The 119,580-nt window shown below is 31.3% G+C and overlaps 4 protein-coding genes across 7 annotated transcripts; 2 read left to right on the top strand and 2 right to left on the bottom strand.

Annotated features, from left to right (window-relative positions):
- Positions 1 to 5,041: 5,041 nt before the first annotated feature.
- LOC139516348 (N-alpha-acetyltransferase 20-like) lies at positions 5,042 to 24,038 on the bottom strand. The gene is made up of 6 exons (XM_071306401.1): positions 23,900 to 24,038; positions 22,111 to 22,135; positions 21,078 to 21,168; positions 19,612 to 19,741; positions 19,117 to 19,253; positions 5,042 to 5,908 (listed from the first exon to the last, which is right to left on the bottom strand). Exons 1-6 carry the CDS (start codon positions 23,950 to 23,952, stop codon positions 5,823 to 5,825), a joined length of 522 nt encoding a protein of 173 aa, XP_071162502.1. The 5' UTR covers positions 23,953 to 24,038; the 3' UTR covers positions 5,042 to 5,822.
- Positions 24,039 to 24,212: 174 nt separating this feature from the next.
- Positions 24,213 to 66,440, top strand: LOC139516317 (centrosomal protein of 112 kDa-like). 4 transcript variants are annotated; one of them, XM_071306359.1, is made up of 32 exons: positions 24,213 to 24,351; positions 28,310 to 28,428; positions 32,243 to 32,260; positions 34,497 to 34,560; positions 35,460 to 35,577; positions 36,670 to 36,711; positions 37,311 to 37,450; positions 39,528 to 39,621; positions 41,100 to 41,181; positions 41,802 to 41,839; positions 43,499 to 43,571; positions 43,955 to 44,007; positions 44,881 to 44,970; positions 45,876 to 45,975; positions 46,620 to 46,738; positions 47,196 to 47,339; positions 47,804 to 47,958; positions 48,736 to 48,865; positions 49,204 to 49,296; positions 49,860 to 49,919; positions 50,946 to 51,025; positions 51,436 to 51,571; positions 52,970 to 53,077; positions 53,930 to 54,112; positions 55,264 to 55,407; positions 57,965 to 58,051; positions 60,686 to 60,748; positions 61,244 to 61,296; positions 61,576 to 61,672; positions 62,251 to 62,340; positions 62,854 to 62,919; positions 64,213 to 66,440. In XM_071306359.1, the coding sequence occupies exons 2-32, from the start codon at positions 28,326 to 28,328 to the stop codon at positions 64,348 to 64,350; spliced, it is 2,961 nt and encodes a 986-aa protein (XP_071162460.1). In that variant the 5' UTR covers positions 24,213 to 24,351; positions 28,310 to 28,325; the 3' UTR covers positions 64,351 to 66,440. The 4 variants fall into 4 exon arrangements, with proteins under 4 accessions (XP_071162460.1, XP_071162463.1, XP_071162461.1 ...); XM_071306360.1 differs by lacking the exon at positions 32,243 to 32,260 and having other exon boundaries at positions 24,217 to 24,351; XM_071306361.1 differs by lacking the exons at positions 41,100 to 41,181; positions 41,802 to 41,839 and having other exon boundaries at positions 24,230 to 24,351.
- A 3,618-nt stretch (positions 66,441 to 70,058) lies between these two features.
- Positions 70,059 to 102,624, bottom strand: LOC139516342 (vasodilator-stimulated phosphoprotein-like). Its single transcript, XM_071306396.1, has 14 exons — positions 102,576 to 102,624; positions 96,645 to 96,695; positions 92,824 to 92,843; positions 91,007 to 91,178; positions 89,192 to 89,357; positions 82,696 to 82,789; positions 81,873 to 81,916; positions 80,278 to 80,660; positions 79,392 to 79,565; positions 78,344 to 78,456; positions 78,019 to 78,051; positions 75,982 to 76,118; positions 71,974 to 75,119; positions 70,059 to 71,398 (listed from the first exon to the last, which is right to left on the bottom strand). The coding sequence occupies exons 3-13, from the start codon at positions 92,841 to 92,843 to the stop codon at positions 75,085 to 75,087; spliced, it is 1,371 nt and encodes a 456-aa protein (XP_071162497.1). The 5' UTR covers positions 96,645 to 96,695; positions 102,576 to 102,624; the 3' UTR covers positions 70,059 to 71,398; positions 71,974 to 75,084.
- A 3,723-nt stretch (positions 102,625 to 106,347) lies between these two features.
- Positions 106,348 to 109,880, top strand: LOC139516352 (signal recognition particle 9 kDa protein-like). The gene is made up of 3 exons (XM_071306405.1): positions 106,348 to 106,509; positions 108,212 to 108,280; positions 109,476 to 109,880. The coding sequence occupies exons 1-3, from the start codon at positions 106,438 to 106,440 to the stop codon at positions 109,569 to 109,571; spliced, it is 237 nt and encodes a 78-aa protein (XP_071162506.1). The 5' UTR covers positions 106,348 to 106,437; the 3' UTR covers positions 109,572 to 109,880.
- The last annotated feature ends 9,700 nt before the right edge of the window (positions 109,881 to 119,580 follow it).

The following is a 119,580-nucleotide window of genomic DNA, read 5'->3' as shown; positions in this document are numbered from 1 at the left end:
TTTCTTGAACACGTGATAAATCCTATTTTGCAACAGATTTACGATACTTGTCATATATGGTAAACAAACACTTATGGGATATTAATATCTTCCTGAGACTATCATTAGTGCATTTCAATTAATATTAATTGTGTCTTGGTTGATTCATGTATTTTGTACATGTGGTGTAAAAATAATCATTCCCAGTACGTGTGAAATTTTACATGGCGATATCATATGTATTAAAGTGACTTTTAATTGTAAAACGCACAGGCACATGATTAAATAAGGTTCGAAAAACACGAAAAGAAAAGGGCAAGAAGCTCAATAGATAAAGTAACTTTTGAAAGTAGTTGATGTCTTGAAATATATGCCAGACACGGTAGTGACGGTCAAAAAAGATAAATGCATGTTATTTAAGGTTAAACCGAGTAATTTATTCAAAATGTAGACAAGGTCACGAAATGTGTGTCATCTTGGGAAGCTTATGCCAAATATGATATGTCATATAAGGAAGCTAATATCAAGAATGAAATTGCATTTACAGTCATGAAACACATGCAACAAAATGTAAAAGCAAGTCTAATGTTAAGCATTAAAGCAAGGTTATGAAACTAATCAAGTCTTATGCTTAGCAAGGTCATGCTACTCACGCGGTCTTATACTTAATAAGGTCATGAAATGCATATTGTCTAGGCCCCAGCTAGGTCACGAGTCACATGCAGTCCAATGTTAAGCAAGGTCATGAAACGAATTTAGTCAAATGCTAATAAATTCCTGAAATCTATTCAGTTCCATGTTTATAAGGGTCCAGAAATACATGCAGTCTAATGCTTATACAGTTCATGAGACACATGCAGTATTCTGCTAAGCAAAGTCATGAAACACATGCAATCAAATGAAAAGAAAGTACAGGAACAGATGAAGTCTAATGCTAAAAAAATAAAAAAAAACACATGAAGTCTAATGATAAGCAAGGTCAAGAAACATATGTAGTCTAATAATAAGTTAAGTCATGAAACACATGTAGTCTAATGCCAAGTAAGGCCATGAAACACATACAGTGTAATGGCAATTAAGGTTATGAAACACATGTAGTCTAATGGTAAGTAAGGTCATGAAACACATGTGGTATAATGGTAATAAAGTCATGAAACACATGTGGTATAATGGTAATAAAGTCATGAAACACATGTAATGTTATGGAAAGTCATGACACACATTTAGTCTAATGATAAGTAAGGTCATGAAATATATGTGATCTAATGGTAAGTAAGGTCATGAAACACATTTAGTTTAATGCCATTAAACTATTATGGTAAGTAAGATCATGATCACATGTGGTCTAACGGTGAGTAAGGTCATGAAACACATGAAGTCTAATGGTAAGTAAAGGTAATGAAACATATGCGATCTAATGGTGAGTAAGGTCATGAAACTAACGCAGTGTAATGGTAAGTAGGATCATGATAACATGTAGTTCTAATGGTAAGTAAAGGTCATGAAACACATGAAGTCTAATGGTAAGTAAAAGTCATGAAACACATGAAGTATAATGGTAAGTAAGATCATGAAACACATGCAATATAATGGTAAGTAAAGTTTATAAAGCACATGTAGTCTTATGGTAAGTTAGGTGATGGACACATGTGGTCTTATAGTGAGCAAGGTCACGAAAAATATGTATTCAAATGCTAATAAAGTTTATGAAAAACATGTGGTCTATTGGTAAGAAAAGGTCACGAAACACATTAAGTTTAAAAGTAAGAAAGGTCATGAAACACATGCAGTCTAATGGTAAGTAAAGTTTATGAAACACATGAAGTTTAATGTTAGGTAAGGTCACGAAACACATGCAGTCTCATGGTAAGTAAAGTTCATGAAACACATGAAGTCTAATGGTAAGTAAGATCATGATCACATGTGGTCTAATGTTAAGTAAAGGTCATGAAACACATATAGTCTAATGGTAAGTAAGGTGATGAACACATGTGGTCTAATGGTGAGCAAGGTCACGAAACATATGTAATCAAATGCTAATAAGGTTCATGAAACACATTTTGTCTAATGGTAGCTAAAATTCATGAAACACATGTTGTCTAATGGAAAGCAAGGTCATGAAACACATGCAGTATAAAGCTAAGAAAGGTCAGGCAACAAATACAGTCTAATGGTAAGCAAAAGTCACGAAACACATGTAGTCTTATGTTGAGCAAGGTCATGAAATATTTGTAGTCTAAAGATAAGTATATGTAGTCTACTTGTAAGTAAGGCAATGAAACACATGTAGTCTTATGGAAAGCAAGATCATGAAACACATGTAGTCTAATGGAAAGCAAGATCATGAAACACATGTAGTCTTATGGTGAACAAGGTCACGAAACACTTGTTGTCTATAAATGGTAAGTAAATTTCATGAAACTCATTGGGTCTAATGGTGAGCAAGGTCAAGAAACACATGCAGTTGAAAGCTAAGAAAGGTCATGCAACAAATACAGTCTAATGGTAAGTAAAGTTCATGAAACACATGTAGTATAATGGTGAGCAAGGTCAAGAAACACATGAAGTCTAATGCTTAAAACGTTTATGAAACAGATGCAGTCTAGAAAAAGACCATAAAAGATCCCTACAAATGGAAATGGCCACTCACATGCCATTTAAAGTAGATGAAGCTTTAATAAAAAAATCTTCTAGCTAATGTTGATACCACTATTTTATCTTTCCATTTAAAAGTAAGTCATAATACAAAAGAGCAGCCATGAAAGTCTGGTCAAGCAATGAAATTAAGCTAAAGAAAACAGTCCATCAGAAGTAAAGTTGATCAGGTTCTGAACACATGAAATATTAAAAAAAAAGCCAGACCAAGGATTGGTATAGTTGTAATACAAATACTTTTCCATACAATATTTGGCCAATATAAATGCCTTGAAACAAATCCAATCCAATCTTTAAGATAAAATGACATATTCAATATAAAACCTATAAAACAACGATAAAGGAGTGCAGATATATTACCAAGGGAAGCATCAGAACAACTTGTCGAGAATACTGCGGGAGTCAAGATGTCGCGTTTTACTGTTATGTATCTAGGGTTGATGTCAGTGTGCGACATCGCCTTAGCAGCTCTGGTATAATGAAGTAAACGTCAAACTATGGTTGTATTGTTTTCTGTATACAATAATATAAAGTAGCCTCGACACAACTGTCTACAGAGTTGGTCAAATATTAAAAATTCTTGAAAAACGAAATGGGGCCATTTATAGCTTGATGTTCGGTATGAGCCAAGGCTCTGTGTTGAAGACAGTACTTTGACCTATAATCTATTGACATTCTTTTTGATTTTAACATTCTATTGGTATGGCTGCAGATTACAATATACATGTATTTCTATAATGCTGCACAAAAATGACACAGAAGTCAGTCTGGTCTAGTCATAGAGACAGTCTGATGCTCACATTATATACTAGGTATGCAGGGGTGTGTATAGCAGTAACAAATTAAAGGTCATAGGGACATATTCAAGGCCGTTTACTTGTAACAGCATAAAGCTTAAAATAAACCATAATTATTGATTTTATATCCTATCGTCCCAGACCTTTTGCTAGTTAGAGTCAAAATCTTAAAGATCAATCAATACCTTCATATTCTGCACATAAAATACATGTACTCATGCAGTTTGTTTAATATTCTGCAATTTGTGCAATCCAAAAGGCTTTAATATCTATCATGGTTCCATATTATCATCTTTGACCTTGATGTTCTGTAGAAAACATCTTCTCTTATGTATCAACATTGATTAAGAAAGATTAAGCTGATTCCCTATTGACAAAATTTTAATATTTAACCTTGGAAAACTCTGTATGTTTACTTCTTCTGCTTGAGGTATTGTTTTTCACATGATGTTACATCAATCATGTTGACAAGGTATTGCGACACAATGCACATTAAATATGGTGCAAAGAACTGTTTAGACTATTCAAAAGATTGATTTATTGATATATGGCATTATAACACCACTTTCAGCACTGTTGTGCTATTTGTGGCAACCAGTTTTTATTGTAAGAGGAAGCCATGTTCCTTAGTTGGGGAACCACTGACTTCTGGTAGAAAAACTGACAATACTAGTTAATTAAGATTGGACTTCTTCTGTCATGTTCAGGATTCAAACTCACAACCTCACTGTTGACAGGCTAAGTGATACAGTAATTTGACTATTTAGAACACTTGGCCACCAAGGCCACTTATTTAAATGAACTGGCATTACTAACCCTTCCAGAGCACCTAAGAAATTCAATGTTTTTTTTTTCTTGTTTGTTGCTCAATCTTTGTTGTCTGTTTTTCTATTTTTCATTTTTCTATGAGAAGTGATTTTTTATGATCCCATTGGTGTATGCTTGCCTTTTTTCAAGATGAAGATTATTGTATGTTTCATATCATGTGCTTTCAGATTTGAAAATTTTGAAAGATGACAACAGAATCAGAGGCGGATTTAGGGGGGAGCCTGGGCCCCCCTTATCTGGGAAAAAATTGGTTGATTATATAAGGAATCACTGAAGCATGACCGGAACGGGCCCCCTCTTAGGCAGTCAAAGGGCCCCCACTTTATGAAAATTTCTAGATCCTCCACTGCGAATGTAGACACTAATGGATGCAAGCATATTTAGTATGTTTAAATGGTTATGAGATAATTATCAGTCAAAATAAAATGTAAAGCCTTTTGTTTACTTGTGTTGTTGGGATGCTGTCTCATTTATATTTACTTCAGATCTCTTTTTATTAACATATGCTATAAATAGAAATAAAACTAATTTTTCATGCATATAGCTTCAAAAGTTCATAAACTGATGGAATCTTGGTTATTTTGTTAACCAATGACAATTGGGTATATGCTTTAAATTTTTTACCCAGAATGCTTTAAATATGAAATGGCAAATTTTTTATCATGTCAAATTTCTTATGACAGAGCAGGGACTTTCTATTCTGTTTTAGTATAGAAAGTCCCTGGACAGAGATAAATTAAGCTTAGTTATTTCAATGAACAATTAAATAAAGTAAAACAAAGTTTATTAAAAGTAATAATTTATTAAAAATTACAAACATTCTCCAGGTGAAAAATGATGGATACAAGCTTCTAGGTTGGTAGATTTGATATTGACCAACAATAGCAACGTAATTGTTTGCAATAATTACGAAGTTGTACAAAGAAACCTAATTGATTTTCATTATCTTAATCACTGCTCATTACTTCAATGGTTAGATAATCACAAAGTGTATAAATTCTATTCTAGAATTAAAAATGTTTTGAACTAAGACAGATCATTTTACCGTTGACAACCATTTTACATAGAAATCAAAATTTTAACTTGTAAAAAGCCCACGCCCTTAACTGTTAAGCAATTGTGAATGATCCATCTCAGTAAAATTGAACTTGCTTGTTTTTAATGGCCAAAACATTAAGAAACCCCTCACTGAGGGAAACCTTGATATAAGGGTCTGTTCCAGAAATAGACAAAGACGATAGAATATGCAGAGAAATAAAATTCCTATCATTTACCCAGTTGATGAATTAATGTTATTTGTACAATGGACATGACAATGCTACATAACAATGGTGGATAAATCAGAAATAGTTTAACTGCAGCTCTTGTTTCCAAATATGTAGTTTGAATATAAGGCTTTTATTGAATGGTCATACATTCTCTGCTACAAGTCTCTGTCAGCCATGCTGCTCCCTGACATAAGTAACGATAAAATCAGAGTTATGACCACTGCAGCAAAACAGAGGCTGAGAACTGTAAGTAACCATAGCAATTCGTCTCCATCATAGTTCACCTGGTTCATGGTCAATCCAACTCCTCTGGACGAACAGGGTGAGCCAACGGAATCACAGATTTCTTCTCTGTATCTCTAGATAACGCTTTTCTCATATCTACAAAAGATAGGTAAGTTTTAATCAATAGTTTTGTTATCCAAAAGAGGTCCGAGATTTTTACATACGTGACATTCAGAATTTTTATCCATCTGAATATAAAGCATCACACTTTTAACAGTAACTGATTAGTTCATATCTGAGGACCCTAAAATTTTAGCAAGTGAAGAATAAACAGACTCAGGGTTCTCGCTAATGTGAGACTAAGAGTCGTTGACTTGCAAAAAATCTGTATGGACTCATCTTTTTCAAAATTGGTGCAGTCCAAAAATTAAAGAACCTTAGTGAGCACGCTCACATACCCCACGTCCCCACATTGTCATTGGAGAAATTAAATAAGTGTAAGAAAAAAAAATTGTATAAGAAAAAATATTGAATAATAATTTCCTGTCAATATGCACATCAACATAGTATGTCCTTATTATCTACAAAATTTCATGCAATTCTGTTGTGTGGTTTCAGAGGAGTTGAGATGACAAACTGTTGCAAAAGTACATTGAAGCAAATAAGTTCAAAGAGATGCAACTCCTAGAAAAAAAATTGAATCGTAATTTCCTGTCGATATGCACATTTACATAGTATGTCCTTATTATCTTAAAAGGTTTCATGAAATTCTGTTTTGTAGTTTCAGAGGAGTTGCGATGACAAACTGTTGCAGTAGTACAATAAAGTAAATAAGTTCAAAGGGGGGTAACTCCTAGAAAAAAATTGAATCGTAATTTCCTGTCGATATGCACATCTACATAGTATGTCCTTATTATCTAAAAAGGTTTCATGAAATTCTGTTGTGTAGTTTCAGAGGAGTTGCGATGACAAACTGTTGCAGTAGTACATTAAGCAAATAAGTTCAAAGGGGTGTAACTCTTATAAAAAAAATTGAATCGCAATTTCCTGTCGATATGCACAACTACATAGTATGTCCTTTTCATCTGAAAAGGTTTCGTGAAATTCTGTTGTGTGGTTTGAGAGGAGTTGCAATGACAAGAAACAGGACTGACGGACGGACGGACGGACGGGTCAAAAACATTATACCCTCCGCAACTTCGTTGCGTGGGGTATAATAAAATTGAGAATGGATATGAGGAATATTTCAAAGAGACAACAACCCCACCAAAGAGCAGGTAACAGCTGCATCAAGACTGCATAATGTTTTATCAACTGAGCACAACTATCATCTCTTGATAACGCAAGTTTAGATTAAATCTAAGTTCCTTGTAATTGGCATTCCCTTGTTTTATTTTGTCATGGGGATTTTATCAATAAATTACATAGCAATAAATTGCATCTTCTCACTGTTGGACTCCCGTCGGCCAAAAATTAAAGAGTCTCAGGACTCATCTTCAAAAAACCTTAGTGAGAACCTTGAGACTACAACTCCCCCCTACTCTAATCTTTTTTGATAAGAGAGAAAGTACAATCTGATAGGAGTCTAGACATATATCATCCCTTTCAATATGCACTTATGTAATTTCATTATTAGCTATTATAAATATATCAAGGTCTGTATACATCACAAACAGAATAAGACATCTTTAAGCCTTAGGATAGGATGTTCAAACGTCTTTTAAAATATTACATAACATATAAAAGGACAAATGAATTGTTTTACAGGTCACTTCATCCTCATCTTCCTATGAAGTTTAGTGCATTCCACGAAACAAGAGAGGAAGTTTGCTCATTTACATGCATATCATTCAATTGAAAGTAAATATATAAGACCAAGCCTTATTAATTCTTTGTTCTTTTAACTTTCTTGCTCCAGAAATTTCTAATTTCAAATTTTATTAATTTTTTTTTTTTTATATTTAAACTTTATAAGTTATCTATAATTTTTCGATTACAAAAATTTGTGTTTGCTTGGTACATGTATAAATGTATTTTGTCAATAGCTCATAGAATAAAAAAAATTGCATCTATTATGGCCTAAATTTAATAACATATATTTAACGTCAATACAAGAAAAGGATGTCCACAAGAGATTTTTCCAGATAAAAAGGAATACAGCTTAATTAAAGTTGACACTTAAAAATATTTCTCTTACAGCAATATTTGAATTTCTTTAATTTTTAAGTAAAAAATAGGTCGCCGTCAAATAAACCTTTTAGATACAAATCCATTTCTTATCATAGTCCGTATACAAATTATTGTGAATCAATGGCTTAAATGTATAATTTCTGTGATAATTCCAATCAAAAATCTTAAACCTGACCATTGGAGTATAAAAATATGTGAAGGTCATATGACTTAGACAGACAGACAGATATATACTAATAAAAAATCAATATTTTTAACAGTGTCACCTGCCATTTATAAGAACTAAGAAAAAGGCATAATCCTGGCAACTGGAACATGAAATTAAGGTCATGCCCAGAATTAAGAAACCAATTTCACTGGAATAGAAGTTTAACTTATAACTTTATGAAAAAGTATGTTAGAAAGATTTTTATGTATCAGACTCCTTAAAACAACCCAAGTGTGAAAATGCTGTCAAAGTCTGGTGACAATTATTTAAAGACAAACTAAACAACCTCCATGTCAGATTTAGTTTAAAATCAACTCGACAACTCAAGTGTGAAAATGCTGTCAAGGTTTGTTGACAATTATTTAAAGACAAACTAAACAATCTCCATGTCAGATTTAGTTTAAAATCAACTCGACAACTCAAGTGTGAAAATGCTGTCAAGGTTTGTTGACAATTATTTTGAGACAAACTAAACAACCTCCATGTCAGATATTTTTAAAAACGAAGGTGTCAGTGACAAGAAGAAATTAAGATATTTTGCCGTTTTTTGCCATTGGAAAAGTAATATTTTTCCCTGGCATTCTACAACCTCGCCCCATGCAGAACAAAATGTTACATCTGTTATACTCAATTGTCTGTGTTTTTTATAATTACAGTAAACATATCATATTAGATCAGATGCTTTTCAAATTAAATAATGTACAAACAAAAGCTTGAAAATTAAACTAAAAAAAAAAATTACAAGAGGCATAACTCTGATCTTTTTCTGCTTCCATATTGTATAATCAAAATGATGATTTCATTTCTAATACATGTATTCCAAAAATGGTCATAAACCATTCAACCAAGGAAACTATATACATATCATCAGACAGCCATAAAATCTCTTAAATATATAGGTTTCTACTGGATTGAAAAATCACTAACATTTTGTAGTTCTAGTAATTATGGGGTAGATGTATGCCTGTCAAAATAATAAAAAATTATCATACAAAAAGAAATTGCTGTGGAAAGTGAAGGCTAGCCACCATAACTTTCAGATGATTTTAGGCTGCATTGATTAAAAACATTTCTGATATTGTATATTATCATCAGGATTGACAGCTTAGTGAGGGCCCTCATGGGGTTTTTGATTATGTGATTACTTGGCCGTTTTTTTAATGATTATTTGATTATTAAGCCAAATATTTCATGATTATTTGATTACCTAGGACTGTATTTTTAGTTTATGATTATTTGATTACTAAAGATAAGCAAATATTTAATGATTATGTGATTATATTGGCAAAAAAATGGTGATTATGTGATTACTAGGACCCCCCCCATGAGGGGCCTCCTTAGTATATATATAGTTACCACAAATTACTTAAAGTAGCATAAACTATGAGATATTTGCCTTATGATAGTTAGACTCATACTATATATTTCTTAAGCAGCAATAAGTAGTTGGCTTTTTTTTGTAATATAGACAGCAAACAAATGCCCACCTCTCTTATGTAATGTATATAAGCCTCTTAAGATCTGATGAGGTGTAATATTATAAAATTGCTATTCATATGTGCAGTTAAAACTGCTATCACTTCAATCCTGTTTTGTGAGGTCAACTCAGAGGTTAACCTGTTTTTTGTCTGACTGAAGTAATATCTATGTCATAGGCGGATCCAGGGGGGGGGGGGGGGGCCTGGGGGGCCTGGGCCCCCCTTTCGTGGGAAAAATTTGGTTGATTATATAGGGAATCATTGAAGCATGACTGGAGCCCCCCCCCCTTAGGTCAGTCAGCGCCCCCCCCCCCCCCCCCCCCCCCCTTAGGAAAAGTTCTGGATCCGCCACTGTATGTATTTTAAATCTGAACTCCGAGGTTAGGTCTCTTTTAAGCTCAGTTTTCTGTGGTCATTTTTTAGATCATTACCGGTATATACAGGTTTGGCTGAATATAATAAAATTAAGTTTAATAAAGGATTGGCTTGCTATTAAGAGGGTCTGATAAGAAGAGATAATATAATTTTGACAATTTGTTGCAAAGTAACCACTGTTCTATACAGTTTATTTTTCCTGCTTTCTAAACTTTAGATGAAAAGCATACTAAATAATTATTATTCAATATAAATGTGTTGTGCACACTGAAATAATAACATTAAATAATTGAAAATAAAACTTTATAAATCTAATGCATCCATAGCATCTTTCTGGATTTCCCTTAATCAAGCATGCTCCAAAACCAAATGTTATACGCTTTCTACTTCTGCTCACTAACTATAAACATCATATTACCCAACTGAAGTAATTGAGAAATGAAACGTGAAAAATTTGAACATAAAATCTCATATCATCCATTAAATCTGTTTTATGAAGACATCTCGTAATGAAATGTAATTTTTACATCATTAGATCATTATATCCAGCTACACATCTGACTTTTTCAAATAGATATAATTTTTGCAATAATTTTCTTAATAGATACAATTTTTGCTGTAATTTTCATCAGAAAATTGGATCTGTATCAATAGTGAATGTAAAATTTAATCACTGTAAAATAAAACTTGTCACAGAACACCACTTGTCTGTATAAATCTTGGCAAATATCATCATCACTGTTAAACTAATTAGAATTTGTCTATGAGAAATTGGCAATATTTCCGGAAAATACAGGAAAATATGTACTTCATCAATTATTTACAGCAGTTAAATAAATTTAATTATAGTCTATAATAACAATTTTATTAGTTTAGTAAACAATGCCACATGTAAGGAAGATTTAACGCTGCACTTCATCAAGAGTTAACGCTGCACTTCACTGTGCACAAAAGTCACCTGCAACTCATTGCATACATAGACCATAAACATGCCATAGGATAGATTGTCTTAATCATCAAAGAAGATTAAAGACTGAAACTGATTTTGCACCCTACTTTTTCTTCCACAAATATTTGCATCCTATTTTTTTTTTATGACTGACGATATCAACCCACAGAAGGAGATGATTTGATTACAAAGGTTTTGCTGAGAATACAAATTTCAGTTTCATCTAACGAGATATTTAGGACACTTTTTAAACACTTAAGTGTCTATTTCAATTAATTCGATTAGTTTATGTAAAAGATTTTAACTGATTCAGTCATTAAAAACGCTCCGATTGAAGCTTTAATATGAAAAATCTATCAAATATGCCAAAAAACGTCACTTTTCAGATAGTTTTCGTCAAAAATGAAAGTGGCCGCCGCATCCGTGTTCATCCTCAACCTTTATATATGTTATGTATTATCATCAAATACAACTTACATTTCAATATTATGAATGAACACGAATGCGGCCACTTTCATTTAAAACAGAAACTGTCTAAAATTTAACTAAAATGCTATAATTGTGAAGATTTCAGTAATTTAGCATGACTTTATGATGCTAGTACACGATATATGTGCATTGTATTGTCAAAAACAGCACATATTTATGTAGCAGAAGCATTCTACTTTCCAAAAAATAGCTAAAAGATTACATTTTCACAATTTTGCAAAACTGCTTAATTTTGGGGCCAAAAAGGGGTCTTACTGAATCGACTCCTTTTAAATCTTGCAGCCTACAATTTTACTTACAAAATTTTTGCTGATAACGATAACACTTTGTTAATCAACTTAATCAGATGTAATTCTCTTATTGTGAACCTACAGTTGCTAACAAAGCCATGAAAACCAGAGCTGAGAAAATTGATTTCTTATCAATACTTATAGTGTCATTTTAGACAATTCATTCAAGATTTCAAATAGTTTATTTCAAGTTGTTGAAGAAACTGACACAAACCATCAATATTGGATAAGAAAATGACTACACAAATTAGAATTTATGTTTTTGTTTTTCATTAACAAAGCATGATGTGTCAAAATAACGGAGAATAGAAATTGATTTAGGAAAATTATTATACTGGTTCTCATAGATAAGCAATTAAACTGACTACTTTAAAGAATATTATGAAACAATATCTGAATAAGGGTAAGAGCGGACAACTTTACCCTTCCACTTATCCCAACCTCATATCTTCTACCTCATTTTCCCCTTCTTCTTTCTACCTTTCTTCTGCCACATTCCCCTTTTTTTGCCAACCTTTCTATCACCCTTATTTCCACAGTGCCTCAGTTTTCCTTTCTACCTCCTTTATAGCCTATTTCATTTTCAGCCCCCCCCCCCCCACACACACACACATTATCTTCTGCCTCATTTACTTAGTTAACTCCCCTTTCTACCTCCCTTATTTTCTCTTTTTGTCTCCCCTTTTCCCCCCGTCTCCTTTCCAAATTCTCCTTTCTCTAATGCTGCAAGGCTATAAACCTTCACAGCACTTGAGTTCATCCATCATTTCATTGTGTTTTGTGAACTTGTTTTTCTTGTGTTTTTTTGGGCCATTGTACATATCTTGCCTGTTTTTCTTGAACTTATTTTTACAACTTCCTTTGATTTTTTCTTCCTCTTTTCTCTTCATTTCAGTTACAAAACCTACATTTTCTCCCAGTATCCTATTAAACTGTCTGTCCTCTAAGAGATGCAGAAGTTCCTAGGTGCATGACCATATTTGTACCGTACATTTCCAACCATTAAATTTGAATTTCAACATTAATTACTTGATTCTCGTTAACGAATTCTATTTCAATATTTTATCATCATCATCATTAGAAAGTATCAAGCAATGATGAAGCAATTTCTCAATGGTTTAATCATTTCCTGCTTTTAAACTGATCTAAGATTTCTATCACAAAAGAAAATTTAAAATGAGATAGGTTGTTGGAATTTAGAACGCCTGAAAAATATTGCACACACAGCATATTTCTGCAAGAATTGTACATTCGACTTGTACCTGACTACCTTTTTAGTTTTTTCACTTTTGAACTGTTCAGAAAATTTGAAAAAAAGATGGATAGTTACATTTCAAATATTCAGTCACTGGACCATACCCTATGTGGGGGCTCATGTTAGGGCCTTGAAATGGTCATCAAACTGACTGTACTGGTAGTAATGCAGCATTATTTAAAATATCATTACTTGATCACAAGCTCTAATCAAATGAAAGCAGAAAACTTTACAATGAAAATTGCTTAAAAATTGAAAGTCACTTGAAAATTAACCTAGTAGGCAGAAATAGCCTTCAAACTGATAGTAATGCAACTTTTTACAAAATATTTTTGATTTGATTTTCTGTGTTTTAAAGCCACTTTTAAACACTGTTTTTGAGCTACTTCTTGGCGCCCTGTTTTTATTGACGAAGGGGCCAAGAGTGACTGGAGAAAGCCACTGACCTTCCATAGGAAAACTGACAATCCTAGTCAATTAAGATTGGAGTAAATTCAAGTGCTCACAACCTCTTTGTTGAGTGTTTACTGGTTAGTGATTATAGAAGTAACTACTTAGTCTAATGGGCCAATGAGGCCTTTAAAATATCATTGATCTATCACAAATTATTCCTATCAAACTGACTTAAGTAGGTAACTAACAATTGTAGCTGTATCCTCCATAGTTGTCTCAGACACCAAATGACCATGATGAAAGTAATTACAAATGTATAGGTCACTGTTCAACCTTCAACATTGAGAATAAACAGCTGCGCCATGAGCGCATGATACATCCGTCACAATTTCAAAGAATAAAGTTCAATTACTTCTTAATGTCATATTATAAATTTATGAAAATCAAAAGGGAGCTTACATCAATAGATATAAACAATTCACCAAAGTTTCATGAGAATTGATCAAAGCATTTTTGAGAAAATCACAAACTCGGAAACGTAAAATCTAAAAATAAATAATAGTGAAAGGGAGCTCACGTTAATAAATTTAAACAATTCAATACATTTTTATGCAAATTGGTTAAAGCATTTTTTTAGTTAATGTCTGGCATGTTGACGACAGACCGTCCTTCCGGTATAACAGAGGGACAGACAGACCGTAAACAGTATACCATAATATGTCCCATAAACGGAGGTATAAAAAGCCTTATTGTACAGTCAGCTATAGAAAAAAACAAAATGAAATATGTGAAACAATTCAAACAGAAAAACTTTCTGCCTAATTTATAAACATGTTAAACATGTGTTGATGAGTGTATGTCTCATTGACCTTAACCCGGCCATATCTCCATTTCTACATCTTGGTATGATGCAAATTAGTTAATGTCAGTTTCTGTCTATTAATTAACAGGTGTGCAGACATCTGTAATCTGATGAGTTTCATCTGTCAAAATTTTTCTGTTTATTTTCAATAATGTAAATTGATGCACTGTTGTATATCAAATAAACAAACCCCGCTAATGAGCAGACAAACAAATTAAATTGCACTTATTCCTCATACATGATAAACAACTATTACTGTAACTATTTGAAGGATTAGGCATAGAACATAATGAACTTGTCACTTAACTAATTAGTTTAGGTGTCATTTTCTTGTCTTGTATGTTTCACTTGTAGATATCGTCAGCTGATTATTACATCTTGTGGGACCACATTCTAATTGCGTTGATATTAGATTTAATTAAGTTGGAGTCTATTGTTAGTACATTTTAGTCTGTAGCCGTTTGACCAATGACAACTGTAGTACATTGCACTGCAATATGAAAGTATCGTCTTAAAACATTTTAAAATACATACGCTGGTAAGTCTGTGAGGGGATTATAGAATAGGGGAAAGGTATGATATCAGGGGCAGATCCAACCATTTTTAAAAGGGGTTTTCCAACCCAGGATAAAGGGGGGGGGGGGGGGGGTTCAGCTATATGTCCACATTCGAATGCATTGATTGTCCCCCAAAAAGGGGGGTTCCAACCCCTAGAATCCCCCCTCCGGATCCGCCACTGGGTAGCTAATACTTTTTTTGCAAGGATCAACACTTTTCAACATTACTATGTCTCAAACTTCTAAGAGTTGATAATAAAATGCTGTGCTATCCCTCTCTTTACTTTGATTCTTCCTTGGAATTCAATTTGACCTCTATCCAATTGTATTTATTATGGCAAAATTCAAAAGTTGTGTCTCTATGATATGAAGCATGGATATCTTTTCTGGGAACCAGTAAGTCAACAAAACAAAACATCTATAAATATCAAATATCTCTCCAAAAGAGAAGTGGTTTAAACAGCTGTATTCACAAAGTGCAACCATAAGCACAGGTCTGGGACTTGCCACAAATGTCTTGTATTAATTTTTTTACACAAAGGTGCATATTTTGTTTGGAATTATCTCCCTTTAGAACTGCAATCTTGTTTATAATCTGATACAAACAATTTTTTGTTAGCAATATGTCTTCTTTCATTGCAGGTTAATTTCAAGTCAATCAAACAAAAACGAAATCTAACAGATAACCGATTTTTCCCCCCTAGACATCAACAACACTGATATATAACACCTTAGAATGCATAATTTGCTTTCTTTTAACAAATTAGAGATACCCCAATTGCCATTTTCACCTTTTTCAACTGATATGATAAATACGAAACGATAACAGAAATCTTCAGGTGAAAGTTTTCAACAAATCATATCAACACTTTGCGCATCTTTGTTATCTAGCAGTGTCAGGCAGCAGGTCAGTATGTCAGAATCATACCAAGATTAATTAACAAACTTAATCCCTGAGAAACACCACAGCTGTTTACATTAATCATTCGCAGAAAAACGTTTGGACTTTTGTCAGAAAATATTGGAACCCAACCAGATATTAATCAATGTCTTACAACAGAATAATAGCTTTATGAGTTTTTTTCTTTTCAATTTTTCGCCTTTATTATAATGATTGTATAGATGTCTGGCTTGTATCATAATCAGCCGCTGTTGGAAATTATTGGGGAAAATAATATGTCTCTTGGCAAATGTTCCAATAGAAGTTTCAAGGGGAATAACTATTATGCCAAGTCATAAACTGTGTAATTTACTGCACAACTCTTCAATAAAATTGTTATGATATTATGTAACTTTATGACGGTTGGTAATTATTACAAGAACACTGAAGAAGAACTAAAATCAGTTCTACTCAGGCAGTAAAGTGTTTTAATTTGAGAGGGTAAACAAGTGTAGCGTTATAAAGCCAGCTGTACTTGTATTTTACAGACGCTTGTACAGTAGCAATAAATGAACACTGAAAAATCATTAAAAACATTACTGGTAATAAATCTAAATGTATGATCTGATATTTTTATTCTATATTCCAATATATTTGGGGAGAATACAGAAAGTCAACAATCTATCTTCCTGAAATTCTGCATATGTTTAGTGTTTCAGATATCAATGCAATATTAACATTATTTTTTACTTCCATATTCAATACTGATGATTAATCTTATAATAGAGTGCATTTATTAAATGCAGTACAAACTGCCAAAATTTCTGAGTTCTGCAGATTTAGGAAAAGAAATTGCAAGCATTGTATTGCTACCCATATCCCAAAATATACAAATGTAACTCTAATGTATTTGAAAACTGGAATCAGTTATCTGAAAGATCTAGAAAGCAATCATACATAGAACCCATTACTGTCAAATAGCTGACCAAACATTAAATTATTTTGTTTATAATAGTTTCTGAAAAATTCACTGCATTGGTAAACCAAAAGTAGGTATCTGACAGATTTGATAAGCATTCATACATTACCACCATTTACAACTCATCAATATTTAGTTACTGACCAAATATGAAATCATTCTGTATAGCAGTAGTTATTGAGAAAAAAGTTAGACAAAATTATGTTTTGGACAAACAGAATATTGAGGGAGGAACAAGATCTGAAAAATAACCCACATAAGAGTTTAGGTATACATTTTATTGTAAATATTGAAATAGGGGTTTAAATCTCAAAACTTCCAGTAAAAGAAAGATGTTGATGCGTTTTCAACATGCACATACATGTACAGTTTTTTGTACTGTGAAAGTTATTAAATTCATGGGTATCAATTTTCGTGGTTCAGCAACATTGTACTAGAATTATGAGGATATTAATAAATGATAACTTTATCATAGCAAATCATTATCGGAAATCTGACTTTCATCAAAAATATTTTTTACGAGAATGAAAAGATCAAAAGTTGTAGTTTATGTTTTCAAAGATTAAATGTGTATAATCCTACCTGCAGTTGTAGTTCATAGTTCATTTGCCATGTGACTACTATTATAGTATTCTCAGATTTAGCAATATTCAATATATTCTCTAGATCATTTCAGAAGTCAAACCTACATGGGGACCTTTCCATGTACTGATTAAGACAACAGTTGTTTTATTTCATTGGCCACTTTAATTTGTGGATAAAGTCATCCCTCGAAAACCCCGAAAATTGGCTCCCCACGAATAAAAGTACTTTCACAGTACAAATGTACCAATTTCTAATTATGATAGCAATTAGTAAAGTAATTCATTTCTTTTTCAACTCTGAAGAGTAAAGGCAGCAAATCACTGAGTTTGCAGATAATAAATGATTAATGTTTATTCTTTGTTATGCACAATAATAATCTGGGATGGAATTGTAGTTTTTATTATAAAACCCCTTTTAGAAAAAAGGTCCTTCAACTTTTAGTTTGCACATTTTCCTCTATACATTCTAAGTAAATGTTTGAGACAGATCAGAGTGGAAATTTTTTTCACTAACTGAAACTCAAATTCCAATCTCATCCAAAAAAGACTAGAATAAACACTCTGAGTATCAAAACTTATTAATCCATACCCCATTCCTCCACAAAAGTCCATATAATCTCCTTTTAACACTTTTACCATTGAAGAGCCATTAGCTCATTTTAGTTTTTAAAAGTGATCTGATTCAAGAGAGATAACTCAATACCAAAATGCATATCTTCAACAGATATAAAATCAGGTACATTTTACATAATAAAATCTTTGTGTATGTTCTTCAGATAAAGAACTAACAAGATTTATACCTGAAATAAACATCAAAATTCTATTTCCTGATGATTTATCTAGATATCATGTATATTTTATCATGTTTATGAAAAAATTAAAATTTTGTTGTTTGCCTCATAAAACTAATTACATCTATATCAAAAAATAAAAAATGCAATAAAACAATGTATGAATTTAATAAGAAAAGTTACACATAACACCACATATAAAAATTAGATTACAATTTATTTTTCTTTATTTTCAGTAAATTTTTAGCAGCCATGACCTTGACCTTTGAACCTGAAAATCAGTAGAATTCTACCCCCTCTGTATATTTTCAATATATACAAGTTTTATTATCAAACAAAAAAGGACACTTAAGTTACCATCCTAAAACAAAATCGTTGTTTTTCTAATTTTACAAAAGTGACCATAACTGACGAAGTAATTAGAGTTCTTCCCCTTCCCTACATTTCTGCTACACAAATAATTTCGTTACTATCAAGCAAATTAAGGAAATTTTCATCCCAAAACCTTTTGTTTCTTACACCCAGAAAAAGGGGGAGAGCAATGACTATAATATGCTTCTGAAATTTTTTCAGGGAGCACAATAATTTGGTATAAAAAGAGTAAGAGTCGTGTTGAGATATCTAAAATTTTCTAGCACACTACCATGTATACATGAAAGGCCTCTCCTCAGACAGCAACATCACATAGTCCTTGGTTTCATATTATTTTAACCACACATATTTTAATCTTTGCCTACAAATTATGTACACTTATAAACAGGATTGATTGATTGACTGGTGTTAAACGCCACTTTCAACACTATTTTGCAATTTCGTGGTGTTAAGTTTTTATTGGTGGGGAAGTAGTAGTGCCTTCTGAAAACCACCAAACTGCAGAAGGAAAACTGACTATCATAGTCAATAAATATTGCTGTCTAGTGTACCTACCCTGTGCTGGATTCAAACTGACAACCTCAGTGTTGACTGGCTTGTGATAGAGTAGTTTGACTACTTATACCAGTCTACCACCAAGGTTCCTAATATATAAATTAGGAACACATGTAAATACATGAATATTGAGCAATACTAAAGAACAACTTCTTACCATAAGCATCTTCGTCCACTTCTCCAGAGTAATATTCCAGTACTGTTCTATACACCGTATATCCTAGCTTATTGTACATGTCTACAGCAACTTTGTTGGAAACTCTTACAAATAAATCCACAAAGAAACATCTTTTTCTGAAAATTTACATAAAGTTTACTGTAAGTTAGCTCCCTTTACTGCCAAATATTACATTATTATTCATAGGACACATTTTCATGGATTTTGTAGGTACAGGTGAACCACGAATATAAATGTTCAACAGATTAAAAAATATTATGCAGACTTTTGCAAAGCCATGAAATTAAATATAAATATCCACGTTCTAAAATTCCAGTTGTCCTCAATGAAAGAATAATTATTACCCACAAAAATAGATGAATCCACAGTATTTGAATCATAGCATTTTTACTTTCAAATGTCACTCATAGTTTTTCTCATCTAGATTTTAACTCTGGTGTCTCAACTAAGGAAAACACATGAAGTTCTACTTACTTTTCTGAAATTTCCTCTAAAATATTCATCAATTTTGCTGCCAGACCAAGACGTCTATATTCTGGTGCCACTGATAACGCAGTCACATGACCATGCCATAAATCATTTGACCCCTCAGCTTTACCCATTACTGAAATTAAACAAATAATATATTTTAACAAGATCTTCAATTTAACTGAAGCAATATTTATTACATATACAACTTAGACTTAAAGTCATGAATATTATAAATACATTTACCCCTTCTAACATAATGTCTAAATTAATAAATGCGCATAATTCTTTGTAACTGGGAAAGATCACAAAAACATCATGGATTAGGCCAGTTAAAAATGTTGCGCATTTACTCTGGCCAGTAGATAAATATGCTCAGTATATCCTATCTTTTGTCTTAGCAAAGATTATGTCAGTTGTAAATGTTATACATGTACTCGTATCAGTGAGTAAGGATTTAGTCATGCTAGTGAATGTCCTTATCATTCCAATTATTTGTACAGCTACTGAGATTCAGATACTTGTTAATATCATTCGTGTACCAAGTCCAAGGTCAGTGGGTCAGATACTTGAGTATACATGAATTAACTTGTGGACAAATTGCTATATCCAATTATTGTATGTATCTGAGATATTCAAATACAGTGAAACTTGGCTAAACTGAATCCTGCATAAACAGAAAACCTGTATAAAATTAAACTCAACATGTTCTTTAGCACCATCATATCAAATTGTATGCGTTGTGAATCTGATAAAAACCAAACATCGGCCCAAACCGAAACAAAATCTTAAGTCACTTGAAAGTTCAGTTTAAACAGGTCAGGTTTCTTTGTACTATTAGTTACATAGTGTGCTAGTGACCTAATACGGTATATATGGGGTCAGTAAATTCCATATGGGGTGAGAGCGAAGCTCGAATCCCCATATGGAATTTACTGACCCCATATATACCGTATTACGTCACTAGCACACTATGTAACGAATTTATCTTACCGACTATCTTCACGTGTGAAATTAAGAGTGATTCTCAAAACGAGCAAGTCTTCAATACTGTTAGCGCTAGGAAAATACTTCCATTAATCCTACAAAAACAGATGCCAACAATAACGACTTGTAAGGTTTAAATGTGTTTTATGAATTTGTTTCAATCTGAATCATCAATTTCTTCGTCTGTTGGAACTTTTAAGATTTTTTCTCAGAACCGTTTTGTTTTTTACAAAGGGACATAACACCATTACTAACCGTGTATTAAATAAGGCCCGCCCCCTTCTTACCAAATAAGGAATATAAAGGGACGTAACTCCACTACTAACCGTGTATGAGATAAACCCCGCCTCCCTACTAACCTAATATCAAATATACACGGTTTGCACACGGACGCTTTTAACCAATCATATTCCTGGAAATGTATAGGAGGTAAGATAATTAGAAATACTCTTACCAATGGGCAAATTATGAGAAAATGTACTTACTATATCCCATAATTTGTCCAGCCGGCGATTCAGCAACTTGGAAGTACTCTGGCCAGTGAGCAAGGTACTGCATGTAAAATGGTAAGCCATACTGAGAGTGTCAAGGAATAAAAACAAATCTAGATAAATAGTAACAACTCAGTGACAACATAAACTTCAGTTCCCATATCTGGACTTTACTTAATAACCTTACCATTCAATCATTCTGGTCAGTGATCAAAGAAGTATTTTTTTTACTGTTGCGTTGATTACAATTACAGGAAAAAGCTTTTGTTTTACAGTCATGACAGTAATGACCATTATTACATTAACTTGAAATATATGTGTATGTCTTGAATAAAAGAAAGGTAAAATTTTACTTATACGTACATTTGTGCCAATTACATGTAAGGACTATGATGGTTATATTCAACTAAATGCCTTTTCGAATAAAGATCTGGATACAATTAATTAGTTATATAAAAATATAAAGTTTTGTAGATGTGTTATTTTAGATTCTTTGTACAATTTTGAAGTGTACAAAATGTATATAAACTACAAAATCATCATAGTCACATGTAGGTCAGAACAATTTATTACATGTACCAAATAAGAACCTTTCTAAACCTCTATTGTATGTCTAGGCATTGAGTATTTAATACAGGTCCTTGGTGTACAAATATACTGTGAGTTAAGCATATAGACAATACTATACTGTTTCAAATTTGAAAAGAAAGTTATATTGCAATTGCAGTAAATGTCCCAGTTTATTTTGGTCTGAATGGTTCTCCTCAAGGTCTGTGTCCAAGGCAAGGCAATGTTCATGTCCATCAATAATTGTATTTTAATACAACATAATTGAATCATATGTAACTTCAATCTCTTCAAATTAGGAGAAAAGCTCCTATTTTCTCTTTATTTCTGAAGCTACATGCATACATAGATACATTGTATAGGAAGATGTGGTGTGAGAATGTTTAGTACAACATTTTTGGGGGTTTAAAAACACAGAAGAGGCATATCAATTTCATTCTGTTCTTGGTATGAAGGATACAGTTTCTGTCAGTGGATCTAAATTCCTGCAAAATAATATCAAAATTTAATCCTTTCAATCTAATTTGTAGCATCCATTATCGATTTTATTAGAACTGTTTGTTGAACATGTTGAATATCGAATGGAACAAAACATTTCAAGCATTTAGCAGGTGTAGTATCATTTAAAAATACTACCTACTTAATCAATCTGAACAAACAAAAAACAAAATATATTTATTATTCCTTAGAAATATAAACAGAGGAAACTTTACAAAATATCCCTCATTTTGGGGGTCTCTAAAAAATCCCTAAAAATCAGAACAGGTCAATATTTCTGGGCAAACCCTTCTATTTTTTAATTGTTTGCTGTAGAAATACTGAAAAAAGATATAATCAACATACTATTATAAAATAAGGATGCTGAAATTACTACATCACTACACCAAGTACACTGAATGAGGGTACATTTGTAGTAGTTCCCTTTACCGTCAGATGCAAACAGTCATTTTCACCTATCGTTAGCGTCAAATTGGTTAAAATTTTACTGTGATTTGTCAAAACATCCTATTAAATTGTGATTCATCTCAAATAATTATCTCTACCGTTATTTTTGGAATTTTTTTTACAAGATTTATCAAAATTAAGCGATTTCTTATCATCTAAAAGAAAGTGCACATTTAATTATCACCAAAACATACTGTTTACATCATTTGGCAATAAATTTATTATTTGTTTTCATGAGAAAGTATTCCAATTACCACACTCCTAAAATTAGAGGTGGAAACGTGAATGCATGGAATGGGCAAACATGTCTGCCAGGGTATCAGGTCCGTTCGCGCCCAATACACTTTCGCATCTCGCACGTTGCACCCAAGGTCCGTTCGCACTCTACACATTCGCGCCCAATTTTAATTCAAATTCCAGTTGAATAATTGGAAAATCATGATATTTGTTTTAAATTGCTTTGGTGTAAATACTGAATGTATTTATAGCTTGGTATGAGTAAAACATTGAAGATTTTAAATGAATAACACAAAAGATAATTGTTTTTAACTGCTTGGTCCCTTTGATCTGAAACAATGAAACAACAAAATATAGAAATATTATAACCAAAACATGATAAAAATTTTTCAACACACAGACAGAATCTCACTTTATTTTGAAACAAGTCAATGCAACAAAGTTATAGAAATACACTGACCAAAACATGATTAACTAACAGTTATTCAACACAAAATAAAGCGTTGACAGAATCCCACTTTATTTAGAAAGGATTATTATTTTTTTTTAACAATACATATCCAAAACATGATGAAGATTCATTCAACACCAAAAAAAATGCTGTTTCACTTTATCAGTTTGAGACTATGACAACAATTATACTTACAAGAATACACTTGCCAAAACTTGATCATGTTGATTACAAAGTTATTAAACACAAAACAAATTAAAATTGGGCGCGAACGGACTTTGGGTGCTGTAGGGTGCGAAAGTGAAAGGGGGCGAATATGAGTGGGTGCGAACGTGAATGGGCACGAACGGACCCAGATTTGTCTGCCAGGGCGAACAGACCAAGATTCCATTAGCTGTAACTTTTTTGTCATATATATAGGATAGAGAACGCCATTGACAGTTAAATGTCGTATGATCCTCTAAACAATCCCTTGAGATTTATATCATATATTTTATTTCACATTTAGATAAATTATCATATTTACATGATAAATAATAAAAAAAAAAGTCAAACACATTAAAAAGGATAAAGTGACACTGACAGAACTGGTTACCATTGTAAAGCCTATACTTACACATTATTAAATCTAAATAAGTCGTCACAAGTAAACGGACGAATAGTCGTCATCCCTAAGAAGGACAGGGAGCTCGGACAGGTGCCCGACCGGCCTAAAAATAAAACCGGAAGTTAATTCATGCAAGTTTTGATAAAAAGATAGATTTATTATTTCCATTGTGATTACCTGTATCTAGATTAAAGCTTATGTAATATAATCTATCATGCTGTAATTTAATTATTCATATTTTAATATTTTGTTTGTGAAAAGGAATTAGTATTTATTACATTTCAAAGGTAACTTTTGTTGTGTTTAGAATTCTTATTTCTTTATTCATAGCCTAAAATTGAAAATTCAAACATCCGGTCGTGTTACTGACCAAGCTCCTTTTTAAAAAATCGTTGCTATGATTTCGAAATAAGTAACTAGTCCTGCATTGAACACCAGGTTTGATAATTAACATACACTAGGTAAACCTTATGCATATTCATAAATCTTACTTCACATTGCACTAATAAGCTGATTAAAAAATCACAACAAAGTCAACATGCCTGATCACGTTTATCGAGTTTGATTTGATTAGTATTTGTGTTTATATTATTTACAGTTGTGCATATCTCACACTTAAACCATTTATTGTTGCATATATAGGTAAGATTACCATTGCTTGCATTCATCATTCATGTCATTTCAAACATAAAACATTTATCATGATCTTTTAAATGAAATGAACAGGAATTTGAAAGGTGTCAATTGAAGAAAAATATGATAGTAAAATGCATTTTTTTCAATTTCTATTTTTCTAAACATGCTAAATATTTTAGCATCTTTTGTCTAAACAAATGTAGATTTTTGTGTATAATCTTCTTCTTCAAGGTAAGGAACCGAATTCAAATCTTGAATGTATGAGGTCCCGCGAAAACTAACGCAATGTCGGACAACACAGAAAGTTTTCTCTTGGCTATTTACAGGATAAAACGTTCTCTATATATATACAATTAAAACTATGTACAGGATGTTACTGTCTAAATTTTAGCAGAGCATGCCTTCAGGGCAGCTCTGAATCCATCAACTGTGTCAGCTGATGTTGCGGATGTTGGCAGTTGGTTCCAGTCTCTAATGGTCCTTGGAAAAAATGATTGTCCGAAGGCGTCTGTTGTGGCCCTTTCTTGGAAGAAGCGGGTTTTACCTCTGGTCCGGCTATCGTTTGGCGTTAGATATTGGTGCCTATCTATGTCTATCAGATCATGTTGGATTTTGAATAGCATGCATAGCCTATTTTGTTTCCTGCGGTCTTCAAGGCTTTCCCATTTTAAAGATGTTACTATTTTTGTTACACAGCCAGGTGTGCGGTCTGTGTAGTTGTTGTTGACAAATCTAGCTGCTCTTTTCTGTACCTGCTCTATTGCTTTTATTTTAGCCTGTTTCGTAGGGTCCCATTACTGTGCTAGCATACTCAATTGAAGGTCTTACTATTGTTGAATATGCTGCTGCTTTGACCGGTTTAGTGCAATCTTTAAGGTTACGTCGTATGAAACCTAATGTTTTGTTTCCTTTTCCTTCTATGTTGTCGATGTGTCTGTCCCAGGTTAGATTATTGCTGATAGTAACTCCCAGGTATTTACTAGCTTCAACGGTGTCCAGTGTGTGTCCGTGTAATTTGTAATTAGTTGGTATTACAGGACGGTTCTTGGGTTGTATTCTAATTACAATGCAGTTTTTTGGGCCACAATTAAAAATATTTCAGTTTGCCCAAACCCGACCCAAGATGACTGGGTGTGGGTAGGTAGGTAGGCAAATTCTTTTTTTTTTCAGAATTTGCATGAAAATATTAAAAGATCTTAAAACAGTACATCTTTTTTTCCCGTTAAACCTTTGTAGAGTCAACCAAAAGCCATGAATTTAAAACCTCTATAAATAAATTAGTCTACTATATGATTTGTATCCTGAGATGTTTATAACCCTGACAATTGCTAAATGTGTGAAAGGGCTGGTGGATTTATGAAGTGATTTTCAACAGTTACATCAACAAGATGTTTGTGTAAAAAAAAATATCAGCTGACTATGTAATGATTTAATTTGTTTGCAGTTTTTAAATCCTATATCTTTTAAAATAGATTAAATGTCCTAAAATATTTTATATGAACTATTATCTACCATCCATAGTTTCTGTCTTTTTATGTTTTGACAACAAATTTATATTTTTACATTATCACACAGGTAAACTAATTTGGCCATAAATAGATCAAAACATGTTCTGTAGAATCTCCAAACCAAAAACGTATTTGTTATAATTTTATTTCTTTAAATAATCAAGTTTTTTTTTTTTTAAATAATCATTATTGATAAAATATAATTGCATAAAGTTAACGTTTTCTGGAGACTATTTATTTTTAGGTCATGGTTCTAGAGGCTTCCTCACAAATTTGTATAAAAATCCAACCATAACATGTGTTTGTAACTTTTGCACATGTGAAAAAAATATTTCTGACAAAAGCCAGATTTTTCTTGTCAAAGGGGATTTACATTGCACTAAATTATTCAGAAAGAGTTACATTCAGTTAAGATTATATTTCTGATTCTGTGAGCAATTATAGTTTAATCAAATTCTCCCAAACAGCAACGTATCTTGTCAAAAAAAGAGGGACGACAGATACCAAAGGGGCAGTCAAACTCATAAATCTAAAACAAACTGACAACGCCATGGCTAAAAATGAAAAAGACAAACAGAAAAACAATAGTACACATGACACAACATAGAAAACTAAAGAATAAACAACACGAACCCCACCAAAAACCAACTGTCAACTGAGACTTGTAAATTTGAACTATTTGAATAAAAGGGCATCTAATTCACATGATAACGGAAGATTATAATTTAAGACAACAATTTTTCAAGAAGTAATTCCTTTTTATTCAGTAAAAACAAAATCTTTTTGCAAGATTGTAAATTCGCAACTTCCGGATCCATTTCCTGTCAGAGTAACATTGAAAATATTCGATTGCACATGGTTTTGAACAAATCTACCTGAATATTCTTATCAGATATTCGATTACACGATGAAATTAACATTGAGCATATAGGTAAGGGTTTGTTAGTACATGTACAGACAACAACAGCGTAAAAAAACTGTGCCACTTCACATGTTTCACTTCTTTACGTTCGTTAAATCAGAAGATAAAAACAGAGAACATCGAAGATCGATTAACTGCGTCTCTTATGCGCTTTCTTTTAATCATATTCACAGTTACTTTCAAACGCAAAGACGACCAACATTAAGTTTTATACAATGACGGAGCGGACATGAAAAGAATCCGCAAAAAAAAAAAATTCTTCTAAAAAACGTCAAAAAAAGAATTTGAGTCGGCGGGTTTATTTTGGGTCGGTCGCGTTTGGGCAAACATACAATCTTTTTATTTTGGCCTTGCATTGAAGCTCATTTGCCACTTATCTTCCCAATCCTCTAATGATGTGAGATCTTTCTGTAGTAGGTCACTTTCTGCTTGGTTACTGATAGTTCGATAGATAATGATATACATAAATATAAGAAGATGTGGAATGAGGACCAATGAGTCAACATTCCATATAACTCCAAGTCACAATTTGTAAAAGTTATCCATAATGCATTATAGGTCAAAGTACGGTCTTCAACACAGAGCCTTTGCTCACACCAAATATACATCTTTACTCATATAATAGTTGATATGAGGCAGGCATGACCTGTGAACATGGTGAATGGGGATGAAGTCTGTACTTTTAAAAAAAAAATCGAGCATGTTGATAAAAGAAACTGAAATACCGTAACATTTCCGATACTGGTTCTGTTGTCAGGGGTTTAAGTTATGACGTCATATTCAATGTAAACAAAGAATGTTGTTATCAGGTAACATTTTTTTCATATCAAACAATTATTTAAAATTATTGGGTGTTGAATTCCTTCCTTTAGGCTATACAGTGCTCTCCCCAGATATTTCATTTAGCATCCTGGGTTACAGGGGAAATTGAACATGTTGAAATACAATTATGTATCTGAAAATTATAGCATCACATCCATAACACTACCTATAAGAGAACCATTTCAGATAGCATCACATTTAAGATTATAGCATCACATACCCATGATGCTAAAAGGCCCTGGGCAGAACACTGCTCTATTTGTTGATATGTTGATAAATATACATTTTATTCAAAGTCTCATGCAAACAAGACCGGAACAGGAAGTAGAACTGAAAAAAAAAGTTAACGATTTTGACTTCATTAGTAGAAATTTTTTATTTTTTTTTATTGATTTTTCTACCGTAATTCGGGACTTCGTCCCCATATTATTATATTACTATCTTAAGATACCATAATCAGGTGTATTTTAAACTATGCATGATTTCAAAATAATCCATGTGGGATTTAAAACATTATTTTCTTTTTAATAGGTTAGCTTGGTTAAAAATGGCATTTTCTGAAGATCCTGTGTATGTGTCTTTGGACCAGAAGTTTGACAAAGTTTTGGCAGATATGAAGCCATATGTATTGAAGCTACCACACAAAACAGGTAATATTAATGTAGATTTTAAAACGTTATTAAACAATGTTTTGGCAAAAATTTATTTCTTATTTGCATTGCTTTTATAATTATCATGATTATAAACTGTTTAAAGTATTTTTCTTTTGCTATGACTTGTTAGATAGACATGATTTGTAGAACTAATGTATTTACTGCATTTGCGTATGTAATATTTGTTTTAATGATTATGTGCAATAAGGGCATATACATGTACACTACATTTTGTTTGGATCTCATTATTTTTACGATGAAGATAATGGAGCCCAACTCCTGTGACGTTCAATCAAGTTTATCCTCTGGCTGTTAGTGTTAATGTATATGCCTTCAACATTACAAACTGTTGGAAAATAAAAAGTTTGTCTGTTCATATCTCAGGTCACAAATATTAAAAGCTAATTTTCACAGTCTTAAAAGTCATATGATATGTCAATTTACCTAGATTGTCATGATTATGTCCAATTCACTATCCCTTTTAGCTGGGTGATTCATTCAATTGAGAGTGGTGCACACATGTTTGTATATTCAAAATATGTTTACGAGTTTTGAACATCTGTCAACCTCTGTTGTCTCTTATTATTCACTTTAGATTTCTTAGGTTTAAATTCTATTATGTATACAATCACTGCAGTGTCCATGTATATATATGTACATGTCACATGGTGTGTAATTTCCACTTTTATATTGAGCAGACCAGTCAACTAGAGATGGTAAATCAATCCATATGTTTCAAAAATAAATGTCTTCCTCATAGTCCTTTTTAGCTGGTCTGGAAAAGATTGTGTACAAATAAAATCAAACTAGTATTATGGTATTATGTACTTAAATAAAATTATATTAGATCTATCTTATTGTAAAAAGTTTTGAAATTTGAAATATTTTTGGTATTACATTCCTGTTAATTTCAGTAATTTTTACTTGAAAGGAGTAGGTCCAGTAAGACCCCTTTTTGGCCCCAAAATATGGCGGTTTTACAAAATTGTTAAAATGTAAACTTTTAGTCATTTATTGGACAGTAGAATGGTTCTGCTACATAAATATGGGCTGTTTTTGACAATACAACAGGGCTCACACTACTTCAGAATTATAGGGAGAAGTGACTTCTCTTTTTGAAAATGATAGGGAGAAGTGGTGAGATTTGAAAGAGAAGTGCTCATTCGTGCGGTGCGCTACAATGTTTGGATTTTACTATAGTATAAACGGTCATATGTAAATAATGTTCTTTTTATATTATTCAATTCATATCTGAGTATACAATTAAAGTAACATTTCAAATTAAAAGTTATTTAAGTTTAACTAAGGTTTTGAGAAACTACAATCTAAATATTTATATATCATGTATATCAGTTACAATTTAATTCAAATCTATCTTGTGTATGAAATTCAGTGTTTTTCATAAAAAAAATATAAAAGTTATTAAGCTGGGCCATAATATAGTTAATAGTCTCAGAGTTAAGCAACTTTGAAACAATCCATAAAAAATATAGGGAATTATATACACCAATCAATGAGATGTAACCAAAAGTCTCTTAATGCGTGTGGAATACGTAATTTTTCCCTTAGGGATCAATATTCTTCTGTCAGCTGTTCCATCCGTGCGTCCGTAGTAATTATTGAAAAAGTACGGATTTCGGTCACAGCTGGTCCGGTTCAGATCCGTAGTTTAGAAATCGGTCAATGGGGGACGAATGCAAGAAAATTTACAAAAATAAACGATGTTTGACAAGTAATTTGGAAAGGAACATGGCGTTTTTAATGCAATAAATGGATTGAACATTTACTGGAGGCAACTTTTATCACGTTTAAATGAAGTAACAAACTTATTTTGCCGCCGAAATTTAAGTTGATGTACGTTTTCGAGTAACAACCACCGGAACTTGCGGAAATGAACGTTGTATTTTTATCAAATAACCTGCTACACACTGCAAAGACAATGCTTCAACCTCTTTTCTTAAGATAATCAATCGTTTAGGTCTAAATTTCTTTAATTATCAATAAAAAATTGATGTTTCATCAACTTGGTAAAAATTGAAAATGTCCGATGACGGAAGCGACTGAAAGCGAGTATCGTCAAGAACAGGGCGACTTGTTTTCGCTTTTGGGGGTCGGGGAAAGCGAAGTGACGATCGAGAAAGCGACTTCTTCGCCCAAGTCGCCTGGTAGCGTGAGCCCTGTAACAATGCACATATATTGGGTACTAGCACCATTAAGTCATGCTAAATTACTGAAATCTTAACAATTCCAGCATTTTACATAAATTTTAGACGGTTTCCGTGTAAAACGAAAGTGGCCGCATTCGTGTTCATCCAAAATATTGAAATGGAAGTTGTATTTGATGATAATACATAACATATATAAAGATTGAGGATGAACACGGATGCGGCCACTTTCGTTTTTGACAAAAACCATCTGAAAAGTGACATTTGTCAGCATATTTGGTAGATTTTTCATATTTGAGCTTGAATCGGACCGTTTTTAATAACAAAATAAGTTAAAATCTTTCACATAAATTGAATCATATGAAATAGACACTTAAGTGTTTAAAAAGTGATCAAAATCTTTCGTAAGATGAAACTGAAATTTGAGGCCAAAATCGGTCCTTACCGGACCTACTCCTTTAAAAGCGTTTTCAACAACCAATGTATTTGATTTGTTAAATTTTTAAACCTTTTTTTTGTGTTAGCAAAGATCTTATTTTTCAATATTTATAAAATGGTGGTTTTGCAGAGGACAGAAAAGGTATTGATATTTCGAAAGTAACATTTATTTTTAACATTTTTCTTTTTAAACTACATTTAATTTTTGTGTACACAGGCACAATCGTTAAACACATTTTTGAAAAAATTGCAATTGACAAAGCAGTTATTTGTACATTGTCTTTTCCTCACTAGTATTTTATCTATACCTTTTTAAATATTATTGAAGCCTTTAACGGTAATCCTGCTCATGATTTAATTTTCCTATATTTACTGCGTACTTTCTTAATAAAATTTGAAATATTGTATTAAAATTTAGTTTCTTATCCCAACAGCCTATGTTCTACTAGCCTAGGTTTTTTTTCTAACATATCTTCACTTAATGGAAACATGTTGTTTCAAACTAAGAAACTGGAAAATCCTTTAACTTAATAGCATTAAATAACACTCCAGTTAAATTTTCTACATAGACTAGTACTGGATGTCAATTTTCAATTAATAAAGAAAGTAACTTCTAATTCATGACATAATTTCACATACCGGTTCTGTTTTAGAATAAAAGATATACTATTTTAGAATACTACTATTTATATATATAGTTAACAAATTAACACTGAATAAAAATTCAAATATATACATGTACACACTTATAAGTAAATTATGCTATAACAATGCATAGGCATACTTATAGTCGTATACCCCCACTGAAATGGAGGGGTGTATCATTATGCTATATCTGCCTGTCTGTCTAATGAATTCCCCCTCCTTTTTCTCCGGAATTATAGGAAGGAGCTTCATGAAATTTGGTATCAAGCTTTATGTGAGCATGATTAAAATATTCATATCCATGGCCCATTATTTTCGTATTGACCATGTCAACAGAAGAAAGTTGTAGCAGGAATATCATTGGTGATAAATAGGCCACATCTTTGGTATATGCCTTTTTTTTATTTCGAAAATTAATTTTACCTATTTTTAATTTTTTTTCGTTTTATATTGATTAGCATGTTCATCTAAGAACAGTCAATGTATAGATATATTTGGTTATATTTGATTTTATTATTTTATAATTGAGAGTCAAAAGATGATTTAATTTCATATTTGGTTAGGAGACAAAAAGCGCTCAGGTAATGTATGCTCCGTATATATTGTTTAGTTGATTTGTTTTATTTTGGTTTTATTTTGAATTTCTACTCTTTGGTTAAAAATTTGGTTTTTGTATTTATTTATTTATTATTTCATAATCACTCACTCTTTATTAAAGGTGTTTGCAATTATAAATTAAAAAAACAACTAATAATATCTTTTTATAAAATTTGACACAGATTTTTAATGCTGTACTTGTCAAATTAAAAAAATCTATTTATTAGTTCTCAAATCATAGGTAGAAAGAGTCAAGCACAAAATCAAAATCTGATAACCCAGGGCAAAGATGGTGAAATATTCAACATATCTGAGACTTTAAACTAAGCAATCAACCATAGATTTACTATATATAAATGATAACTTTGTCATGTTGACATAGTCTTTATAAAGCCATGTTAAAACCATTGAACTATTTGATTTTTTCTGGAGATCAGTCTTTAATATATAAATGATTTATTTGTGTATTGATCTCTGATTATTTAATCAGATCAACACTAAGTATTTAAACATGTTAAATATCCGTACTAATCATCAGATATGTTCAAATCTAATTATTGAAGTATTTAATAGGTATTTCATTATTGTACCTCCTAAGACTTTAAATATTTTTAGTAGAAGGTATAATGGCATAATATTTTGGGTTTTCAACTGGTTATTGTGAATAAATAAGTTTTTGAAATTTTATGGCAACTTTGAATGAATTGTAGGAATTATAGTCTAGAATTTGTAAAGGAGTACACAGTATAAATTTCTAGAAAAAAAGGAGCTATGATGGTTTAAGGAAGCTGGCTTGTCATGTTTTAGATTTTTTGTCAGATTTTCAGAATCCTCTGGTTTTATCCATTTGAATGCCTTGAAAAATTTTGCCCGGTGACCCCCATTTTTCTTTTTGTAAATCTTTGATAAGCCATCTGTAAAAGTCTTATAAAAATTTTATTACTTTTTAACAGTTTTTGAGAACTTCATCTTGTCAATGATAAAGCTATGAAAAGTCAAGAGAGAATATTTTCCCGCCAAAATTTCAATGGCTAATATCTCGAAAACAAGCACGGTGACCTATATATTTTTTTTTATCTTTGGATTCCTTTATTAATCCCCTATCTATATAAACTAGTGTTTTGAAATGTTAATTACTTTGAAACTGAGAAGCGATTTCCCTTAAATATCAGTGAATCATTAAAAAAAATTATAAAGTAACAAAAACATTCATAACATGTGGATGAGTTACAAATTACACATTGTTCGTCTAAACATTTAAAGATTTTTTTTAGCAGTATCAAAACAAGTGTAGATTTTTGTGTTCTTTCTGTCTTTTTTATTCTTTAAGCATTACTGTTATTTAAGAAAAATCACAAGTAGTATAGTTTAAAGTGTGTTTTATCACAGGAGGTTGATGGGAGCGTGTTAAGTTTTTTCCACAAAATCACAACTCATCTTTCTTAATCAACTTATTTTATGATAATCCATAATTTGTCATTTTTCGTTGTGTTTGTAACAAGATGGTTTAGATGTCCCCTCAGTTTTCCACAACCTCAATCAAAATTATCTTATATTGCCATTTAAAACTGTTACCTAAATCAATTTGTCCTGATTCCTGAACCCATTTACAACACCAACCTTGTGTTTTCCTCATTCAGTTTTAGCATCAGGATACCAGGTTGCTGTAAATTTTTAATTTTCTATTATTTACCACAAACTAAACATTATTTGTCATGGTTTCATTGTCTTGATGCAAGATTTTTTAATACTTAAAATTACTTTTAACTGAAAATTCTTTGGATGACGCTGTTAAACTTCTCATATTTGTTCGTCAGTTCTTTTTTTGGATGTCCAATTTCTACATAGCAACTTTATTCTTGTAAGCCAGACTGTAACAATATTTTATTTATGTTTACACTTTTTTAATTGCTATTGGATTATTCTACATCTATTGTAAGTGCGGAAAATGTACATGTAATTAGACCATTAATGATTGTTTTAAAAAGATTAGTTTATTGAAGTATTGGCTACCAACTTTTTGTTGAAATTTTAGTCCGTCCACTTTTTCATAATAAAATTGTCAATTGATATTCAAACTCTATCCATTGTAAATTTTATTTTTGATAAGTAAAAGACAACCATAAAATTTGCAGAAAACGAAGAACTGATATGTTATTTTAAATCACAACCTGCATAAATAGATACAAGATATCTGTATCATTTATTTTGATTTTTTAGATCGACAGAAGTGTGCCATCTGGATAAAGAAGCTTTGTGAACCAGTGACAGGTATTACAGGAAGGTATGTCATTTAGTCAAAACTGTAACAATGAATAAAATTGAGAATGGATACAGGGAATGTGTCAAAGAGACAACAACCCAACCAGAGAGTAAAAAAACAGCTGAGGCCACCAATGGGTCTCCAACACAGCAAGAAAATCCTGCACCCAGAGGCAGACTTCAGTTGGCCCCTAAACAAAAATTTGCTAGTTCAGTGAAAATGGACATCATACTTAACTGCAAAACACATAAATGAACTAAAATTTAAAAATAAGCATACAAGACTAAAAATGGCCAGAGGCTCCTGACTTGGGACAGGGCAAAATGCAAAATAGTAAAATACTGGTTTAATATTAGTCAGACATTGCTGTGAAGTCTTTTTGGGTGGAACATCACAAAAAAGTCAATTTTACAAAACAGATTAAAATGAGAATGAAAATGGGGAATGTGTCAAAGAGACAACTACCCGACCATAAAGTAGAAAACAACCGAAGGCCACCAATGGGTCTTCAATGCAGGGAGATGGGAATTTAAATATTGCTCCGGTTGATAGATAGATTTAAATACGCATTTTGACAATAATTTGACACTTTTACTGGTATGGATGTATTTTTGGGGGAAGTTCTGCATTAATTTAACTTTTGGAACCAAAATTAAAAATTATGTCATCAGGTCATATCTTCTTCAAGTTATGAAATGAAAAAGGTAATATAGGCTCTTTGAATCTCTATTTTCTATTTGAAGAAATAGACATGGGTTGAGATTTGATTTTGGTATGTGCAGCTTAGTATGAAATATTGCTCATACATAATTTACCACATTTCTAGAATTGACAGAACTAAATATTTATTATGTTACTTGTCCTGAAGTTAAAAGAATGAGAACATGGAGTAATATATTTTTGTGTCTTTTATTTTGTAGAAAGAACAGAAATGCTTATGCACAGTTAATGTTACACATGTTGAAGCGGGGAGTACTGGAAGGACCGTTTACCAGTAAACCACAAGATGGGGAATTACCAACTTTACCTCCATATATGGTAGATATTTATTTCTCTAACTTTTGTGCTATTTTCACATTTCTTGATCGTTGTGAGAAAAATAGTTCTCCTCACTAGTGAAATATCTGTTCCTCGGCAAATGATTAGTCGAAATATGATTATGACGTCAAAATGTTTTGTTCTCTTCTGAATTTTCCTATTGTGACATCATGAAAAAAGGCAATCATGTCTGATGACGGCGCATATAAAGAACAAATGTTTCTGAAAATCTTTGAAAAAGAAGGATAAAAATTATCAGAGAAACAGATTCAAACACTATAACTTATGTATTACGATATTTCTTAACTGTCTTGAGTGGAGAAATATCGTAATACACTTGTTGCAGTGTAGGAATCTATATATAAGTACTTTGAATTGTCAGATAGCCATGATGGAACATTTCCTTTAAATTAACCTTTAAAAGTTTGAAATTATTTGACATAATATACACCCAGACCATTACTTGTAACAATTTTTCATTTCTTATTGAGTTATGTGCCCTCTTAAAAAATGAAAAGGTCATGAAATGATTTCATAGTTTACTTTCACATTTGAAAGATGCATGTTAAGCTGAAATATTTTCAAGAGGTATCTTAATATTAAGAAAATACATTTAAATGGTTTCTTTTTGTAAATTTATTGGGTTGTAAAAGCGTTGACCGAAATACATTTTATATGGAGTTAGAAAGCCTTTATTATGAAAATGTGTGCACGGTCAACACTTTAACAATCCTATAAAATTACTGAAAGGAGCATTCAATACTTACAATTAAATTTTTTTGGCTAGGATTATATATACATAAATTTACTCAATTTTTTCTGTATTTACCTGTGCACTTAATTGTGGAAGCTAGTGTCACTATGAATGTTACATTTCATTTTGAAATGAAGGTTAATATCAGAATGATGCAGGATTGCTTTTAGCCAATCAAAATAGGGCATTATAACGAAACATGCATGTAATGTAATTATTTAAAAAATAACAATCACACAATTATTAAGAAAGGTCATTTATACTACAGTTGCTCGGGGAACTTGCTCCAGACATTGTTATAATAGTATAATTTAAATGACATACTTGTATATTTTCAGTCTATCTATTTTGATGAACCTTCATCATCACCTGACACAGATGTAAGTGTTACTATTTAGAGCAGGGTTTCAGGCATCATTTATTTTAACGAAGAAGAGGAAATATTTAGAATAAATAGGATACTGTCCAAGAATATGGTCATAGAAATAAGATGTGGTATGAGTGCCAATGAGACAACTCTCCTTCCAAGTCACAATGTGTTAAAATAAAAACAATTACAGGTCAAAGTGCTGTTTCAATAGGGAGCCATGGTTGTCACTGAACAGCAAGCTACATGAAATAAGATTGAGAATCAAAAAAGGGAATGTTTCAAAGAGACAACAATCCAAGCACAGAGCAGAAAATAGCAGAAGTCCACCAATGGGTTTCCACACATTTAACTTTGAATGAAAACACAAATGTGTGGGTTATTTTCAATGACAACTCAATTTACAACAAAACAAGATATATGCGAACCAATTTGTTCTGCTATTTGTCTTTCTTAAGCCTTTTAAAGGCATTGAAATGAATATTTTGTATTTCTTGGGGAAATAGCTATTCTAAGATTAAGCTAATTTTCACCTGCATTATTTTGATTTATGCAATATACATTTTTAAAACAGAACTTTCTGATATAGTTATGATATTATCTTTTGTCTAGGACAAAGTACCAGACTGGGTGAATGGAGAATTAACAAGTTCTGTAGGGTCATCATTATTTAGATCTAACATTGGTAACCCAGCTGCATCGTCAACATGGAAGTCATTACCCTCGCCCATCTCCCCACAGAAATCCAGAAGGTATTCTAAAATCCCTAAACCAAGGAGGTATCATTCATATTCATGTAGATGTTTTATGGAAGCTGGCATGCACAACAAATGAGGACATTTTTTTTTATATATTTAGATTGTTTTGGTACATTTTAGATTATAATGAGCAGTTGGAAGAAAATTGATTTAGACACAAAGTTTTTAGCTCTATCCTAGATTATTTAAAAAAAAAATCAAACAAATAAAATTGGTGTACCTTTGACCCTTTATAACTTATCACATACACACTATTAAATAAATGTCCTTATTACAACTACAAATGCTTAGCACTACCATTCAAACACTGACATTTATGGATGCCTCACACACTTCGCTTTTTAATTATGGTTATATTTAGTTTCGTAATATAGGGTTATTGCATGAATATTGAGGAATATTGTCCCGAGTAGAATTTTATATTGCACGAGCTTGCGAGTGCAATATATGTTCTACGAGGGACAATATTCCCCAATATTCATGCAATAACCCTTTTATTGTATAGCAATATAATATTTAAAAGTAAACATTGGTTTAAACTAAGATTTTTTCGTTGATGACGTCATGAATTTTGAAGATTTATTGCACTAGTTCAATATTAGAATTTATTGCACGCTAACTTTTGGTTACTTTCTGTGGGAAATATTATATTGCTATACAATAAGTATAGATTATAACATGGCCTTTTCCATATTGGCCCTGGTATCATCCCGAGACTCCCATATCGGCCTCGAGGCTTTAGCCGAGGGCCGATATGGGTCGAGGGATGATACCAGGGCCAATATGGAAAAGACATGTTATAATCTATTTATCACATATCTAAGTTCTGCAGAATAGAGACACAAAGTTCAATTATTACAATTTAATGAAACATAACAGGTAAAATTTTAAATTTTGTATCACAAAAGTGTCGTTAAGTACGCATTGACGTGACGTCATTTGGAATCAGGGCGCAATATGAATATCGTCTTTTTTGCCCCGGGCAATTTTGAGGTTATTGCATATGCAAAACCCAACGTATTCGTAACAAATATGTGATAATATATAATATGTTACATGTCTAAATTGATTGCTATAGATATATGTTTTGATATATATGCCATTGAATGTATAAATTTAATATATATTTTAAAACTGTTTTTGTTTTAAATAAATGTCCTTATTACAACAATAAATGCTTAGCACTACCATTCAAACACTGACATATATAGATGCCTCACACACTTCGCTTTTTAATGGAAGTGATATATAGGTTACATGTATAAGATTATTGCTAAAGATATATGTTTATTAACTTACATGACTTATGCCATTGAATCTATTGATTTTACATATATTCTTAAAACTGAATTTGTGAACACAGGGTGATAGCTTTGAAATGTAACACATGCAAATAATATATTAAATGATTGCTTCACATTTATGATATGTATTTATTTTAATATGACATTTAATCATTTAATTTTACATTTCAGTTCTTAAAATTATTTTTGCAAACATAAGCTTTTTTAAAACATTTATTGCTGCAAATGATAAAAGATAAATTTTATGAAAAAAAAATCATCAAAGATCATGTCTAGCACTGAAAAATGATTAAGTCTTTCATATGGGTACATTTTGTTTGCCTACCATAAAAACACCTCTCTTTTTATCTGTAGAGAAACTTGTATGCAAATATCAAGATCTATGTAGTATGATTGTTTCAGTGACAACTATCCGTTAAATCAAAGGACTAAAATGTGAACCATTACAGACCAACACACAGCCTTTCATTGATGATAAAATTTCATACCATACTGATTTGATCTGAGACTTAAAAATATACTTTTTTAAATATTTTTTATACTTGTATGAGTAAGTTAGACAGATAAAAAAATTTTTAAGCCTTATTGATTCATCTTTTTATTAACTTCATCTTTTTTTCAAAAGAATTATATCCTATATATAGTGAATTTCAGTCATAATGTAATAAAACTAAATATCTAACATGAATTTTAACTTTTTATAGTCTTTATTTATTTTATTATGATGATATCTTTTTATTAATCAATTGATTGCTATGTAATTACAGACGAGCTTATACTAGCATAGGAATAGATTTAGACAGGGATCCAGGATACACATCCCCTAGCAGAGGTCTAGAAAAACCACAGCCAGGACCTTATGTAAGTTTGGAAGCATTGTCATTGTTTATTCTTTTATTCTATTTCAGGAAATTATATATATAAAGAAATAGTGCTCCGAGAATTCTCTGACTAGTTTTAGTTGGAGAATTCTCTTTTTAAGAACCTTAAGCATTCTCGGTATATTTTTTTTTGAGGATCTAAGCAAATCTTGTCTAATTTTATTTTTCCTTTGCATACAATGTTAAATGTGTTAGATGCCTTAAAGCTTACACACATACAAAAGTTAATGCATGAAATCTGGATCTTATGTTAGTTGTCAAGACCAACATATTAAATGAAGGTTTCCTGCATGTTAACCCTTTCCTCCATGGATACTTTTTTTTTAAATTCTTGATTTGCATAGGATTTTTTGCAATAACAAAAATTATAAGGTTTAAAGTATTAATGCATTGTGAAAACAAATTTTTCATCAAAGAAATTCCAGTCATAGATTCTCATGAATATCCTTTTTATATTAGATACAAATTTTATTAAGTCTGATAAAGTTTTTTCGTAGGTGAGACGTTTCAACTGAGGCTATACACAGGCGTCAAAAGGCGTCATTATGGAGTAGAGGGGGTGGCGTCAAAAGGCGTCATTATGGAGGAAAGGGTTAAATAATATAATCTCATTGTTTTGCTTTTCAGTAGATATGCATGTTATTTCTAAATGTATCGGTACTGTAAATGTTAAAATAAACGTACATTGTATGTGAAAAATCATCCAAAAACGCCACTTTCTTGTCTTATCTTCATTCATTTTTAAACTAGTCTCCTTTCATTTCATTCCTTCTCTTCCACATCTTTTACTTTCATACATTCTTCATCTCTTCTTTCATGCATTCTGCTATTTTGACATTTCATTTTACTAATATTTAGATGAAGTCAGTTATTTTTTTAATATTTGGTATAGGTGTTGACTTTTTTTATTCTGTTAATATTATGGTGTGGTTTTATTTAGTCTTTAATCTTGAATTACAATATAGTCCATACATGTGTTAACCATTTTTCTCACAAGTATTGTACCTAGTAATTAAATATTATATTATTTCAACAGTAAAGTATTTAGAGCTATTTTCTTAATACTTGTAGTTTAAAGGTTCTCTCAAGCAATGTAATTAAGATTATAATGTATTCAAGCTGAAGCCCCACCTATCTATTGAATGCAGATGTCAATCTAATTGCAATGCCTGAGCAAACATTTATACAAACATAGCAAGCAAGCCAACCAAACCTAAAAACTACAATCATTTAGAAAATAGCTCTAAAGTGGCTTCACATGAGCAATATCAATTTTCAATACCTAACAAGTTTTCAGAGCTAGATAAAATTATGATCTTTTTCGTCAGAAAACTGGTTAACAAATGAAACGGTTTTGCTGTATGCAGCACATAACATTTTATGATCAACATAAGTTTATTTAACAAAGGGACACAATTCCCTGTATATGCTGTATATAACACTAGGTGATGATTTCAGGATGATAGTTTTCTGGGTAGAGGTCACCAACAAGATAGAGTCCATTTTATGTCCGATGACGAAGGTAGTTATATAAAAAAGGGTGAGTGTCTCCTGTGAATTGCATGGTTTTGTTTGGCTGTACTCACTTGATTTGGGAGGAAACAGAAATAAGTTTGAGATTTGCTTTTAGTCTTAAACTGAAGGAAAGATTAAAATACTTTTTTTGCATGATAATTTGAGATGTTGTTTATCAACTAATTTTGGAATGGACATTTTTTTTCTGTTTACAGTGGTGGTTATAAATGATTTGATGATGTGTAATTTAAAGTTTTATTAGTGGTGAAGCAGCCATTTTTATTTTAACACCTTTTTCATATGTATAACTTGTCCAAAAGAATGACCCGTTATTACTATTTTTAGGAAATTTCAAACAACCATTTTGTATTATTCTAAATAAAAAATTCATGGTAAATTTGTTATGCTACTTGGATAACAAATTGATACAAAGCATATGTTCAAGAAATTCCAGTTATAAGCCAATTTATTTTTTGGATGCTTTTATAGTGCTAAAATTGTAGTTTTCTTTGAGCTTTAAATATATCATTGTTTTCAATATTTGTGTATCAGGAAAGGGATTATTTGTAATGATATTTTTAAAGAACCTGTCAAAGTTCATATTTAAATTGTAATGTTAAATGATCCTTGAATGTTTTAAACCAGATGAACAGAAGAAAAAGAAAGATAAGATAAGGAAGAAGGTAAGAGCACAGCAGTGAGAGTATTGGCGTTTTTATTACGCAAGTCGTATAATGTTGTAATAAAATTTAAATACAATATAGCTGGATCAATATCCTGGAAAAACTGTATCATTATAACTTATGTAAATTATTGATATATGATCATTTATTTTTGACGTTTTACTAATGTAGATATCATAACATTTGCATGAATATATATATATATATATATCATTTTCTGCTTTCCTATATTCATATCATCATCATTCTTATTTTTCCTTTCTCATTCATATATACTAGATGTATCAGGAAAATGTCCTTGCTATTTTTATAGTTGATGTTCAGTGTGGGAATTAAATTTATTTTATTATTTAAAAGAGATATGAAGCAAATATATTAAAATTAAAGATTTTGATTTTCAGGCTTAGTATGCGTCTTTTGAGTGTTTTCCGAAAAAGCAATATCACAAAAATTTATTTAGCAATCTACCTAATCCAGTATTCCATAACTTTTTCATTTAATTAAAATAAGAAGATGTACAAAATGTAGTACTCTCCAGTCTCCACCACAGACCAAATGATGTAGAAAGTAGCAACTATAAGTTACTGTACAGTCTTCAACAATGAGCAAAATCGTACCTCATAAAAGACGCTGCAATACAAATGTAAAAACAATTAAAACAGAAAAAAATTTATGGTCTGATTTATGTAAAAAAAGAATAAACAAACAAATAACATGATATACAGCAACATACAACACCCACTAAATTTTAAGAGCCATATTTCCACCAACAATGATATTTACAGTATATCCAATTATACAAATATAGCTAGAGCTAGCTTTTAGTGTAAAGTGTACCTGCAGTTAGATAGCATAGCAGTTCTGCCTTTCACCATTTTGAGAAACTTTTACAAGTACATTTTGTACCTACTCACATGATGTACTTTTGCACACCCTGTTTTATTTTCTTACCTGATTTTTTTTTTTTGGGGGGGGGGGTTTCAAAACAAATCGATGGTCTTCCAAGGTGCCAGGGGTATCATTTTCTAAACTTTGATTCTAGCTTTAATTGACATAAAGGACAGGTCTGAAAAGCCTTCATAAAAAATAATCATGACTCTTGACCAATATAAGTTTTGTTACTGAAAAATGAAATATGTGTGATATATGTAACTGCACAGCAAATGAGCATGGTCACAAGTTGTCAAAGTATCAACATGCCATTTCAATTGCAGTGCAATTAAACTGATAAACATAACATTAGTTTGGAAAGTTCTATTTTGATGCTCAATAAAAAGAAACAACTGAAATAATCTGCTCTATATTTTACCCAAAACTTGTCAGTTATCATTAAGCTGTGCATTTTTTGGTCAAAAATTCAGATTACATTCTGGAATAGAATGAGATGGTAATAATTTAGTTGTATGTACTCAGTAGATTTGTATCAAGAAATATGAAATGTACTTAACATTAAACAAGAAGATGTGGTATGCTTTGCCAATGAGACAACTTTTCATAAGAGACCAAATGTCACAGAAATTAACAAGTATAGGTCACTGTATGGCCTAAAACAATGAGCAAGCAAAGCCCATTGTTAGAATATTTCTGAGGTAAGAAATTATATTACATTTTGTTTGTTTCATGTTAGTCCATAATACAGTAAATATTAATTTATTACAGGGGTCTGATGAAGAATTAGCTCAGCCATCACCTCCTGGTTATGAAACTGGTGGTGTCACCAACCTGTTTGGGAGTAAGTTCATTCAAACAATTTCTAACGGTAGTTTGATTTTTTGCATTTAATTTCTGTATAAAGATTAATTTCTCTAACATACCTATTTATCTACAGACCTGTGTTTGAATCACATTCGTCTGAAATGTAAATACAATGTAGTTGTTGGATGCAGTCTTCACACTAAGCCTTTAAGTCACTGATCAGACACTCAATTTTGTGCAGATCCAATAAATCTATAATTGAAATTCTTACAGGGCCAATAGTAGTTTTTAATATAAAAAAGATGTGGTATGATTGACAATGAGACAAATCTCCATTCATTGATATATTCATATTGTGTTTTTATGTTTAAACATGGATTTGAAGAAATGTGTACAACATCTTTTTATTATATCTTTCAGCTACTGGAGGAACTACTTTCTTTGATGATCATACAAAAGACTATGGAAAGGAGGTAAAACTTTTCTCTTATGGTTGGGGCCTGTTATTCAACTCCCACGTGAATAGATATTTTTCGTATCACACCGTACGGAGTGTGATATGAAAAAGTGATATCAAAATTACGTTAATTTGATTGGCTTATCTCGTAAATTTCCAATATTTTCATTGGCCTTTGATCAGGTCATTATTCACTGGAAAAGGTCATGCCGGGACTACTTTTTTTCTTGACAACTGATTGTTTACTTCCGGTTTTGCACAGATGACGCCCGTAGCAACAACTCTCGCCACGAAAATAATCATAAAAACATTTGTTTTTTACCATACGTTTTACAGCTTGTGATAATTCAATATCGTTTGAATTAAACTGAGTCATCTTATTTTTAAATATATGAAATCAGCCTTGAGCGAATAAAATAAAACCATATTAGTTCAAAAAGTATACAGATCAGTACGCGTTGCAAAGAAAAACGGCCGTAGCAACACAACTCGCAACAAATATGCCACGCACATACAACTTTTTGCCATAAGAGAAATAGGTTTAACAACTTGTGAGAATTAGATATCGCTTGATATCAACTCTCGTCATTTAATTTCAATAATAATAAACTCGCCATAGGCTCGTTTATTATTATTGAAATTAAATAACTCGAGTTAATATCAATCGATATCTAATTCTCACTCGTTATGAAACCTATAAATCTTTGAAATATTGTTTTATTTATTATTCCAAAATATTCCAAAAGTTTAAATGTTAAAATTGAAGTTTTTTCTTTATTAAGGCATTGTTAAACATAGCACATGTGTTTGTTAAGGATACTTTTAATATTATAAATTATATTCATTTGTAATATCTTTCAAATGGATTGAGTATACTTTATTTCTGTAGAATATACAAATGAAGACCAAGATGCTGGAAGCCAGATTCCATGAAGAAAAATTAAAATTACAACAAAGACATGACGTTGCAGTTCAAAAGGTTAGTCTCATATGCTCACTGCTTATTGGCCATTTCAGAATCTAATGCATCATGGGTAATATTTTCAAAAGCGTACACCAAAGCGTTTTGATTGGTTTAAAACGCTATAAACAATGAAAATTAAACCAATGACGTAACGTTATTTTTACTTAGGGGTACGAACAATGAAATTACCCATGATGCCTTAGATTCTGAAACGGCCAATTATTTATGAGTTTTAACAAATTAAGAGGCTGTCCAAGTAAATATCAGGCAAATCCTATGATATTGGTGGCACAACATAATTTTTTTCCCACTGAATTTTTAGTTCCAATTCAATGTTTATATCATACAAAGGATATATATGTCAAAGATATTTTTGAATGAACAGTGGATGGCTCAGAAAATGATTTTAAAGTTCTTTAACAATGCAACAAAATTTTGTACAAAATGAAGAGTTATCTCCCCTTTTCGATGAATTTTCAGTATTTTCTATGTTTTTTTTTTTCTCTATTTGTTGCAGTAAATAAAAAAACAAAATTCAACTTTAAGAAAAAATGAATTTGTGATATGAAATAGATGAAAAAAATTTGAAAACAAAATATGTCATGTGCCACCCACTGCCTGGTTTTTCCATGGACACCCTCTTAAATGTATCAAAATGGTAGCTTTTGACTGTTATATTTTCTCTGACTGCACATGCGTGTAAAATTTAAAAAAAATATTTCTTGTGCAGATAGTTTGTAGAAATCAGCATATAATATATTGATGTGAAGGGAGAAACTATTGAATCAATTAAACCTGTAATTAAATGGTTGTGCATAGAAGAGATAAAAATATCAGCACTTACAGTAAACATACTATTAAAATTGAACACTTTAAAGTTTTATTGAATTATTTTGTCTTTAATTTATCTTGTGTTGTAGATTCTAGACAGGAAAAATACAGAAATAGAAGAATTAAAGGCAAATTATAGAGCAAAAGCTAAAGAGTTGGAAGATACCATTACAAAATTGGAAAGGAAAAGTAAGAAATAAAACGTTTTCATGAAAAGCATTAGACAACTTGTCAAAAATTAAAGATGAACAAAGTTCAACGCTATATATCTTTTTAAAAAGGATATTAAAATATAGATGAAAACAAAGACAATCATTGAAAAGGTTCATTTCATAAGACAGGCAGTAACTTACATATTTCAAAGTCCTTGAGTACTCAACCTTCTACCATTTCTTCTAGATCATTGGTATAACATAGAATTACAGAGAAGAACATACACTGAAAATGTATTTCTTAATTCAATGATATTGGTATTGCAGACCATAATACATAGGTACAAGTAAAACACATGCAACTTTCATTCAGCAATACAATTTAGTTTTTACTGTAGACCTACATTCAGATATGTCTATCAATTGTTGAAAGTAAACCAATTATACTGTAATGAAGAATGTTGTTTGTGACTGAGTGCAAGGTGACCCAAGGTCAAAGTATTATTTCTTCTGTAATAAAATCTTGCCTTTTACTCTAACCACAGCATCTTCAATTTTGTTCCTTATAGACAAAAATAGGAAAAATATTTCATATCATATACATGTACCAATATTTGGTGAAAAATTGAAAAGTATGAAACTTGTTTAAAAAGTAAATATGCATTATCATTTCTTCAACAGTCCAATCAGTTGTCAGAGATTCTCAGAATGTCAGAGAAACAAAAGATAAACAGATTGCTGAATTACGGAAAATGGTGGAAGATACCACAGAAAAACGCAAAAGTGATTTTGAGAGAAAGGTATTAGTTATTCATTATATTTTAAACCTCTTGTTTGTTTGTAATATTTTCTATTCATTTACACGGAGAAATTCTATGTTTGGGAATCTTCCCTAAATGCTTTTGAAGTCTTTTTTAATCTACGTAATTAAGCAGCTTTAATGTATAATACTTAAAATAGGGGTCAAGGGGGTGGGGGGGGGGGGTGGAAGTTATTGACCTTAACTTAAATTGACAGTCTCTAAAGATCTGAAAATAATTAACAAAAAATGATAAGAAAAAAAATTATATCCATTTTGACATGTTTTGACAGTAGCGGTATTACCAAAAACAAAATAAGAACATATCATTGTATTTGAAATTAAAATTTTGCTCTACGGTTGTTCTAAATGAAATTATAAAGTTATATTTCTGAATGACTAGGATGTTTTACATTTTGCAGGAAATTTTGATGTTTCAAATTTCATTTTACTTTCAGTTAACAGATCTGCAAACTGAATTTGAACAAGAAAAGTTTGATATGCAGAAACAACATACAAAGAATATCCAAGAGATCTTAGATGACACCAATGCAAGGTTACAAAAAATGGAGAAAGAATACAGTCAACAAACTCATTCAACAGTAAGAATAGAATATTTAACATGTTACAACCAAAATTAATTGAAAATCTATTTTGTTCTGGACACTGGTCAGTTTGAAAGATGTGTATCCAGTTCCTTCTATAAGTGATTAATTTTGAAATCAGTATCGTTCAGATAGAACTATTTGCCTCAAGTTACTTAGATTTTCTTGATTTCAAGTTTCTTCTGAGCAAGTTTGATTAGAACACCTAATGTTATTGCACCTTGAAATAAAGCAAATTTAGTAAAATGGCAAATTTAGTAAAATGGCAAATTTTACACAGAATCATAATTGATTATTTCAAACTTACTTCAGGACTTATATAGAACATCCTTGCAAAATAAAGTATATATAGTGGAGGAATACTTTGCTATACTACCTTGCTGATAAACTGTGATGTAACAATTGCTTGCCAATGTTTATGCTGTATGTTTAACTTTTGTCTTAATTTCTTAAATTTTCAGACATCAATAATTAAAGAACTAGAAAGTAGGCTCCACCAACTACTATCTGATTCAGAACAAACTGCTAAAGCCAAGGCAAATCTAGAGAGAGAAAAGATTGATGTGGAGAGTAAACTAGACAGACTGTCAAGTGATTACAGTGAACTGAGAGATAGGTAATGTAGTTCATAGATATTTATAAATAATCGTTGGTTATCTCAATGAGATTGATTTTCTGACATGAGGCAGTACGTAGAAAGTGAGAAAAGTGATGACTAATGATTTTGACAACTGGCATGTGCATCCTTAGTTTCTAGCAATAATTTTTCATATCACTCGACTCCACTGAGAAAGAAAATTATCAGTCAGCAAGATCAAAAGAAAATTTCGTAAAATTGCGATAATCCAGCCTACTACAAAAAAGTTTAGAAGCACAACATTCGACTGAAAATATAGTTTTGATTGTTCTTTCAATGCTTTTTTTTCTTGTATTAATTTTCAACCATTTGTGTAATCAAAAGTTCTATAGTTATGTTTTTGTATGTATGCTAATTTCAGACAGCTACACTGTTTGCAAACTTTAAAGAAAGGGTTTTAAATTCAATTGACATTATGGTGGCACACTTGATTACATATAAACAGAGGAAAACATTTCCGTTGCCAAAAAAATAATAAAAAAATAGAGGGACATTTTTTTTAAGAATAGAATGTTATGGAATTATAAGTTATTTTATTGACATTTCCGAGGAAAATAGCAATTAACATAATTAACTTTTTTTACACAGACATTTTCTCATCCTCAACTCATCTCATGAGTGTCTGCTTCAGTAAAACGAGGTTAGGATAACGACAGTTAAACCAAATTGTTTCACATTTAAGAAACATACATGTACATAAATAAGTGTATTATACTGAAAAAGAAAAAGAATAAATTTAAATCGGTTTTTTTTCAGTCATAAGAATTTGGATAGAGAACACCAAAGGATGATCGAAGCTCACAACCAGGAAATGAGAACAATCAAGAATAAAACTGATGCTAGTCTGGAATTTATGAAGCAAGAACATAATCTATCTTCTGCTAAGGTTGGTATAAATAATGCTGTGGATTCATTATCATTTATCTTCTGGCATATTGTTACCATGGAAACTAGCATGTACAAAAATCCAGCATTGTGTGTTGGTCTTGTGCAATAAATTCATCATATATACCAGGATTAAAATTCTGTTTGCCAGATGCATGTTTCGTTTTCCAAAAAACTCAGCAGTGACTTTTGAATAAAAAATGTTGAAAAGCCCAAATAAAGTAATAGTTAGAGAGCATTGAGGACCCATAATTCAGATTTTTTCTGCCAATAACAGCATAGGTAATCAGCCATTTATAATCATCATTCAATCTCAAACATTGATTTGTTTTTTTACAGGCAACAGATACTATATCAGATTTAGAACAGTCAGTTGACCAACTCAAGCGGTCACTAAAAGATGCTGAAGAACAAAGACAAAGACAAATAAGGGTATGTATCGAGATTATTTAGCTACTGAAAGTTTCAATGTAGAGGATTTCATGACTGAGAGTAAAAATGCTTTCTTAAAATGTTTATTTTTTTAATTATTATTTGAAAAGCAAGGATTTATATGTCTTAGGGTATCAAGACTTGTTTGAACAGTGCATCAATTGAAAATCCAAATGTTATTGAAAAAATGTACGATTTTGTGATATATATATGTTGATTTTATGATAATTCTAAGGGGTTCTTAATTCTTAGAAAGTGACCAATGGTCGTCAAATGACTTTTGTGAAATTTTGGTCTCTGATGTTAAAATATTTTGATTTTAAATTTATTTGTGTGTTCGTTGAATGTTGAATGTTAAGGAAATAACTGGTTTCAATAAATGTATTTTAGAGCTTTTAACATAAAAAAAATATTTTCATTCCTGTATATTTATAGTTTTCTTAGAATTTCTTAAAAAAATTATCTTTTGCCATTTTAGATGGTACAGTTTATTCAGTATGAGGTTATGCTATTATGATACTAAGATAATATTATTGTATTTTCAAATGTTTTTTTTCTATCAGGAAATGGAACAAGTACAGCAACAAGGAAAGATACATCTTGAAAACTTACATGATAAACAGGTATGAATTTGTAGTCTTCATGATATCTCATTAGTCCATGGATTAGGATTATTTCATTGAAAGGAATGTTGTAGGGTAGGAAGATATTTTCAAAACCCCTCCTTGCCACTGGCTTTTTTTTTGGGGTTATTTTTCAAGGTGGGTCAAATAGGATGTAGAGACTGTCATCTGCTACTGTAAATTCAGAAATTATTGCGTGCATTTATTATTGCGATTTTGTCATTTTACACTTGAATGCGATTTTAATTTTTACGATTTTGAGAAAAGTCATGCTTAGTCAGTTCAAATATTACAAAATGCGAGTTTTAATTATTGCGTTTACAACTCAGTCGCATTATTCGCAATAATAAAAACCTCGCAATAATTTCTGAATTTACAGTACAATTATATATTGTCACTCCATGCAAGCCACATTGTGTTTTGTCTTATACATCATGATATTACTGTTAACAGTTTACAGTCATTGCTTACAACTTGTCTCCCTTTATTAAACAGTTCACAGTCAAAGCTTACAACTTGTCTCCCTTTATTAAACAGTTCACAGTCAAAGCTTACAACTTGTCTCCCTTTATTAAACAGTTCACAGTCAAAGCTTTCAACTGGTCTCCCTTTATTAAACAGTTCACAGTCAAAGCTTACAACTTGTCTCCCTTTATTAAACAGTTCACAGTCAAAGCTTACAACTTGTCTCCCTTTATTAAACAGTTCACAGTCAAAGCTTACAACTGGTCTCCCTTTGTTAAACAGTACACAGTCAAAGCTTACAACTTGTCTCCCTTTATTACCCAGTTCACAGTCAAGCTAACAACTTGTCTCCCTTTATTACACTGTTCACAGTCAAAGTTTACAACTTGTCTCCCTTTATTACACAGTTTACAGTCAAAGCTTACAAAGTGTCACCCTTTATTACACAGTTCACAGTCAAAGCTTACATCTTGTCTCCCTTCATTAAATAGTCCACAGTGAAATCTCACATTCCCCCCTCTTTATTACAGGCTAAAACTAACTTGTCTCCCTTTATTACAGGTTAGGACAATGAAACTAGAAATGGAACACAGTGAACAGAGTCATCAGAAACAGGTTCACAAGTTAGAACAATCAATCAGGTAAGCAAACATTGTTATGTAACTTTTATGTTAATTTATGTGGTTGTTTTATATTTATCATAGTTGCCATGCTGCTATCTCCAACCATTATAAAAAGACATTCAAACAGAAAGCGGAGTTTTACAAAATCTTTTCTCTTTCAAAAACTTATGTCTTGATTGATATTGATTTTAACAGGAACTTCTTGAAATAATGGATATTGGGCAAATCTGATACTTTCCAAGCTATTACTTACATTTTTGTGTTGGCTTTATTTTTAGTGTCAAAGAAATGGTATAGATAATATAGTCATATAATTTTGCCAATGAATTTATAAAGACCAATAAGCCATATACATTGCAAAACTGTGGTATAATTGTAGGGCTTAAAATTTTTATTTGAGTGGCTTATATATTTGTAATTTTTCGTAGGGAAAAAGAAGATGAAATAAAGTCCCTTCAAGAACAAAATAAACAGCAGACGGCTCAATCTGAAAAATCTCTGACTGATTTCAAAGGTCAAGTAGAAAAAAATCAGACGAGAATGTATGATGAAATGAAACAGCAGGTAAGTTTTACCAATTGACAAATTTAACTTTTATCTATAAACAAAGCTTCATTAATGTACTACCCAACACCTTGACTAATATTTATGTGGCTCATTTAGTTTTCATAAAATTTTGACGTTTACTTTGACCCTTTGACAAAAATATAAAAATTTAACCACCACTTTATCAGAAGAAAAAAAATATTGGTTATATGGCAGTTTGAGAAACACTAATTTTGATCACTGGCTTTATATTTCCTTACTCATACATTGTGATTAAAACATTTAGCTGAATTTTATAGAGTTATCTCCCAGTAGTGTTAGGTACCACCTTAAATTATTTTTGATGGAAAGTATACATTTATCAAAAAGCTACACTCAGGTCTGGATATTGCTGAAGATTATCTTTACAGATTTATAAACTTTCAATAGTTTGAAATTAGAGTTTGCCGTTCTGTTATGATGTCATTCATTTTTATGCTGACATCATCAGACTGTGTTGAAATCATCTATGTTTGTGCTGACATCATTTGTTTTTGTGCTGACATCTTTTTTGTTTGTTCTAACATCATCTTTGTTTGTTACATCATCTTTGTTCTGACATCATCTTTTTTGTGCTGATATCATCTATGTTTGTGCTGACATCATTTGTTATTAAAAAAATCATGTTTGCATATTAAGCTGGTACCTAACACTACAGGGAGACAACTCTGTAAAATCAGCAGAATGTTTTAATGACGTTGTGTTGTTAAGTGAATATTAAGCTTCTCAATGATCAAAATAAGTTTTTGTCAAACTACTATATAACCAGTGTAATTTTTCTGATTAAACAGTTGGTTCAATTTTTTTGAAATTTTTATATATTTGTCAAAGGATCAAAGTAAATACTTTGTAAAAATTTTAAGAAAATTAAACGAGCCAAATTAATTTTAGTTAAGGTGTTGGGTACCACCTTAATACAGAATATAAATTGTTTTATCAAATAAAAAATTATTTCAAATACAATATTTTGGTACTGCTTATCATTCAAATCCCCCCCCCCCTCCCCCAATTATTATATGGTGAGGAACGCCCATTTAGATTTTTTTTCTTTTTATCTTGATGATTAAAAAAACATTATTTATAATACAGTTTACAGTCAAAGTTTGCCTGAAACTGTTCTAATATATTATCTAAGAGTTCAAATAATAGGACTGAAATAATGATATTGCTCTGAAGCTATTAAAAAACCTTCATTTCTTGCTACTGATTTTCTGAAGGATAGGGAAACATGATGTTCTTACTAATTTCATCGTTATCACAACTCCAGATATTTTCAGGCAAAAGATTGACCCTGGAATTTCATATTACATTTTGAATAAAGAAATAAGTATTAAAGAAATAAGAAATTTATTTACCTTTTAATATACTTTTAATTAGATGGAAAGGGTAGAAGCAGATTTGAACAAATCAAAACAAGTAAGAGAAAAACAAGCGAGAGAATTCCAGAAGCAGTTGGATGAGGAACGAGACCAGCATGAAAGACGGGTAAGCCTTCTAAGTGTAATACTGTGAATTCATTTATTTTCATGGGTATCAATTTTTGTGAATTAATGAAAACTTGCATATTTGTGGCTTTTTGTTTTCATGGTTCTGACAAAGTCTGCATACTGTTCTGTGGAAAATTTGTATTTCGTTGAACATTTGTATTCGTGGTTCCCCTGTACCCACGAAATCCACAAGAATTGGTATCCAACGAATATTAATGAATCCACATTATGGTAATACATGTATTATACTTGCAATAGCTATAAAAAAAAACTTTGGTCTTTTAAATATAATTTTAAAGAGTTAGATGTAGCAGAGTTACAGAGCAAATGAATGCTAAATATTTTTGATGAACTGAGCTTAAAACTAGATTGTAAGGTTGAGCTTGTCAACTGAATAAATGCATTTTCAGAATGAAAGGTTGCATCCATCAGAGAAATGCATTTTACAGCATAGCAAAAATAATCTTAGACATTTAATTATAAAAATAAGGAGTTGTGGTATGATTGCCAGACATTTGATTATAAAAATAAGGAGTTGTGGTATGGTTGCCAGACATTTAATTATAAAAATAAGGAGTTGTGGTATGATTGCCAGACATTTGATTATAAAAATAAGGAGTTGTGGTATGGTTGCCAGACATTTAATTATAAAAATAAGGAGTTGTTGTATGATTGCCAATGAGACATTTACCAAAGTTTAAACAATCACAGACAACCTAACAGCCTACAACAATGTGAAAAAGTTGGCTATGATCCTTACAAAAATATGTAAATCCACCCTATTTTCTCATGACCGCATACTTACATATTGGAATGATTATTCTAAAACAGTATTTTATTTTTCCCACAGGAAGTAGAACTAAAGATGTCATTAGAACAGGAGAAAGCACAGTACATGAAGGAGTTCCATCAACAGAAGGAAATGGTCCTCACTGAACATGACAGGGAAATAGACACGATGAAAGAACAGAATAGGAATGAAGTATATGACATAGAATGTAGATTTAAAGAGAAACAAGATAAAGATTCAAAGGTACCAAATATTTTATAATTATAGTAATGATACTTTATATCTATAGTGAAACCTGCTATCAATGTCACTTTCTTCTTGTCCCACTGTAGTAATACTTAGGCAGTTCAAAGGTCATCTCTCCAATAAGATGAGTTTTCTGATCCCATTTATGACCTCTTTATACAGGTTTGACTGTATACTGTGGATTCATTTCTTTTCGTGGATACCAATTTTCGTGGATTGAGGAAAACTTATATGTTCGTGGATATTTAATTTCGTGGTTTTGGAGAAATCTGCATACAAGCCTATAGAAAATTTGGTATTCGTTGAACATTTAATTTCGTGGTTCGTCTGTTCCCACAAAATCCACGAAAATTGGTATCCAACGAATAATAATGAATCCACAGTAATACAGATGAACCACGTTGTTGTGTTGAAAACTAAGATGAGTCAAAGTTATTGCTCGGTTCGTGTAACATTCCTGTTTGATTGATGCATTTGAAGAGTGGAACATGGTCATTCAGATTCTTAGTTAAGTTGAGCAATTCTTACAGCCTCATATCTCATGCATTCAAAATTTATGACGACACACTCGATCTAGTCTCAGTAAAACCTTGGATAGTCAAATACTTTCTTCCAGTCCCTTAGACTTAGACTGAAAGAGGTTCAAATCTATTTCTTAATCTATTAGTTATATAATTGATTGATAAGTGCTTTGTGTCACATGAACAAGAATGTGTTAATTGTAGTAAATTCTATTGTATTTGTAGTGTCAAACATAAAAATAGTTAAATCCTATGGTTTTTGTAGGTTTGTATGCATGTTGTTTTTATGCCCCACCTACGATAGTAGAGGGGCATTATGTTTTCTGGTCTGTGCGTCCGTTCATCCGTCTGTCCGTTCGCCCGTCTGTTCGTTCGTCCGTCTGTCCCGCTTCAGGTTAAAGTTTTTGGTCAAGGTAGTTTTTGATGAAGTTGAAGTCCAATCAACTTCAAACTTAGTACACATGTTCCCTATGATATGATCTTTTTAATTTTAATGCCAAATTAGAGGGTTTTCCCCAATTTCACGGTCCACTGAACATAGAAAATGATAGTGCGAGTGGGGCATTCGTGTACTGGGGACACATTCTTGTTTAAAACATACTTTTTACACACAATTTATTTTAACAGAAAATTCATATGATGGAAAAACAGATACAGGAATTAAGAGAAGAAGTTGTACAGGCTAATCAACTACGCAAACAACAGCTTGTAGAACTGGGATTGTTACGAGAGGAAGAAAAACAAAAAATGCAAAGAGACCATGAGGCAGAGGTTTGTTTTATATGATTGTACTGTTATTAAAATGTGACTAATTAAAGATGTTTTCCATAAGTCAAATGTAAATGATTGTTTAAAATGATGAAAAAAGATATTTCAGTGGGCATTTATCTATGGTGTTAGTATTCAGTGGCGGATCCAGGGGGGGGGGGGGTTCCGGGGGTTGGAACCCCACCTTTTTTTTGGCCGATCAATGCATATGAATGGGAGCATATAGTTGGAACCCCCCTTTACTCTGGGTTGGGAACCCCCCTTTTTAAAATGGCTGGATCCGCTCCTGGTATTTATAGATAACTTCCATTTTTGTGCAAGGAATTCATACTAAGAATTGGAAATTATTTTTGAATACTTACAACATAGATTTATGCACACTGACATATCTATAGTTAAGTTGAAAAATGTGAGTGGCAAACATCTTAGATTCTGCAGAATATCATGGAAAATTATTACAAGTTTTTTTTTAATGATTTGAGGTATGGCAAAGTTTATAACTATAAAATAAGAACACTCACAGACATGACTTCTATCAGTAAGAAATATAAACATTTGTTCAGTCAACTTTATACGACCGCAAAATTAAAATTTTTTTGGTCGTATATTGATATCACGTTGGCTTCGTCGTCGTCGTCCGAATACTTTTAGTTTTTGCACTCTAACTTTAGTAAAAGTGAATAGAAATCTATGAAATTTTAACACAAGGTTTATGACCACAAAAGGAAGGTTGGGATTGATTTTGGGAGTTTTGGTCCCAACATTTTAAGAATTGGGGGCCAAAAAGGGTCCAAATAAGCATTTTCTTGGTTTTCCCACTATAACTTTAGTTTAAGTAAATAGAAATCTATGAAATTTTGACACAAGGTTTATGACTGCAAAAGGAAGGTTGGGATTGATTTTGGGAGTTTTGGTTCCAACAGTTTAGGAAAAAGGGGCCAAAAAAGGGCCCAAATAAGCATTATTCTTGGTTTTCGCACAATAACTGTAGTATAAGTAAATAGAAATCAATGAAATTTTGACACAAGGTTTATGACCACAAAAGGAAGGTTGGGATTGATTTGGGGAGTTGAGGTCCCAACAGTTTAGGAATTAGGGGCCAAAAAGGGGCCCAAACAAGCATTATTTTTGGTTTTTGCACCATAACTTTAGTATAAGTAAATAGAAATCTATGAAATTTAAACACAAGGTTTATGACCATAAAAGGAAGGTTTGGTTTGTTTTGGGAGTTTTTGTCCCAACAGTTTAGGAATAAGGGCCCAAAGGGTCCAAAATTGAACTTTGTTTGATTTCATCAAAAATTGAATAATTAGGGTTCTTTGATATGCTGAATCTAACTGTGTATGTAGATTCTTAATTTTTGGTCCCGTTTTCAAATTGGTCTACATTAAGGTCCAAAGGGTCCAAAATCAAACTAAGTTTGATTTTAACAAAAATTGAATCCTTCGGGTTCTTTGATATGCTGAATCTAAAAATGTACTTAGATTTTTGATTATTGGCCCAGTTATCAAGTTGGTCCAAATCAGGGTCCAAAATTTAACTTTTTTGTTTGATTTCATCAAAAATTGAATAATTGGGGTTCTTTGATATGTCGAATCTAACTGTGTATGTAGATTCTTAATTTTTGGTCCCGTTTTCAAATTGGTCTACATTAAAGTCCAAAGGGTCCAAAATTAAACTAAGTTTGATTTTAACAAAAATTGAATTCTTGGGTTTTTTGATATGCTGAATCTAAACATGTACTTAGATTTTTGATTATGGGCCCAGTTTTCAAGTTGGTTCAAATCAGGATCCAAAATTATTATATTAAGTATTGTGCAATAGCAAGAAATTTTCAATTGCACTGTATTCAGCAATAGCAAGAAATCTTCAATTGCACAGTATTGTGCAATAGCAAGAAATTTTCAATTGCACAGTATTGCACAATAGCAAGAAATCTTCAATTGCACAGTATTGTGCAATAGCAAATATTTTCAATTGCACTGTATTGCGCAAACGCAAGAAATATCTAATTGCACAATATTGTGCAATAGCAAGAAATTTTATCTTTCTTTGTCCAGAATAGTAGTTGAATCAACTTAAATCATTGTTTTATACAATATACAATGTATATTCACTTTTACTACCAAGTGATAAATTAAAACAATCTTTACCATTCAGTGCACAAGCACAAGCACTTTATTTTACATTTTAATATTTTATGATGTATTTAAATGAGTAGTTATTGTTGCATACTCCATTAGAAATTTGAATTGAGATCAGTTTTGGAAAAAGGAAAAGGGGGATGTGAAAAAAAAGGGGGAGGATTAATATTCAACAGCATAGTGAATTACTCAAAGGCAAAAAAAATATTTTAAGTTCATTAGACCACATTCATTCTGTTTCCGAAACCTATGCTGTGTTAACTATTTAATCACTATCCAAATTTAGAGCTGAATCCAGCTTGAATGTTGTGTTCATACTTACCCCAACCGTTCAGGGTTCAACCTCTGCGGTCGTATAAAGCTGTGCCCTGCAGAGCATCTGGTTCTATTTGTAATCAGTCATATTTTATATTTAGGTTTCTAAAATGAGATCAGAGATGGAGCAGCAACGATTAGAACTACAGAAATCACACAGTACAGAGTTAGAGAAAATGTTGGAAAAGGTCAGTACCTATAGATTAGTCAGGATTTTTATGCCCCATTTATTGGCATTATGTTTTCTGGTCTGCGTCCATCCATCCGCCCCGCTTCATGTTTAAGTTTTTGGTCGAGGTATTTTTTAATGAAGTTTGCAGTCCAATCAACTTGAAACTTAGTAAACAGATTCCCTATGATATGATCTTTCTAAATTTAATGCCATATTAGAGATTTTATCCCATTTTCACAGTCCACTGAACATAGAAAGTGATAGTGTGGATGGGCATCAGTGAACTTGGGACACATTCGTGTTTTGCTATGTTTTAAATGTCAAGACAAAAACAGTGTTTAACAAATAAATCTAGCCCAGAGAGCCATATGACTGTTTTAAGTTTAGACTGTCTTCAAAAATGAATATGACCTAAAGAAAATGTGCTTAGCAGTGTCACTTTTAAAGGATCACGCTTTTGAGTAAATTATAAAAGAAAATAATAGTATTTCTAGCTTAAATTGTGCTTCTTCATTAGTTTAATTTTTATACGACCGCAAAATTTGAAAAAATTTTCGTCGTATATTGCTATCACGTTGGCGTCATCATCTGCGTCGTCGTCGTCGTCGTCCGAATACTTTTAGTTTTCGCACTGTAACTTTAGTAAAAGTGAATAGAAATCTATGAAATTTTAACACAAGGTTTATGACCACAAAAGAAAGGTTGGGATTGATTTTGGGAGTTTTAGTCCCAACATTTTAGGAATTAGGGGCCAAAAAGGGCCCAAATAAGCATTTTCTTGGTTTTCGCACTATAACTTTAGTTTAAGTAAATAGAAATCTATGAAATTTTGACATAAGGTTTATGACTGCAAAAGGAAGGTTGGGATTGATTTTGGGAGTTTTGGTTCCAACAGTTTAGGAAAAAGGGGCCAAAAAAGGGCCCAAATAAGCATTATTCTTGGTTTTCGCACAATAACTTTAGTTTAAGTAAATAGAAATCAATGAAATTTAAACACAATGTTTATGACCACAAAAGGAAGGTTGGGATTGATTTTGGGAGTTTAGGTCCCAACAGTTTAGGAATTAGGGGCCAAAAAGGGACCCAAATAAGCATTTTTTTTGGTTTTCGCACCATAACTTTAGTATAAGTAAATAGAAATCTATGAAATTTAAACACAAGGTTTATGACCATAAAAGGAAGGTTGGTATTGATTTTGGGAGTTTTGGTCCCAACAGTTTAGGAATAAAGGGCCCAAAGGGTCCAGATTTAAACTTTGTTTGATTTTATCAAAAATTGAATAATTGGGGTTCTTTGATATGCCGAATCTAACTGTGTATGTAGATTCTTAATTTTTGGTCCCGTTTTCAAATTGGTCTACATTAAGGTCCAAAGGGTCCAAAATTAAACTTAGTTTGATTTTAACAAAAATTGAATCCTTGGGGTTCTTTGATATGCTGAATCTAAAAATGTACTTAGATTTTTTATTATTGGCCCAGTTTTCAAGTTGGTCCAAATCGGGGTCCAAAATTAAACTTTGTTTGATTTCATCAAAAATTGAATAATTGGGGTTCTTTGATATGCCAAATCTAACTGTGTATGTAGATTCTTAATTTTTGGTCCCGTTTTAAAATTGGTTTACATTAACGTCCAAAGGGTCCAAAATTAAACTAAGTTTGATTTTAACAAAAATTGAATTATTGGGCCTCTGTGATATGCTGAATCTAAACATGTACTTAGATTTTTGATTATGGGCCCAGTTTTCAAGTTGGTCCAAATCAGGATCCAAAATTATTATATTAAGTATTGTGCAATAGCAAGAAATTTTCAATTGCACAGTATTCAGCAATAGCAAGAAATCTTCAATTGCACAGTATTGTGCAATAGCAAGAAATCTTCAATTGCACAGTATTGTGCAATAGCAAATATTTTCAATTACACAGTATTCCACAATAGCAAGAAATATCTAATTGCACAATATTGTGCAATAGCAAGAAATTCCAATTGGATTTCAATTGGAGTTATCTTTCTTTGTCCAGAATAGTAGTTGAATCAACTTAAATCATTGTTTTATACAATATACAATGTATATTCACTTTTACTACCAACTGATAGATTAAAACAATCTTTACCATTCAGTGATAACAAGCACTTTTTTTACAATTAATATTTTATGATGTATTTAAATGAGTAGTTATTGTTGCAAACTTCATTAGAAATTTGAATTGAGATCAGTTTTGAAATAAGGGAAAGGGGGATGTGAAAAAAAAATTGGAGGGTCAATTTTTTTCATTTCAGATTTCATAAATAAAAAGAAAATTTCTTCAAACATTTTTTTGAGAGGATTAATATTCAACAGCATAGTGAATTGCTCAAATGCAAACATTTTTTTTTAAGTTCATTAGACCACATTCATTTCTGTAGAAACCTATGCTGTGTCAACTATTTAATCACAATCCAAATTTAGAGCTGAATCCAGCTTGAATGTTGTGTCCATACTTGCCCCAACCGTTCAGGGTTCAACCTCTGCGGTCGTATAAAGCTGCGCCCTGCGGAGCATCTGGTTACATGTATATTTGAAACTGATTCATATATTTTCAGACTCTTACCAATAAATTTTCTTAATACTTCTTCCTAATTTAAAACTAACGCCATGATATTTATGTTTTAGACTAACAATAGACTGAAGGATATAGAAAGAGAATATAATGAACGAGGAAACAGAGCAGCTGAGGTAGGGATTATTAGTATAAGTTGCACGATTTCTTTTAAAATGTGATATAAGAACTCAGTGTAAATGTTTGATACTGATTTGAGTGCACATAACATAAGTTTCTTGAATAACTTTCAATAAGTATGTTGAAAGTTTTGAAGGCCAAATGTGGAAAAAAATATTTTAGGATAAGCAATCAAAAAGGGTCTTTACAACAGCTGAACCTTATACACCTATTTGGAGTCAATTTTTATGAGTGTGTAAAACTAGTTGATATGTGTTCAATTTGTGTATGACATTATTGAACAATCATCTCTTATCATCTTTTTAACATTGGAAAATTTACCAGAAAATGCATAAATGTGAAAGTCATCTATCAAAGACAATCTGAATAAAACTTACTTGTATTTTATATCCAGTCAGACATAGTTCACAAAAATTTTTAAAATGTCAATTGAACATACTATATTCATGAATATATATTTTAAAGGACATCTTTATTTTCTTAATTTTCAGACAATTAATGAGCTGCAGAACACAATAAGTCATCTGAGAGATGAAATTAAAAGGTATGGAACTATCTTTATTTGTATTGATTGATCTTTCATGAATATTTAATGTATCTGTTTCAATTATTGCTTTAAAAAGTAATTGCCGGTTTGCGATTTACTTTAAACTAAGATAAGTTCATCATTCTTTTAGCATTATCTGTTTATTTTCCTTTTTTGAAACTGATTTTTTTTTCTGATTCAGGAAATACAGAAACAAAAATATAAGCAAGTGTTTATTTCTTTAAATATTTTACTGTTTTATTAATGAATATATTTGTAATTTTGTCAATTTTGCAGGATTAAAGATTCTGGAGATAAGAAATTAAAAGATACGACAACAAAACAGGAAGAGGACAGAAGGAATATGAAGAAGAACTACACTACTAATTTAGATGTAAATGTTATTTTGATAAATTAAACATGTTTATGATGTAAAAATAGATTATACGGTTGTGTTCAGTTGTTCAGTAGGGTACAATATTTATCAACTTAAATTTGTTTAATTTTTAAATTTTAAAATTCCAGATTTTTCAAACTTGTCAGAATGTCAGTTCTTGTAAAACAGATAGATATTGAGTCTGTAAATTCACTGATATTGGTAAAATATTGTGTTCTTTTATGAAAGTGGGCAATAAAATTAGTTTGACATTTGTTGCTGAAGATTTATATTCTATGCTGTCACAGTAGTACATGTAGTATCAATTAGTAATTAATATAACCTCTGCAAATACAGGGTTCAGAACATGCAAACCACTAGTCAAAAGATGTATTTTTTGCAGAATAAGATGAGAAAAGGTTTGAAGGAAATATTTGACATACCTAAATAATACATTCAGACCGTTATTGACATTTGCTCTAGTTAAACAAATATACCTTGTCCTGTTGATCTCTAAGTAAAAAAATTTGAAACTGAAAGTTTCACATGAAATTAAATAGATGTGCTGCAATAAATTTTAAATTTTGTTTCTACAGAGCATGAGGAAAGATAATGAATCTCAACACAACAGAAATAGAACATTAGAGAGAAGGATAGAACAGATGGAGGCAGATCATGATGAAAAGGTAATTGTGACAATTGATTGGAGATTATTTCAATCTAAATATAACAAAAAGGAGATATGTGGTACTGTATGTGATAGCAATCTAACAAAAAAAAAAAACAATATCTTGAGATCAACATTAGACTGGTGTCTATATCATATGTCAAGATCTAAATTTGAATATGACTGAAAGAGATGTTTGGTTGCTTGTATATGTCAATGTGACAACAGCCTAACAACAACATCTAGCGATCATCATTTAGTCTTCAACATTTGACAGTTGTCTACCATATATCAAGCTCAATTTTTTTTTTAGATAACTCTATACTGCAGTTTCTACCCCTGCAATGAGTGTGATATGATAATTCAAAACTAAGAACTTATTTAATGATATTGCAGAACAATAGCCATGTATGTTGTGTTGAGACTTCATTGGTAAGATAAAGAGAGTCTTCTAATAGATGCAGACAAATCCAATGAGTTCAGTTTCAGTCACAAGCTAGCAAATTGATAATAAAAATGTTTTGTACTTTAGGTAACCCAGTTGAAGTTAGCATTTGAAGAGAAAATGAGAGGATTAATGCCATCGTCAGTCAGACAGGTTAGTTAATATGATAGATATCTAAACAAAAAAATACAAATTACATGTTTATTATAAAAAAAAGTGTGCAACATTTTTTTTCCTCATCATCATTTCATATCATTTTTTCACCTCAATCACTTTGTTGTCAATAATATTTGTTATGTTTATTGTCATTTGAAAAATAAATTACACATGGTTTTTGCAATCACATTGTCTTGTTTCTTACCTTGCAACAAATGTGTTTATAACAATATGATCACTAATCAGGTATCATTTTATATGTCATGGCAGTAATCAAAACTTCAAAGCAATCATACAAACAAAATTCTTTGTTTCAGGTGGATACTGGATTTGTGTTTTATCTATTCTTGGTTTTTGTTTGTTTTCATGATTTGCTAAATACAACTTAGTTTAGGTATATGATTTTCTGGTGTGATGGCAAATGCACTTTGTTATAACTACCACATGTTTTGAATTGGTGATGATGATGGATGCTTTAAATCCTGTTTCTAATCATATAATATATATATTGTTTATGCCCCACCTACAATAGAGGAGCATTATATTTTCTGGTCTGTGCTTTCGTTTGTCTGTTCGTTCTTCCATCCATCTGTACATTTGTTCATTCATCTGTCCCACTTTAGGTTAAAGGTTAACTAGAATCATAGATAGAGATAGCAAAAACATGAGTCATTCTCAATTTTAAGGGTCCTCAAGGGAAAGGGACATATAAACTGCAATTTCAAGAGTCAATAGTTATTGAAAACCATAAAATCACACAATGAAAAATGTGAATTAATGCTCATATTTTTTCCTATGAATATCAATAATTATAATGCTATTGATATTGTCAAATCACTTCACATTCAGATTCTTGTGAGAATTTTTAGACAGGGATTTTTTTTTGAAGCCCTTAACATGGTCTGAGTCATCAGTTAATTTGTAATTTCACTATGGTAAATTGGACAGGTTAAAATTTACACTGTGTGTTTGGTTGGGTTTTCACTCATCATCATTTTAATTTTGAAGTTTATAAGATGGTTGTTGCACACTTTCAGAAAACTGTATTGTACTTGTTGTCACAAACATTTGCAAAATATTTCTGCTTATCCTTAAACTTTAAATCATATTGATTTTTTCTTTATTTTTTGTCAAATTTATTTTTATGTTTTTACAGCTATTTTATCTTTTTCAAGAACTTTCCAAATTTGCCACAAAAGTTTTATAACATTGTATTTGTATTCTACACTCATTCATAATACAAGGCATATAGAAAATTAACGGACTTAAAAAAAAATTTCTGTCTTTCAGGAGTTGGAAGACACTATTGACTCCTTGAAGTCACAGGTCAATTCATTACAACAGAAGACATTAGTTCTACAGGAAGACCTAGATTTACGGAACCAGTACCCACAATTCTCTGCTAGTTCACCAATCAAAGCATTATGACAGGGTCATGACCCCCCAATAAACTAAGCAATATCTGTGATATTATTGTATGCTCAGGCTACAACACTAGAAGAAGTCATTCCAACGTAGAGTTATAGAGACAAACAAAACTGGTTTCTTTTTGTACATCTAGCATTGCTCATTGTTATCAAAATCCAGTTTTGTTCAGAATTTTCTTCAGATAAAGCATATCTAATAAAAGAATCATTTCTGGAATTGAACTCGGTGTTGATTTGTTAAATATGTCAGTGTGGTGAAATGGAAGAGTCTAATAGATTTAAGTGAGAAAAAGTTGTGTTTGGTGTAATATATGCAATCATGAATGGACTGAAAAAAAAGTTTGAAAATTTATTCCACATTTCATGATCTTGCCATATAAAATGCCAGTACAAACCATTTTATTTTGAGTTTTGAAGAATTTTTGAGAATGACAGGAGTGAATATTGTAAAATTATGTTGAATTACAATTCTTACTAATTTTTATCGTTTGAGAGATATGAATAGTTGATACAAAATAACACCCTGTTTTAATTTATTATTGTTGTTATATTTTAATATTATTTTGTTAGCTAGATAATTATATATTTTACATTTGTATATAACCATTAGTGCCATTGTTTATTTATTCTCTTTTGTAAATAGCAGCCATTCACTGCCATTATAAAATATAATTCAGAAAGATTCCCTAGATTTTATTTTTTAATTACATGATCGTAGAAATGATGATTTTTTACGATTTTTAGTTTTTATTCCATTTTCCTATAATATGAAAGGATGAGTTTCTATGAATGTATTTTTTTTTATTCCATTTTCTTATGAAAAGATGATATCTATTATTTTAATGTATTTTATTCCATTCTAATGTGAAATGAAATGCTTCTATTAATTTCATTTTTTATATATTTTTTTCCATTATGCTTTTCGATAAAATTCAATGCTTTTTATTCCATTATCAAAAGAAAGGATGAATTTTCATTAATTCATTCCATATATTTCAACAATTGATTTTATTTTGTATAAACTACAACTTTGTTGTAATTTTAATGTATTTATTTCATTATGCCTGTTGAAGGACGATTTTTATTCCATTATCCATATTAAATGACAAGCTTCAATGAATTTCTATTAATTTTATTCTATTCTTTGTAAAAAAAAAAAGAATGCAATTAAAGTTACGGTATTTGAAAACATGATATACCCCAAAATTGTACCAATTATTTTTGCAAAGTTGAATTTACAAAACAAATGTATGTTACACCTTGGAAAATATTTTGTTTTGAGGTATTTTTACATTTTGATTTTCATGAATAAACACTTGGTACAAATATGTTTATTGATTAACATAAGACTATAACAGTGTTATGTACTTAAAATGTATGATGGTTTAATATTAACAGGGTAGTATATATGAAATCTATTTCACTTTCCCTGAATGGGTTGGTATGACTTAGATTTTAGGTGTATGGTTTCTTGGTTGTTAAATAATGTTAGTTCTAAATTTCTGAGCTTTGAAATTTTATAGCATTTTTCGTTTTAAGTTCTAGAAAGGTTATACTAGATAAGTATTTATTTTTAAAAAATCTATTTTTATTACTACAGCAATTAGTTATGGGTGACCCAGTTTTAATTGTAAAAGTGGGTAGGCATTTCCATTCTCAATTTTATACTTTCAAAATTTAAAGGTTAAGAATATTTTCTAGTGACCAACAGGCCTAACCAAAGAGAGTCTGAACAATTAAAGGAAATAATCAATTAAATTTATTTATTAACTGCCTGTCAATCCCCTCCTTATCTTATTTCTGGAAGATCTCTAAACCTAAACCTTAACCTGAAGTTAAAATAATAAATTCTACAATGTGGAGAAAAAATGGAGTAACACCTTAGTTTATAACAGTATGTTTTAGCAATATTGTTGTTATATACTCAAGTCTGCAATAATCTGTAGAGAGAAAAATTTGACACTTAACCTCAATTATGACAATATTAGAAATTGAAAATATTTGATGTTAAATTGTAACTACTATATAAAAGTATATTTTATGTAGATAACATATATGAAGCATTTATAAAAATAAATCATTGAAGTGCCAGTATTATTATTGATTACTACAGCAAAATTTAAGATATCTTCTGAGGTACTGGGACAGGTTGATGTCCATGGACGTGTGTGCATGTGTTTATATTCCTCTCAGAGTTGTGTCCTTACAATCAAATATATACATGAATAAAATTATTTTCTAGAAATTGGTCAGGTCAATTGGAAATTTTGATCTAGAGTAAATTTAAAATTATTGTTCCATATTTGAATCACTTGGTGACACGGTTTACTTAGGTTAGCTGTATACCTCAAATTTATACAATTCTGACTGAAGAGTTTTGTTTTTAACACCTGGCATGTTCTTAAACAAGCGCAAATAAAAGTTTTCCACTTTCAAGAACATTCTAAAAACATGTATGGGTTTTGTTGTAAAAGAAAGATCATCTTGTCTCCTAGTAGCCTATATAAAAAAAAGAAGATGTGGTATGATTGCTAATGAGACAACTCTCCACAAGAGACCAAAATGACACAGAAATTAACAACTATAGGTCACCGTACGGCCTTCAACAATGAGCTAAGCCCATACCGCATAGTACTCATCTTGAGTGTCTGTGATCATTGATTCTAACCTAGCTGGGTAAAACCCAAAACTATGTATTTGGTACTTGCTACTTCTCTGCCACTCATTTAGGAGTTTAGAACAAAAAAGGTCCATTATGGAGCCAGAATAATAAGTCCGAGAAGGGTTAGATATCTACCTGAAGACTATAACCTTATGACTAGCAAAAGAAAATCTTACTCGGAATTGTGGTATAGTACAGAGTATGGGGCTGTGGATTTATTAATGTTCATATAAAAATTTATGTGGATTTTGTGTGTACAAGTGAACCATAAATTTATAAAATTCAATGAAGTAGAATTTTCTATAGAAAAAAACCTGATCAAAGAGCAGTAAACTGCAAGGACAATGATGGGTCTTCTACACATGCAAGGATATCCCACACAAAGAGCCAGGCTTCGACTGGTCCCTTAACAAAAATGTAAATTAGTTCAGCAAAATAGTCTGCCTGAAAAATAAATTAATGCAGAGTATATTAAAATATCTCATTAATATGTACTGATTATGGATGAAATATTTCCATAAGGACCTTAAGGAGCAATCAAGCAATCATTTGATGAATTTCAAGATCCATTCTTATATATTTACCCTCTAAGTTTTATTATAATCTTCATTATTGATGTGTAATGAGCCAAAGAAGGTTGCCATTTCATTACTAATTTTATCATAAATCGATTAACCAATTATAGAAATGATTTGTATCTGTTGATTGAAAAATAATCATGATTCTGTTATTATTTAGTTGTGCTTATGTGGCGTAAAGCAACCAACAATCAATCAATATTATTATTTAGTCAATGAACAGTGCAGAGAACTGATCAAAAAGATTTATTACTTTTGAATACATATCTGTTTTAGGGAATCATTTGGTTTATCTGGTACTGCTAATACTTCTCACTTGTGAATACATATCTGGGTTTAAACAATTGTGTATTAAGAACTTCTCACTTGTGAATACATATCTGGGTTTAAACAATTGTGTATTAAGAACTTCTCACTTGTGAATACATATCTGGGTTTAAACAATTGTGTATTAAGAACTTCTCACTTGTGAATACATATCTGGGTTTAAACAATTGTGTATTAAGAACTTCTCACTTGTGAATACATATCTGGGTTTAAACAATTGTGTATTAAGAACTTCTCACTTGTGAATACATATCTGGGTTTAAACAATTGTGTATTAAGAACTTCTCACTTGTGAATACATGTCTGGGTTTAAATAATTGTGTATTAAAAGCATTTGGCTAAGACTGTTCACTGTGAATATAGATCATGTTTAAGAAAGAAATATTTATTTGGTACATCTCTGAAAAACAAATCACTAACACTATTCAGAAGTGACTGCATATCTGGGTTAAGAGTAACACTCATATAACCTGTTACATTTGTCTGTGTTTTCTAACTTAACAGTTGTCATAGAGATTTGTTCCGGTAACTATTAGTTTTTAGATTAACAATTGTTTCTATGACTATGTAATCATTATTTCATAGTTTTCTTATATTAAGTAATCAGTGATCCAATATATCATTTATAGTGAATAGGTGTCACGAAGGTTTACCCATAAATGGACTAGTCTTTGGGATAGTCCATTTTTATAAAGATTCACCTACTTCAAAATGGACTTCACATTGGGACAGTTCATTTTTTTGAAGATTCACCAACTTCAAATGGACTTAACTTTGATTCACCTGCTTCAAAATGGACTTAACTTTGGGACAGTTCATTCTTTGAAAATGGACTTCACATTGGGACAATTCATTTCTTTTAAAGATTCACCTACTTCAAAATGGACTTAACTTTGATTCACCTGCTTCAAAATGGACTTAACTTTGGGACAGTTCATTCGTTAAAAGATTCACCTACTTCAAAATGGACTAACTTTGGGATAGTTTATTTCTTTAAAGATTCACCTACTTCAAAATAAACTCTTTAACAAATGACAAACAATTTTCTGCAAGATATATCTGATATTTTGTTGACTGGACCATAAAAACAAAATTCAAAACCTAATAAGATCTCTTGTAGCTCACTTGTAGCTATATTACCCAACTAATTTTTTCCTGAGTTACAGGTGTGTTTTTAGTAGTGCTCAATGTTTCAAAAAAATAAATATGGATGGAAATAGTCACATATAATGACATAATTACGATGTCACAATCTTGTCTTAGACTAATTCATGTGTGCATCCTTGATTCTATGTATTTCACTACAACATGTGCATATTTGAAGCAGTTCTTCATTGGCAATCACACCACTAGACTGCCAAGGCCCCAAGTGTATGATCAATAAATAAACTTTTTTTATTTTGTATGATCATTTTTAACACTGCTTACTGACTAAACAAAGAGATGTGCAAGCACTGATAGACCGGGTAAATGCAATATATATCCCACTCCTAGCTACTGCTTAATAATGCCAGCTAAAAGTATAAGGTAAACAGGAAGTTGTTGAGTAATGATTCTGAAAAAGCATCACACGGTATAGCTATCACATATAAACAAACCCTGAAGCCACATTTCAGAAATCCTTGTTTTGTAGTTCCTGAGAAGGATGTGACGAAAAAATATTCATGGGACAGACTGACAGATGTACAGAGGTAAAACAGCAGACCCTCACCTTTTTAAGGAAGCTGGCTTGTCATGTTTTGGATTTTTTGTCAGATTTTCGGAATCCTCTGGTTTTATTAATTTGAATGCCTTGAAAAAATTTGCCTGGTGACCCCCATTTTTCTTTAAGAAAATCTTTTACATGCATAATGATAAGCCATCTGTAAAAGTCTTATAAAATTTTAATTACTTTTTAAAAGTTTTTGAGAACTTCAACTTGTCAATGATAAAGCTATGAAAAGTCAAGAGAGAATATTTTCCTGCCAAAATTTTAATGGCTCATATCTCAAAAACAGGCACTGTGACCTACATATTTTTTTTGCTCTTTGGATTCCTTAATTAATTCCCTATCAATATAAACTAGTGTATTGAAAAGTTAATTACTTTGAAACTGAGAAGCGAACTCCCTTAAAGCAGGGGTATAATAATAAAACAACTAAGTATAAAAGCATAGTTTATTTTGTAGATGATAAATAGATTACACTATATGTTCAACTGTACAATATGGCACTAGGATGCCAACAGAGATCTTCTGCCCCGCCCCCTACAGATTTGTTCATTCTACAATTCTCAAATTAGATTTATTTTTCACCTGTTCATTTCACATATGATTCAATATCAGCCTATTTATAGCAGAATCAATCTATTCAATTACTGATTTCGAAACGAGAATTATTTTAAAGAGGTAGAAATGTCCACAGGCACTGTCAAACAAAATAAACTAAAACGAGCAAAATCTTTTTACCATTACAGCCTCAGAAAGCTATGCACTTGGTTATAATCAATACAAATTTGAACACAATGGTTAATTTACAAATATTGCTAAAATGTCTTGAAAAATCTAGTTTAATGTATCAAATATGCCAAAAAAAAAAATTCATCTACAAAATCTTTCTCTCTTTGTCATAGACCCTAGAATGTATGTTTTGTGATTTTACTGTATAAATTTCTACAATCTTAATCTAAATTGTGAATAAATATCAACTGCTCGATACATGGCTGCCATATTTGACATTATGAGAAACAACCAAATCAATCATCATCTCCTAAACCAAATTACAAAGGGGAGATAACAAATACTAAACTTTAAATTATCTCCCCTACTCACCACTGTAAAATAATAAATTAAAGCCAGCCACTTTTCCTAAACCAAGTTAGTTAAGTCGTAAGAACTACCAATGGGAGACAATAACTGTTGTTAAAGGAATGTTTCTCATATTCACATCAAATCACAAAATGATATTAAATAATCAAAGAAGCAACAAATAATGATTTTAAGTAGTGAAAAATTACTGTCATGATTAATTATTTATGAAATAAATTCAATACAATATTAAAGCAAATTTCATTTCCTAATTCATGTATCACAAATGAAAAATGAGTATGCAACAACTGGATATTGTTCGTAATGTACAAAACAAAAATCTTATCTATTTTATAAAAATATAAACAAGATAAAGCAGTTTGGTCAGTTAATCGATCATTATATATTATATTGCTTCACTCCAAAAAAAATGTAGACAATGCTAAAAGTTCAATACATGGTTTTGACTGAAATACAATGCAAGAATTAAAAAAAAACTCTTTTACAAAATGTTTACTGTTTATGCATGATAAATACTGATAAATTAGTTCTAACGACTGGACATTGCCTATAAAACATTATTTTAGCGTTTCTATAATGACCACAATTTATTACATACATTTTGAAAAGTTCTCAATGCATAATTATTGCTAATTATGCCCAAAATATGGTTCCGACTTAATCTGACAAAATTCAACTATTAAAGGTTGTTAAGGGGGCTCGCGGGTCTAAATGATTTTTTTTATTTAATATAGGATTTCTCTAAATTTTTCTATAAATGAACTTTATCTTATACTTAATAGAAAAATGAAATAAAAAAATGGGGTCACCGTTCATTTACGCTCACAATCTGCCTTCGAAAGAAGCATACATTTTTGTGAATGTCCTTTTTTTCTGTTGAACTAATAGGAGAAATAGCGGTAATATCGAAATAAAAAAAGAACTAAATTACAGAAATCGCTAAAATTTTACAATTATTTAGTTTATGTACAGCTTATTCGAAAACAACAATAAAAAATATAGGTCACCGATGAGTAAAAAAAGATATTTCAATTTTATTGCCAAAAATGGCATTTTTGCACCAAAGGGAGATAATTTGGAGCTTTTTAAGTGATATCTACATTTTAAAAGTCTGCTGGGGACAACACGAATTGATTTTTTGGAATGATTTTTGTACCACATGATAAAGTAACAACTACTTAAGGTAATAAATAAAATCTGTAATGAAAAATTAATGTTTAATTTTTTTCTAAAAATCTTATACCCGCGAACCTCCTTAAGGTAAAAATTATTCAGATTTAAGGAAATGATTAAAGTTATGCTATCAACACTGAGAATCTTTTTTCTGCAAAAACTATCCTGTTACAATTTTTCGCAATAACAAAATCATAACTAAAATATTTGAAATGAATAATTTATGTTAAAAAAAAGAGCCATCATCATTTATAAGAAACTTCTCTTTGAACACTGTAGAACCAGTGCATTCCTTCTTGCTTCAAATCAACCAAAAACAGAGATTTGTTATATTTGGTCTATCAAACCTTTGGTTCCAGGAACAAAAAAATCTACAACAAAATTCAATAACACAAGGCTTGGCCTTTCATAGTAATAAAAATAACAAGCTATACAATAACATACATATACATAGTCCTGGATCATGTGTTTTGGCAAAATGATTTTTGTAATATACATATATGTGCTCTTTATGGGTTATGTACAGTGCTATTATCTACAGAAATATTTGTTACAACATACAAGTACATTTGTAATGGGAGCAGCCATTTTGAAAGTTTTGTAGATTTAAATTTCTTGTCCAAGTCATTTCAAAAGTCTTGCATATTTGCTTGCCCATTAAGTATTAAGACGTAAAGGAACAAAAGCTATTTTTACAGGATATTTTAAATGTTAAATATTGAAATCTTTGCCAATTCCGAAGGACGTTCATAGCAGTTTGGAAGAAATGTATTTATTATTATTAAAGGGTAGATAACTGAAAAATCATGTCAAATGTTCTTTAATGCTATTCACAATATTTTTTTTATATATTGAATCCCTATAAATTTCAAATATTTAATTATATAGCATTTATATAGAACTTGTAGGGATCTTCAAACACTAAATAAAATTGAACAACTCAGCTACAAAAAGACACCTTCTCATTATAATTTTCCTAAGTAATACAATAATGGAAGCCTTTCATCAAAATCATTTTACACCGAGTGGTTATTAATAACTCCTCTCTGATAACATAAAATCATGCTACTTCTTTATAATTATAATCCCATATATTCGATAAATCCAGCTATAAACTCCTGCTATCACAAATATCAATCACAACCTCAAATGAGATTCTTGAATGTTATACATACTCGATTATTATCCCATTACACATTTACATCTTACATACTGTATAAGGTTTCAAAAGATTTCCTTAATATCAAAACATATAACATGCCATTTTCTAGGTTCAACAGATATTTCTTAACAAATAAATGGGCTACTTTACACTTAAAATTGAATTAAGAAAAAACATAAATTTGTATTGATCACTAGCCTTTCTAATTATTACTTATTATAAAATACTAATGTTAATTCAGAAATTATTGCGATGTTTTTATTATTGCGAAAAATGCAACAGGGTTATCATCCCAATAATTAAACTCGCATTTTGAAATTTTTTCTGTGAATCAAAGAGTTTTTTTCTGAATATCGCAACAATTAAAATCGCATTTTAGTCTAAAATGACAAAATCGCAATAATAAATGCACGCAATAATTTCTGAATTTAGAGTATTCAAAATCGATGACAGTGCATTCCCAACTTCCTTATATAGCCTCCCTTAATCCCTTACACATATTTAATTAGGTCATCAGTAGTCAAGTTGAATGGACTAAATGCAAGACAATTAGTTAGAAATAGCAAAGTTCTGGTATAAATCTTTATTTTAAAGATATAAAATTACACTCAGCTTTTTATCTAATTTCGACCATAAATGATACGGAAAAATAAATGACATGCAGAATGGCAAGTTTAAACCTGAGAACAACAAAACTCAAAGCATTCTCTGTTTGGTGTAATGCATGTATAGTTTTGGCTTTCATGAATAAAAAAATAAATATTCTTTTTGATCATAATGATTAAATTTAATAGTTGTGAAAATATCTGTGATAAATATTCTTAGAAGCCTTATTATTACACTTCTTGAGTTGGATCTTTATGGAATACGATCATATTTAAAAGCAAATATGCATTCAAGACTACATGCGATATGCTTTATGTATTCTTAACTTGCCAAAAACGAGAAAAACTCTTGCTGCAGCGCTGCACATATTATCCAACCCCCCCAAAAAAACTGTTATCATCAAATGAACAAAAAAAACTTCAAGGTTCTACAACTAAATACCAAGCAAATCTCCCCATATAAAACCTATTATGTGATAAGCTGATTATTATACTTAAATATAGATATTTACATAAATCTGATACAAAAATTTTGATTCTTACTGTAAGATTTTAAAATCTATATAGAAGGAAAAGAGATCATTAAAGTGAGAAAAAAAATCATAATTCATATATTTGCCTTCTTTGATCAGACAAATAAATGAAAAGAAGTGAAAAATACTATGGCAATGATAATAGTTCTAAAATAAGAAATCAATGGAAAGTTTAGATATTAACAAATAAACTTTTGCCCAACTGTTCTTAAAGCTAACTTTTTGTTTCATTTGCAATGGTACTGGACACCCTTGAAATTTTTATATTTACTTTTTTCTTTCTCAATTTGAACTTAAAACGACCAGTTGATTTGTCATGTATTTAAACTTTTGGTATTAGTATTTCTTTGTAAGTTTAACAATGATAAAAACATTATGCTGGAAAAAACCTTGGTATAGAACTTTTCATATTATTAGAATTAAAACTTAAAACTTCATATGAGAGTGATTATATTAAATAAATGTTTTACATGATTATAACCTTTCTGATATATGCAGATAATCTTAATACTTGTTAAAACATGAGCAAAGCATTTCATGTATCCATAATACTTGATTACTTCCCCTTTCTCACTCTCCTGTGTACATTAAAATAATTAAAACTGGAATAGCTCTGGTAACTGCTGTCTTTGGTTGAAACACACATTTTTAGTACCAGTCAATTATGGCAATGGACCAAGTTAGAAAATCATCCTCCAATCACTGACCAGCAATTCTATACAAATTATAATCACATGTTAATTGAGCTTTGTTCACTGGGATGACATTCTAAGCAGGTCTATTGCATATGACAATATTACACAGCAGCATACTGGTCAATCCAGAATCACTGTAAGCACCATTTGATGATTCATTGATTTTGATCCCAATTTTGTCTTTGTTCTAGTTTTCATCTGTGTGCTGCTGAAAGCTCTTCTCTGATAGCTGAAAAAGATAAATTAACATATGTGATAGCTGAAAAAGATAAACACAACAGTAATCGTTTTGAAAATGTCAATTTTTAAATAAAACTCATGACTTAAGCAATTCAGAAATTATAACAGCTTGATTGAAATTTATGTTTGCCTAAATCTATTTCCAAATATTTCTTCATATAAAAGATGAGAAATACAAATGGAAATTTTTGTTAATTGAGTGGACCGGGACACTGGAAAAAGATATGGTAAACAGGAACACAATCTAATCTATCTCAGACCCCTTAACAAGAATGTGTCCCCAGTACACGGATGCCCCACTAGCACTATCATTTTCTATGTTCAATGGACTGTGAAATTGTGATAAAAACTCTTAATTTGGCATTACAATTTGAAAGATCATATCGAAGGGAACATGTGTAGTAAGTTTCTTCAACTTCATAAAAAACTACCTTAACCAAAAAATAAAACCTGAAGTGGGACAGACGGATGGACAGACGCACAGAAGAACGAATGGAAGCACTGACCAGAAAACATAATGCCCCTCTGCTATCGTAGGTGGGGCATAAAAGGTGTTGCAAATGTTCTTAATGTGTGTGGTAGTCTACATACATGAGGCATTAAAAACATACAAATTGTAAAAAGATTGAAGCCTTGAACAGTAGCACTGAGATGTAATCTTTTAAGATTATAAACTTCCTAATATTTTATATAAACATCATTTTTTCTATCAATTTTTTTCAAGCAAACAAGAAATAACAAAAACATATGTTTTCCTGTTGGAGGAAGGTAACACTTAGGGACAACAACAGGGTCTACATATATTTTTTTCTACCATTTGAAGGAGCAAATATATATTCTAAATTTCTTACCACTTATGATTTCCATTTTGACTTTTTGTAGTTCTAGTCGTACTTCGTTCATAATTTCTATTTTTAAATTGTCTAATGCTGAATTTGTTGGTCCATTGGATAATGGTTCTGGAGGTGGATTTAATGAATCTTTTCTCCTGTTAACACAAAAAAATACATTATTGAGCATTACTTCTACTTAAATGAACATTTTACATATAATCAACAAGTTATTTCACTTTTATCAGTGATATTTTATTAATTAAGGAATGACTGTAATATTTTTTCTGTCTATGACGAAATAACATAAAAAATTTGGTACACACTGAATAACGCGTGAATAGACAAAAAAAATATTACAGTCATTTCTTATAATTTAATTCTAAATTCCATTTTAAACCGTACAAAATCATGAAAAAACGTTGATGACATCACGGTCACATGACTTAATTATGTCTATGGGCTGATAACAAAATAACATCAGCCAATCAGAAGACGCATTACATCCAAAATTAAATTATTAAACTTTAGACTGCGATCATTTTTTGTTGTTGTTGCCAATACAATGTGATATAAAACAATTTAAATTGTATTCCCTAATTTTTACATGGAAGCCATACAAACTGTAAGGAATTGTAGCCTTGATAAAAATCATAAATGAATAATCTTGAATAAAGAATTTCAAGATCACCTAAAACTACTACAGCAGAAAGCATTGAGTGTGTACGTAGATAAAGTTAACATTTTTGGTTAGCTTGCTTGCTAACGGAACTATGAAGTCATTATTAGGTTAGGTTATATTAACTACCCTCCTTTTAGAGAAGACTAGTCTGACAGATAACTAATCTATCTGTCTGCAGGACTAGACTACTAAGAAAGAAGGGTACTATACCTAACCTAATGAGGATTTCACAGTTCAGCTAACAAACAAGCTGACCAAAGATTCTACATTTACCTACACACTCAATCGTTCTGCTGTTATAATACTCAGCCAGTATTAGATATTTGAATCAATACTGGTTAACTTTTATACAATGTACATATACTTTAGCAAGTACAGATAAAAATGAAGTTAAGTTTCCTTGTTTGTGGAGTACAAATTCTACATAATATTATATATACTACCTTAAATTCCTACCTATATTTCAGCTATAACTTTCAATGTCATATTGAATATTTATACATTATCATCATTTCTATTTGCAAAAGTAATAAAACTTAGAAATTTAGAAGAGTGTCCCGGAGAAAGTTCTTTAAAATTATAGAATTACATGCTTAAGTACATAAGTGTGTGTATGTAAAAATTATTTTAATTGAAATCTCTTGATTGTACTTGAATAGAAATAAGGAAGTACTATAACTGATCGCATTACATTTTTTAAGGTGTCACAATTTCACTTGACAAAGGAAGTCAATAGGTTTATTCATAAGAATTTTATTATTTGTATAATAAAGACAGTTTGTTGCATAAGTTCAATTAAGTGTATTTGAGGAATTTAAGGATGCATCAGAGATTTTTAACATGCAAAGTCAGTTTTTTTAGAAATTATAGTGCCAGATTTGAAGAAATCTCTGTTTGTTTTAATTAAATAATGGTTGACATTTTGATATTTTTAATTACCATCGTATCACAATTTTGAAATTTATGTTGATAGCACAAGATATATAATTTACTAGATCTTAATTTGACTGGAAACAATATTTCCATGTAAATTAGAAAATTCACTGTATGGTATAACGTAGAAAAGTGAAAAATAACTTTTCATATTAAGTATTTAAATAGACATTATTGCTATTTTGAAATCTGCTAAGCTTGACCCAAGAATCTGCACATCTTGAACAATGGTGTCAAAATCATTTTCCCATTGTGGCGTTAGATATTTTCTATTATGACTTCCAAAATTTTAAGGGAACCTTTGTGATGTCCAGTTATGGCGGACAAAGAACGATAATGTAAATCACTTCTTGACAAAAGTGAGTATAGCAAATGTGAAATAATTCAGACAAAGACAAGTGGAGAAGAAAGTCTGTTTCTTAGAACTAGAATATTTTACTCACTTAAATGACGGAGAAGCGAATGGTTTTAAACTGCTAAAAATACAGTTGAAACATAACTGATATTCGTTATATCTCAGATATTAAACAGCAACATTTAAATTTTACATAAAATAATTTAAGAACATTATATCATATTATGTTTTTTGATGTAGAATTTATTTATTAAACCAAAACTACAAACAATCAAAATATACTTTGCCATAGTTTAAACTTTTAAACTTGTGTCAAAAAAAACTCTGCATTTTAATATCCACTTTTATCAAGTCCTTGAGCCTTGTCAACTATGAATACACCTGTGAGACTCTTGTACAAAACTATAAATTACCTTCTGATTTTAGGAGAATCTGCTCCATTATTTACTGGGGGCACCCTGTTTGTTGGGGGACCAGAGGACCTATCTCGTTGCCTTCTGTCTAAACTGTTTGTTGAAGCTGACTCCTGAAAAGGATAGACTCAAGTTGTTTTTTTTTTATGAATAAGTTACACTGATTGACACGATGTCAGCTGGTGTAAATGACATCATTGAACAATCAGTTTTAATAATATAAGCAATGCACACAGGAAATGTACAGGAAATGCATGAATTTGAAAGTAGTCTGTTGGTTAATATCAATATTTGAATTAATCTGTCGTCCAACGGTCTATATCACTTGTCTCAGCTCTTAATAAAATTGCATATGAAGGCTTTGTGATGGCAAATACGTTGACTCTTTTTTAATAACTTTAATAATCAACATTAATTAGTTTGACCCAAACTCATCAAGATGTCTAATGGTTTTCTAGTGAAACAAAGAAAACATTTGATTCTATCATGCAAAATATGCAATTACAACGAGATAAATCATTTATCTGGCTGTCTGCATATTCATATTGAAAAATAACAGATGCTAGACACAATATGAAGCCTTTTAGATCAGAGTTTGCCTTTTAAAGCAGGGTTTAAACATACACGCTCAGTGTTGACAGGCTAGTATAGTGACTCATAGTTGCTAACTTCTACTCCATTATGTCTGTAGAGAATAGTTGTTTCATTGGCAATCTTACCATATCATTTTATAGTGATAATATAGATAAAATATTTAGACAACCTTGCAAGGGAGGCTACTTTATAACTACAGAAAGTAGTCTGTTGTCAAACTATAACATTGAAAAAGTAAAATAACATAACTACAGAAACTGAGGAAAACTCCAAATAGGAAAGCCCCATAGAAAATTGGCATAATCAAAAGATCAAACACATCACACGAATGGATAACAATTGTCCTATTCCTGACTTGGTACAGGCATATTCTAATGTAGAAAATTGTGAATTAAACCTGGTTTTAAGACTAGCTAAACCTCTTACTTGTATGACAGTCACATGTAATTCATACCTTAACTTCTGGTGCAGGCTGTGGTACACCATCCACATCATTTTTCTTTCGATTCAACTTTTTCTGTAGTTCTGACATAAAGTCGCCACCCCCTCCTCCACCCCCACCACTACCAGTACTAGAATTAGACCCTCTACTACCAGGTTCAGCCGATGAGGGTCTAGCAGCATTATCCTAAAGGATAAGAAATATAAGTTTAATTAAAGATTAATATACTGTTATACAAGGCTGATAGTATTACTTATCAGCAAAACAACTTTGTATTGTGTTGAGTATTGTGAAGTATACTTAATTGCTTACAATATCTATGTGACATCTTAATTCTAAAATATTTATTCTGACAATAATTCACAGGGACAAAGGCATTTCTTATAAAACCATTCTGAATTCTGAATATCAATCTGTTGATACTTATAGTTTCATATTGCCCAAGATCATGTTTTCTCTGCTTGTTAATTATATAATGACATCTTTACACTAAATCCAATGGGTGTTGGATGTGTACTGATTGATAGTTTAGCCTTGGATTCATGATTTTTTCATTAGATGTTATTGGCTTTGAACAATTACCATCTATTTATTTAAATAAAGATTAATAAAATAAAAATATTCACTAGTACTGAAACAGTAGAACAAAATTACTAAATTATAGACATATACACCAGACTTTAAGAAAACAAATATAATTTCTGATAAAAATCATTTTTTTAGGAAGGAGGAAAAATTGTATTTCTATGGAAACATTGTAATAAATCTTTTCCCTGGTTTTATCAATTTCTGTAAACAAAGTCTGTACTTTATTGAAAAGTTTGATTTATCAATAAACAAAGATTAAACCAGATTTTCCAAGAATAATAATGAATTCGCAGTATTTCTTAATACTTACATTGGAATCAGGATTTACATGTTTCAGGGCACTTGATTTCTTTGCTAAAGCTTCTGCCAAGGATCCCATTCCTCCACCACCACCTCCTCCTGATTTAGCTGGACTGGACCCAGCACCTGGCATTGGTGGTGGCGCAGGGGGTGGTGGTACTCCTGGTCCAGGAGGTGGAGGCACACCTGGTCCTGGAGGTGGTGGTGCTCCTGGTCCAGGAGGTGGAGGTGCAGGTGGTGCTGCAGGAGGAGCAGGAGGTGCTGGGGGAGCAGGGGGTGCAGCAGGGGCTTGGGGAGCTCCAGGTGGTGGCCCTGGTGCGGGAGGAGGAGCCTGAGCAGCAGCAGGTTGTGTATACTGTGGCTGTGGAGGACCTGGCTGGCTATACTGTGGAGCTGAAACAGATGGAGCATAATAACTAGCTTGTTGACTAGAGCAATTTTGAGAAGCTGAAAAGGAATAGTTTGTGTTATACTGCATTTGATGCTGCAGCTCAGGAGCACCATCAATATTTTGAAGGGTTGACATATATTCATTCTTCTCATTGGGTTCTCTTTTGACAATTTGCTGAGAACCAAAATATAATGAGGGTGTACCAAAGTATTCTGGATCACTCTGAGCCCTTGAAAACAGCTGTTGATCAGTTGAAGTATAATAGTTTGGGTCATCACTAGGAATGGAGGACTGTCGATATAAAACACCCTTGCTATATTGAGGAACTGAAATATAGTAAAATCAAAAGGCATAGATCCTGACTGACATGACAGAAGAAAAAATACATTAAAATTAAGGAACAAAAGTAAATAGGTGTGTTCAATCATGACATTTAATTCTCTACATGCACTTCAAAACAAGGTGAAGCACTTTTATTTCTGTTTAAACATTCTCCTAAAACATTACATTGCTAAGTGATTAAATTCAGCACAATATTCATAATTGGATTTATATACTTAGGGCTGTTCCATCAAAACACACATGGTACCAAGGGAAGACACTTTCAAAATTGGGCAAAGTTTCTTGTATTTTTTTAGTTATCAGATGCCGAAAAGAGGTCAAAACACTTTGCAGCTGACACTGTAAAAGATTTATTTTTTTATATAAGCAAGATTACTTTCTCAAACTTAAAACAGAAAAAAATTCTCCGAACTAATTCCATTTTAGAGACAACTATATGACATTTTAACTCCAAGATAATTAAACTTTCCACAAAATAACTGACAACCGTGGCAGAAATTTCCACAAGGTACTGGAAACACAAATGAATGATTCCATCTAATCTATAAAACTTTTTAAAAAGTTTGATGCATCATTGATCATTTAATTAAATTCCATGCATGCCTATCTGGACCAATAAACTTAATGCAATCAGACAGATTCTTGGAAAGTATATAAATTACCTTGTCAGAATGACAGTCGCTAATCCATTAGATACTCTTATACCTTCTTCTACCAAATTAATCAATCATGTATGAATAATGAATAGATAGGGAAACTGCTACTTGATAAACTTCAGGTCCTTTTACATTGTATTTTCAGATTAAGCTTAGTGTGTTCCTGATTATTCAGGAGTTTTATTATAATTAGATAAACATTTAAAACCTGCTTACCTCCCCCTGATGGGTGTCTCACATGACCTGGATGAGGTGGATGCCTGTAAACAGAAATGTTGATATTAAACAAAGTCACATGATTTTAGAAATTGGGGTTTGATTCCCATAAATACATGTACTGAAAACAGCAGCCTAATAGTGAAGTGGTTTTTGACATTTTTACCTATTAGTTTTGTTCACACATGGTTGCCAATATCATGGAATTTTATGTGACTGTCATACAAGTAACAGGTTTAGCTAGCTATAAAACCAGGTTTAATACACCATTTTCTATGTAAGAAAATGGTGGTACCAAGTCAGGCATATGACAGTTGTTATCTATTGGTTTGATGTGTTTGAGCTTTTGATTTTGCCATTTGATTACAGATTTTCCGCTAAGAATTTTCATCAGAGTTCTGTATATTTTTATTTTATTTTACTTTTTTATACAATTTCAGATATCTGTTCAAACCATTTTAGTTTTTTTTTATTAGTTGTTATTGGCTTTGAACTAGCGGTCAAAAACTGTGAGTACTCTGATCTGTACTTAAGTGTTTTTTTTGTTGTTGGGATTTATTAATACCCTGCATTTTTTGTTTTGTTTGTAAGATGTCTTTCTGCTTTGTATTGATCTGATGAGTTAAGTCCTTTTTAACTGACTTTTTGTTCTTACATCCTGTCAACTTTAATTTATATGTACAAGTATAGATAGATACAATAATAGTTAGATTTTTTATTTCACTTATAAAACAGTTGTGATGAAAGTTAACAAATTAAGAAATTTGAGATATATAATTTCAGGAAATAGTAATTATCTCGACACTCATTATCTAGTACTAACCTTTCAGGTTCTTCATGAACATGCTGTGGTGCATTATAAGCTTGAGGAACTTGACCTTGTGGTGGAGGAAGGGGTGCATGTTGTGCAGCCAATTCTGAAAAAAATTAATTAAAAAATCTAATACTGTAGTGAATTTATTCTTCTTATTTCTATTTATTGAGTCCCTTAATTACAGACAACCAAACCAGGCTTATGATTTTCAATTGGTGTAATGTATGCCATGTGATATTGTCACACACTTTCATATGATATGAAAATCAGTTACAATTCACTATCTTAAGTTAAACTGAGTGTTCAGGCCAGTAACCACATGTCTAATAGTGATCACATATATCCAGCTCTACCTTTGATGCAGTCTGCAGCTTTCTAATACCAGAAAAATACAGATGATTAATTGCCCCAAGAAATAAGATCTATTTTCCCATGCATTAATACTGCAACAAAAATCTGATACAAACATTGTTACTGCTTAAGTGAACTTGAATATACTTTTAAAACTGGACAATGCAAATAAATTTGCAAATGTGAAGCAAGAATATGGGCCCATAGGACAAGTTGTGAACCACCCACTTTAGCTACAGTAAACATGTAAACTAAGTAATTAGCTAAAGATATCACAACTTCATAGTCTAGAAATTTAACCTGAAATTTACTGGTTTCCCACATTCCCATGATATCAGTGAGTCAGGAAACAGTATAAATATAATAAAAGTTCATATCAAATTGACCATCTGTACCAAATTTCATGTTGATCTGACCACAACTTCCTTGTTAAAAAATACTGTAATTAAATACTGAAAACTTTAATCTGGTATGGAACAGACTAACCTAATATTAACAGACAGAAACAATATCTGTCAAATGTGCAATTTGAAACCTATTCATATTCAATCATTGTAAATTAAGAAACTATTGCATTTTTTTTTTATTAATGAGGAGGATGCAACTTGTTGAGTTTCAAAAAATAAAGAAATCACATATTTGATAGGTATGTCTGTATTGAGTATTTTCTAATACTGCAATGATTGAATTTTGTTCAATCTTCAAAAATAGCAATGATAAATGCACACAATAATTTCTGAATTTACAGTAAACATGACTGCAGGTGCCCAGCTATATAATCTCCATTTAAATGAAATGTGCCAATGCTAATTAAACAGCATGCCAAATACCATTGACTTATCATAAGTGGTTTCTGTTAAACTGACCTTAACACAAAACTAAATATGTTAAGTTGTTAACTTTACTAATAATTGATATTATGTTGATAGTCCTTAATATAAAGCTTTATTACAACTGTCACATAAACTTAACATTAACAAAGAAAACTAAACATTGACCCATGAACCATGAAAATGAGGTCAAGGTCAGATAAACCATGCCAGGCAGACATGTACAGCTAACAATTCTTTCATACAACAAAGTTATTTGACATATTGCTTATAGTTTAAGAAAAACAGACCAAAACACAATAACTTAACACTGAGCAATGAACTGTGAAAATGAGGTCAAGGTCAAATAAAACCTGCACGACAGATATATATATATCATAAAATATTTCCATACACCAAATATAGTTTACTTATCACATATAGTATTAGAAATAAAGACTAAAACTCAAAAACTTAACTTTGACCACTGAACCATGAAAATGAGGTCAAGGTCAGATGACACCGGCCAGCTAGACATGTACACCTTACAATCATTCTAAACACTAAATATAGTAGACCTATTGCATAACATTAAAGAAAAACAGACCAAAACACAAAAACTTAACTATAACCACTGAACCATGAAAATGAGGTCAAGGTTAGATGACACATGCCATTTGGATATGTACACCTAACAGTCCTTCCATACACCAAATATACAAGACCTATTGCTTATAGTATCTGAGATATGGACTTGACCACCAAAACTTAACCTTGTTCACTGATCCATGAAATGAGGTCGAGGTCAAGTGAAAACTGTCTGACAGACATGAGGACCTTGCAAATATAGATATCCTATTACTTATTATAAGAGAGAATTAAACATTACAAAAAAATCTCAACTTTTTTTCAAGTAGTCACATAACCATGAAAATGAGGTCAGGGACATTGGACATGTGACTGACGGAAACTTCATATCATGATGCATCTATATACAAAGTATGAAGCATCCAGGTCTTCCACCTTTAAAAATATAAAGCTTTTAAGAAGTTAGCTAACACTGCCGCCACCGCTGGATCACTATCCCTATGTCAAGCTTTCTGCGACAAAAGTCACAGGCTCGACAAATGCTATATGTATATAAAGATCAAACCACTTGAGATAAAATAAAGTTTTTTACTATATCTGCAGAAATTGTTGTAGAATTCTAGATGGCATCAATTTTAGGTCGCAAGAATGTATCAGGTGTTAAAAATTTCAAACTCTGATAAAGGGGTTGGGGTGGGGGAAAAGAGGTGTCATATACCTGTAAATCCTCTCTATTCTTGCCTATGAGGGGAAAGTTACCCATCTTTCACACCTCACAGGAATAAGACTGTGTTAGAATAACACCCCAATTTGAACACCATATCTTAAAAGTTTTAAAGATTTAAGTTTTTACTGCATAAAATTAAGGACAATAAAACTTTAAAATCCTGCATGTTCATTTAGCTTTTAATAACATGTACAGTGTAGCATAAAACCACAAAACACAATAAAAAGGTGAAAACTTTTATGATTTAACAATACCTCAATTATTTCACTGAAACTTAGCAAGACAATATACAATTTACTTCAAACTAAATTGAGGAAGTAACTAGAAATAGAGCTTTCATGATAAAAACAATTTAAAACAGTGTTCCCATACTTTTATGACTGACAATCACCTTCCCATGCTTCTCCATGATTGACTTATTTGACAATGGCTTATTTGTTTATTTACTGTCTTCTATAACCACTCCAGGATGTAGTCAAAATAGATTTATATTATTGGTTTTAAAATAGAATGACCATCTTCAACTCAGTAAAACAATATTTATTACCTATCCTAATAGGGCAAGCAGTGTATTAAAATTATTATGCATTGGCTATTTCAGGTGACTTTGTCATGTTGAGAGCTTTTAAAGCTTCCTATACTGTATTGGTTTTGATCATTGTTGAAGGTCATACAGTAACATTTATTTAATGACATCTACATCATAAGGTCTCTCTCTGGTGGATAGTTGTCTCATTGGAAATCATACCACATTTCCTAATTTCTATGTTGCATTTAGATTTTCCACAGTCAACAAACATAATGTTATTGTCTATAAAGGTCTGTTCATGAAACAAAAGATGATGTTCATTTTAAAAGTCATGCTGCTGTAGGTCATTGTTTTCCTTCAAACATATAAATTCACTATTGTTTATATGAATAAAAGGAGATGTGGGGTATTCGATGGTGAGACAGCAACCCATTAACTTAATAACCCCATAACATACATCTAAAGGTAACCATTTAGTTCAGTAATTAAAAGGTAAACATCTACTGTTACATGTATAGAGATTTTTCCCTCTGGCATTGTCAACTATCACTGGTTTTGCCTGAATAAATATGTTACAAACCTGTGTCTTATCTTGACTCAGTGTTGCTTTTTTGTTTCAGTATGCACTACAACACCCATACTATTCATAGATAATTAGGGTCATGTGAGAATAAAAATTTAGGGAGGTGGATCAATTTATAAGATTTTAAGACCCTATCCACCCATTAAATACAAATTTTCGTTTTACACTTATTAAAAAATTGTAAGGAAAATGCAACCACTCATGGCCATATTTAAGGTGGTACCTAACACTACAGGGACATAACTCTGTAAAATCAGCTAAACGTTTTAATTCCATTGTGTTGTTAAGGGAATATTAAGCTTCTCGATGATCAAAATCAGTGTTTGTCAAACTGCTATATAACCAGTGTAATATTTCTGATAAAATGGTTGGTTCAAATTTTTTGAATTTTTTATATCACTGTCAAAGGGTCAAAGTAAATACTTTGTCAAAAGTGGAACAGCCCTAAAGTGAAACCAAATCATGTACAGTAAAACAATGACCCTCAGTAATATAACTAGTAAGTTTATAATTTATACAGGAAGAAGTTTTTACTTCACTACCTTGATACAAACAATGTTGATTTCCTGATACATACAACAACATACAATGACATAGGATATCTATACTTATATAGTGATACCAATTTTCACTATTGTTGTTTACTATAAATAAATCAACAAAACAAGCTTACAGGCAGTTAGAGTTAGAGCTTACTTGAATTGTTTTACATTTGTTAATTCTGGGTCTTTTAAAGCTTGCTATGCAGAATGGGTTTTGCTCATTTATGAAGGCTGTACAGTGAATTATAGTTGTGAACTTTATGTTCTCTGGTGGAGAGTTGTCTCATTGGCAATCGTACCAGTGATATCACATCTTATTTTCATACTTGTACATGTACAATACTGAGACCAAATTACTGCTCTTAACGTCTGAACTTTTATTCATAAATTTTAGTTCTAGAAAACTAAAAAAAGCCTTTCAATATCTCATTTATCCTGAATATGCAGGAAAGATATATGCTACTAGACATAAAAAAAACTTCAAGCAATTTAAAATATTTCTAAATATAAATTGTATATACATGTTCATTAATAGCTAAAAAAAAAAATAGCCAATTTGTTGAACTTCTCTCTAGTAAATGAAAAGCAACAACCAATGCATATGTTAGCTGTATTAGAATGTCATTGGTTATATAAGTAGGGATAACAACTGTTTATTATGAACAACTCCTAGAGGTAGACTAACAATGAATGTTATGTGGAATAGGGTATATTACAAAGATTAGAGTGATTTGGTTAAAACCTTTGCAATGATGTCATGAAAATTGAACTACATGTGTATATCCTCCAAAATTTTAGCCTTTACAACAAAAAATTTGAACGCCATTTGAAATAAATTAAAACTAATGTACCAAACATCATGTATTAAAAATATCTTATTTTGAGAAATTATTACCCCCCATAAAAAATTTGTTTACAGTACATTTCAAAAACTGGTTTTTGGTTATCTATGCATAAATTCAAGGCATATACATATTGAAATAAACATATTCTCCATTTTTGTTATACAAATATTATACATAAAGGAAAAGAAAAGCAGTGTTCATGGACCTTGTTGCCATGGCAACCAGCAAAAGTTTTATTTAAAAGTGAAAATTTACCTTCTTTAGCTTCTGTGAATAAAATACATCTAATTCAAAATATCAGCTCCACAATAAAGTACAAAATTACATTTTAAGCAATGTAGGTCAGAACTGACATGTATATATATTAGATATGTGATAAACTAATGAAATACTTCTGAAGTTCACTGAAGTCCCCCTTAAAAGCCATTTTTTGGTTGCATGTCATAGTTAACCGATCATCACTACTTATTAAAAATTCAATTGTTAGTTTATAAATTGCAGTAATCTGCCTAAAGATACAAGTTACTGAACTTTTTTTTTAAATGACTCTATAACTCAACCCTTTTGCCTAGATGTAATTACACAACAGAATTTAGAATTATACCTACATTTATAAAGAGTTGCGCGATGAGGGCATGATATGCCGCTCAATTGAACCTATAATGTTGTTGCCACAAAAATCGCACCATGAAAAAATTAAGTGAATTAATTTTTTTTTATCCTACATTGAATTTTTGATGTCGTCCCTTAATCCAATAAAAAATTGTATTGTGTGAACATAACTATGAAAGATTGAATACAAGGGTATTAAATTAGAGATTGTACCATGTAAAAGCACCTTTAGAACGGCGATGCTAAATCTAAAGCCTAATGTAAGGAACACGTCATCATGACATGCTCTCTGTACATAACCATTCATGGTCATGTTGAAGTTACATGTTATTGCAGTTAGAACCAGTGATGTTGTGAACATTTTTGAATAACAGATTACAGGTTGTGGCATGTGGAAAACTTAAAAATGATTTCAGGATTTAGGAACACATATTTAGGATTGTTTTTTTTCAACTTTAAATATTTGAATGGCATAGGTACCTATCCATTTACCAAAGAACCCATTAACTATTGGACAATGATATCAAAACAAAGGAATATTGGCTGTCAAAATAAAATAATTTGAAAAAATTTCCTCCATTTACCTTGAAATTATTCTAAAATTACAGAATATTGTAATTGTACAAACATTGAAAAGATATATAAATTAAATCTTTAAATATGCTTCCCTGTCATTATAAACTTCAAATGGCAAAAATCAGCAAGGCAAACAGAAATATCAATTTTTTGTCAGGATCTATTTTCAGAAAATATGTACAGTGGATTTTGATCATGTCTTCCTATAGATAATTTGCACTCAGTTGAACATTTAAACTACAGCCAGTAAATCAAACAAAAATGCTCAGTATGTCCACGGAATAAAGATGAATTGCTTTCCCCTATATAATCTATGCCTCCTTTTTAAGGTGTTCAAACTTACGTTGTAATGTATCTAGTGCTGATTTCATTGCTTGAGCAAAACTTTCTGCATCCTCTTTGTTGGCAAAATTTAATCCATAAACTTGTCTCTGATCTCTCCATTGATGGAATGTAGGTGTAGCTTGGTTATATTTTAGTGTCCTTGGTATAGAACAGTTTATCACTACCTAGAAATACAAATATATATACTGTAAATTCAGAAATTATTGCGTGCATTTATTTTTGCGATTTTGTCATTTTAGACTTAAATGCGATTTTAATTTCTATAAAATATTTTTAAATGCGAGTTTAAATAATTGCGTTTCTCTGTTGCAATTTTCCCAATAATAAAAACCTCGCAATAATTTCAGAATTTACAGTATACGTATTATGAGGTCATTCTGATCAATTCTATTTTCAACTGTGGCCAGCTTTCATAGTTGTGCAACTTGTTTTAAAATATTTTGAAAAGGGAGTATATGAATTCAATCAAATCAAAATTAAACTATCAATTGCTTTTTAACTTGCAACAATGCTCAACATATCAGAACAATGGGAGCATTTTTAGGATTTTTTTTTTTTTAAAGATTGATTTAAATTATATTTAACTAAGTGCTGAAAGCATGAAGGGCATAAGAAAACCACAGCCAGGCAAATAGCCATGATAATTATATTAAATTTTCCTTTTACTTAAAATTCTTTAAAACCAAACAACCACAATCAATTAATTTGAGTGCCTCGTTTCCGCTACACTACAATCAATTTTGAAACAGCCTTGTATAAACTAGTGCAGATTTTACTGCATAAGCTTCAGCATTGTTTAACTCTGTTTACAAAATTTTAACATTTTCTTGTCTTAAACATAAGCTTTAAAAATTGTGATAAAAAAGATAAGGAAAAAAATTTGACTTTTATCATATGTTTCAAAAATTTAAAAGTTCTTTTTTTCAAACATTTATATCTTTTTCATGTCAGCATTAGTGAGTTCCTACAAGAAACTTGTAAACTGTCATAACCTTTCACAAAGATTGTTGCCTTGTTCTCCACAATTTTATCTAATTAAGTTAACTTATGAAGGAAACAAGGTTTCCGCTATAAAGGAAGTAATATCCACAGGTGCGTCTGATTTGTTTTAAGTATCTTCCTGCTTTATTTTGTGTAGATAAAAGCTTTCAGTATTGTTTGGCTTAGGCTTTTTGGGAAAAATGCTTCCTGAATGCAGTTACTGCAAATCTATTGTGTATTTTTTCTGTTGACATTGCCAAAAGCTAGAACTGACATTTTTACATATACATGTATATCTTGTGAAATATATATGTATGAAACACTATGATGACCAAAAATAAACAAGTTTGACATAAATCTAGGACACAAATATGGCATTTTCTTACAATAAAATAACAGAAAGCTCATTACCTTCCCAGAGTTGGGACATAAGCTAGCTAAGTTAGTTCAAGGATCAGCAAGAGAAAGCCAAGGTTCCATCTTTTGAACTATTGTGAAATTTTTGCTTTATCTAGAAATGCATCATTGTTCTGATACAAGGTTTAATCAAAATCATTCTTCCATGAAAGATAAAATAAAATAAAAAGTCAGACTGAATTTATTGATGAAAATACCAACTAGATTTTTTTTATGTCTTTTTTGAGGACAGTGTAACTTTTTTTCACATTGTATGCATAAAATTTTTTTATTTAACCCACACAAATCTAATGTCAAAAGGTCAATATTCAAGCTCTCTATGGTCATTATATCAACCTTATCAAAATTAGATTCCCATCAACCAAGATAAAGTTTGCAATATTATCTAAATTAAATTTACAAGGGGTTTACTAACCTCATGATTGGCCATTTTTCTACCAACAACTCGAAATGTATTGTTTCCTGTATGTCTGTAAATCTGTACTTTTGATAAACCCTGCTGTTGGGCGCTGCCAGCAGGGACCCATTTCTTAGTAGGGTCATCATATAACATTACATTGGCCCTCGCAGAAACAATGGGCACTTCACTGAAAGTAGAAATCAATTATCTGTTATATTTCTTTCAATTTATGTAAGAGACAAGTGCATGTGTTTTCTAGTTTTTAAAGTATAATTATTCGAAATGTAAAATAACAAAAAAAGCATACTCTGAGTAAATTCAAACTGCAAAAGTTCCCAATCCAATAATAAAACCAAAAGCTCAAACATATTAAACGAAACGATTACAACTGTCATATTCCTGACTTGGTACAGGCATATTCTAATGTAGAAGTTTGTGTTTTTCAAAATAATAATTTTGAACCTGTGTTAACATGGTTAATAGAGTTAAAACCCTTTTGCATTCTGAAAATTTGTGTTTTTGGTACTTTATAAATTTTCAGAATAAGAATCTGTTGTGAAAGTAGGCTTTCAATTTATATACATCTTATACATGTATAAATAAAGCAATCATTTCTAACAAAAATTATTTTGGTTGACAATCATTAAACATGTTAAAATGAAATTAACTGTTCTGTATACACTTGGCTAATTATAACCAACAGAAACATGCCTGACTGAACTGAAAACAATGTTTATTTAGTTATGCAATGGTATGTATGGGGAATGTGATACACTATTTCCCTATATTCTGTCATTCAAATACAAGATAAATAAATACATTTGGCAAATTCCTATGTTTATAGTTAAATAACTGACAGGGACCTTAAAATAAGGAATAATTAAGGTATCATATGTTTTGTACAAAAATCATATATTGTAACTGTTATAGCAGAAACTTGTTTTTGGCATCAAAATCAAACAGAAAAAAAATTTGCACAATTTGGCACGAAAAATTAAGTCAAAAGCTAATATGCGTACCTCTCGATAGAAAGTTGGCAAAATATTTTGTTATAGAAAACTGCCATGAAATTCATATGCATAAGACAAATTTTAATCTTGACCAATGACAAAAGAGATTCAATTTCTGATTTTTAATAAAGAACAAAATATAAATCTTAACCTTTGCAATTTCAATAAGAGAATATTTATTATAGTCTTTACGATCACTTGTTCTAAATATGTGTATATTACAAACAGTATATATAACAGGCTATTATTTGAACTTGGAATTATTTTTAATTATGGAATTTGCTTGATTTCTTGTTATTGAAATTTTTAATAAATTCCATGTTTATTCTGTACTGAAATGTTCTGTGCTGCGCACAACACTTTCTATTACAAAGAAAATAGTATATTTTCATTATTTTCAATAGAATGTACTGTGCCGCGCACAACACTATCTAACCAAAATACATTGCATGGAAAGTGTTATTTACCGCTCAAAAGATTATAATACCAAATACACATGAAATTTATTATAAATTTTAAACAGAAGAAATCAAGCAAATTCCATAATTAAAAATAATTCCAAGTTTAAATAATAGCCTGTTATATATACATGTACGTAATGCAATACAATACATGTACTGTATAAATATAAATAACATGCAAAATATAATGTGTTTAACATGAAAAATTCATTAAAAACAATAATAATAAAATAATTGTAAAACTTTGCAATTTGAACTGACAGGTAATATCTTGGTGAGGGACCAGACCGTTAAAGGGACCAGATTGGATCCTGTTTGTTCAAATTACAAAAGTTTCACCAAAAAAACATATAGAAATTACCCTACTTGCCACTTCTTCATCTAATTAAAAAATAAAATTATATAAAACATCTTTGAAGACGTTTGGCCTATATTAAGAATAAGAAAGTTAACTATCACATCCTTTTATCAATTTCTAACATCCTGTTTGAAATTAATAGTTAAAATTTCAACAGTACAAGTACATATTCCTTTTTCGGCTTTTGTACTTGTCATTAGTTGAACTTGAGTCTTTTTTTATTAAGTTGTGAAATACTCTTTTAAAAGAATACAGATAGATATTTCTACTGGCAATGGTACTGCAGGGGTGCATCCACCCATTTTTAAAAGTGTGTGTCCCCAGGAGAAATTCAAATGAATTGATCGTTCAAAAAATAGTGTGGGGGGTCCAACCCCCTCCTCCACCTGAATGTGCCACAGCTCTGGAACTTAAAATTTGTCTAGGTCCAAAATCTGCTTGAAAAAATTGAGAATGTGTCTGATTTATTGTTATAAATTATTGGAATAATGGTATGAAAAATATTTACAACACCATTTAACATCTTTATAAATTTGACATCTATTCTTACAACATGTAGTTCCTTCTTCACAAGTTGAACAAATATAAACTTAACAGGTGTCTATGATCATGGTCTGGTTCATAATTATTTGTGGCATATGAATTTTGGTGGATTTCTGAGTATAGGTATCACAGTGTATCATCGTACAGCGGATATAGGTACTAACTAAGCGGGCGTGCACGATTTTGATCTTACACCGTAACGAAAATCTTTGTTTTGTTCACATAATATCAATGTGTACTTCAATCTAAACATAATTGCTGTTTTAAGAAATGATTTGGTCGTAAGTTGATGATAAGAGATGTCTCATTATTTTCTCAAAACAAGAGGGATTACTAAAACATTGTACAAGCATGTGCAAATACTTGTCAAAGAATTGGCCCTCGTCTCATCCGATATAATTCTATATTCATTGCAACTCTTTTTCTGATAGAAGGTCAATGTGTGTGTGTAATAAGTATAGCTGTTTCAATAATTGGCATTGAAATCTTTCATACCTATGTTATTTTTCGATATTTTATCCCTAAAGAAGCGTTGTGTACGGTGTTTAGATGACCACATAAATCTGTATGTACGGTGCATAGTTAAGTTGTTGTACACTGTACACAAAAACGTTATTTTCATACTCCTTTATTACCCAAAAAGTTTCAAGGAATGAGTAATCACAGGTAGGTTTATGATTGGTAACTATTACTTTTGCCCTGTATTAGGTTTCTTTCAGATAAAACATGTAACTGTCTCAACAAATGTATCGAAATTGAAAGTTGGTGTTGACATTCACAACTATTTGCACATGTACATTGTACAAGTTAATTGTTCTTATAAGAATATCAAAGTTGTTTTATGAATAGGAAAAAATCGATGCGAAAATTATTTGAGAGCAGGAATTTCAAATGTTGAGAAATGTACGTTGAATATTGATAAAGAAAAACAAAGATTTTCGTAACCGTGTAAGGTCAAAATCGATCATGCCCGCTTGGTTAGTACCTATATCTGGTGTACTGATAATACACGGTGGGTATTAAAATCCCATATCTAAATTTTCAGAATTTGTGTATTGGCTTTGTTTGTTGTAGAAGGCAGTAGTGACCTATTGTTGCTTATTTCTTTGCCATTTGGTCTCTTGTGAAGTGTTGTCTCATTGGCAATCATACTACATGTACATGTACATCTTCATTTCTAATAGAGAATGTTTTTGTAGACGTTGGCAAAACTGCAAAAATCAAATAACCACAAATAACATTATGTTCTAAATCCAGAACAATTGGTACTGACAAAAATAAACAAGTCTGTAGTCACATCATTGCGTTTGAAAATAATTCCTTCTTGGATAACATATGTGTTTGCTGTAAACATGAGAGTTTTGATAATGTCTATTTCAATATTTATTAGTAAACATATGGTCAAATCAGCTTCACTGTTAAGTCATGTAAGTTAGTCATGTTAGTTATTTGAATTCGCTTGAACTGTTTCTGGTAGATAAATATGATAATTATACATGTACAACAATTTCTATCTTCAAGGCAAAATGACTAATTTTGCACGTGCATGTATGATAACATCTTTACTACCCAAGGGCAGAGAGAAAGGAACTAAATTGTAACCCTTGACTAGGCAAGATAATTTTATACATTCAAAAGTTTCTGCCAGCTTCAGATATAATACTGGTTTTGACATTAATTTGTTTTTAAGCCAATTGTTCTTATCAAGCGAGCTACCCTATAACATTGAACAGTTTGTTTTCATTCCAAATATGTATGCTCAAAAAGCTATCATCTTTTAAAAGGCATCAGCACCTACATAAGGCTAGTGCATTTAAAGCCTTTGATCAGCATATATGTTGGGGAAATTAACGTAATTATGATTCTTATGATAAGCCAAAACCCTCTCTAATGAACAAGATATAATAAAAGCCAGTACTTTTAAACTAAAAGTTGGTCATTAGATGTAAATTATTAATCCCTCACTATTGACAGCATGATGCCATGTCGAAGATACACATCAGGCAATTCTCCAATGGAATTTAGGTTTCTATGACAGATGGTCCTGTCAAGAGATAGGAACCATTCCAATATCAATACTATACACCATTTTTACTCAAAAGCAAAATAAGAATGGGAGAGAAGTCATAAAACATCAGTCACTGACGACATGTACAATGTAGCTGATATCTTTGGCTTAATTCATTTATCATAATAATTAACAACTTACATAATAATATTCACATATTTATGTATATTACGATGTAATCTACGTATTTAGGTGACAACTGACAGTATACAGTTTGTTATCTGATTTCGTATTTATGCATGTTGTACATAGACTAGAAAGCAGCTGGAATGCAGCTTTTTTATTTCAAAATTGTAATCTTCAAACTAACAATAAGGTTGTAAAATTTCACATGTACAGAATGTAAGAAATTAAACCGTAATCTAAAAAAAATTGAAAAGGCTTGAAATGCCCCAGTTATTAATTCAAAACACTTTCATACTGTTAGGTCAGTCAACTTTCAACAGTTGAAAGCGGATTATATTGTTTTGTTAGTTTAAAAGAAACATGATCTTACAAATTTTATATTGATGTAGGTTGAGAAAGCTACAATAACTATTTCACCAAGCATTGAATGAGAAAGGGAAGAGTGCGGTTAGGGGATAGAAGGGGGGGATAGTGATCTTGTGGTATCATATTCATTATTCTATTTTCTCTAAATTTTCTTGTAATCTCAAATATCCCACGATTCCCAACCCCTAAATTTACCATAACATTTAGGATCAGATCGCAGCAATTGCCAATTGTCTAGCTAGCATTACCAGACATTGTCACACTGATGATTGAGAATAGCCCCACATGGCTATATACTTGTAATATACTGGTAAATTGATTTCCCATTATTCAATAAAGATTATGTAATATATTCAAAATGGCCCCATTAAAAAGTTACAAATGCTGATATTTGACCCTATTATATTAACCTATAAATTTCAATTATTATAATCTCTATAAATGAAAGATCAATACTATGGAACAAACACAGATATTGATATTCAGCTAATTTTTGTAGTAGAATACATTTTTCTCCGTCTGACTCATCAATATTGGGGATGAGAGCACATTTCGTGAAGCTAGATTACATCTGGAATGTTGGAAAATTTAAAAAAAACACAGACATCGCTACAGGAGATTTAAATATAAATGCACCTGGTGAATAAAAATCAACAATGAAATTAACATGAATGCACTGAAACTGAACAATGAAATGAACATTTTAATAACAAAACGTTACCCGTAAGGTGTAGTATATAAATCCTCTTCTTCCTCTAAATCCATTATATTCCTTTCATTAAAAACACAAGTGTAATGGGATATTAAACTGCTACACACAAACTCCACACAACTGATGCTTAATTAATTATTTATTTTCAATAGGAGAAATTGAATCAACTGGTAATTTAAAGAAGCTGTGTATGTGAAATCCTTGTTTTCTCCTTCAAACACATGAAATCAAATGGAATCTATTGGGAAATGGTTGTGATCTGCAATCAGTGGAAAACTAATGGAAATTTGAACCAGAGAAGCAACAAATTGTTCAATTCTTTTGTTCCAACTCATTACACATGCAGACACCAATAGTTTCCCTCACACACAATCTGTCCAGATTCATCAGAAGTCAATTAACTAGTAATTCAATTGATGACTTGAAAATCAAATAATGCTAATGTAAAAATACATTTTATAATTAAATTTAGAAACAAAAATTTTAAATATATATGAAAGAAACCTTTTCTTTACCAGTAAGTATTTAACAAAATAATAATCAAATAAAGAAACAATCATTTATATTAGATATAAAAAAAAATATCTTTAATGTGGGAAAAAATGTTTCTCTTGACAGAATAATTGCTTTGAAAACCAAAAATACATTTTATATGTAATCATTCTGTCAATAGGCATGTAGGTATGCTTCATTGAGATTTTTTCTTTTGAAAAAATAATTATCAAAAATCATCAGAAACCTGAAATTGATGTGAACAGGTTCATTATGTGTCAACAATGATGACTCATTAAAAATAAAATAAAACTTAACTTTCAGCAATTATTCATATAAAATTTGAAATAACACCTGGCAGTCATCACTTTCATTTTTGTCTGTTTTATAATGAAATCTAGAGGCCCCAAAGAGCCTGACTACTTCAGCATAATTCATTAGGCATTAATACCTAATTTCTACATGAAAATGATAGTTTCTGAAAAAAATTGTTTTGGATGCTTTTCAGCAATTCAATAAGATTCAAAACAATCTATCCTGTACATGCATACATGTACATTATAGTTTAAGAACAAAATATTTTAAATTATACTATTTTCATATTGATGACTGACTTTTGACTCTGGGCTATATTATTTATCAACAGGTTACCTACATTGTACATGTACTCTGTAGTAATTCATTCTAGTACTCGATAAAGGAAGAGCATTTAAAAGAAGTAATATCAAGCTTTCAATTTGTGTGATTTGGAAAAACAAGACCAAAACTTGGTGTGGACCTGGTTGGCTGCATGCAGTTGATACAAAGTAACGAATGCATTGATGATAGTTCCCAGACCAAATATCAAAATCATGGCCAAGAAAAGTTTGAAGAGAATTTTCATGGTACACCTACATTTTGTACAATGAGTGTTCCAACATTGGTATTCCAGTGATTTGAGACGTGTCCAATTAATTCCTTAAGGACCTGTCAATAATGTCATGTGACCAGTCATTTTCCTTTCTGTTTCTTTAAGATTAGATTAATTAGGGTAAATTACACTCAAATTCTGTGGCACAAGCATCAATAAGAAGACTGCTAACTATAACAAGTTTTAGCCCTCAGACTTGGATGTTAAGACGAAAGAAAAAGTACATATATGTTGATACATGTATAAGTTTGAAAAGGGGTTCCACATAACCCAGTGTAAAAAAAAGTCATTTATCTGTATTTTACTTTATATTAAAGGACTTGGTTTTTCTATCAGAATTAACATTACATTTTTGTTGCGGTTAAAGTTTTAAAACATTTAATAACTTTCATAAAATGTCCTGGATTTGTACCAAACTTGGACAGAAACCTGTTTATTATCAAAAACTAGAAGGAAACTTTGTAATAAATTATTTCCTGTTTTTCCATTTATTACTTTTAAATGGATTTGGTTTTTCTTCCAGTTACCTATAACATAAAGTCTGCAGTAAAAAAAAATTTGTAAACATTATTAGGTTCATAAACCATTCTTAATTTCTTAAGTATCAAAAGATAGTATCTCTAGAGTAAAAATCTAAAATAGTTTTTCCCTCATTTTTGTTGAGCCTGTGACTAACAGTAACAGCAAAAGAACCTAAAACACTGGGTTATGCAGAACCCTTAAACAAATTTATTCTTTGTTTATCTACAGGCTTTCTGTCTTTAATTCTTTGTTGCGGCAATGTGTTAGAACATCCAAGAAGCAACAAAGTAATTAATATAAGATTTTTTTACAATCTTTTTAAAATTGATAAGAATTTGTATGATAAATTCTACAATGTATAAGCTGCAGGGTAAAGCCCTGGTTCAATTTAAATTTGAACTGAGAACAGTTACTGTTTTTTAATTATGAATTTACTATACTGTAGCTAGTTCCCCTTAGCCTCAGCCACTTGTCTCTGGGTTTTTTTTTACCTATATATACCTTATTATAACACAAAAGGCTCTTAAGAGCCTGAATCGCTCACCTGGAATATTTTGCTTAAATCTTTTACATTTTTTTCAAAGTTTAAACCGGACTGAAGACAATAAACGCCGAGTGATGGCAAGAACTCACATTTCCTTTGGAAAGGTTAACTAACAAGGTACAAATGTACTCAACTCTGGTGTTTGAGAAATGACATTCAGTTATTAACTTCGGTTATATTTTTATTCAACATGTACAGTTGTACATCATTCTATCTTACTGAAACTTGTCCTATAGCATATAAGCTTGTACCAACATTAAATTATCTGAAAAATGGTGTATGACACATCTATTTCTGTTGTCAGAACTGATTGTACCTAACAGGCCTTTCAAGTAAAGTCAACCATAAATTATTTTGTCTTCTCATAAGGAAATAATGTTTGACTTCGATTTCAAAGCTCAAACTGCAGATATTAGGCCATAAAAAAGAATATGCATGCTTGCCCTAACCCTACCTACCCAGAAAATAGCTGCCTACTGAAAATCTTTTATTGCCTTGATTTGTAAAAAGTTTTTTTTAAATCAGATTGGCATGAATAAAAAACATCTGACACTTTGATATCTCTTTGTCGAAATAAAAAAAAAGAAAATGCCTACCAACCTACCCACTGTCTCTACCTTTGGGTAGGGTTTGGGCAAACCAAAATATTTTTAAGTGTGGCCTTAGTAGGATCTTTTAAAAGGCATTACTAAAAGAGGGGCAAAAGATACCAGAGAGACAATCAAACTCATCATGTATAATTAAAATTCAAATACAAAATACATGAACAAATCAGTGCTGGACAGCAATTTTGTTTGCTTTATTTATTTGTTGGACCTTTACAGGTTTGTTGAAATTTTTATAACATTTTTCTGTTTTCCAATTATAAAATTAGAAAACATGAATAATTAAAATTTCAATTACAACATACATGTATACATACCTACATTTGTACTAATCAGTGCTGAACAGCAATTTTGTTTGCTTATTAGTTAATGTCAAGTACATGTTTAAACAGTGTTCTCCCTAGGATTTTTGGATAGCGCTGTGGTAAGCGCGTAATTTTCGACAATTCTCAGTAACTTTATTGCGGCGCGCGTTTTGTTTGTAATTGATTTGATGTGTTTTTATTATATTATGCTATTGATGTTTTCTCTTGTAATGATGTCCTCATCATGCTCATGATAGTTACAATGTACCCCTTTGTTTGTTAATGTTTTTGTCTGGATACACATGATATAGAAGAAGAGTCTTTTTTTTTCCTCCATTGTAAATTCATATATTAAATCCTCATACTATCAGTGTATAAAACTGAAGGAGAAGTCTTTTTCCATGATGGGTCTACATCAGACTACCTATGTGAAGATTTCTTAGCACTAACAGGTAATGTTGCAGAACATGTAGGACCAACAATAAAGTCATTGTCAGCTTCTGTTTGTTTTTGTAACCCACTGTAGCAGTGTACAGTTTACATGTACCTTACGACGTTTGACAGAAATTGACATTTTTTTTAGCATAAAGATTTCTCATTTGTCTGACATTAAAGTTTTATAATATTTAAATAGCCTCATCCAAGCTGAACATCGAGAAAGTGAAATTTAAGTCGTATCAGCTTGGGGTTTGTTTTTCTAATCATATCCTCTCAATTGTTTTCAAATGGTAGAATTTCTGACTAAACAATTATAAGTTTGAATAGGTGATAATTAATACTTCAAAGACTTGCTCATTTTCGGGGTTCGTATGGATAGTAAACCCGGCAAATAATTTGTAACAAACCCCGGTGTTTGATCGTTTTTAAAATCATCGTTTGTTCCAAGTTCGTAAAACAAGTTTGTGAGTGTCGTCGGGAAATGCGGTCAATTCATTTCATCTCATTTCATTCATATATGCCTCTATATATATTCTTTTAATTGAAAAAATAGATGTCAATGTCGAAATCTTTGTTTATTTTGATCTTTCAAAGACGCCATTTTTATTAGACTGGTTCCGCAGAATTACTTTAATACAACGGAAATAATTCATTCAGAAATCGAAAACCAGTCAATCACGTGATCCGAAGAGTAAAATAAGCGGGAAATTTGAAAAAATGCGGAAAAAAAATATAGCGATGCGGTTGAGTGGGATAGCGCTGCCATTAGTGCAATAGGACAGCGGGAAATTGAAATAGCGCTGAAAATCGCGGCGCTAAAACGGCCTGGGGAGAACACTGATGTACATGTATATAAAATGTTTGAATTTCTGATAGACAAAATACAAAGAAAAGGATATACATGTACATGATGTCATTAATTTATCACATTAGAAAAAGTCAGGAATAAAACTTGCCAAGCCTAAACTTTTTTGTCTTCTTTAAGAAGTTAATATAAATAAAAAAGCTGTTTGTAATGATTCAAAAGCTTGTACAAAATTACAATTACTTCTATATTTGATGACAAATTATGTATACAGAAATGGTGTTAATGTTTTACAGCACAGAAAAGAACCTGTCTATGTCATAAACCTTATTGCTATTTGGCCACCAATTCTGGACATCACAAAGGTTAACGTACAATGTTGATGTCACAATAGAAAACAACTGACGCCACAAGACAAGTGATTGTTGAATTTGTTGTAGGACGTTGATGGTTCAAAGTAGCGCAGATTTCTAAATAGCAATACAGTGCAATTCTATCACTTTTAATGTAATAACATTGGTAATCAAAGCACAAGCCCTTAATATGGGGAAGAAGTCCCCAATTACGGTAAAAAAATCAATAAATTTTTTTTTTTTTAAATTTTGGGAAAATTTCCCGAATTTTTTATTTGACTAATGAACTCAAAATCGTTAACTTTTTTTTCAGATCTTCTTCCGTTTCCGGTCTTGTTTGCATGAGACTTTGAATAACATGTATATTTATCAACATATCAACAAATGTAGGAAGGAAATTTTCAACACCCAATCATTTTTAATAATTGTTTGATATGAAAAAAATGTTACCTGGATAACAGCGTTTCTTTGTTTACATTGAATATGACGTCATAACTTAAATAACGTCACAACTAATTCCTAACAACAGAACCAATATTGGAAACGTTACAGTCTTTCACTTTCTTTCAAGATCAACATGTTTGAATAAAAAAAAAAAAAAATACAGACTTCGTCCCCATTCACAGGTAATGCCTGCCTCATATTATATTCATGTACGTAACAGCGTTCTAATTAATTAACAGATAGATCTTTATGGGCTAGACTGTCAGAGCGCAGGTCCTGTACATGTATTTTGATAATTTTTCACAATATTATTATGCTTTACATATATCCTTATTTGAATGTATGAGAGATGACTTTCTTCTGAGTCTTTGAAGTATTTATGTCCTGACATTCTATTTTCTATAAACATGATAGAACTGACACTGTATAAATATATAAACAAAATATTTTTATTTATTAACATAAAACTTGTAAAATTTTTAAAAACATGGTACAAAAAAACAGTTGTCTGACAGTACTTGCCTTCCTGTTGACATGTTGGCTGTTTTGTTCTTCAAAATACAGTTTCTGTGTTATGTTCTATGCTATTATATACAACTAATTTTTCTGTCGAACGATGTAAAACATGAAATCATAGTGATTCAGTGTCTTCCTGGTCGATTTGACGCCATTTATCCCAGATGAACTGAAGGATTGTGGGTCAAAAAAATTGGGGCAGCATAAAATGCGGCAAACGTAAACGGATTTGATTTCTATGGAAAGCCGTTGTAGTAAATTATTCGTTCGAATTTCGATGTGATTCATTAGACAGTTTTTTCTTTGTAGAGTTGGAAATTAAATATTCTTTATTAAAGCACAAATTACACCCATAAGACAAAGGCATGACAATTACACGTAATAACAACAATATAATGACGACATTCAAATTTACATAAAAAATAAAAATAAACCAAAACATTAAACACAACAAATGACCTCAAGTGTCCCCTGTCCTCAGTTCAATAGACTGTTTAATAAAGGACCTTAAAGATATCACTTGCTGACTAGTGGTTGGATTTAGTATATATTTCATTTTATAATAAGAAAAATCTTTGTATTGAGTTTTTAAATCATTAAAAAAGACTTGTCTTAAATTTAATTTATTTTACATATTAGAAAGAAATGGGATTCAGCATCCAAAACTTTGCACTTATTACAAAGTTTTTGAGGGCGTGTAATGTTTTTATATCTTCCAGTTTCAATAGCGAGGGAATGATCACTTATTCTAAATTTGCATATTATAGTTTTCTTGTATCAAGATTAGGGTATGTCAAAATAGATTCTTGTTTATATTCAGTTTTATATTCTTAAACAATAGAAATTTGCTATTTTGGTCGAGATATATTTCTTTATATCTTTGCTAAAATTAATTTTTATAGTCGATTTTTTACTGAAATTCTTACAGTCTCCGTTTTAGGTTTTAGTAACATCTTTGGGTTTGCTTATATTATTATCAGATCTAAAAGGGTTTACATATGAGTGCCATGAGTATATACCTCGATCATGAAGTGATTTAGCAAGGGAGTAACACTCTTTAAGTAAATTAGATGAGTTTTCACTCAAAAGCCGGTATTCTTATAAAAGTGACCACTGTGTGTCAATGAAAGAAAAAAGGGGGAATCTCCTACTTCAGATCTTTAGGCAATATTACTAGCACACTTCTTAACTCAAAGTGTAAATTTACAAAACTTTATATTGTGATTTTTTTTAGGAGGACTCTTATCTATAAAACTGAGTTTATCCAAAGGAGAATTATTTTGAATGACTACATCTTTGTGAATTGAAATTGCATTTACCAGAGTCTCAGTTATATCGTCGTGTCATATGTTTCCGTATGTCATATGTTTTCGTACCAGTTCACAAGGAAATCATGAAAATCGCCATACCCAGATACATTTCTGACTTCGTACAAACCAGTCCTTGAACTAACTCCTTAATGCCAAGTATATATTATATACTAGTTTGCGTTGAAAATTAAAAAAAAATCACATTTTATTTAACGTCTTATTTTGTCGTAATTGTGTATTCATACATCCTTACAGCCACACGGACGCTCCCCTTAATCAAGGATAAAATTCAACTGTCGGGCGTGAGTAGTCCAGAGATGTCAATAGTCTTTTTATATGCCGGTAAGGACTCGAACCAATTGCCATCCGCACTTACACAGAGAGTCGGTAGTATAGAAAATCATATTGGAAAACAAAGTTTAATAAACCATAGATTCATAGAATTTTCGTAGATACTTAAAAATATCAAACCTAAATATTGTCATTGGATCCTACACTTAAATATCGATGGCAACTTCCGAGTTGATTTCATGCATCAACGCTTTGGAAAATAAAATCTCCTGTATCATTGGTTTGAGGGGTCTGAAAGTAGCCAGTTTTGCGGGACTAAATATGTGTTTCCAACAGCATTCCAAGTTTCCCGTTCAACCCCAAAGTTGATCAATTGCAAGACCTACCTTTATTTAAAACTTATGTGTTGTCGTCATACACATGCTTGACATATTTACAATTGGACGGAAAGCAAACAAAAATCGATCAACTTCATATGATTTTTATAGTTCGTTCTTATGTTGTACTGTTATACCACTGTCCCAGGTTCGGGGAGGGTTGGGATCCCGCTAACATGTTTATAATACTGCCACATTATATATGTATGTGCCTACCCCAAGTCAGGAACCTGTAATTCAGTGGTTGTCGTTTGTTTATGGGTAACAAACTATGTTTTGGTTCATTTTTTATGCCCCAACTACGAAAGTAGAGGGGCATTGTGTTTTCTGGTCTGTGCGTCCGGCCGTTCGTCCGTTTGTCCCGCTTAAAGTTTTTAATCAAGGTAGTTTTTGATGAAGCTGAAGTCCAATTAACTTGAAACTTAGTACACATGTTCCTTATGATATGATCTTTCTAATTTTAAAGCCAAATTAGAATTTTGATCTCAATTTCTCGGTCCACTGAACATAGAAAATGAAAGTGCGAGTTTCAGGATAAAGTTTTTGGTCAAGCTAGTTTTTGATGAAGTTGAAGTCCAATCAACTTGAAACTTAGTACACATGAATTAAACAAAGCAATAAAATTGAGAATGGAAATGGGGAATGTGTCAAAGAGACAACAACCCGACCATAGAAAAAACAACAGCAGAAGGCCACGAACAGGTCTTCAGTGTAGCGAGAAATTCCCGCACCCGGAGGCAATACCAACTCTTTCAATTTGTCTTTTAGTTTGGAATGTGGAATACTTCTGTAAAGTGTTGAAAAGTCAAATGTTTTAATACTATTTAAGACTGGCAAGAATGTGTCAAAAACTCTTCAGACATATTATCAAGAATGTCAGGACTAATCAAGACAAATTTAGGAAAGTCAAGAATTGATCGAGACGTATCATAACACTTATCAGATGATAATTGTATTTTTCCGCGTTTCGGAGCATAGCGGCGGAAAATCATGTTGTCTTATGGTAACGTTTTTTAAGAACAGTATGTTTTTGGCGGTTTTTGTTATGTGTATAGTTGTACACGTGGTTACGTGGACCAATCATTTGGATTGTCAATATGTATTCTTATGTTATTGAGGTAAAAGCGAGTTTATAATTGATCATAATTTTCTTGTGTTTAAAATTCATTCTAGCCGCGGACTTAAACTGTCATCATTACTAACGGTATTCTGACCTCGAGTTGTTTCTCTTTTGTTTCTAATATTTTTGTTTAAATATAAAGATATGATAGATGAAATAAATGCATCCAGAATTCCAGATTATAAAGCAAACTGAGTGCATAAATTTATATTGCGATAGGTTTGTGCAATTTGCCGATAAGTCATCCGGTTAGTAGAAATTAGGATTTGCCAAAGGGTTATAGATAGATAATCGGAAAAATTATGTACATTCCCAAGTAATAAATTAAAATAGTCGAGCTTTAGAATAACTATTCAAATAGAAGCTGTAAATATATACTTTCAACTGGCTTCTTCTATTCACAGTCAATTATTTCAATTCAAAAGCAAACACAAATTCAGCAACAATCTTTTGGTGACCAGGCATTCAGCGGTCTTAGGTTCATGTATTGCTTTTCTTTTATTTTAATTGTTTTATCATATTTCATTATGTATAGCTCCATTGCCACCAAGGATTTGTATAGTACTATATATACAAATCATTGATGCCACCTTTAACTATGTATTATAATAATAAATACGCGGAATGGGTTTAAATCTTTTCCGAACTTCGTTTCAAATCATGATTTGCATTCTACATCACCCGTTTTATACTACTTCCGGTTTGTTGACGTACATGCTTTGAGAGCAGACAGCTGTTTATTTACAATATTTCTAGTGTTCTCAGGCATAATGACGTACATAACATCATGGGATGACTTTTCGAAAGCTGCAGAACGGTTATATCTGAAAGATCCTTCAAAGGTATGACTATTTATAAATGTCTCTGTCTATCGTAGGCCAAAGAAAAATAGTATTAACTAAAAGTACATGTATGTATCTTCATATTTTAACACTCAGTCACAACAATGACTATAGCAATAACTTGTATGTGTGGTTGCATGTAAGTTTGATCACTCTGTAACAGTAAAAGTGAACATTTTCTTTTTCTTGTTGAGATGATGACCTAATGCCACAGGCACTTGTTTCTATCCATAGGTAGTCCGAGATAACTCTGACATCCAACGGCTGTTTTGCCAGACAAGCTGGGGCCATTGGACGTCAGAGTAATCTCGGACTAATCCATAGGAAGGTCGACTATTTATATGGATAGTTGACCTTCCTATGGATAGAAACAAGTGCCTGTGCCTAATGTGTAATGTAGCAGATTATATAAGGATGTTATACGTATCAGGTCCGTTCCAATATACTTTTGCACCCTACACGTTCGCACCTCACATGTTAGGCCCCGAATGCTGTTTGCACCCTACACGTTCACACCCAATTTTATTCCAATTTGAGGAATTAAAATATTATTTATTAATTTGATGATTAATTATTTAATGTTAAATGTATGAGACTTGTCAATTGTTTTTATTTAAAACTATAAAACAGCTGAATTTGGTGATATTGTTGAGTGTTTAAAACTCATGATTTTTGTTTTAACTTACTTTGATGGAAATACTGCATGTATTTCGTATTTAGCTTGGTATTAGTCTGAGATTACTCTGATGTCAAAGGCTGTTTTGCCAGACAAGCTGGGGCACGGCCCCAGCTTGTCTGACAAAACAGCCGTTTGACATCAGAGTAATCTCGGACTAGCTTGGTATGAGCAGAGATGTCTCTGGTATGAGTAAAACAGAAGATTTTAAATAAAAAACATGAAAGATAATTGTTTATAAAAGCTTTTGTTCATAACAGCTTGGCTCCTTTGATCTCAGAATCGCATTTTATTTACAAGAAACCATGAAAAAAATATTTATAATAATACACTCACCAAAACATGATTAAGAATTATTCAACACAAAAATAAAAATACTGGTAGCCTTGGTGCAAATGTGATTGGGCACGAAGGGACCCGGATTCATGTTATATATACATGTACTAATACTAGTCGAAATAATTATGAGGTCTAGAAAGGCTATTCTACTTTTTCACTTTTCAACTCTAAGGTAACTGTAAGGTGTAAAATTTAAAGCAAAAAGCATAATAGCCTTTCCAGACGTCTTAATTATTTGGTCTAATGTAATACATGTACAACATGTATATAATTTCTTTTTTGTTTTTCATCATCTTCTTCTGAATACAGGAGTAGACTCCCATCTTCCCCACAATACAATATTAAAGATTATTGCTATTTTACGAAACTTTCTTTTGATCTTACTGACTTATAATTTCCTTTCTCAGAAGAATTGGTGATATGAAAATTATCGCTAAAAACTAAGCTAATGAAATTAAACAGATTATCATTGGTCACCTCAACTCAATTGCTTTTCTCACTTTCGCCGTACCTGCTCAAGCGGAGAGAAAATCAATCTCCTTGAGATGATCAACTATAATCAGAATCTATTAGTATTCTTCTCTCAGAGAATGATAAGGGTTTCCTAAATTAGTTTTGTTGCATACATGTACATGTACTGTACATTGTTTATATGACTTAATCAAAGTTATCTCCATTTTTAAACAGTGTAGATTTGTTACCAAATACAGACACTCAGATGGAAAATTAAATGTAAAGATCACAGATGACTCAGTGGTAGGTTTTTCTTATTCTTTAAGTATGTATAGTTTAGGTGTATTAGAAAAAAGTAAAAACACAAAAATACTGAACTCCGAGAAAAATTCAAAAAGGAAAGTCCCAAATCAAATGGCAAAATCAATAGTTCAAACACATCAAATGTATGGATAACAACTGTCATATTCCTGACTTGGTACAGACATTTTCTTATGTAGAAAATGGTGGATTAAACCTGGTTTTATAGCTAACTAAACCTCTCACTTGTATGACAGTCGCATCAAATTCCATTACATTGCCAACCACGTGGGAGTATTTGCATAGATCTGACAAATGAACATACATATTTAAGTCAATGATAAAATCTTATTATGACATTATCCAACTAACCTATTGAACTTTGCTTAAAAGGATGAGAAAAAAACACTATCCTATTAGTATTTTCTCTTGAAAGTAGCATAACTGTCAAATTCATGTGACCATTTGACTCAAATTCTCATATATGATTTATCATTTAAAAATATACTAAAACTCATATCCAAATTGCAATAAGTCTGAAATAGTTGAAATACATTTACTCAATAAAACATATCCGAATTTGGTGTATATTTTAGAATCGACACCATCTAATTAACTATTTAGATGACCTCCAAAGACTGCTGACAGTCACCTAACCCAAAAGAGACTTAAACAAAAAATATAATATTTTTACCTGTATACCATAAATTTTTTAGTGGATCGAATCAGTCAACAAAATTGGTCACTTTTGTGGTCACTTTTGTTTCACTTTCAATATTGACTTTCTTTTCCTTATGGCTGAACAGGACTGAATGTGCAACCAATCTTTAGATAATGGGGTAAATTGAAGGTCACATGAATATGGATTCAATGAAATTATTCAGGCCACACTTAAAAGATATTTTGTTTTACCCAAACTCTACCAAAGGTAGAGACAGTGGGTAGGTAGGTAGGTAGACTTTTTTTTATTTTGAAAAAAAGAGAAATTGAAGTGTCAAATGCTTTTAGTCATACTGGTCTGTGATCTGATTAAAAAAAACTTTTTCAAATCAAGGCAATAAAAGATTTTAAGTAGGCAGCTATTTTTTGGGTAGGTAGCGTTAGTGCAAACAAACATATTCCTTTTTATGGCCTCACTTGCAAGTGTATTCTAGAATAATATCATATTTAATGTGTTTTTTTTTTTTATATTTTACAGTGTATACAGTACAGAACAGAGCATGCCCAAGATGTTAAGAGACTTGAAAAATTGACAAATCAGTTAATGAGGCACATGGCTTCAAAGGAAAAGTAGATAATGTCCATTAGATAATGTTAAATAAATTATACAGTAAACTCAGAATGTACGGAAGTGAGAAGTATAAAAGAAAACCTTCCAATGCTAAGGCAACTGGAGTACGCAATAAACTAGAGTCCATGGTTTTGTGATCCTCTTTTTTTATGTACAGTGTTGTGTAATAATGAATTGTATTTTATGTTCTGTAATTTTATAGTCTAGATCATGAACATTTTGAAGAAAAGGAATTGATTATTTGATCAATTTCCAAAATATACAACTTTATAAAATCCCATGGTACTCATACATGTAAAATGCCACCACACATTTACAAATGCATTTATGTTTTGAATATATCTGAACAATATATTTATAAATGACTTATTCTGTCTAAGATTTAGTATCAACTTATCAAATTGTGTAGGGGTATATAGGGGGAAAGGGGAAGGGGAGTTTCAAAATATAAATACAATATTCTTTTTCTTGGAGAAACTGAATTATTTGTCTGAAATTTCAATGGATCTGTATGTAAAATCATTCATAGATTGATAGAGAAACTATTAGTGAATAAGTTTTGTAGATTTTGTATGTAAATGTATGTATGATGAATAAAGTAAAACAGTTTTTCACAATATCTAGTTTTTGATGCCAACACATATGATTTGTATATATTATTGGTATAGATTAAGCACTGACTCACTGGTGTTGAAATATTATTGTATATACATTACAGCTCAGGTGGATTTTGCTTTTTCCATCCGTCCACAGTGGGAATGGGCTTTGGGTGGGCAAAAATTCTAGCTTGTCCACTCTGCCCACCCATAGGAGTGGGCATGCAATTTCTTTTGTTTAATCAAAAGACTGGCAAGTACAGTCAATTGAAAAAAGCAGATAAGCATTTGTAATCACTATTTTTTACCAAAAAGGAGATTATAGCTAGGGTGGGCACAGGTGGGCAGGTGGAAAAAGCAAAATTCACCCAGGCTGTTGTGTATTTAAAATCTTCAATGTCTACTTTGGTGTCGTAGCAATATCCTTGCGTGGGTGTAAATTGTCTTATAAATGGTTTGATCTCCTTTTGAAATTTTACTTTAACAATAAAGGGTCACAATACTAACAATATCCTAAATCATCTTTCAAATGCAAAAACATGTAGACAAGGTTAAGTTTTCGAAGTCAAGTCCACATTTCAGATACTTTAAGAAATATGTCTACTATATTTGGTGTATGGAATGATTGTTAGGTGTACATGTCCAACTGGCAGGCGTCGTTTGACCTTGACCTCATTTTCATGGTTCAGTTGACAAGTTTTTGTGTTTTGGTCTTTTTTCTAATATTATATTTGGTGTATGGTATAAATATTTAATGATGAGGTTTTATTTGAACTTGACCTCATTGTCACTGTTCATTGCTCAGTGTTAGGTTTTTGTGTTTTTGGTCTGTTTTTCTTAAACTATAAGCAATAGATCAACTATCTTTGTTGTATTAAATGATTGTAAAATCTGTCTATCTGGAAGGTATTAATCTGACCTTGACCTTATTTCATGGTTAATTGGATAATGTTAAGTTTCAATGGATAAGTTTGTCTCTTGGGTACTGTAAGCAATATGATATTTGTAGTAAAGCTTTATATTTCGGACTATTAATATAAAATCAATGGTCAGTAAACATGTTTTCGACAATTCAGCATGTGCATTCTTGTTTAAATATAAGCCAAAACTGTGGTTTTACTTCTTTGATCTTTATTTAGCAACTCAGCCAGGGTTGTTAATAAATTAAATCTTGAGATTTTTTTTTTAAAACTATAAGACCTACGGAAACTTTGGTCAAAAGCTTCTAAGGAGAAGTTAAACAGTTCAACACACACCAAATGATGTCAACTACTCAGGTTAGCAAATAGAAAAAAATGTGTGGTTTTGTACACCTATGTACACCAGTGGTAGATCCAGCAATTTCAATACGACCGCAAAAATTTAAAAAAAAATGATCGCAAATTGGTATCATGTTGTCATCAGCGTCGTCTGAAGACAGATGGTTTCCAGATAATTATTTAAGTATAAGTAAATAGGAATCAAAAAAATTTTAACACAATGTTTATAACCACAAAAGGAAGGTTGGGATTGATTTAGGAATAGGGGCCCAAAACAAGCATTTTTCTAGTTTCAGGACAATAAGTTGTGTATAAATATTTCAATTGCTCTAAAATTGTACCAAAATGTTTAAAACCATAAGTAGAAGGTTGTGATTCATTTTCAGGGTTATGGGACAAACAGTCTAGGAATTAAGAGCCAAAAACAAGCATTTTTTCTAGTTTCAGGACAATAACTTGTGTGTAACTGTATGGATCTCTCTGACATTGTACCACAAGGTTCCATATAACAAAGGGAAGGCTGGGATTGAATTCAGGGCTTCCAAAACGGTCATATATTCCGGTCATTTGTATAATGTCCGGTAAAAGTCCGGCTGGGCAAAGCATGAAACGGTCATATACTTTTTAGTTTTCAAGGCTTTTTCGGTCATTTTTACATAATTCACGATCTTTTTGACCCAACCTTTTGCCTATAACATCAACACATTTCCGGTCATAAATGTGACATGATGATTAATTACTATCAAAACAACACCTAATCCAATACTTTCTAATTTTAATCGAGGCTAATTAGTAGTTGGACAGCTGAAATCTACCTGTTCAGGTGACAGATGAACTATGTTCAGTACCGGACATCGTATAAATTGATCAGTCTATTCAGAATTTTTTTCTTACTTTCCAGCGGTTTGTTTCTAATTGATTTATTCTAAAAGATTAAAATTATTAGAAATTAGTTTATCAACATGATTTGATGAAAAATTTTAAAAGGTTTTAAATGAAAAATTGTCAGAACTACGTCGTATGAACTAGAACACGTGTGCGCATGTGCACAGGTGGGAAATTTAATTATGCATCCTACATTTCTTCAAAAATGCTAAAATTATCATTGATACCTGTATCTAACGTTCATTTCAAGTATTTTGTTGAAGAAATAAAGTGGAAAGAGCTTCTTCACTCAGTTGTGCTTTGTAAACATACACGGATTTTACGTATCCGTTTATGGTCCATGTTTTATCATTGTCAAGTCAACATCCGGTTAGAACAATGTGAAAACGAAACTAAAGTTTTTGCACACATAAAAAGTTTAAGGCAGATATGAGCACGCTGATGTGCACACTTTGAATGATGCACTGCCAATTTAACAGTTACATACGAACATCAAATTCATATCATATCAAAGTAAAGTTTAAAATCGTTTTTTTTTAATGTAATGTCAATTATTGGAATGGCCATCTGATACCATAATTGCCTTTTGTGACTAAGTCTTAAGGAATTAAAATCGGGATCAGATATGAAATGTCCGGCTGGCTCAAATATTTTTTGGAAGCCCTGATTGAATTTGGGGTTAATTTCCCCAAACATGTAGGAATAAGGGCTCAAATAAACATTTTTGTAGTTTCAAGTCAATAACTTGTGTTTAAGTGTATAAATCTCTTTGAAATTATACCACAAGTTTCCATACTACAAAGGGATGGTTATGGTGGTGGGGGGAGGGGTTATAGCTCAATTCATTAAGCAAATAGTGGCAAAAAAGTGGGGAAACGAGGGTTTTTCTGGTTACAGGACAATTTAGACAATTTAAAAGCAGTGTAAGGGAGGTAATCCAATATTAAATCCATCTTACACTGCTTGAAAATAATGTATTAAGAAATTTATGTTTGTCTTCTTGAGATGATTAGCTGTATTTTTTTTTTAGAAGTTACTGTTAATACTAATTTTAACCATGACTGACATTTTAAATTTTAATATTTTATGATGTATTTAAATGAGTAGTTATTGTTGCAAACTCCATGAGACATTTAAATTGAGATTATTTTTGGAATACGGGAAAGGGAGGGGTGAAAAAAAATGGGGGGATGTTTATAAATAAGAATTTGTGGGGGGTGGGGGGGGGGGGGGGGGGTACAATTTTTCTCATTAATATTAATATTCAACAGTATAGTAAATTGCTGAAAAGCAAAAAAAAATGTTTAAGTTCATTAGACCACATTCATTCTGTGTCAGAAACCTATGCTTTGTCAACTATTTAATCACAATCCAAATTCAGAGCTGTATCAAGCTTGAATGTTGTGTCCATACTTGCCCCAACTGTTCATGGTTCGACCTCTTTGGTCATATAAAGCCCTGCAGAGCATCTGGTTTTAAAAAGGTGGTTCTGAACCCAGGATAAAAGGGGAGTTCCAACTATATGTCCCAATTCAAATCAGGGATCATCCAAAAAGAAAAGGGGGGATGGTGTTTACAACCCTTGGAACTCCCCTTTTTATCTGCCACTGCTATGAGTTAGCTATCAACATGACAATTACAGGTATAAAACCTGATATCTCAAAGTCTCACTATATTTTGTTGTTTCTTTGATAGTGTAGTTCATTGTTTCATAAAATGAAGTTTACATTCCATTAACTATTTGTATCAGAATTCAGAGGTGGATTTAGGGGGGGGCCTCTGTTTGGGAAAAAATTTGGTTGCTTATATAGGGAATCACTGAAGTGTGACTGGAGTGGGCCCCCACTTATGAAAATATCTGGAACGCCACTGGAATTAGTATGTCAAAAGTCTTTGGTACATCTATTTCATGGTTCAATATTTAATCTCTAAAATCATTGTTACTTGTACATGTCTGGACTTCATGTTCATGGTTTCAATACATCTGTCTTAAAATCATTTCCTTGGTTACTAGAAGTAAAAAGGCCAGCTACATTCCTTTCATACAAGAACACATTCATTGAAATATCTTACCTGCTTCAAATATGATTGTATTTATGTTACTTTTACAAGTACTACAAGTATCACAATAACTCAACCAATAATCCATGAAATTGAGACCAAGGTCAAGGTTTACCCTGCTTGACAGACATGTACACCTTAACACTCTAAATATAGTTGACCTTTTGTTTACAGTATATTATAAACTTACAAAACAATGAAAAACTTAATCTTAACCACAAAAATGGTGTCAAGGTCATACAAACTCTCCCAGATTATCCTGACATTTATTCCATACTTCAACTATAGTTGACCTCTCGCTTATAGTATGATAACCTGACAAAACCATGCAATTCAACATTCACAAAGAACCTCGAAAACAAGGTCAATGTGATCTGTAAGCTGACAGACAGACATGTCCACTTTACAATCATTCCTTACACTAAATATATAGGCCCTATAACTTCCTCTTTCAGAAATAGAACAAACGACAAAAAACCAAAAACACTGTCAATGAACCATAAAAATTGGGTCAAAGTCAGATGAATTCTGAGTCATACATGTACACCTTATAAAAATTCCAAACACCAGATATAGAGGCCCTATTTATTGGCTATTGCTTATAGTATATGGGAAATACACAAGAACTATACATTATCTACTGGACCATGAAAATTAGGTTAAGGTCAAATGAAAAATGCCAATCTACATGTACACATTGCAATCATAACATGCAAATACTATGGAACGCCATGACTGCCTTATGTTAATGATCAGCATTATATGCAGTGCTCACACCATTATATTAAGTGCTCACAACATTATATTAAGTGCTCACAACATTATATGCAGTGCCCACACCATTATATTAAGTGCTCACAACATTATATTAAGTGCTCACAACATTATATGCAGTGCTCACACCATTATATTAAGTGCTCACAACATTATATTAAGGGCTCACAACATTATATTAAGTGCTCACACCATTATATGCAGTGCTCACATCATTATATTAAGTGCTCACAACATTATATGAAGTGCTCACAACATTATATGAAGTGCTCACAACATTATATGCAGTGCTCACACCATTATATTAAGTGCTCACAACATTATATTAAGGGCTCACAACATTATATTAAGTGCTCACATCATTATATGCAGTGCTCACATCATTATATTAAGTGCTCACAACATTATATTATGTGCTCACAACATTATATTAAGTGCTCCCAACATTATATGCAGTGGTCAAAGCATTATATGAAGTGTTCAAAACATTATATGCAGTGGTCACAACATTATATGAAGTGATCACAACATTATATGAAGTGCTCACAATATTATATGAAGTGCTCACAACATTATACGTTTTTTGTTGTATGATGAGATTGTTGTATGATGAGATTGATGTATGATGAGATCATTCGGTAAACATCGTTTTTAGCGGAAATTACCGAATCCATAATTTGTAAATTACGGTAATGCCCAGCAAACAAATTTAAACAGTTATTAAAGTCATGTGATCATAAGGCAGTATACAATATTTAAAACTGATTGAAATAAGTAAGTAAAAGATGAAACTAAGAAGTGAATGATTAAAGTAGTTCTGTTCGTCGTAAGAAATACGAATGGCAAAATGTAAGTGAAATAATAAAAAGTTTATTTAATGAAATATCGAAGGGAAATTTGTATGACATATTCCTCGAGTTCATTTCCTACTGAAGAATTTTAGCAAGGTGCCACTTTATAGTCCGTACCCAGTTTAATAAAAGCTTAATTACCTTTTAAATAAAACAGTCAGCTTTCTATATCACATAAGCGTCATATTACGCTAGCTTATATATGTCATGATTGAGTCATTTTTGGCATCCATTTTCAGAATTTGTCATTTCACATGAATAAGTATCTAACAGATATGGAAAATGCAGTTTAAAGCATTTTATTGTAGGTGTTTAACATAACTTTAGGCAGCAACCATTTAATTTTTTTTTTTTGGGGGGGGGGGGGGGGGGGGGGGGGGGGTATTGATTTTTATTTTTTTTGCGACAAGTCGAAAATATTTTTTTTTATTCAATTTTAGCATTACATATATTGGCAGCTAGGGGTGAATCAACCAAATTTTTTTTCTCAGAATCAAAAACAAATTATTTTTTTTTCCAAAAACTGGAAACACACTTTTTTTTCAAAAAAATCAATAAATTTTACCCTTTCAAAACCCAGTTTAACATTATTTTCATTTAAAGTTATCATCTCTTATGAAAACTGAGTTTGTGGGGATGAAAAACGTTTACTACGTTTGTTCGTCATTTTGCACGGTTAATATATATAAAAAAAGTGGTATGCTTGATAATGAAACAACTTTCCACAAGAGACAAAATGACATCACAGAAATTAACAACTAAACGGCCACAGTACGGCCTTCAACAATGAGCAAAGCCCATACTGCATAGTCATGCAGCTATAGAAGGCCCCGAAATGATAAACGTAAAACATTCCTAATTTATGTACAAACAAACGATCGAAAAACTAACATGTATATAACACATTAACAAACGACAACCACTGAAATAAAGGCACCTCCTGACTTGGGACAGCCACATATACAGAATGTGCGGCGGGTTTTAACATGTTAGCGGGATACCAACCCTCCCTCTAACCTGGGACAGTGGCGTAACAGAACAACATAAGAACGAACTATGAAAATCAGTTGGGGCCTTCTATAGCTGCATGACTATGCAGTATGGGCTTTGCTCATTGTTGAAGGCCGTACTGTGGCCGTTTAGTTGTTAATTTCTGTGATGTCATTTTGTCTCTTGTGGAAAGTTGTTTCATTATCAAGCATACCACTTTTTTTATATATATTAACCGTGCAAAATGACGAACAAACGTAGTAAACGTTTTTCATCCCCACAAACTCAGTTTTCATAAGAGATGATAACTTTAAATGAAAATAATGTTAAACTGGGTTTTGAAAGGGTAAAATTTATTGATTTTTTTGAAAAAAAAGTGTGTTTCCAGTTTTTGGAAAAAAAAATAATTTGTTTTTGATTCTGAGAAAAAAAATTTGGTTGATTCACCCCTAGCTGCCAATATATGTAATGCTAAAATTGAATTAAAAAAAATATTTTCGACTTGTCGCGAAAAAAATAAAAATCAATAGCCCCCCCCCCCCCCCCAAAAAAAATTAAATGGTTGCTGCCTAAAGTTATGTTAAACACCTACAATGAAATGCTTTAAACTGCATTTTCCATATCTGTTAGATACTTATTCATGTGAAATGACAAATTCTGAAAATGGATGCCAAAAATGACTCAATCATGACATATATAAGCTAGCGTAATATGACGCTTATGTGATATAGAAAGCTGACTGTTTTATTTAAAAGGTAATTAAGCTTTTTTTAAACTGGGTACGGACTATAAAGTGGCACCTTGCTAAAATTCTTCAGTAGGAAATGAACTCGAGGAATATGTCATACAAATTTCCCTTCGATATTTCATTAAATAAACTTTTTATTATTTCACTTACATTTTGCCATTCGTATTTCTTACGACGAACAGAACTACTTTAATCATTCACTTCTTAGTTTCATCTTTTACTTACTTATTTCAATCAGTTTTAAATATTGTATACTGCCTTATGATCACATGACTTTAATAACTGTTTAAATTTGTTTGCTGGGCATTACCGTAATTTACAAATTATGGATTCGGTAATTTCCGCTAAAAACGATGTTTACCGAATGATCTCATCATACATCAATCTCATCATACAACAATCTCATCATACAACAAAAAACGTATAATGTTGTGAGCACTTCATATAATATTGTGAGCACTTCATATAATGTTGTGATCACTTCATATAATGTTGTGACCACTGCATATAATGTTTTGAACACTTCATATAATGCTTTGACCACTGCATATAATGTTGGGAGCACTTAATATAATGTTGTGAGCACATACTATAATGTTGTGAGCACTTAATATAATGTTGTGAGCACTTAATATAATGATGTGAGCACTGCATATAATGATGTGAGCACTTAATATAATGTTGTGAGCCCTTAATATAATGTTGTGAGCACTTAATATAATGGTGTGAGCACTGCATATAATGTTGTAAGCACTTCATATAATGTTGTGAGTACTTAATATAATGTTGTGAGCACTTAATATAATGATGTGAGCACTGCATATAATGGTGTGAGCACTTAATATAATGTTGTGAGCCCTTAATATAATGTTGTGAGCACTTAATATAATGGTGTGAGCACTGCATATAATGTTGTGAGCACTTAATATAATGTTGTGAGCACTTAATATAATGGTGTGAGTACTGCATATAATGCTGATCATTAACATAAGGCAGTCATGGCGTTCCATAAAATACACTTATTCAAAATATAGTTGACAAGTCACCCATTGCTTTAAGTATCTGAGGTTTACAGGATTCACCCAAAAGGAAAAACATTTGCAAGTTTATCAAGGTTAAGTATTTGTGATTATATGCCAGTTTCTCATGTTCCTAAATGTGTAAGAAATATTTTGTCTACAGAATATTGTCCTTAATTTCATGGTTCCATGATTCATAAAAGGTCAGATTCTGCATTACTCAAGTTTAGGTAATATCTTCAGACTTTTACAGCAAAATGCCGTGAGTGTGTAAGTGAAGGAGTTATCTTTGGTTAGCTTGCCTGCTAGCTAGCTAAACTATGAAGTCATTATAAGGTTATGTATACTATACAATTAAGAGTAGACTAGCACGCAGATAACCAATCTATCTGTCTGTAGCACTAGACTAAAGGAGGGTAGTATTGTCAACCTTCACAGTGCAGCTAACAAGCAAGCTAACCAAACATATTGCCTTTACCTACACACTCAAGGCATTTTGCTGTATTAGACTGCAGAGCTGTGTTTCTGTAAGTTTTATGCAGAAAGGTTGACCATAATCAGGTAGTTACACAAATGTATGATGAACTTTCAATACGATGTATAATGTAATTAACAACTAAATCAGTTTGCCTCCAATCTTTCTAAGTTTTGCTTAAATAAATAACAATTCTCATACACTGTGAAATAAATTTATTTCCTGGATACCAATTACATATTGATATTGAAAGAGCAACAGATTCTCTTTAAACACTGATCACATTTATTCAAAGAAATATTTACTTAAACATAATAAAAATATTAAGTATTGCTGACATTTTAAACTATAAAG

The sequence above is a fragment of the Mytilus edulis genome, chromosome 3 (genome assembly GCF_963676685.1).
Source record: "Mytilus edulis chromosome 3, xbMytEdul2.2, whole genome shotgun sequence".
In the NCBI taxonomy this organism is placed as follows: Eukaryota; Metazoa; Mollusca; class Bivalvia; order Mytilida; family Mytilidae; genus Mytilus; species Mytilus edulis.
Note: the sequence above shows the minus strand (reverse complement) of the source record. Positions and strands in the feature narration are given on the sequence as shown.

Coding starts and splice junctions, on each gene's coding strand:
- LOC139516348 (XM_071306401.1), bottom strand. CDS start 23,952: ATGACGACTATTCGTCCGTTTACTTGTGACGACTTATTTAGATTTAAT. Junction 21,169..22,110: donor TAGATCCACTGACAGAAACT/GTATCCTTCATA, acceptor TGACACTCTCAG/TATGGCTTACCATTTTACAT. Junction 19,742..21,077: donor TGGACAAATTATGGGATATA/GTAAGTACATTT, acceptor GTTTAATTTCAG/TAATGGGTAAAGCTGAGGGG.
- LOC139516317 (XM_071306359.1), top strand. CDS start 28,326: ATGGCATTTTCTGAAGATCCTGTGTATGTGTCTTTGGACCAGAAGTTT. Junction 53,078..53,929: donor GAGACCAGCATGAAAGACGG/GTAAGCCTTCTA, acceptor TTTTTCCCACAG/GAAGTAGAACTAAAGATGTC. Junction 62,920..64,212: donor TGCCATCGTCAGTCAGACAG/GTTAGTTAATAT, acceptor TCTGTCTTTCAG/GAGTTGGAAGACACTATTGA.
- LOC139516342 (XM_071306396.1), bottom strand. CDS start 92,843: ATGAAGAAGTGGCAAGTAGG. Junction 91,179..92,823: donor ATGAAGAAGTGGCAAGTAGG/GTAATTTCTATA, acceptor TTCTACTTTCAG/TGAAGTGCCCATTGTTTCTG. Junction 78,052..78,343: donor GATTCTCCTAAAATCAGAAG/GTAATTTATAGT, acceptor CTGTATTTTTAG/CAGTTTAAAACCATTCGCTT.
- LOC139516352 (XM_071306405.1), top strand. CDS start 106,438: ATGACGTACATAACATCATGGGATGACTTTTCGAAAGCTGCAGAACGG. Junction 106,510..108,211: donor ATCTGAAAGATCCTTCAAAG/GTATGACTATTT, acceptor ATTTTTAAACAG/TGTAGATTTGTTACCAAATA. Junction 108,281..109,475: donor AGATCACAGATGACTCAGTG/GTAGGTTTTTCT, acceptor TATATTTTACAG/TGTATACAGTACAGAACAGA.